At 35.4% G+C, this 110,826-nt stretch overlaps 15 protein-coding genes across 15 annotated transcripts; 7 read left to right on the forward strand and 8 right to left on the reverse strand.

Annotated features, from left to right (window-relative positions):
• Nucleotides 1–1,593: 1,593 nt before the first annotated feature.
• HER10_EVM0005814 (WD repeat domain-containing protein) lies at nucleotides 1,594–3,427 on the reverse strand. Its single transcript, XM_035475418.1, has 4 exons — nucleotides 3,174–3,427; nucleotides 2,992–3,118; nucleotides 2,182–2,937; nucleotides 1,594–2,124 (listed from the first exon to the last, which is right to left on the reverse strand). Exons 1-4 carry the CDS (start codon nucleotides 3,309–3,311, stop codon nucleotides 2,075–2,077), a joined length of 1,071 nt encoding a protein of 356 aa, XP_035338385.1. The 5' UTR covers nucleotides 3,312–3,427; the 3' UTR covers nucleotides 1,594–2,074.
• A 265-nt stretch (nucleotides 3,428–3,692) lies between these two features.
• HER10_EVM0012486 (transporter particle component) lies at nucleotides 3,693–5,154 on the forward strand. Its single transcript, XM_035481880.1, has 4 exons — nucleotides 3,693–4,024; nucleotides 4,080–4,088; nucleotides 4,148–4,370; nucleotides 4,430–5,154. The coding sequence occupies exons 1-4, from the start codon at nucleotides 3,990–3,992 to the stop codon at nucleotides 4,739–4,741; spliced, it is 579 nt and encodes a 192-aa protein (XP_035339011.1). The 5' UTR covers nucleotides 3,693–3,989; the 3' UTR covers nucleotides 4,742–5,154.
• A 2,419-nt stretch (nucleotides 5,155–7,573) lies between these two features.
• Nucleotides 7,574–12,768, forward strand: HER10_EVM0010558 (SOM1 protein). The gene is made up of 4 exons (XM_035480014.1): nucleotides 7,574–9,480; nucleotides 9,545–9,726; nucleotides 9,797–11,213; nucleotides 11,266–12,768. Exons 1-4 carry the CDS (start codon nucleotides 8,971–8,973, stop codon nucleotides 11,701–11,703), a joined length of 2,547 nt encoding a protein of 848 aa, XP_035338849.1. The 5' UTR covers nucleotides 7,574–8,970; the 3' UTR covers nucleotides 11,704–12,768.
• A 980-nt stretch (nucleotides 12,769–13,748) lies between these two features.
• On the reverse strand, nucleotides 13,749–15,275 carry HER10_EVM0012900 (glycosyl hydrolase family 16). Its single transcript, XM_035482279.1, has 2 exons — nucleotides 14,165–15,275; nucleotides 13,749–14,097 (listed from the first exon to the last, which is right to left on the reverse strand). Exons 1-2 carry the CDS (start codon nucleotides 14,919–14,921, stop codon nucleotides 14,003–14,005), a joined length of 852 nt encoding a protein of 283 aa, XP_035339053.1. The 5' UTR covers nucleotides 14,922–15,275; the 3' UTR covers nucleotides 13,749–14,002.
• A 2,130-nt stretch (nucleotides 15,276–17,405) lies between these two features.
• On the reverse strand, nucleotides 17,406–19,011 carry HER10_EVM0009753 (meiotic recombination protein DMC1). Its single transcript, XM_035479229.1, has 2 exons — nucleotides 18,496–19,011; nucleotides 17,406–18,414 (listed from the first exon to the last, which is right to left on the reverse strand). The coding sequence occupies exons 1-2, from the start codon at nucleotides 18,812–18,814 to the stop codon at nucleotides 17,906–17,908; spliced, it is 828 nt and encodes a 275-aa protein (XP_035338774.1). The 5' UTR covers nucleotides 18,815–19,011; the 3' UTR covers nucleotides 17,406–17,905.
• Nucleotides 19,012–19,409: 398 nt separating this feature from the next.
• On the forward strand, nucleotides 19,410–19,718 carry HER10_EVM0012779 (uncharacterized protein; the record flags this gene model as incomplete). Its single annotated transcript, XM_035482165.1, has 3 exons — nucleotides 19,410–19,544; nucleotides 19,604–19,653; nucleotides 19,712–19,718. 3 exons carry the CDS (start codon nucleotides 19,410–19,412, stop codon nucleotides 19,716–19,718), a joined length of 192 nt encoding a protein of 63 aa, XP_035339040.1.
• A 426-nt stretch (nucleotides 19,719–20,144) lies between these two features.
• HER10_EVM0013211 (WSC domain-containing protein) lies at nucleotides 20,145–21,702 on the reverse strand (the record flags this gene model as incomplete). The annotated part of the gene is made up of 4 exons (XM_035482575.1): nucleotides 20,145–20,790; nucleotides 20,851–20,934; nucleotides 20,987–21,319; nucleotides 21,374–21,702. The coding sequence occupies 4 exons, from the start codon at nucleotides 21,700–21,702 to the stop codon at nucleotides 20,145–20,147; spliced, it is 1,392 nt and encodes a 463-aa protein (XP_035339081.1).
• Nucleotides 21,703–28,605: 6,903 nt separating this feature from the next.
• Nucleotides 28,606–30,845, reverse strand: HER10_EVM0003039 (UEV domain-containing protein). Its single transcript, XM_035472727.1, has 4 exons — nucleotides 30,456–30,845; nucleotides 30,306–30,393; nucleotides 30,008–30,246; nucleotides 28,606–29,928 (listed from the first exon to the last, which is right to left on the reverse strand). Exons 1-4 carry the CDS (start codon nucleotides 30,504–30,506, stop codon nucleotides 28,651–28,653), a joined length of 1,656 nt encoding a protein of 551 aa, XP_035338144.1. The 5' UTR covers nucleotides 30,507–30,845; the 3' UTR covers nucleotides 28,606–28,650.
• Nucleotides 30,846–32,107: 1,262 nt separating this feature from the next.
• HER10_EVM0004232 (indoleamine 2,3-dioxygenase) lies at nucleotides 32,108–34,617 on the forward strand. Its single transcript, XM_035473884.1, has one exon. It carries the CDS (start codon nucleotides 32,494–32,496, stop codon nucleotides 34,000–34,002), a length of 1,509 nt encoding a protein of 502 aa, XP_035338247.1. The 5' UTR covers nucleotides 32,108–32,493; the 3' UTR covers nucleotides 34,003–34,617.
• Nucleotides 34,618–34,979: 362 nt separating this feature from the next.
• On the forward strand, nucleotides 34,980–39,564 carry HER10_EVM0007767 (DNA-directed RNA polymerase II subunit RPB2). The gene is made up of 3 exons (XM_035477312.1): nucleotides 34,980–37,771; nucleotides 37,829–39,057; nucleotides 39,112–39,564. Exons 1-3 carry the CDS (start codon nucleotides 35,387–35,389, stop codon nucleotides 39,272–39,274), a joined length of 3,777 nt encoding a protein of 1,258 aa, XP_035338589.1. The 5' UTR covers nucleotides 34,980–35,386; the 3' UTR covers nucleotides 39,275–39,564.
• A 60-nt stretch (nucleotides 39,565–39,624) lies between these two features.
• Nucleotides 39,625–40,694, reverse strand: HER10_EVM0005109 (uncharacterized protein). Its single transcript, XM_035474734.1, has 2 exons — nucleotides 40,287–40,694; nucleotides 39,625–40,223 (listed from the first exon to the last, which is right to left on the reverse strand). Exons 1-2 carry the CDS (start codon nucleotides 40,380–40,382, stop codon nucleotides 40,056–40,058), a joined length of 264 nt encoding a protein of 87 aa, XP_035338318.1. The 5' UTR covers nucleotides 40,383–40,694; the 3' UTR covers nucleotides 39,625–40,055.
• Nucleotides 40,695–40,963: 269 nt separating this feature from the next.
• Nucleotides 40,964–42,066, forward strand: HER10_EVM0001888 (V-type ATPase). Its single transcript, XM_035471622.1, has 6 exons — nucleotides 40,964–41,150; nucleotides 41,220–41,258; nucleotides 41,317–41,350; nucleotides 41,409–41,417; nucleotides 41,480–41,580; nucleotides 41,642–42,066. Exons 1-6 carry the CDS (start codon nucleotides 41,148–41,150, stop codon nucleotides 41,801–41,803), a joined length of 348 nt encoding a protein of 115 aa, XP_035338022.1. The 5' UTR covers nucleotides 40,964–41,147; the 3' UTR covers nucleotides 41,804–42,066.
• A 91-nt stretch (nucleotides 42,067–42,157) lies between these two features.
• On the reverse strand, nucleotides 42,158–44,246 carry HER10_EVM0000463 (uncharacterized protein). The gene has a single exon (XM_035482830.1). It carries the CDS (start codon nucleotides 43,988–43,990, stop codon nucleotides 42,194–42,196), a length of 1,797 nt encoding a protein of 598 aa, XP_035337908.1. The 5' UTR covers nucleotides 43,991–44,246; the 3' UTR covers nucleotides 42,158–42,193.
• Nucleotides 44,247–44,569: 323 nt separating this feature from the next.
• Nucleotides 44,570–45,701, forward strand: HER10_EVM0009401 (phosphoglycerate mutase). The gene is made up of 3 exons (XM_035483095.1): nucleotides 44,570–44,694; nucleotides 44,747–44,956; nucleotides 45,036–45,701. The coding sequence occupies exons 1-3, from the start codon at nucleotides 44,640–44,642 to the stop codon at nucleotides 45,467–45,469; spliced, it is 699 nt and encodes a 232-aa protein (XP_035338738.1). The 5' UTR covers nucleotides 44,570–44,639; the 3' UTR covers nucleotides 45,470–45,701.
• A 181-nt stretch (nucleotides 45,702–45,882) lies between these two features.
• Nucleotides 45,883–52,235, reverse strand: HER10_EVM0011937 (MIT domain-containing protein; the record flags this gene model as incomplete). Its single annotated transcript, XM_035481346.1, has 9 exons — nucleotides 45,883–46,094; nucleotides 46,156–46,343; nucleotides 46,398–46,580; nucleotides 46,639–47,738; nucleotides 47,812–48,235; nucleotides 49,175–49,298; nucleotides 49,354–51,892; nucleotides 51,949–52,036; nucleotides 52,075–52,235. 9 exons carry the CDS (start codon nucleotides 52,233–52,235, stop codon nucleotides 45,883–45,885), a joined length of 5,019 nt encoding a protein of 1,672 aa, XP_035338963.1.
• Between the last annotated feature and the right edge of the window lie 58,591 nt (nucleotides 52,236–110,826).

Below are 110,826 nucleotides of genomic sequence, written 5' to 3' on the forward strand. Positions count from 1 at the left end.
ATGCAGGAAACCCTCCCTCCGTCTTCCTCTCTCTCTAGGCTCTCGCAGACCTACGGATGCTCGCAGTCTGAGCTCTTGAAGACTCGGCGCAGATGTAGCAGGGCTGGACGGGTCGGGTTCAGCCATCGATTGACGATTATTGACTTCTCTGACAATTGGAGTGTTGCACAGTAGTCAAGGGGGTTGCTTCTGGGAACTTGGGAGCCAATCGTATGGGGCGAATGAGTTGACCTCCTCGGACACCGTCACAACTTCACAACCCCCCGCACAGCGCGTGGGATTTGGGTACTCCGTAGAGTACGTACCGAATCAGGAAGTGCTCAGGGGGCCCGGTTGGAGGAAAAAACGTGTTTCGGATTCTTGTGTCAACGCGCGCCAACCCTCATTCGGACTAGACCCATCATGGCACGCGGAAAGGGGCTCTCTCATTGGAGTCTTTGCTTGTCTTGAAGAAGGGGACGCCAACCCAGGCCCCCCATGGTTTGGGCTGGCGTTTGGCGTTTGGCGGTTGGCGTTTTGAGTCTCCCCCCAACTTCACTTCGCGTCTTCCATTTTGTCTTTCCAACTGCTTTGCCTCCAAAGTTCTGTACCTCCGTCCGCACAAAAAACTGTGAATAGCAATTGTAGGTGACATTGGCGGCAAGAATAGCAGTCTTTCGCGCCTCAGCTTAGCGTCCTTTACGGATCATTCGTCTCGCTTGGATTCAGATGGTTCCCGTGATCAAACTCCTGTGATGAACCCTGGCATCTAGGTACGCAGTACGGAGTACGGACTACGGAGTAACTCCCACGCAGTAATGAAAACCCATGCCTCTTGCGCTAATGTGGGGGCTATACTCCACTTATAATCAGATTTCTTCTTATAGAAAACATTCATTATTCAAATGGGAGAGCAGCAGCCTTCCATTTGGTCGTGCACGGATACCACCCGGACACGGGTCTTGACAACAAAATTGCACTCATCACACATTGTCACGATGAGCCGTTGTTGGCGTCTCTCTCGTGTGCCATTACCTCAGCGTACGATTTTGCTTTTATGGATGTTAGCTGCCGTGAGTACACATGTGACAGCTCCAGAAGGTTTCGCGGTGCGCCGCCCAATTGAATCGAGACACATAAGCTGGGACACTTAAACATTCGGAGCCGACGCCCCTCCGCGTCACCGTCCAAAGTCACTGCATTCAACACTTGTACTATTTCTTCTTTCTACTCCTTGATTCGGACTCGGTCCGTCAGATTGCGCAATGTTCCGGCCTCCAGCTGCGTTTCTAATCTTTCTAGAAGCCGATAGAGTTCAACGTCCCAGAAACTTCCGCATCATGACCGCGCACCACACGATCCAAAGAGGAAACACGGGGCCCATGGCCCTTGCTGGACATATGGCTGTGGGCAGCCTAGCAGGCTGGACATGCCCGTGACATTATCTCATTACAAGAGTCATTCAATCGGGGACCATGCCTCTGCAAGCCGAATTACTCCTTGTTGAAGCTACGGTGCTGCTAACTTGGTATTTCCTGTGAATCGAACCACGCGATCTTGTCTCAAGGTTGCCCTTATGAGACAAAACGAAGACACATCGGATGAGCATTTTTAGGCCGTATTACTCGCAAACAAACACGCCTCGCCCAAACTCCCTGTGTAAGCCATATGCAGCTGGCACCCGCCGGTATCGGCATTTTCCTGTAATTCCAAGCGGCAGTTCCCGAATATTTCTGCCCGCCTTTGCGTTATCTGATCTATTCCAGTGTTCACGAGATTCTGCCATGATCAACACCGGACACTCATGCTCGTGTCCCGTTTGTGCCCCCTGCTGCCATACCGGGATGATGTGCCGTTGCAGATGGCACTTACCAGGGCTTGATATTAGTCGCTAGGACCAAACGTTCCTGGCTTGTTTGCGATGCGATGATACATGGATTGCATATCCGTAGAGCGTCTCTGCGCCGCATACGCACCACATAGTCCGCACCGAAAGCAGGCAGGCAAAATATTGAGTTTGTACAACATCAGAAGACGCGGACTACGCGTCGACGATGTGGCTATTCTGGAGAAAGTCCACTGGTGGTGGTTTCCTTCAACGCAGCTCCCCCAGTAGCATATTCCGATCAGACGACGCGGAAAGTACTATCGCAAATTTGTTAGCCCAACGTCAACTGTATCGCGAAAAGAGATAATGCTCACCGATGGGCTCCGTTCCGGGCGCGAACTCGACACAGTTGACGGTTCCCTTATGACCCGGAAGCTTATATAGGAGCTTTCCAGTCTCACTAGACCAGATAGTCGCTGTACCGTCTCCGGACCCGACAGCCACCTTCTTGCCTTCGGAGTCCCAGCTAGCCTTGATGAGGTTCTTCTCCAGGCCCATGGACGCGCCGTCGAACGTTCTGATGGCTCTATCGGTCGGGGCAAATGGCCGAATGTCCCATGTCCTCACCGTGGAGTCCATGGCATATGAAAGCAAAGATTGCGAGTCCGGAGAGACTCTGAGGGAGGTGATCGTATCTTGGTGTCCCAGCATCGAGTACACGACCGATTTTTTGCGCAAGTCCCAGACTTTAATGTCATTGTCGATGCCTCCCGTGTAGACCTCGTTTCCAGCCTCTGACATGGCGATGGCCGTAATGGGAAATTCCGTCTGGATGTAGTCTGCTGCGTTCTTTGATCTCGGATCCCACAAGCCGATAGAGCCATCGTCACTTCCACTAACTAGCATATCCTCGCCTCGTTTGCTGAGGTCCACTGTATTGACAATCTCTTCGTGGCCGATGTATCTTCGTATTCTTGTTCCGTTCTCGAGGTCCCAACTTGCCAGGTGCATGTCTGCCGAAGCCGAGAAGACTATTTTGGAGTCTCTCGACCATTGCAGATCTAGAATTGCGCCTCGATGGCCGTTAAGAATGCCGTAGTTTTCGCAGTCCCCATACGTTCGCCACAATACTACTCGCGAATTAGCTTCGCCTCGCCAGCGATACAGAAGATATTTAAACTGACAAATGCTTCTGTCCATAGATCCTGAGGCGATGAAATTGCCCGTTGGGTCGAATTTCGCAGCAAAGATCTCGCCTGAGTGACCAGATAGTTCCATGACCGGTGCCTGCAGGTTACTTGTGCGCGGTGTCTGTCGGACAGGCCGTCAGTAAGTTTCCAATTGACAATGAAGAGTATTCGCATACCACCTGCACTAACGCGCTGCTCTTCCCTGAGGCGTTGAGCCTTGCTAAAGCTCCTGTTGAAGATCCCACATTCTGACGCTTCACGATCATCTGGCTTGCGCCGAGTTCGTCATCCGCCGGTCTCTTCTCAGCAGACATGGCTGCAGTCGTCGAACGTGTTTCTCGAGGCTCGTGGGTGTTCTATTCGAAGCAGGATCGTCATATGGCGTAGATCGTGCTGGTTCGCGTCGATTTGAATGTCAATTGAATCGGGCCAGCGGTTGTTGACTAGAGAAAATGCGTTGGCTGAGGTCATTGGCCCATGCGAGGTTGGGATGTGGACGGAGCTTGCTTCTGCCGATCCCCGAGCTAAAGGTGGGACCTCGATTCAGAGGACCTGGAGAGTCCACCTCGGTGCATCTCCATACCTTGCGTCGAGGTACACTACCTTACCTAGCAGTGCGTAAATTACCTCCTGGGTAGGTATCCGTGCCTGGCTTTCATTGCACCTCGCGCAAGCTTATCTTATCTTCAACCTCACCAATGTCCACGAACACCAGCTGGCACCCCACGGTCCATTCAAGCCTCTCGTTCAACTTCGATCAGTACGACAACCGACGACGGCAATAGCCCTTGCGACCGCCGTATTCACCGATATTGAAGACTTGCGACTGCACTTCACTGTACGACGTGAACGGCCCAAGACAACCCACGTGAACGACGCAACGTGCTTGCGATCCAAGGCGGCAGCCACTTCCGCGACACAGCCCGGTACCAGGCATCCGACGCCAGCGATACTTCCCTCCCTTACTACTTGGCAGGCGTCTGCGAGAAATCATGGCCGCAAGCAAGGCAACCCGCTTGGGAGAGGAGTGCGTTTTCCAGCCAGACCCGAGCGTGGGTAGACAGAAGCTAACAATGCAGCAGAATCTGGAAGTACGTTGCGTGGCACCTGAATGCCCAAGAACGAACAAGTCTGACGTGCTCGAATGTAGAACCCGTATAGACAAAGTCAATGCCGAGCTCGTCACCCTCACCTACGGAACAATTGTTGCGCAGTTGTGCAAAGATTACGATAGCGACTATGTAGAGGTCAACAAGCAGCTGGACAAGATGGGATACAACATCGGCCTTCGTCTCATTGAGGATTATTTGGCAAAATCGAATACAATGAAGAGATGCGCAAACTTTCGCGAGACCGCAGACGTTATTGCAAGAGTACAGTCCCCTTGATTCATCAGGTATTGAGCCTGCATGCTGACCATTGCGCACTCTAGGTCGGCTTCAAGATATTTTTAAACATCACACCACAGGTGACCAACTGGACGACGGACAACAAACAGTTCTCGCTTGTGTTTGACGAAAACCCTCTCGCAGACTTTGTCGAGCTGCCCGATGACGAGCGAGCGCAGGATGAGCTCTGGTACTCCAATATCTTTTGTGGAGTCTTGCGGGGAGCTCTTGAGATGGTGCAGATGCAGGTCGAAGCGCACTTCATCAGTGACGTTCTGCGAGGCCATGATACGACCGAGATGAGGGTATCATTAGTGCGGTACATCGACGACGAGCTTCCTCCCGAAGATGACTAGATGTGATTGCATCTTGCCATACAACGTTGTTCTTTACTATAACCAGATGTGCTACAATGGGTTGTCCCGCATCGACACAAATTTGCTATCTGTCGATGGAAGTCTGGAAAATAGCGCGCGGCCTCAATTCCCTGTGCGCTGGTGGACATAGAGGGCGAGGCCAGCTTCATCGCCCATGATGATGCGCCAAATGCACCTCCATGGAATCATGAAGTAGGTGAATATCGAGGCCAGGCGTGTATCACATGTAACAAGATGGAGACAACCGGTAAAGCGCCTAAGACGCAGTCATGACCTGCACGATATTAAAGAGACTTGTTCGTGCGAAAGTCACCACTGCCAACGTGAAAACCCGAAGTTGGAAGCAAGTGTTGATATGATGTTGCTGTAATTGGGTACAAGGGTGGGGCAGACTAGTTAGAGAAAAGATCATTTACTGAACTGGGCGTCTTCAAGCACATGATTATATGTAGATGTGGTTTCTTTTCAAAATTCCTTCGGGCAAGCTGTGTTTGCGGGGATTCCGCCTCTATTCCCGCATGCCTTGAAATGAGTCTTGAGACAAGTTGACTTCCATGGAATTGCCCAATAGACGGACAGTAAGCATTGAACTTCATTCAAGTGAGCACTTAAGAAAAAGAGATTTCACCACCGGTGTGGCTACGTCTCTTGGTGCTCATGCTTGGAGTCGAACTCGAGTACTCGTAGCCTGTCATCGAGTAGGCCGTGGGCGAATTGATTGGTGGCCTTGAACCATCCCATCATCCAGCCAGTTTGTCCCGATACCGGGACCTGGGGGGCGGCCTGCTGTTGCTGGTAACAGGAACTGACTTGAGAGGGTATATGAGGGCTTCTTGACGCATGTGCGGAAGGTATGATGAACACCTGCCTTCAGGACAGCCGGCCGATCTTCGGGAAATGTGGAGCATTACGGGACCCGACATGGGGCTCTTGGGACGGCAAAGTGCCCGGATTCTTCTGACAATATGGGTACAGTACGGAGAGGCCGTGTACAGCAGCAGCAAAGCCGGACAGTTCACAACAAGAGCATAAGCAGAAAATTTGCACGCATGGCAATCACATATGCAATTTGAGCAGAATTACCAGGCGACAACAATTTGCGAGTCTCTATTCTTCATTTGCCCTTGCTTCAGTTTATTGGATCAAATGTTTTCAAGTTTACTCCTGTCGAGATGATGATACGGAACCTTAAGCTTGCTCGAGAGGTCCGTGCTACGGCCCATGGCTTGCCTTTCATTTCCCGACTAAAGCTGTGAGTTAATTATGGATACTCAGGCTCAGAGAACCTGCGAATGATCATACTGTGGTTGTATGGGTAAGTTTAACCTCTGGCCATGTATTTGCGGGCAGCGGCCCACTGGACTGGGGATCTGGGCAACTCGACTGGCTGAAGCCCAGCTACGAGCGTCGAAGTACCGTTGCTGAGATAATCGGAGTGGTGCGCCACAGATACCTGACAGGGGGTTTTACTTTGGCCTGATACCGCAGTAATTACTCCTTGGCTTATTGCCGAATGGAGAGAACAGGTCCCTTTGAATACCTAGGCCTCAATGTGCCATATCGGTGTTGCAGAAGCCGTCGTGCAACGGACTTGCCGTCACATAGGTACACATCTGAGCGCAAGAGAGCAGGAACGAACCACGTCGGCTCTATATTCACAAGCAGGTGAGCGCATTGATTGGAACGAGGCTGTACTGAAAATGCAACAATCGCATCCCAGGCGACGTTGGAGTCATTGGTCATACTCGTGTCGCGCGGCGTGTTCAAGGTGCCTGTGACATTGTGCCTCACGTGACAGACGGGTCAAAGAAGCTTAGGTATACACCTGAGGCGAGATGCTTCTCGATGTGCTTGGAGCCTCCAGTCAGCGTTACTGCGTAGAGCAAGAAACCCGTAAAAGGCAGCGGGGGGCGGGATATCGGATACCAAGTGCCTTGGGTGGATCGTGAATGGTAGTCGCTGTCAGACCTCTCCACCTCACGTCACGAGAAGCTGAAGGGCAGACGCGTCTAGTGTATGGCGGACAGGATCTCATTTTGACTGAGACGTCTGATGGAGCGCGTTTTTTGGTGCGGCCCATTCAAGATGCGACGTTAGCAGAAGTGTGAAGATTGGGTACGCTGGTGGAGGCGGCGCGCAGCTAACACCCGGTACCGGGTCATAAGCTCGACGTGCCACAACGCGACTTCCAGCATGGCACCCCGGGCTCCCATGGGCCATGCCGACGAGATAAGGTAAGGTAAGGTAGGTACTTGAGATCACTACCTTAGCTCCAGGGGAGGGTAAAGGACCTTAACGTGGGTTGGTGGGAACATGGGGTTAGATAGCTAAGGTAGTCCGGAGCCTTCTGAAGCTTCAAGCCCAAGCAGGTACCTTAACGGGTACCTACCGCCCTATAGCTTGAGGGCTCGTTCGGAGTCTTTCAGTTCGCCTAGGTAAGGTAGTACCCGGAGAGCTGGAAAGCAAGCAAGCACGCAAGTTGGAGGTGGTTGTCGATTTTTTGCCTCTGACGATTGGGTGTGTGGCCTCAGGCAACAAGCGGTCTCAGATATTCGCAGCTCATTCTGAGATATGCGGCATGCCCGGCGCGGGTGCGCGCCTCACCTCGTGCTGGGCACCTCACCTTCCTTACCTTAGGTTGCCTACCTTACAGGACTGACTACCTTCCCTACCTTACCTAGGTACCTTGGGTTATGTGGCATAGCGGCCTACCCGTACTTCGTTCAGTGCTCGTGAGGTCTCTAGAATCTCAAGTTTGAGGTGAATAGGTAGAGATCCCGCCTCCTGCCCAAGCGTCGCATGCCCCGAAAATTGGGAAAATCCCAACCCCATCCTTCCCACTCTCCCACTCCCGTCCGTCCTGGTCTTCCCGTCCTACCTTACTTCCCACCCCGACTGTGTTTTTCTGCATTCAAGCATTGTCGACTAACACCTTGAGGTACGGAGTACGCAGTAGGTGCCTTGCCCTCTAACCCAAGGCGCCCCTCTCTTTCTTCCCTCGTCTTCTCGCTTCCTCCGACCTCTACTTCCGCCTTTCCCTTTCCTCCTCAAATCACCAATCCACTTCCACCCCTTGGACATTGGATGGCCTCGCATGCCGATCTCATCCCCAATGCCAACGTGGTCTCGATAACGTGTTTGTTACTCTCCTGAGTCCTCATTCATGGTCACTGCCCTCGCGCCCCGCGAGACACTCGTCCACCTTCAAACCGACCTTGCCTGATCTGCCTAGCGACCGCGGCTTTAGGGACCGATCAGTCGACCTTCGCTACGGAATAACATCCCGCCATTCTCCACAGCTGCTAACACCGACGAAGCCAGACCTTACAGACCGACCATATCACTCACCTCACCCATTATTAGCAGTAGCACCACCGCCCAGAACCACGGTCGTCCTCCACGTCCACATCCACCTTCACTTCGACACTGCTTTCCCCCCCGGAGAGCGAGGAACCCTCCCTCTCCCTTCTCCCCCCAAAACCCAAACCCAAATCCAAATCAAATACCTAGCCACCCAGAAGGGGCCACACTGCCATATCCTGAGCCACAGCCTGAGCCAGAGCAAGAGCCAGAAACACCAGGTCTTCCTACCCCCGACCCCCGAGTCGCCCTGCTTTCCCTCCTCCTGTCTTTCATCTTTCCACTCTTCCCATTTCCTTTCAAAGTCCCACTCCCTCACCTGCAACTGCCTTTGGTGGCCCATCCCGTCGCCCTTCCGCCTTCTTCAACATCTCGCCCTCGCATCAATCCTCCTCCCCCTCTCCAACCCAAATCCGCCACAGCTTTTGTCGCTGCCACGTCTTTCGACTCTTTTTTTTTTTTTCCTTCATCTGTACCAAACCATATCTCACCACCGCCATCATCACCGGTCGCGCATCCCGCCATCTGTCGCGCGCTTCTGTCTGCACTCCCCAGCCTTTCTCTTATCCGTCCAACTGAAGGCTCCTTGTACCCTTGCGCCCGACCGCTGAATCCGACACGACTTTGCCGCCAGCCGGCTTTTTAGCGCACCGCGTAACCACGTACACGCTCTGCGACACTCCCACCTCCAACCACAAGGTGGCTGACCGACAAACTTTTGACGACATCGACACTCTTTCTTCGCTTCCGAACAACCACCATCCTTCAATCAACTTCTCCTTCATCCATCGCATCGACCTCACCCCATCTCGTCGGGCAGACGCTTGTCTGCAGCCCGGCTCACAATCATGAACGCCAACGTCAATCCCAACCTGGCCAACATGAACGCCATGGGCGGTGGCCCTGTTGGCGCGCCCGTCCCTATGATGAATAATGGCGCAGTCGCTCCCCAAGTCGCCGGCGGTCCACGACAGATGACCATGCCCACCGAGAGCCAGCGCACTCTGCTCAACACCTACATCTACGAGTACTTCCTCCGCCATCAAATGTTTGATTGCGCGAGATCCCTCCTTAATGGAGACCACCAAGTGAATGTCATGAAGGACGGCGCCAACCGCCGGAGGGACGAGAACGGTAACCTCATTGGCAATGGTCTCGGTGACGACCCCATGGACACCGACTCCAAAGACGACATTGACGCGAAGCTCCCTGATGACCTTCCGGCCCCCAAGCTGCCCATGCCTGCCTCAGAATCATCCTTCTTGTACGAATGGTTCTGCCTCTTCTGGGACATCTTCCACGCGCAACGAACAAAGGGTGGCAACGGTCCCGTCAATCAATATGTCAGCCATACTCAGGTATGTCGTTATCCGTCGGCGGTTCTCTGTTCATGTCTGGATCATCACTAACCGAGCTGAATAGCAGCAATCCCGCATGCGACAGAACCAACAGCAAGAACTTCTCCGCCAAATGCGCCCAGACGGCATGGCCGCCCAGCAGCAATATCACTCCCAGATGATGCGCAACATGCAAAATGGCGGTATGGCCATGAACATGCAAAAGGGCAACTTGGCACGGGCCGCCATGGCGAATAATCAGAACAAGTGAGGCTTCACAGATTCGTGCCTCCCTTCATCATGTGCATGGCTTGCTAACCCAAATCCCCTCTTACAGCCCCCAGGCCATGCAAATGCTTCAGCAGCATGCGAAGCAAACCCAGATGCAGCGAGATCCTTCGGACATGGATGGCAACCGCCAGCGCCCCTCGTCGCCTGGGTCTGGTGAAAACGCTCCTTCCCCCTCCAAGAGACCACGCCTGGACGGTGCGCCCAACTTCCCGAACCAGGCTGGAATGATGCCGAACGGAAGACCTCAGCAGGGCATGCCTGGCCAGCAGGTGGGGACCACCCCGAACGTAGCTCAAGCCCAGCAGATGCTCATCACCAACGGAATCAACCCGGCGTCGCTGACCCAGCAGCAGTTTACGACATTCTCAAACCAACCACCTGCTGTCCAAGCTAAGTCTATTGCTACATATGCGGCAAACCTCCAACAGCATCAGGCTAGCCAGATGCCTAACAAAACCATGCCTAACGCGCCCGGCCCCCAGGGCCAGGGCTCACCCATGATGGCTCAAGGCCAAGAAGGTGCCGGGCTGGCTGCGTACTACAATGCTGGGGAAATGGGTCCAGGAGGAATTCGGCCTGGCCCTGGCGGTGCCCAAGCCGGTGGTGGAAGTAACCACGCTCTGCAGGACTATCAAATGCAGCTAATGCTTCTGGAGCAGCAGAATAAGAAAAGGCTCATGATGGCCCGCCAGGAACAAGATAACATGGGCGGAGGTGCCATACCCAGAGACGGTCCCGCCGGGCCTGGCGGCCCTGGCGCACCTCCTGGTCCCAATGGTCAGCCTTTCCCGGAGACATCTCCCCAAGGCGCCAGAACCGGAGCTTCACCAAACCCAACGGAGCAGATGAAGAGAGGTACCCCGCAGATGAACAACGCTGGCATTCCTTCACCGCTCCCCGAGGGCGCTCAATCTCGTGGCTCTCCCAACCCTATGAACTTTATGGGTAACCAAATGGATCCGAATATGGCGCCACACTTCTTCAAGGGCATGGGCAATCAAATGGATGGGAACATGGCCGGCAACCCTCAGATGAATGGCGGCATGCGCCCACCCAGCTCACACCCTGGTCAGCAGTTCAACGGTCAGATGAACCCGCAGCAGATGATGGTCGCCCGGCAACAGCAGCAACAGGCGCAACAGCAGCAGCAAGCCCAGCAGCAGCAGCAGCAGCAGCAGCCACCTCAGCAGCAGGGACAGCCTCAGCAGGCCGGCCAAGGTGGTCAGCCGGTGCAATGGCAGCAAGGCGGGCCGAATGGTCAGATGGTGCCTCAGGGTCCTCAGGGATCTGTTCAGGGTACACCGCAGCAACGGTCGATGCCACCGCCATCTGCACCAGCTGGCGCCAACTCCAACCGGACGAGCACTTCCTCGCCTCAACAGGCCGCAGCGGCTCCCCCGACTCCGTCACAATCAAACAAGGCGGCGCCGAAGAAGAAGGATACCAAGAACACAAAGGCAAAGGTGAGCACATGGCAAGACACACATTGCAAAAACAAAACTAACACATGCGCAGGCTGCGGCGGGAAAGAAGTCAGGCAACAACAACCTGAACAGTGGCACTACACCAGCCGCCGACGGTGCAGATGCGGAGGCTGCAACACCTGCAACTCCCATCACTCCTGTCACCTCTGCCAACTTCACCAAGAACGGACAAAATGCCGCCGTGCCAGCCGTGCCCAACGGCCAGGCTGCTGCTCCTGCACCTGCCCCTCAGCCTCAGGTACCCCCCCAGGCACAACACGATGCCAACCAGAACGGAGGGTTCATGGACAACACGAACCCAATGGTGGACTTCGGTGCTATGGCATTCGCCGACCCGTTGGTCTCGGACAATGTTCTTAACGACTTCGACTTTGACTCATTTCTACACGAAGACGGCGACAATCAGGCCTTTGATTTCAACACGGGTTCATTTGGCATGGAAGGCGCCAACGAAATTGGCGCAGACTAGACGGTTTCTAAGCCTGACTTTTAGGTGTACGATTCTCTCTCGTCTGTGTCATGCCTTAGTTGTGCGTTAGGCGTTGTGTCGATTCCCCAGCCTGATTTCTCCGTGCCTCGCCATTCTGCGGTCGAGCGGCATGGCATTTGCGAAGCATGGCTATCTCCATTTGATTTATGGATGCGCTCAGAATACCAAAAAAAGGGGGTTTTACAGTCTAGAATACATCAAATCGGACTGAGCCCACATCGATTTGTTGGCATCTTGCCAACTGTAACTTTCAGGAGGATTTGCTCGACAATTGCAGTCAAGATAAAGCAGTCGGGCTTAACTCTCGCCGCCTCATCGAGCCTGTCACTTTCCTATTTCATATGCTTTGATTTACCAATCGCCTTTGGACGACGTTATGTGTGGCATGCACTTGACGGATTGCCTCATTGGCGGCATACTCCAATGAGTCGTTTTGCTGTTCAGCACAGCCTCGTTTTCAACGGCGATTTAATTCCCTTGCGTGCATGTGCCTGGGGTAACACGCATACAAACTTCACGTTACTTTTCTCCTTGTCGGTCGTTGGTGGACGGACCGCTTGCGAGAATTCTTGATCATTGGTTCTGGAGTTCTACTGGAAGGGTTCGCAAAGTTTTGTCGGGTGCCTTTCCTATCGAACCAGTGGGCGTAATCATTGATTGTACGTGGCATACGATGTGCGAATGCAGAGCCCGGTTTCGTTTGGTGGACCCATCAGTGTTCATTTGCAAAAGAGGTGACAAGAGAGTCCAAAAGGGGGCAGTTGTACCGGTTGTGGATTGAGTTGAGAGCATTGTATTTACTAGAAGGTCGGGGACACGTTCGATCACCAGCGTCGTCCTACTGTCGTCGTTGACCCTGGATCCTGTCGGATTATACTGTGGCGCGGTGCGGTATTGGTTTACGAGGATCAATCCATCTTTTTTTCATATCCTGGATGCCATCAAATATCAAAGTTCCCTCTGGCATCTCTGTCAATTATTCGTAGAAACATCACCAGCACTACTGCATTGAACATGACGATCACGATCATGTCTTCTCCTCAGAATGTTTCCGAAGCATGATCCAAGGAGGGAAGGCAAGCCTCAATGTGCACGAACCCTTCCATCTTTGGGGGGCGTTTGATACCGCCTACAATAATGGGAGCCTTCTGACTGTCAACGCGAACGTATCTGTGCTAGTGAGGCTTTCACATGTGGTCGCACGGCTCAGAGAGGCCTGTCCAACATCTTTTGCCCTGCCCTACCCTGAGCTCTAAGTTCCTTACTCGGCAAGGGAGATCCCCGCACCGCACCGGGCCTGGGTCGAGCACCGAGGCGGCAGGCGTGGCCGTGATCTACATACAAGTCGGACATTTTGCCAATGGTAATCTCGGGGAATTAGACGCGGGGCGGGGGCCTTTTTCTTCTCTTAATAATATTGGTAATAGTAATAAGTGCCGGTGGCCGGATGCGGCGGCGGACGCAACGGTTGTCGATCTGCAATCCGGGGTCGGTCGTGCGACGGGTTATCGGCGGGGACATTTAGAGGCTAGCACTGAGCTTGTTCCTCTGTTACTCTGATCGAGGGTCTAAGATCCAAGATCCAAGATCCAAGGGTGTGTACTCGGCAGTATGAATACGCGGCAGCCTTGTGGAAGAGGTGGATTACTGGGTAGGCCATCGTATATTTGCTGCTTTAAGGGGATGGTGTATAACATTCATAATCAAGAGGACCTTGATTAGTATCTGCGTTAGCTACGCATATCTATGATCTACACAACAAACTGGCTCTGTGTAGAAAATATTGCAGAATTCGGGTCTATCTAGGCACGTCACAGTGAGTTACACGAGCAAATGGTCTACATCCGCTCTCATAATTGTCATCAAATCCAGTGATACTTGTGTTCTGGGGGTTCAGATAACGGGGAAGGATTCCCGTGTTGGATTTCAACATTGACTACTATGTAGGCGGTAAAACCTGAGAAGTCGCTCCTCCTCTACGCCTGGTCAGGCCCGCAGGCCTAAGAACAGACGCAGATGGGTGAGCAGAACGTATGAGTGTAAAGGCAGCCGCTATCTATCGCTTTCCAAAAAGGGGTATATACCAAAGGGGCAAGAATTATCCTGTCTTGAGAAAAGGGGGAGTGCGTGCCAAAGGAGCCATGTGCGATTCGAACGTACGAGATTCGACATTGGGGCACTATGTGATGGCCGGAGTTCATAACATGACGGAGATATGTGAGAGCGGTGTCCGCGAGGCCGAGCTCATTACGCATACAGCCATTAGAGGCAGCTGCACTCAAGGCGACTGGTATACCGTGAGGTATCCGATCTCCATCATGCTTCCGTAGCCATCCTGAGTAGCGTCGGTAGGAGAACCCGGCAACGTGCCGCCTGAAATTGGTTAGCATTCTCATATACGACAAACGGTCAACCGAGGCAACAGGAGCGAGAAACATACCAACTGCTACATTCATAAGCACATAGTAGGGCATGTGACAGAGGGTCGCCCAGATGCCTTCATCACCAATATCGCTGCCCTTGAGCTGGTTGAAGACAACACCATCGCGGTACCATGTGATGGTCTCGGTGACCCAGTTGTTCGACGTGCGGTCCCACTCCAGTGCCCAAGTGTGCCAACCGTTGTCGGGCATCGAAGTAGCCACGCCACGGCCGCTGGGCTCGTTGCAGATGCCGCCGGATTCTTGTTGGCAGTGAACGGTACCCGTGGCGGTGGCCTGGCCGTTGATCTGTTCAAAGATGTCGAGCTCGCCGCAGAGGGGCCACTGAACCCCGTTGCGAACGGCATCGCCCAGCATCCAAAAGGCAGGCCACATACCCTGCTTATTTGCGTTGTCGCCCATCCTGAACATTGACTGGACCCGCATCTTCCCTCCCGGCTGGGGTGTCCACGCTGCCTTTGTCTCGATACGCGCAGATGTCCATACGCCGCTTGCTGACTTTCGGGGAATGAGCTGGATGGTTTCACCACCTGATATTTGGACGTTCCAGGACGATTCGGTGTAAGTCTGGACCTCGTTGTTCGTGTCGATGGCCAAGGCGACGTTCCATGTGTCACTTCGAGGGGGTGCGCCGGCGTTTCCTTGGAAGGTCTCGGACCAGATGATTCTCATGCCATCTTGTGCTGGGGGCACAAGAGCTCCGACGAACGGCGTGAGAGAAAAGAGAAGTTGGGCGTATTTGGAAAGCATTTTCATCTCGTGTATTTGCTGTTACTGACTGACTCCTCTTTCTGTTCGTCTAGTATACTGAATGAATGGATTGGTATTGAAGTCCGTGGGTTCGATCTCGTCTATTTGCGAGCGTTCCGGGGATGAAAGTGAATGGACGATGATATTCAAATGAACGTAATCACCAAGAAAAGAATGTAACGGCGCTGGGCCTAGTAAGTGAAAGTGGGTGCGGTAGAGAGCGAGAGAGGCGGCAAAAGCACATAGTTACCAACGGGCAGCGAGGCTGGGTCGCCTCTTTATATACGGCCAGGAGAAGTTCCTACATGGGGATGGTCTAGACAACGCACATTGGGAGGAACAACCTTGCATTGGGACAACTTGACCAGGGAGCAGGACGACAAGGATACTATGCCGAGAGCAGGCGATGAGTTACAACGGGTTAAGGAGGAGCTTGTGCCATGCCCTTGTTATCGCATATGGTTGGATTAGGGTAGTTGTCCAGAGGCGGCAACGCAGAGAAAGAGATTGACGTGGGGAGTCAGGATGAAACGCCCAGAAGCGGCCAGGAATACCCAGTGTGGCGGTGACGATGGCCTGCCTACTTCGCAACTCGGCACAGTCTTCTTGGTGGACTCTGGCTCAGCCGCTCAGGTTACAGTACGCAGTATCCGCACAGCAGGAGAGCCAAGAATGGTCGAGCAAGGGTATAAACTGCAGTCTGCCAGACAGGTCGTGGACGGTAGTGAGTGGTACATTAGGGCAACGAGGTGAATATGGATACATGGCAGGGAAAGCAGGGGTTATTTCCAGTACCTACACAAAGCCATGGCGACTGCAGAGAGGAGTTCGACACGGGTAGTGGGCGTGGCAAGGCAAGGGAGTCCTGATCTGCGTCGGACAAGACGACAGCCGCCATAGATAGGGGCCAGCCTAAGATCGAGACCAAGATGTGGACAAGGAAGTTGACGTTGGCCATGGATAAGCCAGCAGGTACTCCGTACTTGGTTTGTGCAGTGAACCGTAAGAGCGAGCCAGGGCAGGAAGAGCTGGATAAGGGAATGGAGCAGGAGGGTTGGCTCTTTCAGAATTGACTCGTCAACGATCTCCATCGGTCCATCCATATCCGTACATACACATGGAATGCTGTGGAGACAAGAAAAGAGGCTGAGGTGCGATTACAGACTCATATGCAGACGTGATATTGGTACTCCGTAGGCATGGTGGTATGGGAGAGAACGGGGCTTTGAGAGCAGTCGAAAAAGAAAAGGGACGGGGCCCGTTGGCGGCGCATCCGAGCCAAGGATCGACGACGGATACTGCCTGCACTGGCCAACGGGTGTCATTGGCGGTTCATCTGTAGTCGGTACCGAGCGTCAGTTGCATAACCTTCAATTTGGGCACCGCGGCACTAGGTACCTGGCAGATCCATACTGCGGCCCAAAAAAACAAATGCAGTTAATCGTCCAGTCAGGAAGGACCAAACCTCTGAAAAGGAGGTGGACTCGGGGCATTTGTCTAGAGTCGGGGTCGATCAGAAAAAGAGCCTCGAAAGGGGAGGACAGTACTCCGTACACTAGGACTAGGGGTTTCGGACGTGGGGGTAACACGAGCCGTGATATCCGTCCATTGGATGGGCTCAACCCTCACCTTACAGTAAGTAGGTAGACTTCGTCTAAGTATTTTGCTGTGCACACTCAATGTGTACAGAGCATCCGTAGACATCTGGTGTGAGTCGTACGAATCTGAATAAGAAGGCTGCAGGCCAAAAGCTTTGCTTTCTGCAATTCTTCAAGCTGTCACCAGCGGCCACGGCTGCCCTCCTTCCTTCTTTTCAATTTCCTATCAAGTTGTGCAATTGCGTGTGGCTGCACTCAATGGTGTGGCAGGCGGGCCATTCTCGCCAAGATGGGATCGTCAAGTGCCCCTGAATATTCAAAAGTTGTACATGAAGAGTGCAGGCACCAGGATGGCACAGGCAGCGCTGCCCAGGTGCTGAACCGGCAATGCATGCTCTGAGACAACAAATGGCAGGGTATCTTGACAGGGAGACGCCGGCCCAAATCCACAAATGGGTCCAGCACCGCTTACAAGTTGGACCACATCCACCTGGGACAACGGAGATTTCTTCCCTCTCAAGAGTCCCGACTCGATTGAGTTGGCACCTTAACGGAACTCTACGCAGTACGGGGTATTCTGTAGGAGGCCTCGAGATGAGCCCTTGAATACCTTTAGCCGCTCGCAGACGAATACTGCGTATGCGTATCCGTACTTATGGATAAGAGATGCAGCTCTAGTGTACGATAAGCGAATGCCTTCCATCGCACGCTCGCGCAAAAAAGAATTTCATAAGGCTTCAGCGCCGTTGAGTGCCACCTCACCTCCGCCACTGTGACTTTTGTGCCCCCATCCATGAAACTGAAGACTCCCGCAATGGAAACGAACTGCGTTGTCATTCTCGGATGAACCACTACAGCTGTCACGTGTTTCAAGCAAGGGGGTTGATTGTGGCTGTCAGTGTCCAGTCATCGCATCACCACATTACGCATAGCCATGCCTTATGTCAGAACGCGTGACTGTATCATTCATGTGCTACCTTCATCCATGAAACTGTTGTCGACCTCTCTCCCGAAGCAAAAATGAGACGTTTCATTACGGTGCAGCCAACCCACGCCGTAGTAAACCAACAGAACATCAATAGTAGTACTATGTATCCTGCAATGCTGTCGTGTGCTTGAAAAACTGGCAACTCATGGTTGCTGGTACTGCAACGCGATTATTTCATCTGCTTGTGAGTCGCATTGTCGGTCCTGGCAGGACCAGCTCCATGAACTGTTCCGTGGAGTGGTGAACTAGATTCCCTGGCTCTCTCTGACCAATGTCAGGCAGCACGCAATGTGCAGCTTCTGGGTAGAAGGTGCCCATGTTCTTACTGCGGCCTGCTCGCCGTAGTTGGATAGACTTGTAAGTCGAGGCCTGCGTAAGGACTTGCTGGGCCGTGTAGGCAGTATTCAACCTGCAGAGCAGATGGTATTACCGCTCGCGCCCGGAACCGCGGGTCCAAATACATCTCCCAGCTTCTCACCTAGCCGCACAATGGTGTGCTCATAGACTCGTGCTGCGTCCATGTAGAGACTGTCCTCGTCTTCGATCCACGGCGTGTCCATCGCATCTTCCAGCTCAGTGTCGCTATTCATGGAATTTGCGTCAGTCTCATCGTCTTCCGTGCCGTCGTCTCCGTCGGGCTCCTTGCTAAGGACCTCCACAATGACCAGTCGTGTCTGCTCCACCGAGCTACGGCATCGCACCATATCTGTCGTAGACATGCCAGCTCTCATGCCGTTCTCAAAGCCGGGCAAGGTGTCTTTAGTCTCGATATCGCGTCCAATCAAAAGGCTTGCGAAGCAATGGTCCAGCTTTTTCAAGACGGAGAAGGTAGCTCTCGGGGCAGGAGTAAAGGCGTCAATCCACTGCGTGAAGTCGCTGGCAATGTTCAAGAGGAAGGGAATCTGTATGCTCGCTACAAGACAGAGTCAGCAATAGTACCGGCGTTCAACTCAAAGCAACGCCGATTTTCGAGGGAGATGGGCGAGTTCCTCACGTGTTCCGGACAGCCACAGGACGTCGATGACGTTATGTAGGTCCTTGCAAAGCTCCGTAAAGCTCTTGTAGCCTATGACATCGTCGCCGGGCTCAGCATTGCCATGCTTCTTGACATAACGACGATTGACAATGGCGAGACGTTCCTCAACGTACCGGCGTACCGTCTCTTCCTTGTTGGAACCTGGTCGGAGCGATCTCGCGCGGGGATGCGGCAAAGCCGCACTTGAGCGCGCGGAGGCACTACTAGGAGCAGGTGAAGGGAGAGATTGCAATGGAAGGAAGCCGCCAGGACCCGCAGGCTGCGGAGTGTCAGTCATTATGTCTAAGCACGTTGCCAGTTACTCCAGAGTCGATGCTGCTTTGCGCATTGCCCGCGGAGAAATACCCTCGGCCTTATACAAAGCCCCGCCCCTTCAAGGTTCTAGCGACGTGGCGTAGTGGTCTATAAGTTGTAGCGCAGACTAGCAAGGCGATTGGGACGTCTGTACGTAGGTAGTACGGATACGTAGAAATATTACCTGAGCTGAGTGAAAGGGTAGAGGAGATCAAGGTAGGTAGGTAATTACCTTGGTAGCGGCTCCTACTAAGCACCTCAAGCAGGCAGGTACCTTACCTAGGTATCCGTACGTAGGTAGGGTAGAGGTACTTTATCAAGCGCTTTATCTTATCTCCGATAAGAGCTATGATTCCTACCCCAGCCACAACAGGGCCTTGCCATATGTGGCTTGCGCGTGGGTGACGTCCAGTCAAAAAATTTCGGCCCTGTACGCTTTCCGCGTGAAGTCAAGCCGACCGATCGCGTTTACGACCTCACATCCCGCCCCTTGCTGCAATCACATCACCGTACACCACAACTCCAAGCTCAACTCGCAAATCGTTCTTTCTTTGCGTCCTCGAATCCAATTTTTCGTCATGCCTGCCAAGAGAATCGTCGTCCAGAGAGACAACCAACGCTCTCGTCAGCCCAAGGGTTACTTCAGATCAACATACGATGCGTTGACTTCTTCTGAGAATGCACCCATCGTGCGCAGCGTCGCCATCTTCGGCGTAAGTCACCATGGGCTTCCAGACCACTGATCTGTGAGCTCTGCTAACGTTCCATGCAGGCAGCTGTGACTTTCCTCTCCAGCTCCTGGGGCGAGTTCCTTCTTCCTCCGTAAGTTGCTCGTCACTTTGAGCTCCAATTCAAGGTTGCTGACGCTTCGACTTCGCAGTCAATAAACATCTATCTACAATCGAACGACGGCTCATGTATAATTACGTCCTTTTTTGCCGCAATAGAAGCTGGCTGTACAATACTCGAAGAAAGGTAGCCTCTAGGCTACGGGGAATGGCATCTGAGGTCTGGTGTTGACCTCGATGTCACGGCTCGCACTGGCTGGCTTTAATGAATCTCACTCTGACACAAAAATTATTCATTTGGATGCACTTGTGCCGTGAATATGTTCAACTAACAGGGAGTGTGCACGGCGGTTGCTTCGACAGTGTCGCAAGTCTACCTCGCGTGCCTAGCGCCATCTATCGACTAGGACACCAGCAGTCTAAACAAGCAGTGCAATGATGGCAATCAATTAGGCGGTACGCAACCGTATTAACTAAATCTGTTTTAGGCAGTTAGACTTCCTCGGCTCTACCGATTACCTTTGATCACATCAACTCCGCGTTTGTGCAAGTCCCGTTGCACTTCTGATAGAGAGACATGGCAGCCCAGCCGCCGCACATCTCCGTCTTGCTACCCCCACAGGGCATATCGCAAGCTCCCCAGAGCCCCTTTCTGGGCTTCCGATCATCAGCTACCGAGTTCCCGCACCAGCATTCTTTCGCATATTCAAGGCCGGCATACTGAAAGCCCTTTCCGTCACAGTACTTGACACATGTATCAACCGTCATGCTATCACCGGACGTCTTGGCGCCCTGGAGCGTCCTAGTCTGTCCAGCCGGATCACGGCCACAGCCCAAATATTTGTACTTGAGAGTACTTGTCACGTCCTTGTAACCCCATTTGGGTGCCGAGATCTGGGTCGCTGCACCGCAGCCTGATTCTGCCACAGCGTTGCCTGGGCCTCGTTGAATGCTGTTGCAACCAGGCAACTTATCAAACTGGCCCTGAACTTGCTCGTCAACCTTGACGGGGACTTGGCAGTTCCTTCGGGTCTCGTCGTCAAAAAACTGGAAAACTGGGCATTTCTCGATGCTACCACCGTTGTCGGTGCATTGTGTGATAGCCGCTTGGAGTACATTGACGTCCCATCCATTAATGAAATCGCCGTGCAAGCCATATCCAGTCGGATCACTAGGTGGTGTAAGCAGGTTTTAATTTTTTTTTTTACGAAAGTGAAGGTGAGATGCTGACCCATTAGACAATACAAACGGTTGCTTATCTCCGTACCATTTGTCCTTGAAATCATTCACGCTGAATATCACTTCGTAGAATAGACTGGCAGACAAGTTAGCACCTTGTTTTCATGAGTTCCCTGGTGTAATCTCACGTGACGAATCTCTTGGGGTGAGTTGTAGGACATTTTCCGTTATCAAGGCGATCCGGGTACGCCATATGGCTTTTGTGGTCAGGTGAATCGAGGTTGACACCGTCCCAGCATGCAGGGAATATTATTTGAAGACGGAGGCCATTCGGACAGTTACGATTGGGAAGCTCGCTCGTTGCAGGGCCGCTGTTGCCCAAGCACACGTACGAGATGGCCCGCTGCTCGAGGGTGTTGTTGTAGCTTCGAAGCTTTGGGTCGCCCGCTAGCATCCGAAAGCCCTTCGGATACGCGATGAGCCCTTTGCTGTATTCCGGATCCTTGGCGTCCTGGCGGAACCTGGAGACATGGTCAGTTCTCTGGCTTCTCTCATTGTGCTACATCGTTACTCACAAATAGTAGGCAAGCATGCCTCCGGACTGGGCAACACTAGTGAATTTGCCATCTTGGCCTTGATAGTAGAGGGTTGGAGTCCAGTAGTTGCTTAGATCGGCAGTCACCTTGCACGTTGAGCAAGTGGCAGCACGAGCCTGCTCATAAGTCATACTGAAGTCGAAGCCATTACCACCCATGATGGTATGAACATGCCCTGAGAGAGCTCCCGGGTTGACAATGGGATCGGCGCGCTCAACAACCACCGGTTTTGAACAGGGCATGATGAAGAAAGCAGCCGCTTTGCCGCTTGCCCAGAGCCCAACGAGAAGTTGCTTGCTTACTTTCATGATGGGCAACGATAGGATTTGTGGCGAAAACGATAAACCGGCATGTAAAACAAAGGAGATTTCAAGTAGATTTAAAAGAGGGAGCGACACTGGTTATCCAAAATTTGATAGAATCGGCTAATGATGTCGTGGAATTCTGGTCAAAGATCAAAGTTCACCCAGCGAAAGCTGGAGTGGGGGCTAGGAAATAGACCGAAAGCTAATAGCTCCAAGGGAAGAGCAGAAAGGCCAGGTACGCAGGCGTACGTGAGAAGAAGTAGTGACGGCAAGTCTAGGAGAATAGGGCAAGGCGAAGCAGGCTGTGGTGATCTTTTATCATTCACCTTGAATGCCCACTGTCAAAACCCCACCCATATCATAGGATCTGGTTGAGAATCTAGACCGGGAGGTGCAGGAGGCTTTCCGTCAATGCGGCCGTGACAATAGACACAGACAAGCCATTATCTAGAACTTGAGCTACAGAGGGAACAAGGAGGGTGCCCGTGAGTGGAGGAACATGACGAGTTGGCTGAGCCTAATCTAAATGCGTGCTTAACTTCGCCAAAGAGCTGTAATGGCGTCAAAAATTGGCGAAGCTCTGCTCAGCTCTTCGGCGTTGATCGGAGATGGCTCCGCGCTTTAGTCAGAATGGAGAGGCGGTCGCAAGTAACGCTTGCCGGTGAAGGTTGTGGTCCAGAAAAGAAGGGTACTTTGCTCAATCGTTCCGCTCGAGCTTAGCCTACATGTCAGACATTACCGCAGTTGTCTCTGATTCACCCATTGAGCTGGTTGAGCCAAGAGGCAAGATTTCAAAGACAAGGCGTCGCGAATCTGACGCAGGTCGAGATCTTACACGGACGAGGTTGCTGCTTTAGTCGTGATGAATGGAAAATCCCGAGAGGAGGCATCAAGGAGACAAGGTCGAAGCTTTGGGATGAGTTGTCTTAGACACGTAGAATTCGGTCATGACAGGGTCCATCTCGTCAGAAAAACTCCCCTCACTGACCATGCAAACATCCGCCGTCTGGCGAGCTTTCGGGCGGAAAGGCGGATCGTGTGTGCAAGCCACTGCGCCGTGAGCTACCGGATTGGTCTTAGAACCGGCTTTCCAAGACTCAAACGGAGCGCGGACGAAATGCGGTTACAGAAAAGGCGGATTAGTGTAGGCTAATAGGGAATTGGAAAGTAAGGGATGTTGGACGGCCGAGTGCCAAGCTGGGAAGACGCTAAAACGTCAACGAGAGACATTAAGAGGGCTAGGCTCTCACAATCTTCGCCTTGAGAGATTGGTCTTACGGGCCTCAATACGTTGTCTTCTTGTCTCAGTCCAGACCAGGATGACCCGCTTCGCCTGTCAGGTTGTCACCTGTTCCCGGAATGCCTGACGGCTGAGGAATGTTTTCGGATTTATCGTTTCCTAATTCATGGCGTGAAGTCCTGACGAGGACCGACCACCCGACCAAGTTGGGAATTCCTGAGACAGCAATGTGCCAAAATAACGATCGTGCATTTACCCAGGTGAGCACAGTCTCTGATCTCATTATACTGCCTGATAACCCGACGATTGGGTAGAGACCCGTTGCGCCGGGGTGCAGAAGCTATGTCTCCGCACCGGAAGTGGGGAATCGGGGTCAGCGGCCGGGTCGGATGTGTGAGTGGGTCTCACGGGACGGAGGCAGACGTCAAGTGCGTTAGGCGTTTGCCAACTCTCAACTGCTTTGCAACATCCGGGCAACTCCTTTGACTCACGGACCTGACGGTGAGGCTTGAGCTTCAGGATTCTTGCCTCCCCCTTGCGCCTCATCCGTCAATATCGCACCATCCTACTCGACTAGCCAAAGTATAGCCTCTGGTGAACGGCAAACGCTTAAGTAGACTACGTGACAACATGAACCTCGTGGCTCTTCAAGCCTAATAACTAGGAGGACCCATTGCGGTTCTATGTACTTTCAGCTATTCGTTTTCTGTAAGTGAAACAGCGTTTTCAAGCCAATCTGCGAGCTTGGTCAGAGGCAGGAGTGCCAACCTGCTGAGCCGCCACAGGGTTTGGGGGGAGGGGGGAGGGGCGCACTCACCAGTTGCGTCAGCAGCGGCTGACACTGTCAGGTCGATCTCCTGGTTCCAGCTCCCACCAAGAAATTATGATGGAAGGCAGATTGACTCTGGCATACAGCTGCTTTGAGACTGCCACAACTGCTCTGGCCAGACGTCAAGCCAACAACCGAGTTGCGATCAACACGGACGCACTCATTTCTGATTTGTATGGGGGGTACATGGGAGCATTATACGTCGCTCTGTCGATCCCATGGGCAATCCCTCCCACCCGAATAGTGAACAACAGTCCGGGCCGGCCATGTCTCGCGGTTCAGCTGGTTTGCCTAGCCAGCTAGGACACGGGCCGTCGAAGTTCGAATGGACAGAATAAGTGAGCCAAGCTAAGGTGGGCTGTCAGAAGCTAGGTCTGTGGCTTTGAGCTGCTGTATCATGGCCCAACCTATTCTCTAACCTGTCTATCTCAGGCATTGTGACATGTGACATGCGACAGAGCATTATTTCTAGTATCATTCGCAATAACAATTGATCCCCGGCAAGGCAGTCTCACCAATCCTCCTAAAGGGATCATTCGCCGTCGTCTTAGACCATCTGACCTGTGAACAGTGTATTCCACACATTGCTGCTGTACGGCTTGTCTGTGACTACCTTACTTTTATCTTCCGTTCTACGCTCTCGATACTTTACGGCTAAGGTCTTCCAACAGAGCTGCTGTATCATCAATTTCGGCATACTCACTTACTATACGTGAGATCACAGGTTGAGAATCACATGTAACAATGTGAGCAGACACTCATTTTTACAAGAAACCCGAATCTCATTGTAGGAGCGAGAGAAACGTACAAGGAAGTCTTGTTTCACTTTAAGTAATATTGCCGTCAGCCCTGAAAGGGCCGACTTTTAAATTTCTTGAATGGCACTGCAGGAGTGCCTGATTTCAATTCTTGGGCCAGATTCTCGTGCTGGAGACATTTTTGATACGGCCGAGGATAATATACGTCTGGTCAAGAACCTAGACATTCTCCTAGTGAGGTAACGGCTGAATGCGATGGAAGTATCAATCATTACACACGGGATGCTGATGATCATACCCAGTGTGTGGACTCGCACAACACCTTATCCTCGGACTCACGTTGTTTCTACTCGATTCCGTTATAGTCATTATTGCTTCCTTGTTAGAGGCTCCTGGCCAGGCCTCGAGTCGGGCTCATCGACCTTCACGTTGGTCATCGTCTTTCTACTTCTAGGGAACTTGTGAGCTTCCTTCTCGCGCCTCGATCAGCACCTCGCGAGGAGAGTCGCAGCCGGTTTTCTGTGTGGCAAGTTCAGTTGCTCCTTCTCAGACACCTCTGACCACTGGAACACGACCTCAAATATACGGGAACGGGGGCAGTGCCGTTATATGGCACATAAAGTCCAGCCATCAAAGCCAACACGATCAGACTGGCGGCATTGACTTGATCGACGTCGAGTGGCAACGAATCGAAGGTGACAACCTCGATAAGGGACTCGTAAGAAAGAATCGAGGGGCGAGATTTTATGAAGAGCGAGTCTCAGCCAATCGTTGATTTCATGTGTTGCTTGCCTTGGTCAGAAATGACGCAGATGATCGTGTACTGAAATTCGTAAGCTTGCCTCACCAGGGCTATTCATGATCCTGTTTCGCTACCTAAATGATTAATACACAGTTGATTAATTCACTTTTGGAATAGCAATTACATCGATAGTTGCTTCATCGCAGAGATTCAACTTATTCCCAGCTATACGATAGGCCTGTTCTTGTGCTTCCCTACCTTGACTCCAAAAGACGTAATCTGAAATTTGCAGAGTGTCCTCAACTTGCGAAATTGCTTATATGTCACTTCTGAATTGTGATATAGGCTAATGTCAAGCGTCAAATTAGTTGTCTCTGTCTGCGTTATGTATGACTGATACCCCGAGGACCAAGGGCAATCTGCGAGTAGGTACCTTCCGATCTGATCCGCACTATCCGAGTTGAACGGAAAGTGCGGCTCCATCAACCAAGGACGGAAAATAGAGGTATATACAAGGGTCTCCTGCCTCGTACCAAACTTGTTCACCGTGTATGGAGAAGAACGAGTCTGCCAATGCGCATGGCTGGAGAGCTTTTGCTCAGCCAGGGCAAGTGCATGGTCGAATGACGCTACCTGGCGACCAAATACTGTCACTCCAACATTCACTTTCATCACGACCTGATTCGTACACCAATACACAACTTGTTGGTCCTTGTACGGTGAGAGTTCCATTGCCTTCTTGTTCCTTGCCACACCAATTGCCAGCACTCTCCTCCAAAACGCGTTCCCATGGAGAGCCCACTGCCGGGATCACCTACACAGGCAAGACTCTCGCCACCAAAGGACTTTGTACGGGGAGACATGAAGCCCGCACCTCTTCGACTCTCTCCCAAGAGCAAGGAAACAGACGAAGCATCAGGTGTTTCACCACAACAACCAGGTGCAAGCTTCATCGAGAACGCAACACCTACCGATGAATCCACTACGACTGAACAGGCCAACGACAAATTGCCTAGGCATCCAATACAGCTGAAAGCCCCGCCTTTGGCTGCTATCGTATCTAAGTTCGAGATACTTGATATAATGACTGATCTCGAGACACAAGCTGCTGCCAGCCGCGGTGCATCGAGCGTAGAAGTGCCTGGTTCGTCAGCCAAGAACCGCGCTGTCTCTAAGGAGATAGGTTTCTCGGTCAAATCTGGTCTTGCAGAGGGACCTCCTCCTGGACCAGGCTATGAAGAAGTGGTGGAGTTACAGTCAACCTCAAACCCAAATCAGATCTCACCTCGTCGGAGTTTGTCATGCGAGCCCCAGAACAGCCCACAGACTGGAATGCGACCAGCTGTAGAACAAACAACCTACATTTTTGATCCATTTACTGGAGAGAGGCGGCCTAACAAAGCTGAAAGGTCAGCTAATGGAAGGCAGAGAAGTCTTGTAGCTGAAAGACGACAACTTTTCGAAGATCCGATGGGTAAGTATGACACCCTAAGTAATGCTGGTCTGCTCGGAATGCTGATGGTCTGCGTAGGCGGCGTCAGGACAAGCCTACCGCCGCCAACTTTCAGCAACTACGGTATCACGCCACAGACACAGACACCGTGTTATACAATTCCCCGGACTAAGACCTGGAACCTGAGGCCGAACGATACCGAAGCTCCTCAAGATACACCTCGAGGGAGAGCAGAGCCACCTTTGGATCCGAGGCTTGTCAAAGCCGGTGACCAAACAAAAACGGCAGTGGAAGGAAGTTGGACCCGGAGCATTTCGAAGAGCCTTGGATATAGCGTTGGCCAGAGAACTCGTCCGACTCGCGAGAAAACGCAAACGGAGCAGATCACTGTCTCCAGAGAACACAGACGCAGAGGAAAGCTCTTCGGGCTTTGGCCCCGAGCCATGGATGCCCTCCATTCACGGGAAGCTTCGACCTCAAACCCGGAGCAAGGAATTGCCAAAGCACCAGACCCGCCAACGGATCAGGTAGCTCTTGAGATCTCCCAGTCCGTAAGCAGGGATAGTACAAGGTCGTCGGTCCCGCAATCACAATACTATGAATCCCAAGAGAAGCTACACCCAGAACACGCAACTTCCATGACAGGGTTACTGGAGTCTTCGGGAAATGCTGCTATTGTGACAGCGCAAAGCAAAGTAGCGAGTCTGAGAACGCTGTTTGATGAAACCGCCAACGATACTGGCCCAGAAAGCGGCTCGCGACTGAGGCACAGTCATACCAGGCCAGCAAATAGGTGGTCTGCTAACGGTAACTCACAGACGGCCTTTCAGCCTGGCCACGCACCACATTTACAATCTGAAGTATCCACAAATGGTGCTATACGTCGTTCCTTCCAATCATCGGCGGGCGCCCGTATATATAAAGGATCAACCTCTTCTTCTTCTTCTTTGAAGGATCGAATCAATACCCTGGAAGCCATCTGCCGGATGGATGCGGAGACGAGGCCCTCAACCAATAAAACGATCTTGGCGCCAAGATCAAAAATCGCTGGGCCTGAGCGCGAGACAGACGGTTTGGAAACCCACTCCGAGAATCGATTCGAAAGCCTGGGATTCAAGCGTGGTCGCGAAGTCTGGCGAAAGATATCCGCATCATGGGAGAAAGGCAGGCTAGAAGAGGGCAAGAGAGATGAAAATGACCGCACCCAGCGCGATGTCACCAAGTCACCAGAGCCCCCGACCTGGCAAGGGTCCTACCTGACTATTGCTCGATTGGATGACAAACAGCTGGCAAACTGTTCGCCAGAAAAGCCCGAAACCCGACACCCGGCTGCGTCTGCGTCTGCATCGTCGAAAGACCGGCCTTCCCGAAAGAGCACGTCGGCCATTCCCCGGGAGTGCCTGAGCACCGGTCGTAGTCTTGACGGCTGTTCAGCGGAACAAAAGGGAGCCCTGCCGCTCAGTACCACTGGTCCAGTCGTCACTTCTACTTGGTGGCAACTTGGATCATCATCCTCTTACGCACCTTGGAGGACGAGGTGGGACGCTCTGTCAGGAGATGCTCATGGGATTAGCTGGGGTCGATGGCGCGCACCACGAGACAGAGGAATCGTGGCGGCCAGTAAAATGCGCAAAGCTGCCAATCGGCAAAGTGAAACAAGCATCAGTAATGGTAACTGATTCAATGTCGGACGGGCTAGCTAGCAGTGTTCTTCAGTGATGCCTTAGCATAGAGCAAAATATCATCTGTAGTATACTAGCGTGAGAGACCTGAAGGGTGAAGGCCGCAAGGCTTTGGAGCATAGTACTGAGAAATGGCCAGTAAAGGAACTGCCGGGCACAAAGAGAATAGCCTCATTGAAATCTTGGTCTGCCAAAGTACTTAGCGTACTGAAATGTCATTATATTGGAGCGCAACTTCACTGCTCGACTAAGCTGTCAGACCCATCCCCTTTCCTATTTTGCGAACTAAAGCTTTCTTCAGATACCACTCCCTAGCAAGGGATCGTGTCGTCTTAGCAAATACCGCTGGCGATACCCTTCCGCGTTCCACGGCGCGGCCTAAGACAAAAATGGTATCCCCGATAGCTTTCTCCTCGGCGACCAATGCGTATAGCTGGTTAGCTACGACTGTGGGTGCAACCAGAAGCTCGTCGATATCGGGCGCAGTTTGACGTTTTGATCCCTCGATAACAGAATCGGCTTTTCGCAGCGCGTCGATCAGGATATTAGCGTTGGACTGAAGCAGCCCCGATGTTTGATTTAAGGTCCCCATCTCCGACTGAAGGGTCGAGAAGGCAGACATCATAGCTGTGCGTTGCGCCTGCAAGCCTGCCATGCTGGAGTCATTCTGCTGTCTACTACGTTGTCGAAGGGAGTGAAGTGTTTGCGCTATCTGGTGGAGTAATGCGTCCTTTTCCGGGTTCGGTGGTATCGGTGGCGCGGGAACCGACGACGGCGAAGGTATACTCAGAGTGAGGGGCGCGTCGAGCAAATCTGGCAGTGGCGGTGGTTTTGCAATCTGCTGTTGTGGCGGCGGATGCTGCTGCAGTTGCTGCGGCAGCGGTGGTGCCTGATACTGCCCGGCCGGTTGCCAACCTGGAGGTGGTCCTCCGTAATGCTGAGACGTCTGCTGATAAGACATAGGGTCGGCCGAGTGACGAGGGGCAACGGATCGAGCAGGGTGTCCAGAACAGAATTGTGGTTGCTGTGCAGTGTCTTCAGTTTGGTGTGGAGATGAGACGAGGGGCGGCGGCGGTGGGTGAGAGGAGGGTACTGGCGGTAGTGGGGGTGCTGAGTCGTACCGAGAATGCGCTTGACTCTGTGGACGACTTGACTCTTGAAGATTGAGGCCTCCATGGATGCCTTGACGAGTGGCACTAGGGGGTAGAGGTGGGAGAGGAGGGCCGTGTCTAGCATCTAGAGGAGGTGGTGGGCTTCTGTACGGTTCAGTGCTTGTCGTTTTGGGCGGCGGAGGCGGAGGCCGCGATCCATCTGGAGGGGTTTGAGGAGGCGGGCGACTCGACGGACGAGCTGCCAATTCATGTGGAAGAGGCGAAAAACGGGGAGGCGTTTGGGTGTGTGATTGCGGTGGACGTGATGCCACGGGTGGCGGTGGTTGCTGTAAGCCTTGTGGTCGGGCAATGACTGGTGGCTCTTTGGCGAAGATGTCTCTCAAGATGGCCAGGAAGTCAAGAATCGTGGATTTCTAACACGCTAGCCGTCAGAATGGGAGAACAACCCTCACAGCACAGCCCAGGGTTGGGAAGATAAGAATGAAGACGTACATCCCAGAAGGCGGCCCAGCCTACGAGATATGGGTGATAGACTTGGCCTTGAGGATCAACATGCTGGCCGGGGCGTACCATCATGGACTCTGTTGGAGTGACATAGACCAATGGAGCCTCTCGTGGATAGGCGTGAGGCACCCAGACAGATATGGGAAAGCGATATGTGGTGCCTCTAAATATAACGGGTATGGTACCAGAGAGGCGGAGAAGTAGGGCTGACGAGCCATTATCGTAAGCTATGGACGGTATCAGCACGCATTCAACAAGGGTTTATGGTCGCGATCAATGGCCGTACTGTGAACGTCGGTGCGCGGCGATAGAGATGGGTGGTGGGAGAGCGCCTGGGCTACATCGTTGTAGGTGCGATTCACATCGTGGTATTCCTGGGAACAGGGCCACGCATCAGTCGAGGACAACGGAGCCAAGAGTTGAAGACACAACATACACTTGTCAAAACACTGTAAAGCCAGTTCAGGACATGTTGCGGCACGGGCATCGCAGAGACGCAGCGAGAGCTCCGGCACGGGGGGACCGGTACGGAGCTCGGGCAGGAGGCGAGTAGAGGTGAAAGCGGATGCGCGAGTAACGAGCAGCGGGCGGCGAGCGGGGGAAGGTGCGATGCGGATTCAACTCATAGATGCATGCCAGGGGCCCTAGGAGTAGAGCCGGGTTTTGATGCTGCAGCGGTGTCTAACACTAAGGTCTGCTATGAGAATCGGCACGATCGGGTGGGTGTTCGGTAACGGGAGACGTCGGACAGCGGAATTGGACGGCGCCGGTGATGGGTTTCGCGGAGAGCTTGCAACGGTGGGAGCGTTCCCAGTACCCAGTCGAGGGAAGGAGGTAGGTAAGGTAAGGTAGCTAAGGTAAGGTAGTTCGGACATGGGTGATTGGGCGCCGGTGGTGGATGGCAGGTCGCACTGCGGATGACGCACCTCAGCTTGGGTGGGAAAAGGTGGGGCCGCCGTGAAGGTCTCCCCGCGTCGCAGTCAAATTCCGTTACCTCAAACCTGTGACCTGAGGCGGGCTCCATCGACTTTGAAGAGGCCCTTCTTCCTGGTATTCGATCCTAAAGATGACGCAAGAATGGTAGGTTAAGGTCGGACTGAATTCGCCATCCATCCATCAGCACCGATAGGTAAACCAAATTACTCATGGTACATCATCCTCATCCCTTTTCACCATCGACATCACAGCCATGCAGTTTGAGATGCTTCCCATGGGACATTGGCCATCCTGCATGTTTGCTTCCTTTGTAAGGTAAATTTAGGTAGATACTATTTTTCTACGTTGCAGCGTAACCTACCTAATGATTGATGATGGCCGGCATCGGATCCACACGGTCGTTGAGATCCTCAATTGATCTCATGGTGTGAAGTTGGCTGGATGAAAGGCCGAGCACGGAGCGGGCCCATTCTAATTCAATGCTGGCAACTTGCTTGCCTGGCATGTTTCGGGTTGGTCGGGTCCAGCTCCAATTCCTTTTTGCAGTTGTTTTGACACGCTTTGTAATCTTGCATCGTTCTCCGTCTTGCTTACATTCTCAGCACTTTACAAGCCATGTGTCATAGGTACATAACCGTAGACCTTGGTAGCCCCTACGCATAGTCTGCACGCCTTCTGGTACGGCGCATAATCATAATCGTATTGTTACGGTAAATCCCGAGAGTTTTCTTCGCTCTGCAAGATGCTTTACTTGATCGATACATTCGCTTGGTGGTGCCACAATCATTCTGAAGGTATTGAATCATTGGATGCCATGTTTACTCATATGGTTCCATTTGCTCGAGGTACGTGCCCCGCTAATCCATTGTATGTACCGTCCATGTTTCGAATCGGGCGCTTTAACCGCTCCAAGGAGGCGGCACAAACACTCGACTCTACAGTACTGCCTACCTTGCCCAGTAGAGTTACTCAGTAACCTAAGGTAGCCAGTCACCTAGTCTGGCATCCGTACTCCCCGCCGTCACATTTCTTCACCTGCAGAGAAGAAAAAATGGTCTCGGGGGAGACCCTGGAACACATTTCGCCTGTCCAATCCCACATAGCCGACGGGGACCGCTGCGCGCATTATTAAATAAAACATCCCGCACACGCACACCCCTTCCGCTGAAATCACCTACAACTCTTGTTTCTTTTCACGGTCGACGTTGATTCTTCTTTCTTTTTGGAAACTAACAACATCTTGGAACTGTTTCTACTCAGCTCTTACATTACGTTGAATGCTTGCTGTTCCAAGGATCTTTCGCACGGCTGAGGAGTATTCCAGCAAATTCTGGATACTCCTTGCGTCAGGACCTTTTTGAACACTGTCTACTACCTCACTGAACCGCCTTCACAACCAACTTCCGAAATCGCAACCATCTATTGGAGCATTGATAATCTCTCGGCACTCCTGAAGTCTCAGCAACTCGATCGACCACACTCGGAAACTCGTTTCGCTCGCAACAGAGGCAATACCGAGGTATAGACAACACTCAATTATGCTACCCCCCATCCCCGAACTCTCCGACTATGGAATCTCTGCAACCCATGGATTCCTACCGGACGTTCTCCCGTTGACACGGCTGCCGGACCCCTACTATAACAAGTGGGAGGCCATTGTCGCCAACTTACAGGCTCTCGTTCTCAGCCGCCGCCTTCGTCCGGTTGTAGACCGCTTGCCTGTTCTCTCCACCATCGGTCTGGAACACGACGCAGAATGGCGGAGAGCCTACTCTTTGTTATCCTTCATGGCTCATGCCTACATCTGGGGTGGCGATGAGCCTTGCGATCAACTCCCGCCCTCCGTCACCGTTCCCTTCTTGAAGATCTCGAATCATCTTGAGCTGCCTCCGGTTGCTACCTACGCCGCATTGTGCCTTTGGAACTTCAAGCCTCTTTTTGTCGACGAGGACATTGACAATCTCGAGAACCTGGCCACCCTCAACACCTTCACTGGTTCTCTCGACGAGTCGTGGTTCTACCTCGTCTCTGTCGCTATCGAGGCCCGTGGCGGTCCCATCATCCCCCTCATGCTGGGTGCCGTGGAAGCTGCTCGCCGAGGAGATGTCTCGACCGTTACCCGGAGCTTGCGCACCTTTGCCGAGCGGCTGACCGACCTGACCATCATCTTGCAGCGCATGCACGAGAGTTGCGATCCCAACATCTTTTACAATCGCATCCGCACCTTTCTTGCTGGGAGCAAGAACATGGCCGAAGCCGGTCTTCCTGACGGCGTCAACTATGACGATGGCTCTGGAAAGGAGGACTACCGTCAGTACAGCGGCGGTAGCAATGCTCAGAGCAGTCTGATACAATTCTTCGATGTCATCCTTGGTATTGATCATCGCCCAACGGGCGAAAAGCGGGATCCCTCAACCGAGTCGGAGCGCGAGTCAAGGGCTCCGGTTCCAAAGCACAACTTTATTATGGAGATGCGTCGGTACATGCCCGGACCCCATGCTCGCTTCCTCAAGGATGTCTCTGGCATTGCCAACATCCGCGAGTTTGTCGAGAACCACAAGCGCGAACGCGACTTGTGTCTCGCCTATGATGCATGTCTCGCCATGCTTAGTGCATTCCGCGACAAGCATATAGCCATCGTCACCCGCTACATCATCCTTCCTTCACGCGAGGTGCGTGCTCGCAGCAGGTCGAGAAGTCCTGAGGCGACGCGCTTGCGTGTCAATCTAGCCACAGCCTCGCGCCAACGTCAGTCGAACGCCCAGGGTAACAACTTGCCGGCTGCCGACGGCAAGAAGAACCTGAAGGGCACAGGAGGTACTGCTCTCATCCCGTTCTTGAAACAGGCGCGCGATGAGACTGGTGAGCCGGCGATCGAAGAGTGGACCCGTCGCTTCATGCGTAGAACTGTTAAGTCTGAGGGCAGCGGCGATTTCTTCTTGGGTAAACCAGACCAGTCTAGCCACAGCAGCATCGAAGCCGGGGTCGGAGGCTTAGCGGGGACGTGGACCATCGATGATGACTTTGGTGGCATCTGCCATTACTGATGCAGACATCAGTGCTGCTGGATAAGTAGATGTAGATGTATGCGCTACTGGCGTGAAACCCAACGCGCAACACATGGCTCGAAGCGTGTCTAGAATCGTTTGGGAAATCAGTTCATAACTGCTAGTTGAACAAAATTGGCTCCTTCCGTTGAGACTTTGGCTCACGTGCTTGACGGCCTGTTGGCCCATACGTACAGGAAGGTTGGTCTTATGTTTACCATTTGGTTGCTTCGCTGCCAATGGACCGCTAGCGGATAAATATGGACGTTAGCTTTCCATCAACAAGACCCTACCTCGATTGTCAAGTGTTTTGAGGTACAAGGCGAAGCTCGTTACCACTCGGTACGGTTGAGACTTCCTATACGTTATGATGAATAAAGTATCCAGAAAAACTAGCATGACTTCTTCAAGACAGCCGTCAAATACGCCTGTTGCATACCAAGCGAAATATCTGCGAAAAGTGAACTGGAATGGCAGTCTGAATCAGATATGGGATAGTGGAAAGAGCTGGAAAACCCCCGTCGTTCATCGAAGTCGGGGCAATGTTGTGTGACTACTTGATGGATGTCGGATTAGCTGTTTTTTGGCCTTGGATCGTCTATGAGAATGGACGGGTATTGGCCGCCATGCTGAACGATGGCAATGAGGTTTGTGGACTCGCTCCTTCCATACTAGGTACCTTAAGGTACTCGAAGATGTGTCTCATCTGGTGCCTCCAGGCTCCAAGTTCCGCGCGAGGGAAACAGCCTCTGCCACGTGATCCGCCTAGAAGGAGCTGTTGTGGGGCTCCTACCTGCGGTGGTAAACCGTAAGGTACCTACGAATACAAATAAATAGCGACGGATGGATACCTTAAGGCACAAGCATGCGAATATGCACTATTGCAAAAAGGGTTAGCCCGTCGCCCCTTGCCGCGTTCTGGCTTGAGCCTCTCAAACCCGTCTCTCGCGCCTGCTGCCTCTGCAACTGTATTTTCGAGAGAGGAAAAAACCACCACCTACCTTAGGTAACGAGGCTGGTCATCTGCATCGGCCGTACACCATTGCATTACCCGTCCGTTACATATCGAATCGGCATCGCTTTGCGCAGTCGGTCTTCCAATCTCGCGCCTGGCCTTGTTTCTCTTTTCATGCCCCAACCGAGCTGAAGAGGCAAACTCGCCTGTGCCCTGCGTCGTGATTGTTAATCATCATCGTTGTGGGAACCCGACTCTTACCGCGACTCGCCGCTTCTTGCCCATCGAACACTGCCTCGAAACTCGATCGCTCGCAGACTTGAGTGCGAGACGCACCACTGCAGATAATCACAAGGCCGACTCCTGCTCACTCAACCTGTTTCTTGTCTGGCATCCGTCATCGCACACGCAGGTGCCAACGTCTCCGAGATGGCTGACTACGATGACTACGACTACGACGGGTACGTCGAAGAAGACGATACTAGCATCACACCCGAAGACTGCTGGACCGTCATCTCTTCCTTCTTCGAGTCCAAGGGTTTGGTTTCTCAGCAAGTCGACTCCTTCGACGAATTCACCTCTTCAACCGTCCAAGAGCTCATCGACGAGTACTCCCAAATCACCCTAGACCAGCCGAATCCTATGTCAGACAGCGACAAGGTCATCGCCCTCCGTCGGTACGAAGTCAAATTTGGCACTGTCATGGTATCTCGTCCATCCATCACCGAAGCTGATGGTAAAGTTACGACATTGCTTCCCTACGAATGCCGCGACCGCAACCTCACTTACGCCAGTCCCCTCTATGTTAAGATCACCAAGAAGGTCTCGATTGCGGTAGAGAAACCGGTTCCGCTGAATGAGCTCGATGAGGAACAGCAGGATGAACTTGCAAATACTGGCGAGCACCCTACCAAGTTGGAGTGGGAAGAGGAGGAGAGCGGCGAGGATTATGGCGCCGACAAAAACAAGTCAGACGACATGAAGGACATGATCTTCATCGGTCGCATGCCCATTATGGTCAAGTCCAAGATTTGCCACTTGAGTAGCGAGCAGGAGGATGACTTGTTCATGCTGAACGAGTGTCCTTACGATCAGGGAGGCTACTTCATCATCAACGGTAGTGAAAAGGTCCTCATTGCTCAGGAGCGATCGGCCGCCAACATCGTCCAAGTCTTCAAAAAAGCCCAACCGAGTCCATACTCCTACACAGCTGAGATCCGCAGCGCTCTCGAGAAGGGCTCTCGACTCATTTCATCTATGATGCTGAAGCTGTACAGCAAGGGTGACGCAGCAAAGGGCGGGTACGGTCAGACTATCCACTGCAGTCTGCCCTATGTCAAGGCTGATCTGCCAATCGCCATCGTTTTCCGAGCTCTGGGCGTGGTATCCGACGAGGATATCCTCAATCACATTTGCTATGATCGAAATGATAGCCAGATGCTCGAGATGTTGCGGCCATGCATCGAGGAAGCTTTCTGTATCCAGGACAGAGAGGTTGCCCTTGACTTTATCGGCAAGCGTGGCAGCAATCACAACATTCCCAGAGAAAAGCGTGTGAGAACTGCTAAAGACATTCTTCAGAAAGAAACTCTGCCGCATATCTCCCAGAGCGAAGGCAGTGAGACAAGAAAGGCATTCTTTTTGGGATATATGGTTCACAAGCTGCTCCAATGCGCCTTAGGTCGGCGCGATACCGACGACCGTGATCACTTTGGCAAAAAGCGCCTTGATCTCGCCGGTCCCCTTCTCGCCAAGCTGTTCCGCAACATTGTCCGCCGCATGAACCAGGAGTTATCTGGCCATCTCAAGCGCTGTGTCGAGTCTAACCGGCAATTCAGTCTCACTCTCGGTGTGAAGCCGCAGACTCTTTCGAATGGATTGAAGTACTCGTTGGCGACTGGCAATTGGGGAGATCAGAAGAAGGCCGCGAGCTCGACGGCTGGCGTGTCTCAGGTATTGAACCGCTACACTTTTGCGTCTACGCTATCCCATCTTCGTCGCACAAATACGCCCATTGGTCGTGACGGCAAGCTGGCAAAGCCCCGGCAACTTCACAACACGCACTGGGGTTTGGTTTGCCCGGCTGAGACGCCGGAAGGCCAAGCATGTGGTCTCGTCAAGAACTTATCTCTCATGTGTTATGTCAGTGTCGGTACGCCCGCTGAACCCATTATCGACTACATGATCCAGCGAGGCATGGAGGTTCTCGAGGAGTACGAGCCACTGAGGTATCCCAACGCAACCAAGGTCTTCCTGAATGGTGTATGGGTTGGCGTGCATCAAGACCCAAGAATTTTGGTTCCTGATGTTCAGGGCACTCGTAGGCGAAACGTTATTTCCCACGAAGTATCGCTCGTCCGTGATATCCGAGACCGCGAGTTCAAGATCTTTTCCGACGCCGGCAGAGTCATGAGACCCGTTTTCGTTGTAGAGCAAGGTACCAACGGCATAGTAGCTCAGGGATCGCTCGTGCTGCAAAAGGCAACGGTCAACGAAATGCGCGAGCAGCAGGAAAACCCTCCAGATAACCCGGCTGACAAAATCACTTGGGAGTCTCTTGCCCACAGCGGTGTTATAGAATATCTCGATGCCGAAGAAGAAGAGACAGCCATGATCTGCATGACGCCCGAGGATCTGGAAATCTACAGATTGCAGAAGCAAGGTCAAGTGGTTGAGGACAATACTGATGGCCCCAACAGCCGTTTGAAGACCAAGATCAATCCCACAACACACATGTACACTCATTGCGAAATCCACCCCAGCATGCTGCTGGGAATTTGCGCCAGCATCATTCCCTTCCCCGATCACAACCAGGTATGCCATTGCCCGTTTGCGTGTGATAAGCAAGCACTGACTGATTGCATTTCATAGTCACCTCGTAATACCTACCAGTCCGCCATGGGCAAGCAAGCCATGGGCTTCTTCTTGACAAACTACTCACGCAGAATGGACACGATGGCCAACATTCTCTACTACCCTCAAAAGCCGCTTGCCACCACGCGGTCCATGGAATTCCTCAAGTTCAGAGAGCTTCCAGCCGGACAGAACGCCGTCGTCGCTATCGCCTGTTACTCTGGTTACAATCAGGAAGATTCCGTGATCATGAATCAGAGCAGCATCGATCGTGGCCTCTTCAGGAGTCTATTCTTCAGGTCGTACACTGACTGCGAGAAGCGCGTGGGTATCAATCTTGTTGAGCAGTTTGAAAAACCGTTCAGAAGCGATACCTTACGTTTGAAGCATGGCACCTACGACAAGCTTGACGATGATGGCATCGTAGCACCGGGAGTTCGTGTCTCGGGTGAAGATATCATTATCGGAAAGACGTCGCCTATAAGCCCGGACAACGCTGAGATGGGCCAGCGAACGGTGCAGCATGTCAAGCGCGACGCCTCCACCCCACTCAGAAGTACGGAAAACGGTATTGTAGACCAGGTCATCGTGACGACCAACCAAGACGGTCTCCGTTACGTCAAGGTCCGCGTTAGAACAACCAAGATTCCACAGATTGGTGATAAGTTTGCCTCACGTCACGGCCAGAAGGGTACCATCGGTGTCACTTATCGGCAAGAAGATATGCCCTTTACCGGCGAGGGCATCACGCCGGACATCATCATCAATCCTCACGCAATTCCGTCTCGTATGACCATTGCCCACTTGATCGAGTGTTTACTCAGCAAAGTCTCGACATTAAAGGGAATGGAGGGCGACGCCACCCCTTTCACAGATGTGACAGTCGACTCAGTCTCGCAGCTCCTCCGAGATCAAGGATATCAATCGAGAGGATTCGAGATCATGTACAATGGCCACACTGGCAGGAAGCTGCGAGCCCAGGTCTTCTTTGGACCGACTTACTACCAGCGTCTGCGCCACATGGTGGACGACAAGATTCACGCTCGTGCGCGTGGACCTGTTCAGATCATGACCAGGCAACCTGTGGAGGGTCGTGCTCGCGATGGAGGTCTTCGTTTCGGAGAGATGGAGCGTGATTGCATGATTGCTCATGGCGCGGCATCTTTCCTCAAGGAGAGACTTTTCGAGGTCTCGGATGCTTTCCGAGTTCACGTTTGCGAAATTTGTGGCCTGATGACGCCTATCGCGTAAGCTTCTCTTGGTCTACTATGTCACGCGGAGCAGTACTAACTTGATACCAGAAACCTTTCGAAGCAATCGTTCGAGTGTCGGCCGTGCAAAAACAAGACGAAGATTGCACAAATCCACATTCCTTACGCAGCTAAGCTTCTGTTCCAGGAGCTGCAGTCAATGAACATCGCCGCCCGCATGTTTACTAACAGGTCCGGAGTCTCCATCCGATAGAGAGACTAGCTGCGGAATGGGATGTTTGGAAAATAGGTCGCTGAGCCTCGGGTCATGGAGGTGGCCTGCAAGATGAGAATGGCTTAGCAGGCAGGCAGGGAGTATTGGGAGGTGATTGGTTGTATTTGGCGTCTTCGAGGCTGGGGAACTACATTCTGGTCACCCTATTCACTCGCATCTTGGGGCGAGCCATAGAAAAATTGGCAGATGATGCCTCCATGTGTCTTGTATCAATGACATGTACCATTAAATCAATGATAAAGAAACTAAGAACCGACGGGGAAAGACAGAAACGGTTTGTCAAAAAAAAAAAAAAAAAAAAAAAAAAAAGGCCCAAAGTCTCGGGCGTTGTGCAGTAATGTTTCCTCCGTCTCAGCTCGGGTAGACTATCCGGCTTCGTACCCAAGTGAAGATAAGGTAGTATCTGCTTCTTCTGCTCCTTCCTTGCTGGGTACTGTTCCTGGTCGACGCGAATTTCGCTAACATATATGCGCGAGCGATGCCGCAGTAGTAGACTTTTCTACGCGTAGCATTGCAACATTTTGGCGATTACTTTACCTTAATCGCGATGTAATGCCCCTATTTAGTGTCATGCCGTCTCTTCAGCTTTTTCTATCCTCGACAGTGAGAGGAACCCACGAGTACTATTCATCGTTTCCGAGGCCCTCCTCTCATCCTCATATCATACAAATGCACCGTGATTTCTTGTTTCCGTCGATCCGGCCCTGTCTTCGTATTGCCTAGTTGTTGGGTACAGACAAGACAGACCATCGGCTATAGATTATGTTTGTATGCCACTTGCGCTGGGTTGTGAGGGCGCCGTTGCATCTCTGACGGTCTGCTCACGCTTGTAGTCTTCCTCGAGGGCGCGCTGCATGTCGAAGTCGAGTTGGCGTTCTCGTTTGATGCGCTGCTGTTCGATGTCGCGTACCACTCCTTGATGCATGGCCTAGGCACTCTCATTTAGATACAGATTCCTATAGGAGTAGCGGTAATTCAAGGTGGTACATGCCTCTTTTTCAAACTTTTGTTGGAAATGGACAATGACAATGGTGCTGGCGGCGAACAGCGATGTCGCGGCCAGCGTAAGCTTCGATGCCCTGGACATGGTTGGAAGACGATGTTTGAACGTGCGGGTGGCGTGGGAAGCGAACGAGATGCAAGGCTTGAACAGAGGGTTATCAAAACTCTGGTGATGTTGGTGGATCGATTTCGGTGTTTGAATCTCTCCCCGTGAGCGACAGCATCCGCCGCGTCGGTGTCGCTTGACTCGGTTCTCGATTCGACAGCAGGTATCCGTTAAACAGGGGCCAATAAAAGTCGTTGCGTACCTGCTGGTCTCAATATAACTACCGCAAGTTAGGTTCACGCAATTATCGTCTTCGACAACTGCATTGCAGAGCACCCTAAACGCTTCAAGTCCCCGGAACAGATGTCTAGTTACACTTTACCCAGTATCTTGAGGTAGTGCATATATGCCTGACGTGGGTGCCTCACCTGTGTCTGTCAGCGCCCCGCTAGCTCCTTGACCCCACTAAGGTACCTTACTAGGTAGAGAGACATGGGAGCTTGAAAGTTGAGGTGGAGGGTTGAGGTCGGAGGTACAGTGCTCGAGACATTGTGGTTGTGCACTGTGACCTTCCTTGGCACCTACCTGGGTAGGTACCTCGCCTTACGTTCGCTCCATAACCAGTGCACCCCAGCTTTCCTCGTCGCCTCCTGTTACTTGTGATTGTTGACAACTACCTTACTTACGGCTATCAACACATCTCCTGCATTCGCTCCTTGTGATATCAATCGGCCAGCCGTTTTGAATCGCGCAATCACCCTACTTTGCTTTCCCCGCTAGCTACACCTGCAACAATACTACATAATGGTGAGGACGTGCGAAGTGGACAGCAACGTCATCCATCAACTTGCAGCAAGCTGATTTGGCCTTCTACAGTCGGCTCAGAACTCAGCTGGTATCCAGACCCTCCTGGACGTATGTGCCCTCCGTCGCGACACTCCATGTCGTGTTGTCACTGACCTAAGTGATGCAGGCAGAGAGAGAAGCTTCCAAGATTGTGCAAAAAGGTATGCCCAAGGGTACATGTTGAAGTAACCGGTTGACTAATGAATGAACCCTACCTAGCCCGCGAGTGTAGGTTTCGAGGCCGATCAATACTGCTGCGACTATGACATACTCACGCAATATCGGAACAGTCCGTACGAAGCGGGTGAAGGAAGCCCGAGACGAGGCCAAGAAGGAAATCGAGGCGTACCGCAACTCTAAGGAGGATGAGTTCAAGAAGTTCGAATCTGAGGTATATCTGTCGTGGATTCCGACACCGCTCCGGCACGATCTTGGTGCTGACAACCCCCCAGCACTCCCAAGGAAATAAAGCAGCCGAGGATGAGGCGAACAAGGAGGCAGAAGGAAAGATCAAGGAGATCCAGGGGGCCGGAAAGAAGAGCCAGGACAAGGTCGTAGCTGATCTCCTGAAGGCCGTTTTCGAGGTGAAGCCTGTCGCCCCGACTGCCGCATGAGCCTTTATCAGCATTCTTCATAATATCGAAGCACATTGATAACGAGCGCATCGGACACGCTATGCGCAGCATACGAATAGAAATGAAGCCAGCGCTTTTGTCCTGGGCGAGAAGAGGATGATGAGGACGCGTTCACAAATTGCCGATGATGCGCGAAGCCGGGACAGCAGACTGAAGCGCAAGTTGTTTCCGCGGTATGACCAGAACTTTGGAGAGTCGCACCTACATAGATCGGGTAGCTGTAGTAAAATTGTACTTTGCTAGCCAGTCCTCCCCTTCTACTTCTCCCTCTTCTTCTTCTTCTTCTTCTTCTTCTTCTTCTTCTTCTTCTTCTTCTTCTTCTTCTTCTTCTTCTTCTTCTTCTTCTTCTTCTTCTTCTTCTTCTTCTGTCTAGACTAAAAAGTTCATGAGAGTGGTGAGCATATCGGAGAGATCTTTGTGCTCGGGCTTTTCCAGGTTGAGGTCAGATCGGTATTCTTCCAATGTCGCTTTGATGGCTGATAGACCCTTCCCATCAGCGGCCAGGAGCTTCTGCACCTTCCTCCTAGCACCAGAATCTTCAGCTATGAGCCAGGCCAAGACAACATCGATGTTCCAGAAGCTGTAGAGACCTTCCTCGATCCTCCTCATGAACCACTCGCCTTCCGAGAGCTCAATCTCCTCAGCGCTCATGCCAATTCGCTCTTGACGAATCTTTTCCTGTTGCGCATCCAACATGGAACTATACCTCTTCCGACACTCGTAGAGCCGATCCAGCTTTTCGTAGTCCTTCTCCACGAATTTAGCCAATGTCCTGATTCTCTCGGCAGAGTCGGCAGGCAGGAATCGTAGCAAGGACCTGAATACATCAAATAGGCTTTCTGTCATCTGCCTCTGAGTTTTGCTCGCCTTCTTGAAAATGGAGAAGAGCACTCTCAGCCCGCCAGCGTCTACTAATTTTCGGCATAGTTGCCCGCTCATATCTTCGTCAACGCTGTGTACAAGTAGACGCATTGCCGGCTGCTTGCTCATCTTGGCCTCCTTGAGCATGATCAGGCATAATTCGACGCCCTCGGCTTCGAGAAACTTGGCCTTGCCTTCTGGCTCATCCACAATGCAGACGAGGGCGTTGAATAGGTTCTCCATATACTCTTCCTCCTCGCCCCCCTTCTCAGGGTCACGTTTGCGATACGCAGAGACTAGCTGGAGTAAAACCTCGACCGCATCCATCTCGGCGAGTGTCCGTCTTGTTGCTGGCGATGCGTTCGCAATAATGTCGAGAATTTCCGTAGCATATTGCTTGTTTTGGGACACGGGTGTCTCTTGGCGCTGTGCCCTGTCAAGTAGCCATTTGACCAGCGTCGTGTTCTGTCCCACCTTTTCGGCATTCGCCGTTTTGGAGAGCAGGCTTTCAACAACTCCAAGAGCGTGATATATACCACCACGGTCGGACTCGTCCTCTTCGTTCAGACGCGAGAAGTTGGACACTAGCAAGCCAATGAGGTCTGCAGTCAATAACGCATCCACTAGAGTATCCCAATCCTGATCCGCTGCATTGACGTCCTCGTCAATGAGCTCGCCAATGATCTCCACCGCATCAATCGCGATATCTGTGTTGTCATGGGCCAGCAAACCGACGAGGCTCTCGACGCATCCCAACTTTGTGAATTGGGGATATAACTCGGGGTGCTCGGACAGGATCGAGAGGTCTTTGATGGCAGCGTCGAGATCGGCCTCGCTCTCAATAAACTTGTGAGGCTCGTCGGCAAACCTTGCGCGCAGCTCAGCATTTCGGGTGATGCGCTTCTCAAAATTTAGTGCCGTTTTTCGTACCCAGCCAGCATCAATCTTTTCGGGGGCGGATGAATCCTCGCCATGGCCGTCTACAAAGTCGAGGATCTCAGACTCCTGCTTTGTGATACCCCCGCCAAAGAATCGTCCCTCGTCGTCATCGTCTGGCGGCATTTCTGGGCCATAGTCTTCGTCTTCGCCATCTTCAGGTGGGTTTTGCGCACCGGCAGTGAAATCGCTATCGTCTCCTTCCGCGTCTACTGTGCTGGCATGTCGACTGATGCCGTCAGCTGCGCTCAGTTTGGCTGACTTGTATATTTCATCTATATATCTATTACTTCGTGTTCGCTGTCGGGCAGTGTAGTCTTTCAACATGGGGTAATGGAGGCAGGTACTAACTGGGATCTCGCACAACATCAAGCTTCCTTTTCGCAGCACTGCCGGACTTTGGGGTGCCTGGTAAGTAAGGCTGTGATCGGGAGACTTATGGTGCGACTCACCTTGAACAATTCGTTCACATCCGACATCTCCTTTGAGTGATTTCGGAAAGAATTGGGGTGACTGGTGGGTATGTTGGGCTGTGCTGGAGGTGAATTTGCAGCAACGGTAAAAGGCTTGTGCTTTGGATGATCAAGAAGCTTTGAGACGCGATGCTGCCCGGTATCGTCGCGCCAGGCCCAGCGTGCTAAGGTATCTAGCTTAATCCGAGGTACCTTCAAAGTGCGTATGTCGATCAAGGTACTTATGTAAGTAAGTTGGCACGTTGGGGGCACGGGTGGGTTGAGCCAAGGCCACTTGGGGGTATGTATGTACACTGTAGCTGTAGCCCCATAGGTATCCGGAAGGTCCAGAGCACCTATGCAGATATGCACACGTCGAAGCTCAAGTGAAGCATGCCTACCCTGTGCGTCACGGCGGGTGACTTGCCGTTTCCAGTGTTGTCGCTACGCTTAGACTTGCCTACTCCGGTCATAGAGTTGGTTGCTTGTGTTAATTGTCCAACATAGAGCTTTTAGAATCTAGGGAACATAATTGCGCATCTACAGCAAACCTTCCAAATATCGCCATGCCGCCGACCATCGTGCTCATCCGCCATGCCCAGGCGCTGCACAATGTTGATGATGAGTCTTCCAGCCAACTTCATAGTCGCGAGTCAATCTAACACCACACTACAGGACTGGAACATTCATGACCCTGATCTATCTTCTCTTGGCTTAAGCCAATGTCAGGAACTAAAGGAAAATCTCTCTCAGCGTTTCGCCGATGAGACTGATGCAATCATTATCGTTAGCCCCATGAGACGCACAATCCAGACAGCCCTTCTCTCCTTAGATTGGCTGATCAAGAAAGGGGTACCAATCCAAGCCGACGCTCGATGGCAAGGTAATAAGCCATACATCCTCCCGCAATTCGGGGTGACCCTCCGAGACTTTCCAAGGCCATATCACTGACTATAGTGTAGAAAACTCTGCGAAGCCATGCGACACAGGCAGCACTATCGCAGATTTGAAGGTCGAATTTCCTGGTGTTGACTTTTCTACTGTAGATCCCATCTACCCCAACAAAACACCCCCTGCTGGTGCCCAGTATGCTTTCAACAGAGAAGCCATACTCGGCCGAGGTCAATCGGGCCTCCAGAGCATTTTTGAACGCAAGGAGAAACTTGTCTTTGTTGTCTCCCACTCTGGGTTCCTTCGCGCCGGCGTGACGGGTTATTGGTTCTTCAACGCCGACTATAGGGTTTTCAAGTTTGAAAGGGGCGGAGCGCCAGGGGAGCCTTTCCAGCTTCAACAAGCTGATTCAACCCTAAGTGGCGGTCTCGGCAAGTCGAGGACGGAACCCGTAGTCATCGGCTCGGAATTGGCGCCAGCCTCGGAGACTACCCCATTAGTCTAGCATTTGAAGCACGAGAAGTCAAATGGCGATTGTAGCCTCTGCCAAAAGATCCGAGTAAATGGAGCACTCCAGGTGTGCATCGCAGCGGTCTCTATCACACGGCACGAACAGGAGAGCTGGGGCTCTTCGCGGGTTGACACCGTCATGGATCAGAGCGGACACTATTCATGCCTGAGGTGACCATAGGCGCTGGGATATTGGTATAATAACAACCATATCCAAGCTTAATTGGACCCTTTGGTCTAGAGAAGCTAGGCCACTAGGGAAAGATGTCGAGACTATTGCCAAGTTTCCCTGTCTTCATACACATACACGGGCCCCGTGGGATCCATTTTTTTCTCTTCAACTTTTGTACAAACGTATGCCATATTCGACAGCCCGGCCGAGCCCAGCCCAACCCATTATTGGCGCGCTCACCTGGAGAGGAAGCTCTGGAAAGCAGACTGATCAATGACAACGTTGCCGACGGCGCGAAGTCGCTTACGGCCGGCCTTTTGCTTCTCCAACAATTTCTTCCGGCGCGTGATATCGGAAGCATGAAGCTTTGCTAGCACATCTTTTCGAAACGGCTTAATAGTTTCGCGTGCAACAATCTTCCTGCCCGCCACCGCTTGAATAACGACCTCTGCAAAGCGTCATGTCAGAAAATGCTGCCGTAATGCCAGTGCGTTATGTAGAGAACTCACCAAACATCTGCCGATCGACGTGATTCTTAAATTTAGTGACCCACTGCCTGCCGAGGCGCTCTGCCTGTGAGGTATGGATGACACGACAAATGGCATCCACGGGCTGTTTATTGACGAGAAGCTGCAGCTTGGTGAGCTGGCTCGCTCGCCAGCCAGAGTCTTCGTAATCAAGTGTCGCGTATCCCTTTCTACTCTGACCGTTAGGACAAATGTTTAAAATGATGATAGGAAGACAAACCTACGTTGCTCCTTTGAGTTTACCAAACAGATCATCGACGAGTTGAGCTGCAGGGATATCGTATTTGAGGATAACCTGTGTGGCATGAAAGAATTCAAAGCTCTTTTGCTCGCCACGTACGCTCTCGCAGAGCTCGATGACACGGCCGAGGTACTCCTCTGGAAGAGTCATGGTAGCAGTAACGAATCTAACAAAGGTAAGGATAACCGCAGGGCAGACAGAAATCAGACAAGACGTCGGCTTACGGTTCTAAGACAGTTGCACCACGCATCCGGTGCTCGTCCTGGCTGGGGAAATCAGCCGGGTTCTGATAGATCGTCTCGGTCCCATCCGCCCATTCCACTTTAGTCGGCACAGTCGGGTCCGTGATGATGATGCTGGCGCCATGTTCCTGTTTCAACCGATCCTGGAATACAGAGCAGTGTAAGCTGCCTAGAAAGCCTAGTCGCCAGCCTGCCCCTAATGCCTCGGAATAGTCTTTCTGCAGGGTCACGCTCCTGTCATTCAGAACAAGCTGGCTGATGCTGTCTGCGAGACGCGTATAGTCGCCCTGATCGGTGGGAAAGGCCGCGACGAAAACCATTGGCTTTGGTTCCTCAAAACCCGGGTATGCCTGGACAATGTCCTCCGATCCGACGGTGGTGAAGGTGTCGCCGAGTTTGGCGTCCTGAATGCGCTTCATACCAGGATTGAAGTAGATGTAGCCTACCTGTCCAGCACGAAGGACACTTTGTGGGACAGCATTGGGATACTGTATCCCGACCTCGCCGACGGTGTATTTGTGGCCAGTGGCGAATGAGATGAGAGTGTCGCCAGCCTTGACCTGGCCATCAAAGACGCGTACAAGCAGGATCACGCCCCTGAAATTATCGTACCACGAATCTACCAACAGGATGCGCAGAGGTTTCGAAACATCGCCGACAGGATGCGGGATCTTCTCTACAACGGCGGGAAGGATGTTGGCCACGTGCTTGCCAGTCTTGGCTGATACAAGGACAGCCGTGGAAGGCTCCAACTCGAAAGACGTATGCATCTGCTCGAGGACCCTCGGTACATCGGCGGAGGGCATATCGATTTTATTGACAACAGGAATGAGAGCCAGGTCCTGGGCGAATGCAAGATGAAAATTAGAGACAGTTTGGGCCTGGATGCCCTGACTAGCATCGACTAGCAGCAGAGCACCACCGCAACTGGCGTACGATCGCGTAACTTCGGCTCGAAAGTCGACATGACCAGGAGTGTCAACGAGATGCAGTAGGTAGTCTTCGCCTTTGTAGTTGTATATCATGGTGCAAGTTTGCGCCTTGACAGTAATGCCCCGTTCACGTTCGACATCTAATTTATCCTGCGAAATGACAGGAAGCCATTAGCATTACACCCTCCTCAATGTGCAGCTATGCGGTCAGACATGAACTCACGAGAATCTGCTTGTTGGCGTCACTGGCAGATATTGTACCGGTGATCTCCAGAAGGCGGTCGCTGAGCGTACTCTTGCCATGGTCGATATGGGCCACGATACAAAAGTTACGGTATCGTTGAATCGGAATCGAAAGTATTCGCTCCTCGAGTGCAGAGCGTGACGGTGCCGCAGGCTTAGCAAAGGTCGGTGTACCGCAGTGAAAGGATCTCCTATGATCGAAGCCACTCCATCTCAACGTCTTCCGCTGCCATGACCGTTGCGCAGGAATGTTGCCTTGCAAGGAGATACGCGCCGTCTTGCTTGACGAGGGAAATCGTGGCAATTGGCGTGGAATACCGACCAATTGGTCCCGCGTACAGCGCACGCTCGTCGCTAAGGGGCCGCGCATCAAGGTGTGTTCCTCTGCATCGAGCAGATCCAAGCTCGGGGTTCGAATGTCCCAATGGCGAGGGTGCGATGGGTGTCGTCAGTAGTTGGCTTGGGGCGTTCAACACATTGAACCATGGCTCTTTTCTCACCAGGTGCAGGGACAGCTGATAGGAACGGTGCACTACCCAAGCAAGACAAGCCTAAGCACGCTAAGGTACACGGTCCTTGGAGCACTCGTGGATACCAAGGGAACCTTGCGGTACCTCAGCACGTTACCTTCCGCCTGTCACTAGATCTGATGTACTTCGCAGGTACTTAGGGATCAGTCTTTGGGACTCTCTTAGCGGCCTGTCAACCTCATGTAGGTAGGTGCCTCAAGATTAGGTAGCTTATGCGGGTCTACACCGGCATGACAGACACCACAGTCAGCCCTTGGTTTGGGTATGGTAGGTATTGCTGAACCGGCATATCGGTAGGATTCCTGACGAGCGGTGGCTCGGCCGCCCGCCTCCGGTACCACACCCGTAGGCGACGGAGCCAGCTCCCAAAGCCGGCTGACTTTGTCATGCCCATGCCTGACGATAACTGAAGTTAGAAGCTCACCTTGCGACGACAACAAAATTTCACGTGAGTGTCTAGTACATCCAGTTGCAATGTTGAAAATATTGAGGTATCTTTTGGAATCTGAAAACTTCGATTCCAGCACCAGCAAGCAGGCTCGCATAGGCGATCATTCGCTAGCCCATCCCGCTTCAGCTTCTATCATAACATCAGACCTTCTTAACCCAGTTGTGGCTCTCGATTGAAAACAAATCCCTTGGCAGCCCGTTCAGCTGCCCTTTAGTACTCTTGCGTCATGCCTCCATAGCTTGCTTGCCATATCCACACGGTCACTCAATGCCGCGTGGCTCACGACTCGTTAACTCACTTAGTTGAGAACCCACTCGCTTCCCCTCTTGATAAATTTATCCAAGAGGAGGCTCAGGTCAGACAATACAAAACGACAGATGAAGAAGCCAAAAAACTCTGCCGCATGTCTTGTGCACAGCTCAAGGCCAACCTGTGTCTTGTCGGCATGCCGAAGGCCTGGATCTTCAACCTGGCGCGCGATTTGGTCTGCATCAGAATGTCAGTTAAAGGGAACGCCGGGCAAAAGCTATTGGTCACCTACCAATCGTTTGAGCAGCGTCGAATAATCGAGCCAGCGACCCCATATAGTTCGCATTCGGCCCTGAAAATTGCGCGTTGCTAGGATCCCTTCTAGAGGGGCGACTCGTTGGGTGTTCCGTCATGGGCAACGTTTCTAGGCCTGGAGATTCCTTGCCGCTCTCTATCCCATTCCCCTTGGCATTAAAAGAGTTGTTTAAGCCCGCTGCCGAATTCTTGGACCGCAGCCTCCGCCATGAGAAGGATGAGGACTTTCCCGACACACTGGCTGAACGCGGCACGCTAATTGCGGCTTCAAGCTCTGCTGAATTCGAAGCGTCTCGAAACAACATGCTGGAGTTCTGCACACCAACATCTGTGCCCAATTTCCGTGTCAGCCCGACTTGCACTTGTTCGAGAATGCCCTCCAAAGCCTGCATTTCTTCGAGGACAGCATCCGCATCACATGTGTCGACTCGCGCAAGCTTTAATAGCGCAGCTGTCAGGTAGTCGCACGTTGCCACTTTATCCTCCAGATTTCGAATCTTGACGCCTTTCACCTTCCATACGTCGCGTGGAACGAATAACTTATTGCTGAGATATCCTCCGCGAGGGTGTGCAAGCGTCTGATAAAGACATCGCATTAACCAAAATGGCCTCAACATATAGTCTGTTGGGCACGGCTCTAGGGGAATTGGGGCATCTGGCTGAAGTGTGTTTGGAGACCCCGGGCTCTGTGGTGAATGTAGGCTATCGTCAAACAAGTAAAGACCCCCAGCAGAGCTGGACGTGAACTTCTCCTTAAAAGCAGCAGCCAACGGTGTCGGCAAGGTTGGCATCGCCGGATGCCTGCCATTAATGCCAAAAGCTGTACTTAATGGGGTGCCAGGAGACATGTCAGACGTATCATCCAGGTTCGATAGAGACATGTTCCGGTTCTTCATGCTTCTTAAGCTTGAGGAAGAGAAGTTCTTTCTTAACGTAGGTCGAAATGAAGGCGAGCCAGAGTGACTGCCCGTAAAGTCTTCACTGTCCCGACTTCTTGAGTGTCCGAGGGGAGGTGTAGGAGGCACTGGCTGGGTTGGACTGATGCCTTCAGGCGGCGAATATGGCCGAGCCATTGAGCCATCTGCATCAGCATCAGGAGGCCCGTTGATAGCAAGGTGTTCGAAATCTACCCCCTGTATTCCACTCGACGCCTGGGCAACACTGTATCGTCGACCAGTATCGGTAAAATTTGCAAGCTTGGTAGTTTCAATCTTCAGTTGCTTGGGATTCTGTCCTGACATCCGCCTGCTTCGTACACTTTGCCCAGGGCCTGGCGATGGTGTAGCCCCTGATAAGGGCTTTTTACCAGGCAATTCTGGCAAAGCTTGTGCTGGTGGCGGAACTGCAGGGCCTCCGACACTTGGAAAGTTGTTTGTGGTGATGGGCTCGGTAAGAGGGAAAACATCAGCACCTACGGCATCGGTCGGGGTAACGGATGCCTGCCAGGACGACTGGACCAAATCACTTGAGCCTGAAGTCCTAGCTGCAGCCTGATGAGAGGCCAAATTAAAGGCGAAGTCGTCAACCGAGTAGTCTCGAGTGATCTCGTCAAGGATGCGCTCCTCTTCGTCTGATGATCCGTCATCGAAAAAGCCTTCACGGACGACACCTTCGTCGGACTGCTGGCCCATTTGAATTCGCGCAAGCCGCTCTCTCTCATTGGCTTGTGCAATAGCTTCTCTCTCCGTTTGGCGGACCCGCTCTTTGGCCAGCTCAACCTTTCTCAAGGCTTTCGCTACAATCGGATCATCCGATCCTTGAGTTTCTGGATCAGAAAAGCCCATCGGCTCATACCCATCGTCGTAGGCTGCTTCGACTGCAGCGTCTAACGCCGCGTCAAACTCTGCTTCCGTTGCGCCACTTGGAGCCCGTATGTGCTTGCGCCTTATAACTGCAGATGACGACCTGGAATGAACAGAGGACGCTGTGGAGCCTCCAGACTCATCGATGGGGTCCAACCATGAATTGGACTCACGACTTGAGTCCCTGACATGTCGAGAACTCTGGCTAGTCCGTCTTGCTGATAGGGAGAAATCGGACCTGATGGGTCCATCGGGACTACCTTGGCCGTCAGGGTTGGGTGACGAGAGACGTCTAGGTGAGAGTGGCGGTGGCATGTAGGCATCGTCTGTGGGTATTTGGAAGATGAGTTGATCGTCTGATGCACGATCCCGAAGCGGAGATCGTGAGAAGGAGGACTGCAAGGGATACTGATCCGGCAACCTTGCAGAAGTACTCCTTTGTCGATCCCCCAGACCATGCATTCGTGAAATGGTCAGACTAGAACCACTGTAGCTGGCTGCTTGTTGATTTCCCTCCCTCAATATCCTGGTCAGTGTCGCAGTCTCTAACCCATCCGTATCCTCCAATTCTTCATCGTCGTCGTCGAACTGTAAGGTAGGGTTCAAGCGCAGGCCGAGGCTTTCTGGTCTAGCCGGCAGTGCTTTGCTTTCCGTAGCTTGCCGCACCGGAACCATTTGATCCAATTCTTCAATGCGACTGGTGTATGTCCGACGCTTCATCTGGTTAGCTTTGGTTTCGGCCGTTTAAAACATGAAGCCGTGAAACTCACGATCGCCTCCAACTTTCGTCTGTCCTCCTCAGTGGATGTCCTAGCAAGCACCTGGTGCAGCAGCTCACACGCCTCCGCATATGAATGCCTCGCACCCTCAAAATTCTGCGCATTGTCTAGCTGTACTGCCGTATTCGCCTTTTGTAAAGCTCTTGAGAGCATAGCTTTTTGCGATGGCGGCCGATTTCCCCTTTCCTTACCCCGCGAGGACCCAGTGGTGTCGGTACTCCCCTTTGCGGCCTGCGACCAATTGCGGGAGTGACCCTTCGTCTCGTAGGCGTCCCCATTGCGTTCGGATGGCATTGCTGCACGAGACGACTGCTGTCGACGCTGTTCAGTTGATCCTCTCCGCCCCGGACCGGAGAATGCATCCCAGGTTCGGTTTTGGGCAGCAAGGAGGTCAGTCTCGAGCGCACGGGAGGTTCCCGCTGGCGCTCGCAAGCCGTTTCCTTGGGTTGCAAGCTTATGGGTTGCGGGCGAGTTGTGGTTATGGGATGTGAATAGGGCGAAATGACCTTCGTGGTGCGTCAATCCGGATGGTGAAGGGGCGCGCAACTTGCTTCCGCCGTTAGTTTCCCGAGAGCCGTCGCTAGAGTTGGATCGTCGTCGGTGTCTCGCGAGCCTTTGACTTAGCTGACTGGGCGCCGATATGCTGTTAGTCGCGGGTAGTGCAGACGCATCAATGCTCACGCGGCGTGCATGAGAGTTGATGCCGCGATGGTCCTGGGTCGACGCTCGGCTTGATGTTGTCGAGGCAGACCAGCGATTGAGGTTTCTCGCACCGTCAGTCGAAAGGCCTGCGCTGCTCGCACGCGAGTGGGCGGTAGAAGGCCGGGGATGCGAAGACACTTCGTAGTACAATGGCGAGTTTGAGTCAGAATCTTCAGGAATCACGACATCAGGCTTTTTTGTCGGAAAGTGAGTTGCAGGTTGTTGCGGGGGCGGTAGAAGAGACGATGTTCGTGGAAGTGGTGACGGCGTTTTGCGCGAAAAGGTCGTGCTTGTGTCAAGACGAGAACGAAGCGAAGATGAGACTGGAGCCTGCGGTCGGTCGGAGCGTGTGCCGATCGGGTAGCGGGGGGCAGCCAGGTGATTTGAAGACGGCGACGAGGGGAAGGACCTGGAGAGTCTGTGCTGCTTCTGATAAGACGGCTGTTGTTGCTGTCGATGGTGGTCTTGCTGGTATTGCGGTGAGTCCGATTGAGGTAGTTGATGGGTCTGGAGGGTTTGCTCGCGGTGGTATAGCGATGTTGAATGCGACTGCGACAATCCTGGGTTCGAAAAGGTAGCCGAGCTGATGGTTTTGGGTGAGGGCATCCTGTGCACCTGAAGGTGTGGTAGTGAGGACCTACTCGATACGCTTGGAGTCTGGTCAGAGACCTTCAAGTTGGTCGACCGGAACGCGCCCTCTACCGCACCCACGGCATTGAATGTGTCACGGCTACGCGTAGTACCGGTTTATTCCAGGAGGGTGGGTGGTCGGTCGTTTGTCGTCGCCGACAGCCTGGTTGAGCATGGGTATCTCCAGTGGAAGGTATGAGAGAATGGCGCAAATGCCTTGAGGAGAGGATGATTGGTACGGACTACCTCACAAAAAGCACGGATATCCGTACCATGGGACAAGGTTCTAAGGAAAAGGGGCAAGTGATGGTCACTCGCTCCATGTAATGCAGGCTTCTTGGCTTATCTCTAGGTCGGTGGCTTCGCCTGTATTCCAGGGTAGTCCTTTCAGGGAGTGATTGGTACGGCGCCACGACCAAAACGGGCGCCCCAACTGTGTATCATTATATCTGGAGCACTTTGTGAAATACCAAGAAAGTCATGGACTCATAATGTAATGTTATATCTAGGCAGTATGTATAGAAATCATGGCCTCTGGCCATTGCAGTGATTTACCGGGAGCAATTACGAGCAAAAGCGTAGCCGTCTTCTTATAATAGCCTACTTACTTATTATTACTTAACTAATAACCTTTTGAGGTTATATATTATAGCTAACTTTTTAAATTTTTAAATAAAAATTATATTATTTAGACTTTATTATTAATTAACCTAATTTAATAATAATATGTTATAACTTAATATATATAACTAACTTAGAAGCTAATTTATTAGTTATAATAATTATAATATACTATATATATAAATAAAATAGCCCCCTAATAGAGTAATTTGCCGGGGCCGTATTATATATTATGTATTAGGGAAAACTAAGTATATTACGCTCCGTACTTAATTACTAACTAAAATAGCTCCCGACTTTCTACTATTTCTAGCCGTTTATAGGGCGAGTTATACCTATTTTAATATATATAATACTTCTTAGTACTAGCTTATATAAGTAAATCCGTATTATATATTCCTTTTATTAAAAGTTAAGGAACCCTTACATAGTCCCTATATTTATAATATAACCTATATTAAAAGGATTTTTAGTTTTATATAATATAATTCTAAGCTAATATTAATATATTAAATTTTAATATTTATATTAACTTAGTTATTTATAACGTTTATATTATTATTTAATTAGATTTTATATTATTAAAAGTATTATACTACTTTTTAAGTATATTTATATTAATTATAATAACTAGGGTATCGAGGGCTTAAAATTTATTAAGCTTTAGAGAGGACTTATTAAGGGTATTTTTAAGTTCTTATTAAGGTAATAATTTATATATTAATAAGTTTGTTTAATAAGTTTATTTAATAAGTTTATTTAGTAAATTTATTTAATTTAAATAGAGAATAGCTTTAAATAATATTAAAAATAATAAAGATAAAAAGAATTTTTATAAGTTTTAGTATAATAAAAGAGTAATAAATATTAGCCCTTTTAGCTTTTTTAAAAACCTTTATGTTATTATTAAAGTTTAGAACTTCTATAGTTAAAGGCTATTTCTAACTTTTATAATTAATTATTATAATTAATTATTATAGCTAACTTTTATTATTAACCTTTTAACTAGCACTATTATATAATAAGTAGCCTATTTATTCTAAATTAAATAGTAGTTTTATATTAAAATTATTATATTATATTAAGCGCATACTTAGGGTATATTATATATATTATATAATTAAAAGTATATTATATTATATAATTTCTTTTAAAAATATAATCCTATTAAAATCGATCTTTTACGCTTATAAAGCTAGAAAAACCACTATATATAAATAAAATAGCCTCTAGTTATTATAATAATTTATTAAAAATAATTATTAATAAAAGCGTAATTATTTTTTTATAGCGGCCTTTACTTATTATTATTTTATTAATAACTTTTAAAAATTATATATTATAACTAACTTTTAACTTTTTAAATAATAATTATATTATTAAACTAAGTATTAAGTGCTTTATTACTTATTAACTTTTAGTAATTATTTTTATTAATACCCTTTACCTTAAGTTAACGAGCTATTATTATTTAGTATAATATACTATTATTTTATAAGTTTTGCTATCCGGAGGTCCTTTTTAACTATCCGGAAGGTAATTTACTTTTTAACTAATTAAAGCTTATATATTTACGGACTTTTTAGCTAATAGGATTATTAATTTCAATAATTATTAGAGAATATAAAAATAATATACTACGTAATAAATAAAACTAAAAATTATTTTAACTTTTATTATAATAATTAATTTAGTTTTATTTTATTTTATATACTACGTACGTAAAAAGCTTACTCTATATAAGTATATCTCTATATATAGTTTTTAATAGTATATATTAGTATATACGTATTTCGTTAAGTTAAAAAGTATAATAGTATTTTATAATACGCAGAGAGCTTTTGTTAAAAAAGGTACCCCTATAGGCTATACGTCTAGCTATACTACTAACTACTTATTTTAAATTATAATTATATAGCGCAATACCTAGGCGGGTAGACGGCCGGTAATACTATTAAGGTCGGAGCTGCTTAAGGTTATGCTACTATAGTTTTTAAACTTTTTAGCCCGCATTACGCTAGAGTGCTATAAATATCCTGATAATATACTTTATAAAACCCTAATGCCCTAGAGGTAGATATAAGAGATCCGTTTACGAGCTATTAAATAGTAAGTAGATCCCTTTTTCTATATTCTTAAGTCCTCAAATCGTTTATTTTTACTATAAAAACTTTATTACTTAATTATAATAAATAACTTAATAAACTTATTTATAACTTTTAAGTTTAATATTATTACCTAGCTTATTTATACTTAAATAGCTTTATTATTAACGTTAATTTTTATTATATTTTTAAAAGTACGTCTTATTTAATAATACCTTATTTCTTTTTTTAATACTTTTTAAAAAATAAGCTTTTTATTATTTATTTTAATTATATTAAAAAAAAATAATATTTATATTAAATACTTTAAAATATATTTAAATAAATTAAAATTAATAAAAGTCTTTATTTTAACTAGAGGTTAAGTTATTAATAATATTATTATTATTTTATTAATATTATAATAATAGCTATTTACTTTATAAAGGCCCTGAATATTTAATATTAAATTAGTAAGTAGTATATAATAGTTTTTTTAGTTTTATAAGCGCAAAAGATCGACCTTAACGGGATTATATTTTTAAAAGAAATTATATAATATAGTATACTTTTTAACTATATAATACGTATAATATACCTTAAGTACGTACTTAATATAATATAATAATTTTAATACGAAAACCGCTATTTAATTTAAAATAAGTAGGCTACGTATTACGTAGCGGTACTAACTAAAAGGTTAATAATAAAGGTTAACTATAATAATTAATTATAATAGTTAGTTATAAAGGTTAAAAGCGGCCCTTAACTATAAAGGTTCTAAATTTTAATAATAACGTAGAGGTTTTTAAAAAAGGGCTAAAAGGGTTAATATTTATTACTTATACTAGAGCTTATAAAAATTCTTTTTTATAAAAATTCTTTTATCCTTATTACTTCTAATATTATTTAAAGCTCTATTTAAACTAAACAAATCCACTAAACAAACCTACTAAATAATTAGTAAGTAGTATATAGTTAAGTATTATTAAGGCTAAACTATATTAATAGTAAATAGGGCTAGAGAGAAGGCGTTATTATTAAATCGGGTCGGTTAGAAATAAAATAAATAACTACTAAAAGTTAAGTAGTAAAGTACTTAGTACTTAGTTTAGTAATATAATTATTATTTAAAAATTAAAAAATTAAAAATTAGCTATAGTATATAACTTTAAAAGGTTATTAATAAAATAATAATAAGTAAGCAGGCTATTATAAAAAGACGGCTATGTTTTTATTAATAATCGCTCTTAATAAATTATTATAATAGCTAGAGACTATTATAATAATTAATAAATATTAATATACTAACTTTTCATAATTAATTAATCTTTACTTAGCTTATTATATTAATTTATTAAGCTTAAATAAAAGAATACCTCTAAGCCTAATATAAGATAACTTTATTACTATAATCTTTTCTAATACTAGCTTATTATAATAATAATTAAGTTTTAAGTATTTTTAAATAATTCTTTTAATTATTAAAACACTCTTTCTAAATTATAATTAATTATAATATATACTAGCTTTAATAAGTTTAAGTACGGCCTCTAGCTATTATAATAATTTATTAAGAGCGATTATTAATAAAGGCGTAGTTATCTTTTATAATAGCCTACCACTTATTACTACTTTATTAATAACCTTTCAGGGTTATATATTACTAACTTTTAACTTTTAACTTTTAAAATAATAATTATATTATTACTAAGTATTAAGTACTTTATTATTCAACTTTTAGTAATCTAGATTTTACTTTTAACTAACCCGATCTAGTAATAACGCCTTCCTTTTTAGCTCTATTTACTATTAATATAGTTTAGCCTCGATAATAGTTATAATAGCTTAATTATACGCTATATATTAATTTATTAAATACCTAGAGCCCTTATAAAGCGGGTAATTATTATTATAATATTAATAAAAAAGTAATATTATTATTAATAGCCTAATTTTTAATTAAAATAAAGACTTTTATTAATTATAACTTATTTAAATACGCTTTAAAGTACTTTATATAAACGTTATTTATTTTTAATATAATTAAAGTAAATAATAAAAGGTCGTTTTTTTAAAGAATATAAAGAGAAATAAAGTATTGTTAAATAAGACGTACTTTTAAAAATATAATAAAAATTAAAATTAATAATAAAATTATTTAAATATAAATAAGCTAAAGTAATAATATTAAACTTAAAAACTATAAATAGGTTTATTAAGTTATTTATTATATATATATTACTTATAATTAAAATTATTTAAAAATAGATAATTTGAAGATTTAAAGATATAAAAATAGGGACTTATTTATTATTTAATAGCTTATAAATAGATCTTATTAATCCGTAGTTGTGAATTTTATAAGAAGGAAAGTTGAAAAAGTAGAAGAAAATTATAAAAAATAGTCTAACGAGATAGTAGGGTATCTATTAATACTATATATTAATACCGTATAACTAATATTAAGAACCGTGAGCGATTTATAAAAGTAGAATTAAAAATAAATAAATAGATCTTTTATATTTACTTTAAAGATATTAAAGTTTTATAAATAAAGATCTTTATAATACGTTAGTTATACTATAAATAATTTAATATAATATAAACTAAAAGTTTAAAAACTATAGTAATATAACTTTAAGTAGCTCTAACTTTAATAATATTACCACCGTAACTAAGTAAATAACTTTTATAAACTATCTACCTACCTAGGTATTATACTATATAACTTTTAAAATAAGTAGCTAGTAATATAACTAAACATATAGAGTACTTTTTTAATAAAGCTCTACATATATTATATAAGACACGTATATATTAATATATATTATTAAAAACTATATATAGAGAGATATACTTATATAGGGTAAGTTTTCTACGCATAGTATATAAAATAAAATAAAACTAAATAAGCTTAAGTACTAAGTTCTTTATCCTTTTTAATATCTATAATATATAATTTAATAATAGAAGTTTATTTATAATAAGTATACTATTTAATAATTATTTACTTATAATAAGTACGCTACTTAATAATATTACTATAATAATTTTAGAGTTATAAAGTTATTTATAAATACTTATAATTACTAAGGGTTTTAATTTAAAATAGGGTATTATAAAAGTCTTATATTTTATTAATTTATAATATAAATATTTTAGTATAAGGAACGTATTGATAATTATATTAATTATTAATAAGGATAAATATAATACTTTATTAAGTCCTCTTTTATTTTTATAAGTTTTAAAAAATATAAAAATATAAAATAATTTAAACTAATAACTAAACTACTTATTATAAATACTAAAATTAGGGGTCAATTTAGTTCCCTTCTTTAAGTATTATAATTAAAATAATTTTATATTAATAAAAAGTAGCTTAAGGGCTTTATATCTTATTTATTTTATTATTATATTAAGTTACTCTTATTATAAATAGTTTTATTAACTTCTTATTTTTATAAAAATATAGAGGTTAACGTACGTTATTTTCTTATTAAATAATATTTTATTAATTATTTTAACTAAGCTAATAAGGTCTATATTATTAAATATTATATATAACTTTAGGTTTTTATAAGTAGTTTTTATAAAATTATTAGTATTAATACTAAAGTTTTTATAATTATTAATATAACACTAAGTTTATTAATAATAATAGAGTAAGTATTTATTTTATATTTCTACCTTTGCTAGTTACTCGGGCGGTTCTCGATATTAGTTATACGGTATTAATACATAGTATCAGTGGATACTCCCACTGTCTCGTTAGACTATTTTTAATGATTTTCTTCTACCTTTTGAACTTTCCCTCCTGCAAAGTTCACAACCACGGATTGACGGCGATATAGAGTAAGTATATATTATAAAAGTAATTAAAATAACGTTATTAATATTATAGCTAGCTAGTTGTAATAAGGTATATTAATAAAGGTTAGGGCTACGAAGCTAAATAATAATATTATAATTATAAATAGCTTCTTTAAAACTATATTTAAAAATTATAAAATAAATAAAGCTTTTAATAATTAATTATAATCTTATTAAAAAGCTCTTAATAAAAATAACGAAAAATAATTATAAAATTTAATATTAAATTAATTATCAAAAAACTATAGAAATCTATTCTTAAGCTTAGTTTAAGTTTATATTATATATAAATCTCGTTTTTTATATTTTTATAATACTATTATTTATAATTACTTAACCGTTTATTAAATAATTATTTATTTTATTTATATATAATTATTTATTATATTTTTTATAAATATCCGTTCTTTATTTTATTATATAATTATAATTATATAACTTATTTATAATTCTTTTATCCGAGAGGAGTTACCTAAGTTTATACCTTTATATATATAATATAATAGCTATTATAAGTCTTATAGGGTAGCCCTAGCCTTATTATACGTATTAGGTCGTAATAACTAATTTAAAAACTTAGTTTATAAATAGTCCTATATTTTATTAAAGTCCTCCTTAATATTAGTATATATTATATAAGCTTATAATTAATTAAACCTTATAAAAAGTACTTATTTGATTAATTATTAATTAGTAAGTACTTTATTAATACCACCTAGCTTATTAAGAGTATAAGTAAAAGTAATATAAATAGTAAAAATTAATATAAACTAAATAAGAGGTTAAAAAGGCTATATAGCCTTATTATTACTTTAGTTAATTTTGAATTCTATATTATTAAGGGTACTAGGTCTTTTTATTTTTATTTAATATTAAAATTAATATTAGTATTAATATAAAAATATATAATTATAACTAAATTAATAGTAAAACTTTTATAATAATAGAGTATAAAACTATTTTAAAATTTATAATAATAACTTAAGAAGCTTAGTATTAATTTTATAATAGATCTAGTTAAAAGACTACATAAAGAAGTTATATTTTTTATAGTGCTTGAATAATAATAATTTAAAACGTATTTAATATAAAAACCCGAGATTTATAATACTAATAACCCCTTTGGGGTCGGCCCGCCTTATTAGGGGCTAACTTCGCCCTACGGGCAAGCTAGTTTACGAGGGTTAATATTAAGTTTTTATTATATATATAATAAACTTTATAATTAATAATAACTAGTTATAATTACTAATATTAACCGAACTTAAAATACTAATTACTTTACTATAATATATTAATTATTTTTAAATAGCCAAAAACTACTTTTTATTTTTACTTTTTTAATAACTTTAAATTCTTTTTTTAGTTTTTAAACCTCTTATTTTACTACCATAATATTAGGGTATTAATTATACTTTATAATTAATTAGGTATTTTATTAAGGCTATGTTATATAAGTTCGGTACTAATAATAATAATATTTATAAGAGTATTTATATTTTTAAATTTTTAAATTAATAATAACTAATTTATGCTCTTTTAAACGATCTTTTATAAATTAGGATCGTTAAATATAATATTAATAAGATCGAAGTACTAAAAGTATACTCCTTAAGGTATTCTTATAGGTCGACGAGTTATTAGTGTCTTAGTATTTTAAGTATTCTTAAGGTAAATAGTTCGATAGTAATAATATAATAGTAATAGTATAATAATAATAGTACGATAATAATAATACGATAGTAATAATGTAATAGTAATAGTATAATAGCGATATAATAAAAAAACGAGGTAATAAATATATAGTATAGGTATAAGTTAACGTATACTAGATATTAGCGCTTATATAGATCGGTACTATTCTTAATGATAATAACGAGGGTATCTCTAATGTTATTATTATAAGCTATTATTACTGAGGGTTATAAACTTAGCTAAATAAGCGGCTTATAAAATAGTAGCGTTAAGTACTTAATATTACTATTAATCCGTAGTTATAAACTTTATAAAAAGAAAGTTAAAAAAGTAAAAGAAAATTATAAAAATAGTCTAATAAAATAATAAAGTATTTATTAATACTATATGTTAATACTGTATAACTAATATCGAGAACTACGAGTAATTAGTAGAGGTAGAATTAAAATAAATAATACTAATAACTTAGAATAATAATATTCTATATTAATTACTTTTATAAATATTATCGAATTTATATATATAAAAAAAACGTTTTTATATTATTTTATAAAAAAACAAGTTTAAAAATTATTTTAAGTACGTTAAAATTAGTTTTAAATTATATAATATAGTACTTTAGACCTCGTTACTAAAGTTAATAAATAAAAGCTTATATTAATATATATTTACTAAGGGTATTAAAGTAGAGGTATTAATAAATATTATAAATAACCTTTTAGCTAACGAGCGTATTAAAATAAGTATTACGAATAATAGCCTAATTTTTATAAATTAATTATATTATATTTAAAAAAACTAATAACGAGGCTATTTTATTTAGTAATTATTTAATAATAAGTTGTTATGATGGCTTTAACTATCCGTGGCCTTACTATATATTATATAACCTTAGTTATATAATTACCGATTTATACTCGCTTATACCCTCTATTTTAAAGCGAACCTCGTACTTATTTCTTATTTTTAATAAATAACCGTTCTCTATATTTAACGTCGATATCTTTATTATAACTATATAATAATTATAAGCTTAGCTCTAATTTAAACCCCTAAACTTTTATTAAAAATTATTTTTAAGAGCTACGATTTATTATATCCTTTTTATACTCGATTTTAACCCTATTATACTTATAAAACCTATTCCTAAATAATTATATTTTTAAAAGACTTTTAACGTAGTTAAATATAAGTTTAATTATTAATAAGATTAGCCAAGTAGTACCTTACCCTATGAGTTAAGGCCTTAAAGGACGTTTAAGACTTACTAAATTTAAATAATACTAAATCCTTTTTAAATCCCTTATTATTTATTAAGTTAATTCTATTTATTAAGGAATACGTTAAGATATAAAATACTATTTAAAAATAAGCATTAAGCGGCTATAGCTAAGTATAACTAATAATTTAATTATTATACTTAGTAAGCGCTAAAAATAATATTTAGGACGAATTAATAAAATAAAACGGCTTTATAAAGTAATTAACGCTCTTTATAAGGCCTAAATTAGTTATAATTAATTAAATACGCTTTTTAAAAATATACTTTTTTATTTAATAAACGGTATTTAAAATAATCTCTTAGTTATGAAAAAAGATTATATAAATCTATAGATTATTAAATTATTAATTTTATTATTTAGAAATCCTAAAGAATATAAAAAGAACTTATTAATTTATTAAACTACTCCTTTTATATAATAATTTAGGTTTTTAAATAAAAGTATACCTAAGTAACTCGAGCTTATTTATGATTATTTAAAAAAATTTAATATAGTTATAAATAGAGCGAACTTTAATATTAATCTTATTACTTAAATTAAGGATTTTTTTAGTTTATTACTAAGTAATATAGCTTTAATTACCCAAAGTCTAAGGAACTCTTATTTTTAAATTATTCTTTTATATAACTACTTATTATTTTACCCTAACTAGTCTAATTAAGAACTTATTAATATTATAAAAATAGAGTGAAAAGGCAGTAGTACTTAATATAAGCTATTATATTAAAATATTTAATAACTTTTTATATGGAGGTAGTATATAGTAAAACTTATAGATAAAATTTTATAATTTTTATAATATTAGCGGGTTATTTAGATTCCCTCGAATAGAGCGAGGTAAAACCTAACTTATTTATAGATTATTTATATAAAGGGTCTTATTATTAGAAACTAATTAAATACGTAAAAATAAAGTTTGTTTCTATTAGTAAAACGAAGTAAGAATATATTTAATTAGATATACCTGAGATTAGTAGGATAATTACTTATTTAAATATAGATAAATATATTAATTTTTATATTAACTTTATTTAAAAGATAGATTTAAGTGAGGGCCCTAGTAAATTTAATAATAATAATTAAAGAAGAAGTAAAAGGCTAAATAGGCCTAGTAAATTAGTAAAAAAGTATGATTTTAAGAGGTTTTATTTTTAAATATTATAATTATAATTATTAATATTATTTTACTATTAGAACTAAATATGATAGATAGTAGGAATACTAATTTTATTATTTTCTTAATCCCTTTTTGGGTTTATATTTATTTTTAAAAGTATAGTTATAGATAATTATAATACTGTTTACGTAGTTAATAATTAGTTATTATTAGAACTAAGATTAATTTGATAGTATGATAGGATTAAAAATATAGATTTTAGGACGGTATCTTACCTATATTTATTTATAAAATAAGGATTATTTAAAATACTTTTATAAAAATAAAGGGACCTAGGACCGAGGATTTAACTTTTTAAATATTAGGTTTATTAAGAACTTTTATATTAATATTATATTAAAAACCTATTTTAAAAAATAAGTATTTAATACTTTAAATTTAATTATATTTTTGCTTTAATAATTAATTTAGGAATATTATAGTTAAGTAGTAATAGTTAATTTAGTTTAGTTTTTAGAATATAAGCCCTATTTGTCCTATTCTCTACTTATAGCCTTTTTTATTAGTAAATATAACTTCTATTTATAGCTATTATATATTTCTGTCTTTATATTAAATAAGGATAACTAAATAAACTCTACGTAGCTTTAATATTTTTAATTTAAATATCTTATATTAATAGTACTTAAAAAGCTTATACTAGCCGCTTGGGGGTAGGATTAAAGGGCTAAATCATTTAGAATATTAATATTATATAACTACTTATATAAAATAGTTATTTTAAAATATACTTTAGAATAAAGGGTAACTAAATTATATTTTAGGATTTCCTAGGACCTTTTTAACTATCTACTTATTTATAAATAAAATAAATAGCTAATACTAATTAAAAACGAGTATTTAAATAAAATCTTTATTTTCTTAAGAGTTTTAAAACTTATAATATAGTATTTAGGGTCCTATACTTTTTAAATAATAAGTACGTACTTAGAAAGGTTTTATTATTTATAAGATTAAATAGGACGTAGAACGTATAATAATTATAATTAATAGTAAGATTTATTTTTAAACTTAGGTTAGGGAGCTCGAAATCGAGTTAGAGGTTACCCCTCTATATATAAAAAAACTAAATAGAAAAGGGGAGCGAGCTAATTAAGAAATTATTAATAAAGCGATTAGTATAATATTAATAGCTAGCTTATTAAATAAGTTACAAGTAGAAGCTATGTTAGTAGCGGCTTATTTATATAATATTAGCCTTAAATAACGTATTAACTAGCTCTTATTAATTTAAATTAAAGAAGTTTAGTTTAGTTATTATTTTAAGTAATAATAACTTTAGAATATATTAAGGCTTATTTATAATTTACGTCCTTATTAGGGGTAAACGTATATATATAGTTACTAAGCGTACCTTTTTAAGAGGGACTATAAGAAAGGAATTAATAAGAGACGCTTTAAGGTAGAGTAAAGGTATATTAAGTACTTTATAGGTTATATAATAAATATTTATAATTTATATAGGATCTAAATCTCTTCGTTTTTAGAGGTTATTATTATATAAATATAATGTTTAATAAAACCGTATTTTATTTAAAGAACGATGCGAAGGTTATAATTTAATTACCTAAATTAAAAATTATAGTGAATAAAATTTAGTAGCTATTTATAATTATTAATCCTAAGTTATAATTATTTAGAGTTATAGATAAGGAAGAGGCCTTATTAATAATTAATTAGAGTACTTATTATTATTTATGCCCGCTTTATAGAGAGGAAACTAGGTTATAAAAAGTTTAGTTTATTTTGAATAAATAAAGTAAGTAGTTATTTATTTTAAGCCTATTTTAGATTTTTAAAATTTAGAATTAGGTATAGCCCTTGCGTAGTTAATTAAGGTTATAAACGAGGTTATAAGGGAAGCTAATTTTATTAAAAGGATTAAGGATATAATATATATATAAATAAAAGATATTATTTTTTGAGCTCTTACGAGGAGGGCCCTTTTACTTAATTAGACCTTAATAATCTTATTTAATTAACGAGCTTATATTAAAAAGTAGGAGAAGTAAACAATTTAGATAGAGATTTTAAAATAATTAAATCTAATAGTTATAAGGATAATAAATATAAATAAAGTTAGAGGTTAAGAAATTAATTATTAGAAATAGTTATTTAAAACCCGAATTATAAAGAACGATTTAAGTAATATTCGCTCTTTTTATATAAAGTAAAACTAAAATACTTTTTTAATATATATATACTTAATTAATAAAAAGAGTAACTTAGGGTATTAAACGCTTTATTATTATGTTTATATTATAATTAATAAAATAAAATACGTTTTACTAACTACGTTTTTAATAATAAAATATATATAGATAATCTTATTTTTTTAAAGATATAAAAACGTTTTAAAATACCTAAGCCCTTAAGATTTACTTTACTAAAGCTACTTATATAAAAATTAAAAATTAAAAAAATAAATACTTAAAAGTTATTAACTAAGCATTAGTTTAAAAAAGCCAATCTTATTTAAATAAGTATTTAATTATAAATTAAATAAGGATAATTACTTTGATTATTATAAAGCGAGGATATATATTAAGGAGACTTTTAAGAGCGATACCCTTTTAAAAAATATACGTAGCTATTTTAATTATTAAGACTTTTAAAATAGTTATAATTATTACTACTTAATTCGATTTAAAAATTTATTAATATAATATTATAAATACGTTTTTAAATATAATAAAGAAACTAAGCGATCTTTTAATTATATACGAGCTTTTAAATAGCTTAGTAGCTAGGTAAATATATTAAACTTAAACGAGCCCTTTATAATACTCGTAATATTTCCCTATTTTAATACGAAGAGCTCTTTACGACCTTTAGGTTACTTAACTTCTTATTTATAAATAAGGACTTATATTTATTTTAAATTTAAAATAAGAAGGTTTTAGTTCTTTTTATATAGATATATTTTTATATTATTTTATAAGGATTATATTTAAAAAGCTAATTAGGTAACCGAGGAGCTTAAAAGAAGTATAAGTTAAAGGATTAGGGTTTAAGTATTAGAATTGTTTAAGATTAATTAAATTAAAAATTTATTTTATTTATAATTAGTATATTAAGAGAGTTATTAAAAGTTCGATTTTATTAATTTTAAGGTACTTATAATATTATTAACTATATTAATTAAAAGAACTTAGGAGTAGTATTATTAACTAAAACTAAGTTATTTTAAGAAAAATAAGGTTAATTTTATATATAGTAATTATAATACGACCCGACGTTATTTTTATGTATACTTTATTATTTCGGTTTTTAATAAACCTGTTTTATTAGTACTATTTTATTATAAACTAAGTTATATAATATTTATATTATATGCGCTATTTTATAATTTATTTTAGTACTTTAGGGGTAGTAAGTATTATTAATCATAAGTAATGCCTTGTTTATAAATAATAAGGAAACCTGATATTTATTTTAGGATATATAATCTTTTTTTAGTAAACTTGTTTAATAGAAAATTATAAAATAGAATATAATAATAATTTTAATAATTAAGGCCGAATTATTTAATTTAGAATATATTATTATGAGACCCTCGTTTTAAAATGCCTATTTAGTAATATATTATTTGAGTTTGGTAATGTTTAAAAGTTTATTATAATAATTATTAGATAATTAGATTTATAATAGAAAAGGGGAACGTATTTTAACTTGCTTTTGTTACGTTAATATTTAGAATATATAGTTATATTAAGAGTATTTAAAAGGATCTTTTAAGTAGTTTATATATTAATAAATAAGATATTAATTAACGGTTTTATAAAGAGCTTTTATAAGCGAAGTTTTTATATTATTTTTAAATATAAAGGATATATAAGAAATAATTATATAAAACGAGGAAATACTAAAGAGGTAGTAAACGCCCTGGGTAACCCGGTTTTAATTTATAAACGTAGCTTATAGTTAAGGAATATAAAATTATTTTAGTAACCCTATTAAGTTGTTATAAAAATTACTTATTTAAGAAGATAAGTGTATATTTATTTAAAAGTTTTAATATAAGTATTACGTCCGTAAGGATGTAAATATTAATGAGGTATTAATTTTGATTTAAATATTATTAACCTTTATAAGTAAAGCTTTTAGTATTTTTATGTCCTTAATTAACTTTTTAATTCGGCTTTAAGTAAAAAAAGTATTAATAAATACTTTTTACTCTTAGCTTCGTTTATATAAGCTATTTTATTTTTAATTTTATTTAAGAACTTATTAGTTTTTAAGGCCTTATGTAATATATATATTATGTAAATTAGGGCCTAAAAATAATTAATAATTAATTTAAAATAATAGTACGTATAGAAACTAACTTTTATAATATAGTTACCTTATTTTTATTTTTGCTTATTTAAAATATAAGAACTTCTTATTTAATTTGCGTATATATTTTTAAAGGGAATATAACCGGACTTTTTATTAGCTTAGTAGTGTATATATTTATTATTAATATTTAAGCTTAAAAATATTACCCTTTATTTATTTATTAAAGGCGTTTTTAATATAATTTAAGTATTTAGAACTGAATAGTAGTAATACTTATTCGAGAGTCCCTTAGTAGGGGTATTAGAGGGTATATTATTAAAAATTAAAATTATAAATAATAACGTTAAGAAATAGATATTATATTTATAAAGAATTACTTTATATTTGCTAAGAGGGGTGAGGAGGGCTTTAAATTATTTTTATTTTTATTCTCTTTTTAAGTAGTTTTTTTAGCCTCGTAGTTATTATTTATAAATAAGAATATTAATAAGTTTAAAATAAAATTATAATATAATACTATAATACTATTATTATGCTAATTAGTATTTAATATAAAGGATAAATTACGTATTTAGAGGTAAATTATTATTATAAGTAGGGGAGCTATTACTCTCTCCCGAGTTTATTTTAAAGCGCTTAGCTTTACGTATTATAATAGTATAAGCGCGCTTTTTAGTCCGGGTTTATTTAAGTATTTATTCTAAATAATAATATTAATTAAAATTTATATTCTTAAGTAATGAATATACGCGCGAATATAGTTATAAAAATAAAAAGTATGTATATATATATAGTTAGTTTAATAATATAGGTTAAAAAGAAAGAAAGTTAGAAATAGTAGGCGGCCGTAAAGAATTTATTTATTTATTTACCTTAAACTATAAGTTAATTATTTAGTTAATAAGAGGTTACCCTTAGTCTTATTTATTATTAATAAAGGAGCTTAAAGATTATTTATAATAACGAATACGGTTAATAAATTATTACTTATTTACTTAATGCCTATAACTTAGTACGTAGTACGATTTATTTTATAATTCTTTTATAAATAAATTTTATATAGTATTATTTAAATTTATATATTTAGTAATACTTTTTATAATAATATAGGTAGTTCGGCGCGCTTTTATTAAATGAGGATTTGTTTAGGGGGGTATATTATAATAGCTTTAATTATCCGTAGCCTTATTATATATTATATAACCTCGGTTATATAATTACCGAGGTCTATACTCGCTTATACCCTCTATTTTAAGGCGAACCTCGTGCCTATTTCTTATTTTTAATAGATAACCGTTCTCTATATTTAATGTCGATGCCCCTATTGTAACTATATGACATAAGTTAAGTAAATAAAAAGAGCTAGAAATAAATTATAATTATATTTGCCGTATTTAAATATTTAAGTTTATTTTTAATTTTTTTTATTATTTAGTTTTATTTTATTTTATGTACTATATACGTAAAAACTCACCCTATATAAGTATATCTCTATATATAGTTTCCTTTTAATAATAATATATATATCTTATTAAATTAAAAATATAATAGTACTTTATAATATATATAAAGCTTTTATTAGAAAAGGCACTTATATCTAGCTATATTACTAGCTACTTATTAATTATATAGTATAATATCTGGCGAGTAAACGGCCTATAAAAATATTATAGCTAACTAGTCGTAATAAATATATTAGTAAAAGTTAAGGCTATAATAACTAAATAAATAGTATTATAATCGTAAATAGCTTCCTAAAACTATATTTATAAGTTATAAAGTAGGTAAGGCTTTAGTAATTAATTATAGTCTTATTAAAAGGGTTTTTAATAAAAATATTAAAAGTAATTATAAAATCTAATACTAAGTTAATTACTAAAGAAACTATAAAAGTCTATTTTTAAACCTAGTTTAAATTTATATATATATATAAATCTTTTTTTAACTAAATAAAACTAAATAATTTTTATTTAAATATATTAAATATTTAATATATTTTATATATTCTTAGCTTAGTTAAATATATTATATATCTAAGATATCCTTATCTCTTATTATTATATAACTTATATTATAGTTCTTTTATTCATTCCTAGGGTTTTTTTAATATTCTGTTTTATTTTATATATATAATATATTATAAGTCTAACGAGACAGTGGGAGTATCCACTGATACTGTGTATTAATACCGTGTAACCGATATCGAGAACCGCCCGAGCAGCCAGCAAAGGTAGAACACAAAACAAATAATATATTATAATTATTAGGTATTAATAAGGTACGCTTTAGTCTTATATTAAATTATAATATTAGCTTCTCCTTTTAAAAAGTCTTATCCTTAAAACTAATATAAGTAATAAGTTATTTTTAAATTAAGGAATTTATAAGTTTTACTCCTTAATTTATATTAATTTATAATATTAAGTCGTATTAAAAAAGGCTAATTTACTATTTAAAGCTCGTCTTTAAAAAAACCAAATAATAAAATTATTTTTAAGTTTTATTTTAAATAAAAGTTGTTATACTTATTTATTTTACTTATAAAATACGTAATTTTTTTATATAAAGCCTTATTATTAAATTCTTTATAGTATGCTAATTACGTCTATAATAGAAAATCCTATTACGATTTCTAAAGTCTATTTATTTAATAGCTTTATTAAATTAATAATTAATATTAAAAGATAAAGAATATTTTAGAATAAGCCGAAGAAGAGCGTCGTATTTTAAATATTAAAATAGAGCGTTTTTAAAAATTAGAAAAATATAATTTAAAAATAATATATATAGTACGTTATAATATTAATAATATAAAAGAATTAGAATGTATTAAAAAAGAGGAAGTAGGAGTAAAATAGTATTAATGCCTTTTTTTTTAATTCTAATTATTTTTTATAGATTTTATTAAGGAATAAAATACGGTTTATTTTAACGTTATTTTATCTCTATTCTTATTAATTAATTTCGGTTTATTAAATTTAGATATATTAATTAAGAGTCGTAATATAATTAAAATAACTCCTAGGAGTATTAGAGGTTTATAATTAATTCTTATATATTTTTTTTATATTTATAATCCTTTTATTAATATCGAGTTTTTATTGCGTACATAATAAACTTCATAACTGACAATAGCCGGCCGTAGCCGCTATACTAACTAAACTCAGCGAATACGTCGAACCGTACCAATTGCCTTCTGAATAGCCGAAAACTACCCTTTAAATTTATCCCTTTGTAAACTCTCTAACTTTCTTAAATAACTACTCCTCGGCCTAGGCTTAGCTATATAATTCCTTAACTGTACTAAGGAATCGATTTCCGTCTTAATATCGGTATCGAAGCTCTTTTATAAGACTAATGCTTTAATAATAGCGATACCGATCTACTCTTTTCTTAACTATTGTGGGTTTTTTTTTAGGTTTAGTTATTTGAGGCCGTATTTGCGGATTTCTTTTTTTTAAAAGGCGGTATTGATTAGTATTGTGGCCTTAGGGTTAAACCTCTTATTATGGAGGTAGCGCTATGGGTTGACGATAGCTTATTTTGGTATTTTGAGTATTGATTATATGTGTTTAAGAGGAATTGGTAGCGATAGCTTATAGCGGTTTTCGACTTTGATAAAGGAAACGAGGTAATGAATGTATGGTATGTGTATATTATGCGCGAGTAAGAGTTGGAAGCGTGCTAGATATTAGCGAGGTCGGTATTATTCTTAATAATGGTGACGAGGGTATTTCCGGTACTATATTATTATAAGCTACTGTTACTTGGAGGGCGGTAAACTTAGCTAAGTAGGCGGCTTATAAGGTGGTAGCGTTGAGCGCCTAATATCGCTGTTAATAATCCGTGGTTATGAACTTTATAAGAGGGAAAGTTCAAAAGGTAGAAGAAAATTATAAAAAATAGTTTAATAAGATAGTAGGAGTATCTACTAATACTATGTATTAATACTGTGTAACCGATATCGAGAACTGCCCGAGCGATTAGTAGAAGTAAAATAAATAAATAAATAATCCTTTTATTTTATAAAATATTTATAATTACTATTCTTAACTCTATAATTAATAATCCGTTCGACTTCGTATTTTAATTCATTTAATTTTATAATAATATAATTTTTATATATAAACCTTTAAGTACTAATTCAAGAAATAAAATATAAAAACTAAATAATAATTTATTATATTTAAGAGTCTTAACTTATAATTAATATTTAAAACTTTTAAATAATTTTAAAAGTCTAAATCTTTATAATCTAATTTATTATTTAATCGTTTTATTTTAATATTATAGTAAAAAAATAGGTACTATTTCCTCTTTTAAAGTTAGTCTTTTAATCCTTAATTTATTTATATTCTATTTTATATATTAGTATATAAACTCGAGATCTAAAAATACTTTTTTAAATTTTTTAAATTTTATCATATTTATTATTATTTTAAGAGTTTATAATCCTTATTATACTTTTTATATATTATTAGCTAATATCTATAATTTAAATAAAACAGGAATTCTTTTATACTTTTATTAACTATATTATTATATATAAATTAGGTTATTAATAATAATATTACCTAATTATTCTAATTATAGTTTATATAATAATAAAAATCTATTTTAAAAATCTAGTTCATCTTTTTATTTAATTATTAGTTTATAAATAAAAAAGTTAATAGTTTATGATTTATATTAAATTACGAAATTAAGGATCTTTAAAATTTTGAAATAAATAAAGAGCTTTTATTAAGAATAATTTCTTTCGGTTTATCATAATTAATAATAATAATTTTAAAAACGTATATACTAACTCCTCTATATTACTAGCTTTTTATAAAATATAAAATAAGCGAACTTGATAAATTAATTAATTATAATTAAAATATTATCGTATTATATGTTTATAAATAGTTCCTTAAACTTTAATAATTTAATAATAAAGTTTTATAAAATTAATTATTATACTTTTATAAATAATTATAATAACTATAGCTTATTATAAAACCTATATAAGCTATTTTTATTTTTCTTATAAATTATATAATCCTTAATTACTTTTATAATTTTAATATATATAGGATTTATTATAATATTAATAAATTTATTTTTATATTTTAATAATTCCTTAATAACTGTATATAAGTATATTGTATATAAGTATATTATAAATTTTTATAATAAACTTAAGGGTTATTTTTAATCAGGTTAATATTAATCTTTTAGTTATTATAAAAGCTTTATAATTAATATAAAGCTACCGTTCTTTTTTAAAAATAATTTATATTTCTTTAGAAACGGTAATTTTATAATTAGAGTTTTTATTAAAAACGTTTATTTTATTATTTTTTAAACCTTTTTAATAAATAATTTAGAAATTATATTGAAATAAAAATTCGCTCTATTTAACTTATTATTTATTTAAGTTCTTATTTATTATAAAGTTCGTAAAATTCTTATAATTTATATAAATTATAACTTCGTACTTAGTTTTAAACAATTATAATTTCTAATTTTAAAATATTTCGATAATAGCTATTAGTTCCTTATTATAAATTTATTAATTTAATTTTATTTTATAAAATACTTTAAAATAACCCTTTGGGGTCGGCCCGCTTTATTAGGGGCTAACTTTGCCTTATGGGTAAGCTAGTCTTATTAGGGTTAATATCGAGTTTTTATTATATATATTACTTAATAAACTCTATAATTAATAATAGCTAGCTATAGTTATTAATATAGCTTAAATTATTATTGACGATATAATATATTACTTATTTTCTAAATAGCTAAAATTACCTCTTATTTTCTGACTTATTTAATAATTCTAAAATATTCCTTTTATTTTTTTAATTTATTTTTATATTACGATTTTAGAGTATAAATAATATTTTAAAAATAATTAAGTATTTTAAAGTTCTAATTATAGTATATAAGTTAAGTATTAATAAGGTAATACTTATATTAATATACTTATTTCGGATTTTTAAGTTAATAATATTTAATTTATATTCTTTAAAACGATTTTATTATAGTTCGGGGCTTTTAAAATAATATTTATTTATTTTATATTTCTACCTTTATTAACTACTTAAGTAGTTCTTAATATCGGTTATATAGTATTAATATATAGTATTAATAAATACCCTACTATCTCGTTAGATTATTTTTTATAGTTTTTTTTTACCTTTTTAACTTTCCCTCTTATAAAGTTTATAACTACGGATTAATAGCGATATTAGGCATAATATTACTACTTTATAAGCCCTCGTACTTAGCTAAGTTCGCTACCCCTCTAGGTTAATAATAGCTTATAATAGTATAATACCAAAAATACCCTTATTACTATTATTAAGAATAATACTAACCTTACTAATATTTAATATATATTAACTTATATATTATATATTCGTTACCTTTTTTTATTAAAATTAAAAACGCTCTTATTTATTATTATTATTATGCTATTAAATCGTTTATTTTAAGTATATACTATTAATATACCAAGACTTATTAACCCCTAGGGCTTTCTTAATAGCTAGAAATTCGATCCTATAAGTATTATATTAAAAGACCTGAACTATAATAAGGCCGTTTTAAAAATACAACCTAGATATTATTAATTTAAAGATCTAAAATAAGTATATTAATATAAGTATTACCCTTATTAGTGCTTAACTTATATAATACGGCTTGAATACTTAATTAACTTTAAAATATTATTAATATTTTAAAGTTATAATATAAGAATAAATTAAGAAAGATGAAAAATAATATTTTAGAGTTATTAAATAAGTCGGAAAATAAAAAATAGTTTTTAACTATTTAAAAAATAATTAATATATTACGTTATTAGTAATAGTTTAAGCTATATTAATAGCTGCGGCTAGCTATTATTAGTTATGAAATTTGTTATGTACGTAATAAAAACTTAATATTAACCCTCGTAGACTAGCTTGCCCATAGGGCGAAGATGGCCCCTAATGAGGCGGGCTGACCCTAAAGGGAAAATAATATTTATAAAATCGAATTTCTAGCTGTTAAGGAAGCCCTAGGGGTCGATAGTTTCTAAGTATCTTAGTATTTTAATAGTATATATTTAAAATAAATAATTTAATAGCGATAATAATAATAATAGTATAATAATAATAATAGTAAGGGAAATAACGTTTTTAATTTTAATAAAAGAAACGAAGTAATAAATATATAATATATAAGTTAATATATACTAAATATTTAAAATTAATATTATTCTTAATAATAATAATAAGGATATTTCTAGTATTATACTATTATAAACTATTATTAACTTAGAGAAGGAACTTAGCTAAGTATAAAATAAGCTTATAAAGTAGCCGTCCGCTTAATATTATTATTAATCTATAATTATAAACTTTATAAGAAAGAAAATTAAAAAAATAAAAGAAATTATAAAAATAATTTAACGAAATAGTAAGAGTATTTACTAATACTATATATTTATACTATATAATTAATACTAAGAACTACTCGAGCGATTAATAAAAGTAAAATAGAAAACAAATACTTTAAAATAAAAATAATATAAGTAAAGTTTTTTTATTTATTTTATTATTTTAAAATTACTCTTATAATAAAATTTAAGGTATTAGTCTTAATTTTAAAAAGTTTTTAAAGGTTTAGAATTATAATAACTAGTTTAGAAATAATTATATTTTTAATTTTTATAAATACTTTTTATATTTAGGTTCTAAATAAATAAAGTATTTTTTATATTAAGTTATTAAAAGTTTAATAATATTAATATAGTTTTTAAGGAATTGTTAATAAATATTAACAAATTTTAAAATTTTTATATATCCTTAACATTTTATAGTATAAGCTAATCCTAATTGCTTCTATTTTTAATAATTATATATGAATTTCTTTTAATATAATAATATATCTAAAAGTCTATTTTCTAAATATAAAACTTATATTTAGAGGGTTTAATATATAATTTAATATCTTAAAGTTTTTAAAATACTATATAAATATACTTTTTATATATTTTAAAATTAAAAATAAGAATATTATTAATATAAATAATAATAAAGATATTAACGAACTCTTAGAGTACGTAGTTAACTATTATTTAAAAAGTTATTAAAATATTAATAAATTTAAAGGGTATAATAAAATACTTAAAGAGTTTTTATAAATTTAAAATACTGTTTTTATTTAACTCTTTTTTAATTTAAATCTAATTAAATACTTTTTAAAGTTTATTATAATAAACTAATTAACCTGTAAAATAAATTCTTAAGCTTAGTAATAAGTAATAAGGGTAATAATTCTTTTTATAATTTTATTAAGTTTTTATAATTAATAATAAGTTTTTATTTTTTTATTTTTTTAATATAAAAATAAGGGTAATATTAAAAAGATTTTAGGGTTAAATATATCCCTTTTAAATTCTTTATTAATATATTTATTAAAATAGTTTTATTTTTTTAATTTATAAAGTATAAAAAAAGAACCTAAGTTATATTCTTTTTAAGTTCGATTTTTATATCTTAGTTATTATATTTTAGTAATCCTATTTCTTTAAGTTTTATAAATAGTTTTATATATATTTAGTATTTTTCGGTATAATTTAAGATCGTTATAATCCTTAATCGTTAATACTAGTTATAAATATCCTATTGTTTTTATTATTTTAATAAAAGCTATATATTATATATATTTTTATTTTTAAATATTATTTAAAATCTATTTAAACCTTTTTTTAAATCGTTTAATAACTAAATTTTCCTATAGGACCTAGCTAATAATCTAATTTATTTATAAGTTATACTTTTGTAACTACGAAATTCTTAAAATAATATTAAAATCTCTCATCTCTATAATATCGTATTATAATTATTTTTATTAATTATTAATATATATTAAAAGTATATAATCTCTTAATTAATATATTTATTATTATAATTAACTCTCTCCTTTTACCGTTTATAATTAATATAAATTATCCTTTTATACTTATAATACATCGAATCTATTTATTACTCTTAATAATATAAAACTTTCTTATATACTACTATTAATTATAATATATAATCTTTATCCGTATATATTAAATCAGATTAATAAATATATATCGTTATATTATTTAGTTATATATAAGAACTTATTTTTAATTTTTACCTCTCGTTATTCCTTTATAATTGGTTTTTAGTTTTTATTATTTTATTCTTTGATTAGTCTTTTTATTTAATCTATTTATATTATTCTTTTAACTTTATATTTTTAAAATATAATAAATTTAATATTAATTATATATATATTCGTCCTATTTTATATAATAACTATTTTAATATTATATAAAGAAATATAACTTTAATCCGAATATTATTTTATTAAATCTATTAAAATATATAAGTATTTAGTTTAATAACTAATCGTTAATATAAATGTCTTTAATAAATTAATTATTATATTTATATAAATTAAAATAACTATCTTTTTAAATAAAAATATTAAAAATACTTATTATTAAAGTATTTTACTTAAAATAATTCTTTATAAAAGGGGTTTTAATATTAAATAAAGGATAATCTTTCTTTATTTAGGTATTACCTTTTAAGTTCCCTAATTCTATAAAATTATATTATTTATTCGTTTTTATATAAGTTAATATTCTTATACTGTAATTTATTAAAGTCCTTATTAATATTAATATTATATATATTAAAATAAAATTTATAATTAATCTTAATTTAAATACGTTATTAAGTAATATTACGAGGTTTATTTAAATTATAAAGTAATTCTTTATTAAAAGTATAATTATTAAAACCGATTTTAAATTTATCTTTTTAAATTAGAAGTCTATTTTTTATTTTTAATTTTAAAATTAAGGTTAGGTTTTACTAACTTCGATTTTATTTTTATATTTTCAGTCCTTAAATTATTTTTAATTTTATAAATAAATTTCTTATTTTTATTTTATTATGTTATATAGATAGATTTAATTAAAATATTATTTAGGTTAAGTTTTTTCTTAATTTTACAGGGTTATTTACTATTTTATTATATTATATAAACGAAATTATCTATAATTTCTTTTATATTAGGTCCTCTTTTTAAATTTAAAAGTTATTTTTATATTTATTTAAAATCTTTATATAATTCTTTTTAAAGAAATAAAGAGCATTTTTATAACGGGGTTTATTTTAGCTTTTTCTTCTATATTTTTATAAATTTATAAAAAAATACATTTAATATTATTATTTTTAAAAGTAAGAAGTTAATATATAAGTATTTCTTTTTTTTAATTATTATTAGAGTTTAAATAAATAATAAGATAGTACTATATCCTAATCGTTTATTATTCTTAAGTTTTTAAAGTACTATTTTATTTATTCTTCATTACTTTAATAAATAAAATAATTATTATTATAATAAGCTATTTATAAAAATTACGTATAAAGGACTTTTTATTAATAATATTAATTTATTTTTTAAAATAGGTCAGTACTAAATATATTTAGGTTATAAATAATCTCTAACTATATATTTCAATTTATTATAATTATAATACTTTTTAAAAACTACGTTAAGGTTATTATTCCCGTATTAAATTGTTCCTTTCTTTTTTTATATTTATAAAGTTTATTATTAATTTTAATAGTAAGTTTATTATATTAAAAAAATTATTTAGTTTATTAAACTTAACTAATTCGTCCTTAACTTCGTTTTTAGTCCTTAATAAAATATCAATATTTTAATATTATTAATAAGGTCTAATTAAGTACTAAAATATCTAAACTTAGTAAAATATTCCTTTATTAATTTAATTTATTATAATTATATTAAATCGTATTTAATTTATTATTTCTTATTAAAGTCCTAAAATAAGGACCTAAAGGCTTTTTAAATCTACTAAAGCTATAATAAATATTATATACTTTAATAAAATACTTATTAAAAATCTTTTATTAAAATATTCATTTTAAATAAGTTTAAATTACTTAAAAGCTCGTCCCTAAAAACTAATAACGTATATAACTTTTTATTTCGCTAATAAAATTTTTATAATAAAAATTCTAATAATTCTTAACTTAGATTAAAAATCCCTAAAAATACTTAGAGTACTATTATAAATAATAAATATACTAAGTTTAAATTTTTATCGTCCTTTCTAAATAAAAATATTAATAATATTAATAGCGGTTTAGAAAATATTAATTTCTCTTTAAAAACAAGTATTAATACTTATTTTTATTTTTAAATTAAATAATTTCGTTTCTTAAATCCTAAATATATTAAAAGCTATTCCTAAACTATTAAATTATAATTTTAAAGTTCTAAAACTTATTTATAATTTTATTATATATAGTTTATATTTTAGTAATATTTACGTCTCTTTTTAACTCTTTTATAAAATTAATTATAAACGTCCTTTTAAAAATAACCTTATTATTAAAATTAACGTTTATTAAAACTATTTTAATTTTTAACTAAGCCTTAAATAAATTATTTAAAAAAGCTAAAAGCCTAAAATAAAAGATTTAGTTAAGGCGTAAAAAATATTGTTTATATTATTTAATTAGTTATTATAAAATAAACTTATTAAATAGGAGTAATTAAAGTATTATAGTTAATTAGTTATAATAAATATATTAATAAAAATTAAAGCTACGATAACTAAATAAATAATATTATAATTATAAATAGCTTTGTTAAAGTTATATTTATAGGTCGTAAAATAAATAAGGCTTTAGTAATTAATTATAATCTTATTAAAAGGGTTCTTAATAAAAATAGTTAAAAGCGATTATAAGATCTAATATTAAATTAATTATTAAAAAGCTATAAAGGTCTATTTTTAAGCCTAGCTTAAGTTTATATTATATATAAGTTTTTTTAAACTAAATAAAGCTAAATAATCTTTTATTTAAATATTTAGTAAATTTTATTTATTTTATATTTCTACTTTTATTAGCTACTCAGGCGGTTCTTAATATTAATTATATAGTATTAATATATAGTATTAATAAATACTCCTATTATCTTATTAAATTATTTTTAATAATTTTTTACTTTTAAACTTTCCTCTTATAAAGTTTATAACTACGGATTAATAATAATATTAAGTACGACGTTATTACTTTATAAGCTACCTACTTAGCTAAGTTTATTATTTTTAAGTAATAGTAGCTTATAATAGTAATATTAAAGATACCCTCGTTATTATTATTAAAAATAATACTAACTTTATTAATATTTAGTATATATTAACTCTTATATACTATATATTCGTTACTTCGTTTTTATTAAAATTAAAAACGCTACTTCCTTACCATTTATTATTATTATTATTACTATTACTATCGAACCGTTTACCTTAAGAATATTTAAAATACTAAGATATTAATAACTTATTAATTTATAAAGATACCTTAGGGTATATTTAGTAATTTAATCTTATTAATATTATACTTAATAATCCTGATTTATAAAAGGATTACTTAAAGAAGTATAAATTAATTATTATTAATTTAAAAATCTAAAACGTAAATACCCTTTTAACTATTATTATCGTTAGTACTAAACTTATATAATATAGTTTTAATAAAATACTTAATTAATTTTAAAATATAATTAATATTTTAATATTATAATAATAAAATAAGAGGTTTAAAAAGATTAAAAGAGAAATTTAGAGTTATTAAAAGGTTAAAAATAAAAATAGTTTTTAAGTATTTAAAAAGTAATTAATATATTATGTTATTAGTAATAGTTTAAGCTATATTAATAATTATAACTAGCTATTATTAGTTATAAAGTTTATTAAGTAATATATGTAATAAAAACTCGATATTAACCCTCGTAAACTAGCTTATTTATAGGGCGAAAATAGCCCCTAATAAGGCGGGCCGACCCTAAAGGGGTTAGTATATCTTATATATCTTTAACTTAGCTAAATATAACGTATATCTAAAATATCCTTATTTCTTATCGTTACGTAACTTATACTATAATTCTTCCGCTCCTAGGGTTTTTTTAATATTCCGTTCTATCCTATATATATAATATACTATAACCGCTAGGTATTAGTAAGGCACGCTCTAGTCTTATATTAGATCGTAATAAAAAGTTAACTACTTAGTTATAGTTATAAACGGTACGTAATAATATTATTAAAGTTAGAGCTATTTAAAGTTATATTATTATAGCTTTTAAACTTTTCAACTTACATTACGCTAAATTATTTATAATATAATAAATATATCATAAAAATACTTATTTATAAAACCTAATATTTTTAAAATAAATATAAGAGATCTATTTATAAATTATTAAATAATAAGTAAATTCATTTTATATCTTATTATATCCTTTTATATCCTCAAATCCTTAAATCTTTTAATTATTTATTTTTATTATAATAACTTTATTATTTAATTATAATACGAACTACTTTACTTAACTTAATAAGTTTAGCTTTATTTATTAAGTTTTATACTATAAATTTAGCTTATTATTATTACTTAAATAAAATCGATTACCCTAGGCTTATATTATAAATTAAAAGCGCTATATTTAATAGTACCTTATTTCTTATCTTATTTCTTATTTTTATATTTTTTTAAAAAACGGCCCTTTATTATTTATTATAAATATATTAAAATTGAATAATTACGAAGTTATGCCCTTTAAAATATTTTTAAATACGTTATTATTAAGTATAAATTTTACTTAGATTAAGGGCTAATTTATTAATAATAATATTTTTATGAATATTATAATAACGGCTACCCGCTTTATAAAGGCCCTCGGTATTTAACAAACTAATACGTAATACGTAATTAAATAATTATTATCGAGACTAAACTATATTAATAATAAATAGGGCTATTATAAGGATCGTAATAAATAAGAGAAAAGCGTTATTACTAAATCAGGTTAATTAAAATAAACTTGAATAAAATAATAACGTAATATACTAAATAATAACGGCTCGTTTAAGGTAAAGGGTATCAATAGGATTACTAAAAGTTAAGTAATAAAGTACTTAATACTTAATTTAATAATATAATTATTATTTAAAAAGTTGAAGAGTTAGTTATTATTAACATATAACTTTAAAAGTTATTAATAAAGTAGTAATAAGTGGCGGGCTGCTATAAAAACGGCTATACTTTTATTAATAATTGCTCTTAGTAAATCACTATAATAGCTAGAGGCCTTTTTTTATTATAAAAGTTATGTTTTTTAAAATAACTAGTTTTGAATATTATTACTTAATATAATCCTACTCTTTTATTTATTATACCTAGTTATAATTATAATATAAATAATAAAAATTTTTATGATTATAAAAGTATTACTATTTTTATCAATAATTACGAAGCCGTAAGTACGTACGAAAATATTAAAATAGGTTTATAATTATTAAATTAAATTAATAAGTACTCTATTAATTTTATTTTTAAAGGGTTAAGATTAGCCTTATAACCGGGCTTATTAATAAGTAAATCTATTATAATAACGTAAGTTAAGTAAAGTTAAGGTAAGTTAAATAAGTAAATAGGTATAGTTTAAAAAAGAATTTATTAACTATAGAGTATAAAGGAGGAATTTAATTAATAGGCTTGTTAACCCCAATACACTTATACCGAGGTTAACTCGTTAGGCGCTTCTTATTAATTAAGAAAGTAGACTACCTCCCGGATAGCTAGAAAGCACCTCCCAGATAGTAAAACTCTATTTTATACTTTACTTTTAACTAACTCGATCCAATAATAACGCCTTCCTCTCTAGCCTTCTTTATTATTAATATAGTTTAGCCTTAACAATATAATAATTTTACTACGTATTATATATTAATTATAATATCAAATGCTTTGGCCCTTATAAAATAAGTAGTTATTATTCTAATATTAAGAAAAAATATTATTATTAATGAACTAACCCCTAGTTTAAATAAAGATCGCGCTAAGTAATAACGTATTTAAAAATATTTTCAAAAATATAATATTATAATTATTTAATTTTAATATATTTATAATAAATAATAAAAAGGTTTGTTTTTTAAAAAAATATAAAAAGAAAATAGGCGTTATTAAATAGGAAGTACCTAAGTTTATAATAAGCTTAGGGTAATAAGTTCTTTATTTAAATAGTAATAAGTTAAATTTAAATTATAAAACTTAATAAATAGAGCTAGGCTTATTAAATTAAGTAAAATATTTTATATTATATATATATTATTTATAATTAGAATTATTAAAATTTAAAGATTTAAGAATTTAGAAATATAAAAATATAAGAGGATATAGAAATAGGGATCTATTTATTATTTAATAGCTTAATCTTATTAATAAATAAATTTTTTATATTTATTTTAAGAGTATTAGGGTTTTATAAATAAGAATATCCCTTTAGGGTCGGCCCGCTTTATTAAGGGCTTTCTTTGCCCTATGGGTAAGCTAGTTTTATTAAAGTTAATATTAAGTTTTTATTATATATATAATAAACTTTATAACTAATAATACTTAGCTATAATATATAGCTTAAATTATTATTAATAATATAATATATTAATTACTTTCTAAATAACTAAAAACTACCTACTATTTTCTAACTTATCTAATAACTCTAAAATATCCCTTTTATCTTTCCTAATTTACTCTGCACTACGATTTTAAAATATTAATAATACTTTAAAATTAGTTAAGTATTTCGAGGTTATATTATATAAGTTAAGTACTAATAAGGGTAATATTTATATTAATATACTTATTTTAGATTTTTAAATTAATAATATCTAGGCTATATTTCTTAAAACGACCTTATTATAATTCGGGATCTTTTAATATAATATTTATAAAATCGAACTTCTAATTATTAAAAAGCCCTAAGATCTAACGAGTTTCATATATTAATAGTATATATTTAAAATAGACGATTTAATAGTATAATAATAATAAATAGTAAACAAAATAGCGTTTTTGATTTTAATAAAAAAACAAAGTAACGAATATATAATATATAAGTTAATATATATTAAGTATTAATAAGGTCGGTATTATTATTAATAATAGTAATAAGAGTATCTCTAATACTACGATTAGAAACTACTATTACTTAAAAAGTAGCGAACTTAGTTAAGTATAAAGGCTCATAAAATAACTACGCATTTAATATTACCGTTAATCTATAATTATAAACTTTATAAAAAGAAAATTAAAAAGTAAAAATTAAAAAGTAAAAAAATTAAAAAATCCTTATAAAATAGTAGGAGTATTAATTAATACTATATATTAATATTATATAATTAAGATTAAAACTGCCTGAGCGATTTAAAGAAGTAGAATACTAAATAAATAGATAGGATATTTATATTTAATATAATATAAGTTAAAAAGTTTAAAAACTATAGTAATATAACTTTAAATAGCTTTAACTTTAATATTATTCTTATTATAATTAAATAAACGACTTCTATGAGCCGTTTATTTACTTAGGTACTATACTATATAATTTTTAAAATAGGTAGTTAGTAATATGGCTAGACGTATAGCTTATAAAAATACCTTTTTAGTAAAAGCTCTACGTATATTATAAAGTACTATTATATTTTTTAGACCCAATGAGATATAAATATACTTATATATATATAAATAAAAAGTGACTATATATAAAGATATACTTATATAAAATGAGCTTTTTTATATACGTAATATATAAAGTAAAATAAAACTAAAATTATAAATAAAATAGGGCCCCCTAACGGAGCAATCCGCCGGGGCTATATTATATATTACGTATTAAGAAAAACTAAGTATATTATACTCCGTACTTAATTACTAACTAAAACTCCTAACTTTTTACTATATAAAGTCCTCTTAAGTTCTAGCCGTTTATAGGGTAAGCTTTACTTATTTTAATATATATATAAGACCTCTTAATACTAACTTGTATAAATAACTAAGTTTAATATAATCTCTTTTTATATAAGTATTAGTATTACTTAGGGGTTTATAAGAGCTATTTAAAGTGCTAGTTTATTATTTTAATTCTATACTCCTTTAATTTATTAATTATAATTATTATAATTAAGTTAGTATTAATATATTAAATCTTAGTATTTATATTAACTTAGTTACTTATAATATTTATAATATTATTTAATTAAATTCTGTATTATTAGAAAGTATTTCGCTATTTCTTAAGTATATTTATATTAATTATGATAGTTATAACGTTAAGTTAGCTAAAATAAGCGCCTAGTTTAAAAGGAGTAGACTTATCGATAGGCATTTTTAATAAAATAGTAATTTATATATTAATAAGTTTATTTAATTTAAATAGAGTTTTAGGTAATACTAAAAGTAATAAGGATAGAAAGAATCTTTATAAGCTCTAATATCCCCCTGACGGAGTAATCTACCGGGGCCGTACTATGTATTATATATTAAAGAAAACTGGGTATATTGCGCTCCGTACTTAATTATTAATTAAAATAGTTCCTAACTTTTTACTACTTCTAGCTATTTATAGGGTAAGCTTGATTTATTTTAATATATATAGGACCTCTTAGTACTAGCCTATATAAGTAGCTAGGTTTAGTATAATCTTTTCTTTTATATAAGTATTATTATTACCCAGGGGGGCCTATAGGAGCTATTTAAAATACTAGCTTATTACTCTAATCCTATACTCTTCTAGCCCGCTTATTATAATTATTATAACTAAGTTAATATTAATATACTAAATCTTAATATCTATACTAACCTAGCTATTTATAATACTTATAATATTGCTTAACTAAATTTTATACTATTAAAATACTTTACTATTTTTTAAATATACTTATATTAATTATAATAATTATAATATCGAGCTAGCCAGTAAGTACCTAGCCTAAGAGGGTAAATTTATTAATAAATATCTTTAAAATAATAATTTATATATTAATAAGTTTATTTAGTAGATTTATTTAGTTTAAATAGAGAATAGCTTTAAGTAATATTAAAAATAATAAGGATAAAAAGAATTTTTATAAGTTCTAAGTAATAAATATTAGCCCTTTTAGCCCTTTTTTTCTAAAAAAAAAAAACCTTTATATTGTTATTAAAGTTTAAAACCTCTACGGTTAAGGGCCGCTTTTAACCTTTATAACTAACTATTATAACTAATTATTATAGCTAACCTCTATTATCGACTTTTTTAGCCGGCGCTATTACGTAAATATATCGCTTAGCCTATTATTTATAAATAATAAGGTAGCTTACTTATCCTAAATTAAATAGCGGTTTTTATATTAAAATTATTATATTACGTTAAGCGCGTACTTAAGACATATTGCGTATATTATATAATTTAAAGTATACTATATTATATAATTTCTTTTAAGAGCGTAATCTTATTAAGGTTAATCTTTTATGCTTATAAAGCCGGAAAAAACCACTATATAAGCTCTAATATAAGTAATAAATATTAACCCTTTTATTTTTCTAAAAACCTTTATATTATAATTAAAGTTTAAAACCTCTATAATTAAGACTACCTCTAACCTTTATAATTAACTATTATAGCTAACTATTATAGCTAACTTTATTATTAACCTTTCTAACTAATACCGTTACGTAATAAAATAGATAACTTATTTATCTTAAATTAAATAGTAGTTTTCATATTAAAATTATTATATTATATTAAGTACGTACTTAGGGTATATTATATATATTATATAATTAAGAAATATACCGTATTATATAATTTCCTTTAAAACGTAATCCTATTAAAGTCGATTTTTATACTTATAAAGCTTAAAAACCACTATATAAATAAAATAGGGATATAACTACTCCTTATGAAATAAAAACTATAAAATAAAAATTATTTAAATTAAAATAATTTAATATAACTTAAAAATAAAATAATTATATTAAAGCAGATTAACTTAAAAAAATATTTAAAAACGAGATTTATACATTAAATAAATTTCAACTAAGCTTAAAAATAGATTTTATAGCTTTTTAATAATTAACTTAATATTAAATTTTATAATCACTTTTAGCTATTTTTATTAAAAACCCTTTTAATAAAATTATTGTTATAATCTAATATATATAATAAGGCTAAGGCCTGCCTATAGGATTTATAATAACTATTATATTATATATATAAAAATATAAACTTAAAATAAATCCTTTTAGAATAATAGAAACTATAAATAAGTTATTTATTAAGTTAGAAAGTATAATAATATTCTATAATATATATAGAGCTTTTTTAAAGAAAAGTATTTATATTTAGCTATACTACTAGCTACTTATTTTAATTTATAATTATATAATATAATACCTAAGTAAGTAAATAATAAGTAGTTTACTTAGTTATAATAATATTATTATTAAAGTTAGAGCTACTTAAAGTTATACTACTATAATTTCTAAGCTTTTGAGTTTATGATATATTATATTATTTATAACGTAATTTATATATTATAAATATCCTAATTTATAGAACTTTAATACTTTTCAAATAAATAAAAGATTATTTATAAGTAATAAAATAATAAGTAGATCCCTTTTAATATCTTCAAGTCTTTAAATTATTTATTTTTATATAATAAATAACTCAATAAACCTACCTATAGCTCTTAAGTTTAATATTATTACCTAAATTTACTTATACTTGAATAATATTATTATTAATTAAGCCTTTATTATATTTTTAAAAATATATATCTATTTATAGTGCCTTATTTCTCTTATAGGGCTTTTTTAAAAAAGAATAAGCTTTTTATTATTTATTTTAATTGTATTAAAAATAAGTAGTATTTGAATTAAATATTTTCTAAATATATTTAAATAGATCAAAATTAATAAAAGTTTTAAGTTAATTAAGGGCTAGACCGTTAATAATAATAATTTTTATTAATATTGAAATAATAATTACTCACTTTATAAGGCCCTTAGGATTTAGTACTATTTATAGTAACGAAATTATAATTGATACGTAGCGTATAGTTAAGTAATTATTAAGGTTAAAATATATTAATAATAAATAAAAAATAAAAAAGCTATTATTATTAAATTAGGTTAGTTAGAAATAAAGTTTTATAAATTACTAGTATAATATACTAAATAATAACGGCTCGATAGCTTAGAATAAATAGTATTGGGATTATTAAAAGTTAAGTAAAAGAGTACTTAGTATTTAGTAATATTATAATTATTATTTAAAAATTTAAAAGTTAGTTACCATTTTATAAAAGACTTATTAATAGAAAAAGAAGTCCTATATACGTTTATAATTATATTATAGAGGGTAATGATAATAATAAAAAGGATATTAATAATATATAATCTTAAGAATTTATTAATAAAGTGGTAATAAGCAGGTAGGTTATTATAAAAACGGCTATGCTTTTACTAATAATTGCTTCTAGTATATTATTATTATAACTAAATAATTATATTATATTAAGCGCGTACTTAGAGTATATAATGTATATTATTTATTTAATATTCTATCTCTACTAATCGCTCGGCCAGTTCTTAATATTAATTATATAGTATTAATATATAATATTAATAAATGCTCTTACTATTTTATTAAACTATCTTTTTTAACTTTTTTCTATAAAGTTTATAATTATAAATTATAATAATATTAAGTATAATGCTACTACTTTTAAAGCCTATATACTTAACTAAGTTCATGGCCTATTTAAGTAATAATAGTTTATAATAGTAATATTAGAGACCCTCGTTGCCGTTATTAAGAATAATACTAACCTCGTCAATATATACTTTAACTTATATATATACTATATATTTCTTACTTGGTTTTTATTAAAATTAAAAACGCTATTTCTCCTCGTTATTTATTACTATTATTATTATTATTATTATTATTACTTAATCGTTTACTTTAAATATACTTTATTAAAATATTAAAATATTAATAACTTATTAACCCTTAGGGCTTTTTAATAACTAAAACTTTAATTTTATAGTTATTATATTAAATAACCCTGAGTTATAAAGAGATTATTTTAATAAGTATTACTTTTATAATATTAATTTATAAAAATAAATAAATATATTATAATAAGTATCGCCCTTATTAGTACTTTCTTAATATAATATAATAATATAAATAAGCCTAGACTAAATAATATAATTAGGAGCTTAAAAAGAGTATAAGCGAGTATATTAAATAAGAATTTTGAGGAGAGGTTATTATTAAATAAAATCCCCCCGACGGAGTAATCCGCCGGGGCCGTACCGTGTATTACGTATTGGGGAAAACTGGGTATATTGCGCTCCGTACCTAAGCAGCCGGGCAGCCTACCCATCCCGAATTAAATAGCGGTTTTCGTATCGAAATCACTATATTACGTTAAGCGCGTACTTAGGGCACATTACGCGGATTATATAGTTAAAAAAATATACTATATTATATAATTTCCCTTAAAAACATAATCCTGTTAAAGTCGATCTTTTGCGTTTATAAAGCCAGAAAAAAACTATTACATTATTAAATAAAATAAGGGGAGAAAATAAGGGGTAGTATTCAACTATTTAAAAAAATAATTCATATATTATAATAAGATCGTTAATATCTTAAATTATAACTAGTTATTATTAATTATAAAGTTTATTAAGTAGTATATATAATAAAAACTCGATATTAACCCTCGTAAACTAGCTTATTTATAAAGTAAAGCTGGCCCTTAATAAAGCGGGCCGGACCCTAAAGGGATTATATATATTATAAAATTAAAAAAAATATATTATATTATATAATTCCTTTTTAAGAACGTAATCCTATTAAGATCGATTTTTATATTTATAAAGTTAAAAAAACTACTATATTATTATTATAATTAAAAGCTACACTAATATTATATAAATAAAATTTTAATAAACTATTAATAAAGTATTAATATAATATTATACTATATATATAAATAATACTTTTGACTTTTCTAGCTAACGCCGCTATATAAGTATATTACTTAGCTTATTATTAATAAATAATTAAAAAAATAGCTTACTTATCCCGAATTATATATAAGTTTTCGTATTAAAATTATTATATTATATTAAGTATATATTTAGGGTATATTATTTAGTTTTATTTTATTTTATATATTACGTATATAAAAAAGCTTACCCTATATAAGTATATTTTTATATATAGTTTCTCTTTAATGGTATATATTAATATATACGTATTTTATTAACTTAAAAAGTATAATAGTACTTTATAATATACGTAGAGCTTTTATTAAAAAAGTACCCTTATAAGACGTCTAGCGATATTATTAGCTACTTATTTTAAAAGTTATATAGCATAATACTTAAGTAAATAGACGGCTTATAAAGTCGTTTATTTAGTTATAGTAATAATATTATTAAAGTTAGAGCTATTTAAAGTTACGCTGCTATAGCTTTTAAACTTTTAGCTTACGTTATATTAAATTTATTTATTTATAATATAATTAATATACCGTAAATATTTTTATTTATAAAACCTTAATATATAAGGAATCCGTTTACGAACTATTAAATAATAAGTAAATCCCTTTTTTATATCCTCTTATATCCTCTTATATCCTCTTATATCCTCTTATATCCTTAAATCCTTAAATCCTTAAATTATCTATTTTTAAATAACTTTATTATTCAACTATAATATAAACTACCCTACTTAATTTAATAAGCCTAGCTATATTAACTAGGTTTTATATCTTAAATCTAGCTTATTATTATTTAAAAAAAGGTTATTATATTAGGCTTTTATTATAAGTTTAAGGTGCTTTATACTTAATAATACTATATTTTTATTTTTATACCCCTAAAGAGATAAGCCCTTTTATTATTTATTATAAACGTATTAAAATTAAGTAATTATAATATTATACTCTTTAGAATATTTTAAAATATATTATTACTAAGTACGAACTTTATTTAGATTAGGGATTAGTTTATTAATAATAATATTACTTTTTTTATTAATATTATAATAATAGCTGCCCGCTTTATAAGGACCCTTAGTATTTAATACTGAACTAGTACGTAGTACGTAATCGAGTTATTATAATTATTATTAAAGCTAAATTATGCTAATAATATATAGGGCTATTACGAGGATCGTAATAAACGAGAGGAAGGCGTTACTATTAGATTGGGTCGGTTAGAAGTAAAGTAGGATTATTAGAAGTCGAGTAATAAAATATTTAGTACTTAGTAATAATATAATTATTATTTAAAAAGTTAAAAAGTTAAAAAGTTAGTTATTATTTTATAAAAAAGTTATTAATAAAGAAAGTCCTATATATACTTATACTTATATTACGGAGGGTAAAGATAATAATAAAAAGGACGTTAATAGAGAGGATATTAATAATATATAACTTTAAAAAGCCCCTTTAGGGTCGGCCCGCCTTATTAGGGGCTATCTTTACCCTATAGGTAAGCTAGTCTACGAGGGTTAATATTAAGTTTTTATTACGTATATTATTTAATAAACTTTATAACTAATAATAGTTAGCCGTAGTTATTAATATAGCTTAAACTATTATTAATAATATAATATATTAATTACTTTTTAAATAATTAAAAACTACTTTTTATTTTCTAACCTTTTAATAATTCTAAATTTTTTTAATCTTTCTAAACCTCTTATTTTATTATTATAATATTAAAGTATTAATTATATTTTAAAGTTAATTAAATATTTTATTAAGGCTATATTATATAAGTTCGGTACTAATAATAATAATAGTTATAAGGGTATTTATATTTTAAATCTTTAAGTTAATAATAGTTAGTTTATACTCCTTTAGGTAATCCTTTTATAAATTAAGATTATTAAATATAATATTAATAAGATTAAATTACTAAATATACTCTTTAAGGTATCCTATAAGTTAATAAGTTATTAATATCTTAGTATTTCGAGTATTCTTAAGGTAAATAGTTTAATAATAATAATAATAATAATAATAATAGTAATAGTAATAGTAATAAATAATAAGAGAAGTATTTTTAACTTTAATAAAAGAAACGAGGTAACAAATATATAGTATATAAGAGTTAATATATATTAAATATTAATAAGGTTAGTATTATTTTTAATAACGGTAATGAGGGTATTTCTAATATTATTATTATAAGCTATTATTACTTAGAGGGTAATAAACTTAGCTAAGTAGGTATAAGCTTATAGTAGTAATATTATACTTAATATTACTATTAATTTATAGTTATAAACTTTATAAAGGAAAGTTTAAAAAGTAAAAGAAAATTATTAAAAATAGTCTAACGAGATAGTAGGAGTATTTACTAATACTATATATTAATATTATGTGATTAATATCGAGAACCGCCCGAGTAGCTAGCAAAGATAGAAATATAAAATAAATAACCTTAAAAGGTTATTAATAAAGTAGTAATAAGCGGGCGGGCCGCTATAAGAAGATAACTACGCTTTTATTAGTAATCGCTCCTAGTAAATTACTATAATAGCTAGAGGCCTTAGGGTATATTATATATATTATATAATTGAAAAAGTATATTATATAATATAATATTTTTAAAAGCGTAATCTTGTTAAGGGCGATCTTTTGTGCTTATAAAGCTTAAAGAAAACTATTATATAAATAATACTCTTATAAAATCCGGCCCGCTTTATTTAAAACTAATATTACCTTTATAAATAAACTAATTTTATTAAAATTAATATTAAGTTTTTATTATATAATAAGTTTTATAATTAATTATAAGGCCTCTAGTTATTATAGTAATTTACCAGGAGCGATTATTAATAAAAGTATAGCTATTTTCTTATAGCGGCCTGCCCACCTACTATTACTTTATTAATAACTTTTTAAAGTTATATACTAATAATAGCCCTTTAGGGTCCGGCCCGCCTTATTAAGGGCCAACTTTGCCCTATAGGTAAGCTAGTTTACGAGGGTTAATATTGAGTTTTTAATACGTATATTACTTAATAAACTTTATAACTAATAATAACTAGCCATAGTTATTAATATTAACTAAACTTAAAATGCTAATTATTTTATTATAATATATTAATCGCTTTTTAAATAATTAAAAACTACCTTCTACTTTTACCCTTTTTAATAACTTTAAATTCTTTTTTTAATCTCTCCGAACCTCCTATTTTATTATTATAATACTAAAGTATTAATTATATTTTATAATTAATTAAGTATTTTATTAAAGCTATATTATATAAGTTCGGTATTAATAATAATAATATTTATAAAAGTATTTATATTTTTAGATCTTTAAGTTAATAATAACTAGCTTATACTCTTTTAAATAATTTTTTAAATCAGGATTATTAAATATAATAAGATCGAAGTACTAAGTATACTCCTAAGGTATCCCTATAAGTTAACGAGTTATTAGCGTCTTAGTATTTTAAGTATTTTTAAAGTAAATAGTTCAATAGTAATAATATAATAATAATAATATAATAGTAATAATATAATAGTAATAGTATAATAATAATAATAATAAAAACGAGGTAATAAATATATAATATAGGTATAAGTTAACGTATACTAGATATTAATAGTTAGTATTATTCTTAATAACGATAACGAGGGTATTTCTAATATTATTATTATAAGTTATTATTACTTAGAGCTATAAACTTAGCTAAGTAGGCAGCTTATAAAGTAGTAATATTAAGTACTTAATATTATTATTAATTTATAATTATAAATTTTATAAAGGAAAATTAAAAAAGGTAAAAAGAAATTATAAAAATAATCTAATAAGATAGTAGGAGTATTTACTAATATTATATATTAATACCGTGTAACTGATATTAAGAACTGCTCGAGTAATTAGTAGAGGTAGACTTAAAAACAAATAACTAATATCGAGAACTGCCCGAGTAATTAGCAAAAGTAGAATTAAAAATAAATACTAATAATAACTAATTTTTTCACTTTTTAAATAATAATTATATTATTACTAAGTACTAAGTACTTTATTACTCAACTTTTAATAATCGTTTTAGACTTTATTTTAACCAACTTAATTTAATAATAATGCTTTCCTCTCTAACCCTATTTACTATTAGTATAGTTTAGCCTTAATAATAATTATAATTACTTAATTATATACGTACTAATTATAATTATTATAAGTAGTATTAAATACCTAGGCCCTTATAAAGCGAGTAATTATTAATATAATATTAATAAACTTTATAAAGGAAAGTTAAAAAGTAAAAAATTAAAAAATAGTTTAACGAGATAGTAAGTATTTATTAATATTATATATTAATACTATATAAGTAATATTAAGAACTACCTGAGTAATTAATAGAGGTAGAATTAAAAATAATTTACTTTTTAATAACGAAATACTACCCCTTATTTTATTTTATAATAACCTATCTTTAATATTTTTATTTACTATACTAACCTATATATCTAACGAAATAGTAGGAATATCTATTAATACTAGGTATTAATATTATATAACCGATATCGAGAACCGCCCGAGCGATTAGTAGAGGTAGAATTAAAAACAAATACTAACCTATATTATTTTTAATTTTTTACTAATTAAAATCCCTAACTTTTTATTACTTAAAATCCTCTCAAGGGCATCTCCGATGCCACCGTTGTGAGCTGCCGTCACCTGGAGGGTGGCAAACTCAGCCAAGTGGGCGGCTCATAAGGTGGTGGCGTCGCGCCCAATATTGCCGTTAATCCGTGGTTGTGAACTTTGTAGGAGGGAAAGTTCAAAAGGTGGAAGAAAATTATTAAAAATAGTCTAACGAGATAGTAGGAGTATCTACTAATACTGTATATTAATACCGTATAATTAATATTGAGAACCGCCCGAGTAGCCAGTAAAGGTAGAAATATAAAACAAAAATCCTCTCAAGTTCTAGTTATTTATAGGGCGAGTTTTACTTATTTTAATATATATAAGACCTCTTAATATTAATATATATAAATAAGTAGATCTTATATTATGTCTTTTTAGTTAAAAATCAAGGGCCCTTATATAATAAGTTTTACTATTTGAGTAGTACTGTTTAATTATTTAGGTTATAATATACTCTTTTAACTAATTAAAGCTTACTATCTTAATTTTAAATTCTTTTATTTTATTATTTAAGCTTTATACTAATTTTTTTAGCTACTTAAACTAATGGCTATTATTAATATACTATTTTTAATTAATATCTTTTTATTAATATCCTCTTTATTATTATCTTTATACTCCGTAATATAAGTATAAATATATATAAGACTTTTTTATTAATGACTTTTATAAAATAATAGCTAACCTTTTAACTTAAGTACTAAGTACGTTATTACTTAACTTTAAGTAATTATTTATATTAATACCCTCTACTCTAAGCTAATAAGTTATTATTATTTATTTTTATACTACTCTATTATTAATCACTTGGGCGATTCTTAATATTAGTTATATAGTATTAATATATAGTATTAGTAGATACTCTTACTATCTTATTAAACTATTTTTTATAATTGTTTTTATTTTTAAACTTTCCTCTTATAAAGTTTATCACTACGGAAAGTTATTATTATAAAATAGTTTTTCTTAACTTTATAAATATAGAAAATTAACCTTAATAGGATTACGTTATTGAGAAATTATATAATATAATATACACTTTTAATTATATAATATATATAATATACCCTAGATACGTACTTAATATATAGGTTTTTTTAACTTTATAAGTATAAAAAATAGACTTTAATGGGATTACGCTTTCAAAAGAAATTATATAATATAATATACTTTTTAATTATATAATACGCATAATATACCCTAAGTACGCGCTTAACGTAATATAATAATTTTAATACGAAAACCGCTACTTAATTCGGAATAGATAAGCTGCCCTTTATGTAGTAGCGCCGGCTAGAAAGGTCGACGGTGGAGGTCGGCCGTAACGTACTTAATATAATATAATAATTTAAATATAAAAACTACTATTTAATTTAAAATAAATAAGCTAACTTATTATTTATTAATAATAAGCTAAGTAATATACTTATATAATAAGGCTAGTTAAAAAGTTAATAATAGAAGTCGGCTATAATAATTAATTATAATAATTAAATATAGAAATTAGAAGCGGTCTTTTTAACTATTTATTTTATACTTCTACCGTTACTAGCTACTCAGGTAGTTCTTAATATTAATTATATAGTATTAGTATATAGTATTAATAATACTCCTACTATCTCATTAGACTATTTTTATAATTTCTTTCTACTTATTTTTTTAAACTTTTATAAAGTTTATAACCACGGATTAATAGCCTTTTTAACTATAAAGGTTCTAAATTTTAATAATAATATAGGAATTTTAAAAAGGGCTAAGAGGGTAAATATTTATTACTCTTTATATTAAAGCTTATAAAATTCTTCTTATTTTTAATTTTTAATATTACTTAAAGTTTTATTTAAACTAAATAGATTTATTAAATAAACTTACTAAATAAACTTATTAATATATAAGTTAATACTTTAATAAGAACTTATTTTTTTAATATATAGTTAATAATTCCCTTTAGGGTCCGGCGTGCTTTATTAGGGGCCATCTTTACCCTATGGGTACGTAAGTCTACGAGGGTTAATATTGAGTTTTTATAACGTACTTAATAAACTTTATGAATTATAATAGCTAATTATAACTATTATATTAACTTATTAAATACATTAAACTATACTAATTATTTTTAAATAGTTAAAAACTATTTTTAAAACATTTTTAAATGCCCTATTTTTTTAAATAATTGTTATTTAACTTAAGCTTAGCTATCTAATTTAATTATATTAAGAAGTCGATTTTTATTTTAATATTATTATTATTAAAGCTTATTTATAGAAAAATACTTTAATAATAATAACGCTAATCTATTTCTTTTATTAATTTAGTTTTTTTAAGTTTAATTATTTAAGGCCGTACTTATAGATTTTTAAAAAGTAATATTAATTAGTATTATAGCTTTAAAGTCGAACTTTTATTATAGAGGTAATACTATAGATTAATAATAGCTTCTTTTAATATTTTTGGTATTAATTATATATATTTAAGTAGCGATCTTCGACTTTGATAAAAAAAAATTAAAGTCATAAATATATAAGATATATACATAAATAGCTCTATAGGGTCCGGCCCGCCTCATTAGGGGCTAACTTCGCCCTATAGGTAAGCTAGTTTACGAGGGTTAATATTAAGTTTTTATTACGTATATTACTTAATAAACTTTATAATTAATAATAACTAGCTATAATTATTAATACTAAATTAACTTAAAATACTAATAACCCCGCTATAATATATTAATCGTTTTTAAATAACTAAAAACTACTTATATTTCGCCTTTTTAATAATTTTAGATTTTGTTTTTAATTTATTTTAATTTATTCTTATATTACGATTTTAAAATATTAATATTCCCGAATTAGTTAGGTATTTTAAGGCTATATTATATAAATTAGGTACTAATAAGAGTAATACTTATATTAATATACTTATTTTAGATCTTTAAATTAATAATATTTAAGCCGTATTTTTAAAATAACCTTATTATAGTTCGGGGTTAATAAGTTTTAGTATATTAATAATATATATTTAAAATAAATAATTTAATAATAGTAATAATAATAATAATAGTATAATAATAATAAAGATAAAGGAAATAATATTTTCGATTTTAAGAAAAGAAATAAAGTAATAAATATATAATATATATTAACGTATATTAGATATTAATAAGGTTAGTATTATTTTTAATAATAATAACGAGGAATTTTATTATTATTATTATAAGCTATTATTACTTAGATAGGCCGCGAACTTAGTTAGGTATATAAGTAAGTTTATAAAATAATAGCGTCCTATACCTAATATTACTATTAATCCATAATTATAAACTTTATAAAAAGAAAATTAAAAAAAGTAAAATAAAATTATAAAAATAATTTAATAAAATAGTAAGAGTATTTATTAATACTATATATTAATATTATATAACTAATATTAAGAACTGCCCGAGCGATTAGTAGAGGTAGAATAAAAAATAAATACCCGAATTATTAACGTTTTATTAAGTTTATAATAGACCCTTTAGAAATAAGTTACAGTACTAGGCGCTAGGCCCCTATACGCCCGGGCCTTAAATACCGAGCGGACCCCCTATAAGTTACGTAACTACTAGACCGCTAAGCCTAAAAGCCTAGCGCCCTAGATTCTACTTAATAATCTACTTTTTTCCTTATTACGTTAAATTATATTTATTAGGTTAATATAGTAGCGTTCTGGCCTATATTGAGTTCTCCTTTATAATAAATAAGCCTTAGCTTATAACAGCTTTATTATTTAATATTTAATAAATAATAGTTATATTAATACTAATTTTTATTTTATAAATACTTATAAAAAGTTAAATACTAAGTCTAATTACTTAACAATAAAATAGAAGAGGGTAACGAACGGTTAGTTAAGTCTTAAAACTTATAAAAATTAATTATAGAAAGTTTAAATAAATAATTAGTATTATAAATAGTGCTTTTATACTAGAGGGGGTAATATTATAATATTAAATATTAAGCCTCTATATACTGGGCTTTAAATATTAAATTATTTTTATATACTACTTTAAGTTATTACTCAGGTAGTTCTTTATATTAATTATATAATATTAATATATAATATTAATAAATACTCCTACTATTTTACTAAACTATTTTATATATATTTCTTTTACCTCTTTTAACTTTCTTTCTTACAAAATTAATAACTACGAATTATTCATAATATTAAGTACGTAACTACTTTATAAGCCCTCGTACTTAACTAAGTTTACTATTTTTTAAATAATAATAATTTATAATAATGATATTAAAATTATTCTTATTATTACTAATAATAATAATACTAACCTTATTAATATCTAATATATATTAACTTATATATTGTATATTTATTACCTCGTTTCTTTTATTATAATTAAAAATACTTCCTCGCTATTTATTATTATTATTATTATTATTATATTATTATTATTATTATTATTATTATTATTATTATTATTATTATTATTATTATTATTATTATTATTATTATTATTATTATTATTATTATTATTATTATTATTATTATTATTATTATTATTATTATTATTATTATTATTATTATTATTATTATTATTATTATTATTATTATTATTATTATTATTATTATTATTATTATTATTATTATTATTATTATTATTATTATTATTAAATTACTTACTTATATTTATAAATATATATTATTAAAATACTAAAATAGTTAAAATTTATTAATTCCTAGGCTTCCTTAATAACTAAAAGTTCGATTTTATAAATATTATTTTAAGAAACCCTAAACTATAATAAAATTATTTTTAAATATACGAACTAAATATTATTAGTTTAAAAATTTAAAATATATATATTAATATAAGTCTTACCTTTATTAATACTTAACTTATATACTATAATTAGAACTTTAAAATAGTTAATTAATTTTTAAATATTATTTTGAATTTAAAGTTATTATATAAGAATAAATTAAGAAATCTGAAAAATATTCTTGAATTATTGATAAACAATAAGAGGTAGTTTTTGGTTATTTAAAAGTAATTAATATTTATTTTTATATAGTACCCCTACTTATTACTCGGGTAGTTCTCGATATTAATTATATAATATTTAATATATAATATTAATGAATACTCTTACTATCTTATTAACCCATTTTTATAAATTTCATTTATTTTTATTATTAAACTTTCCTTTTATAAAGTTTATAATTATAAATTAATAGTATTAAGTACGGGACGCTACTATTTTATAAGCTTATTTACGTACCTAATTAAGTTTATAGCCCGTTTAGGTAATAATAGTTTATAATAATAATATTAAAAATACCCTCGTTATTATTATTAAGAATAATACGAACCTTTATTAGTATTAATATTTAATATACGTTAACTTATATTTATATTATATATTTATTATCTCATTTCTTTTATTAAAATTAAAAATACTATTTCCTCGTTATTTATTATTATTATTATTATTAAATTATTTTAAATATATATTATTAATATACTAAGACTTATCGACCTCTAGGGCTTTCTTAATAATTAGGAGTTTAATTCTATGTATATTATATTAAAAACCCCGAACTATAATAAAGTTATTTTAAAAATATAGATTAAAAACTCCCTATTAGAGTCTGCTGGGCCGTACTATATATTATATATTAAAGAAAACTAAGTCTATTACGCTCTATACTTAATTACTAATTAAAATAGCTCCTAACTTTCCGCTCCTTATTTATAAAGCGAGCTATACTTATTCTAATATATATAATATTTTTAATATTAGCTTATATAAATAATTAGATCCTATATTATATACTCCTTTTTATTAAGGTTTAAGGACCCTTATATAATTATTTATATTTATAATACAGCCTATATTAAAAGGATTTTTAGTTTTATAAAATATAATTTTTAGTTAGTATTAATATACTAAATCTTAATGTCTGTATTAGGCTATTTATAATATTTATATTATTATTTAGTGGTTTTATATTATTAAAAATACTAAAATACTATACTACTTTTAAATATACTTATATTAACTATAATAACTAGGGCGTTAAGGGGCTTAAGATTTATTAAGCCCTAGAAGGAGCTTATTAAGGGTATTTTTAATAAAATAATAGTTTATATATTAATAAGTTTATTAAATAAGTTTATTTAATAAATTTATTTAGTTTAAATAGAACTTTAAATAATATTAAAAATAATAAAAATAAAAAGAATTTTTATAAGTTTTAGTATAATAAAGTAATAGATATTAGCCCTTTTAACCTTTTTTAAAAACTTTATTATTATTATTAAAATTTCAAACCTTTATAGTTGGGCTACTTCTAACTTTTATAACTAACTTTTATTATCGACCTTTCTAGCTAGTATTACTACGTAATAAGTAGCTTATTTATTTTAAATTAAATAATAGTTTTTGTATTAAAATTATTATATTATATTAAATACGTACTTAGGGTATATAATGCATATTATATAATTAAAAAATATATTATATTATATAATTTCTTTCAAAAGCGTAATCTAATTAAAGTCGATCTTTTATACTTATAGCTAGGAAAAAAACTACTATATAGAATATAACTTATTAACTTAAAAATCTAAAATAAATATATTAATATAGGTATTATTATTATTAGTACTAACTTATATAATATTAATATAGCCTTAAGATACTTAATTAATTTAAGAGTATAATTAATATCCTAAACTTATAATAATATAATAAAAGCTTCCCTTTGGGTCGTTTTTATTAGGGGCTAATTTTATTATAAGTAAGCTAGTTTTATTAGGATTAATATTAAGTTTTTATTATATATATTATTTAATAAACTTTATAATTAATAATAGCTAGTCGTAGCTATTAATATAGCTTAAATCATTATTAACGATATAATATATTAATTACTTTTAAATAGCTAAAAACTACTTCTTATTTTTAACTTATTTAATAACTTTAGAATATCCTTTTCGTTTTCTTAATTTATTTTTATACTACGATTCTAGAGTATAGATAATACTTTAAAAATAATTAGGTATTTTAAAATTCTAATCGTAGTATATAAGTTAGGTATTAATAAGAGTAATACTTATATTAATATACTTATTTTAGGTTTTCAAGTTAATAGTATTTAGTCCGTATTCCTTAAGATAACCTTATTATAATTCGGGGGCTTTTAAGATAATATTTATAAGATCGAATTTCTAGCCGTTAAGGAAGCCCTAGGGGTTAATAATTTTTAGGCGTTTCGGTATTTTAATAAGTAAGTAGACGATTTAATAGCGATAACAATAGTAATAGTGTAATAATAATAGATAATAAGGGAAGTAGCGTTTTTAATTTTAATAAAAGAAACGAGGTAACAAATATATAGTATATAAGTTAACGTATATTAGATATTAATAAGGTTAGTATTATTCTTAATAATAATAACAAGGGTATTTCTAGTATTATATCATTATAAGCTACCGTTAACCTAGAGGGTAGCGAACTTAGTTAAGTATAAGGGCTTATAAAATAGCCGTCTATTTAATATTACTATTAATCCGTAGTTATAAACTTTATAAGAAAAAGTTAAAAAGTAAAAAAATTATAAAAATAGTTTAATAAGATAATAAGAATATTTACTAATACTATATATTTATACTATATAACTAATACCGAGAACTACCTGAGCGATTAGTAGAGGTAGAATAGAAAATAAATAATAAAAGCTTAAAAAAAATTTAAAAAATTTAAAGTTATTAAAAAAATATATAAAACGTAATTTTTAGCTATTTAAAAAGTAATTAATATATTATGTTATTAATAGTAACTTAAGCTATATTAACTTTATTAATTATACCTAGTCATTATTAGTTATGAAGTTTATTTAATAATATATATAATAAAAACTTAATATTAACCCCCCTAGATTAGCTTACTTATAGGGCGAAATTAGCCTCTAATAAGGCGGGCCGGACCCTAAAGTAAAGGTAATCAATATATTACGTTATTAATAACGCTTTTAGCTATATTAGCGTTAATAACTACGGCTAGTTATTATTAATTATAAAGTTTATTAGATATATAATAAAAACTCAGTATTAGTTACATAATTATTAAATCATTAAACTTAAAAGCTTAATACTCTAGATTCTACTTATTAATTTATATTTTCTTTTTTATATTAAGTTATGTTTATTAAGCTAATATAATAGTATTGTAATTTTCCTCGAGTTCTCTTTTATAATAAGGATTAATATCGAGTTTTTATTACGTATTTGATAAATTTTATAATTAATAATAGCCGGCTAAATTTATTATACTAACCTAACTTACTAAATATATTAGACTATTTATTTTTAATTTAATCTTGAATTCTACCGTTACTTATCGCTCGGGCAGTTCTCAATAATAGTTATATAGTATTAATAGCTAGTATTAGTAAATACTCCTACTATTTCGTTAGACTAGTAAATAAACCTATTTATATATAAACTACTACCTTATTAAAAATACTTATTAATAAGTTTACTTTTAAACTAAGCGCCCTTAAATAATTTAACGCCTTAATTATGATAATAAAAATATAGTAGTTTTTCTTTATAAGCGTAAAAGATCAACCTTAACATAATCATATTTCTAAAAGAAATTATATAATACAGTATACTTTTTAATTGTTTAATATATATAATATACACTAAGTATATACTTAATATAGTATAATAATTTTAATATAAAAACTACTATTTAATTTAAAATAAAATAAGCTACTTAATAATAGTCTTAATTAGAAAACTTAATAATAAAAGTCGGCTATAAAAATTAAAAATAGCTTTCCTTAATTATAAAAATTATAAATTTTAAAGATAATATAGAAGTTTTTAAGAAAAAAAAGGCTAAAACGGCTAATATTTACGTATTAAAGCTCGTAAAAATTCTTTTTATTTTTAATATTTTTAATATAACTTAAAGTTATTTTTATTTAAGCTAAATAAACTTACTCAATAAACTTATTAAACGAACTTATTAAACGAACTTATTAAATAAACTTATTAATTTATAAACTACTATTTTACTAAAAATACTTCTTAATAAATTAACCCTTCTTAAGCTAAGTACCCTTTTTAATTAACTTAATACCCTAATTATTATAATTAATATTCATATATTTTCCGTGGTTGTGAACTTTGTAGGAGGGAAAGTTAAAAAAAGGTGGAAGAAAATCATGAAAAATAGTCTAACGAGACAGTGGGGGTATCTACTAATACTGTGTATTAATACCGTGTAACCGATATTGAGAACCGCCCGAGCGATTAGCAGAGGTAGAATTAAAAACAAACAAATATTTATATATTTAAAAATAATATAATACTTTTTAATAATATAAAATCTAGCTAAGTAATAATATAAACGTTAATAATAACTAAGCTAATACGGATATTAAGATTTAATAAATTAATACTAAGCTAAAAATTATATTTTATAAAACTAATAATTGAAAAATAATAATAATTAAGAACTAAAAATATTACTTAAAAGTTTATAAATATATTAAAAAAAAGTATATTATGTAATATCTAGTTATTTACGTAAGCTAGTATTAAGAAGTATTATATATATTAAAGCTAATATAGCTCGCCCTCTAGATAGCTAAGTATAATAAAAGATTAAGAGCTATTAATAAAAGAAAATAATCGAGTTAATTAACTATTTTAATTAGTAATTAAGTATAGAGCGTAATATACCTAGTTTTCCTTAATATATAATATATATAGTGGTTTTTTTTTAGCTTTATAAACATAAAAGATCGACCTTAACGGGATTACGCTTTTAAAAAAATTATATAATACGATATACTTTCTAACTATATAATATACATATATACCCTAAGTACGTACTTAACGTAATATAATAATTTTAATACGAAAATTATTATTTAATTTAGGATAAGTAGGCTACTTACTTCGTTATATAATAGTATTAGTTAGAAAGGTTAATAATAGAGGTTAGCTATAATAATTAGCTATAATTTAGTTATAAAGGTTAAAAGTAGCCCTAACTATAGAGGTTTTAAATTTTAATAATAATATAGAGTTTTTTAAAAAGGGCTAAGAGGCTAATATTTATTACTCTTTGTATTAGAGCTTATAAAGATTTTTCTATTTTTATTATTTTTAATATTACCTAAAATTACTCTCTATTTAAATTAAATAAATCTACTAAATAAACTTATTAAATAAACTTATTAAACGAACCTGTTAATATATAAACTACTACTTCGATGAGAACCTACTCTGCTCTTAGTATATAGTTAGTAGCTAGCGGGTAATATATAATATATAGTACGGCCTTAGTAAATTACTCTATTAGGGATTATAATTAGTATAAATATATTTAAAAATATAATATAATATCTTTAAATAATATAAAATTTAATTAAATAATAATATAAATATTATTAATAACTAAGCTAAAATAAGTATTAAGATTTAATATATTAATATAGTAGTTTCTTTTTAGTTTTATAAGTATAAAAGATTGACCTTAACGGGATTACGCTTTTAAAGAAATTATATAATACGATATACTTTTTAATTATATAATATATATAATATACCCTAAGTACGCGTTTAATATAATATAGTAATTTTAATATGAAAACTACTATTTAATTTAGAATAAGTAGGCTACTTAGCTATTTATTAATAATAAGTTAAGTAATATATTTACGTAGTAATACTAGTTAAAAAGTTAATAATAGAAGTTAATTATAAAGGTTAGAAGTAGTTTTAATTATAGAGGTTCTAAACTTTAATAGTAATATAGAGGTTTTTTTAAAAAAGACTAAAAGGGCTAATATTTATTATTATTTATACTAGAGTTTATAAGAATTCTTATTATTTTTATTATTTTTAATATTACTTAAAGCTATTTTCTATTTAAACTAAATAAACTTATTAAATAAACCTATTAATATATAAACTATTACTTTAATAAAAACTTAAAAATACTTAACAATAAGTCTACCCTCTCAGACTTCTACCCTCTCAGACTAAGTACCCTTTTTAATAAACTTAACTCTATAGTTATTATAACTAATATAAATATATTTAGAAAATAATAAAATATTTTTAATAATATAACATTTAGTTAAGTAATATTATAAATATTATAAATAATTAGGCTAATATCAATATTAAAATTTAATACATTAATATTAGCTTAGTTATAATAATTATAATAAATAAGCTAAGAATATATAAAGTTAGGGTAATAAACTAGCGCTTTAAATAGGTTTTATAACCCCCTTTAAGTAATAATTATATTTATATAAAAACAAATTATATTAGATTTTATTATTTATATAAGCTAATATTACCCTTTAGGGTCGGCCCGCCTTATTAGGGGCTATCTTCGCCCTACGGGTAAACTAGTCTATAAGGGTTAATATTAAGTTTTTATTACGTATATTACTTAATAAACTTTATAATTAATAATAGCCGGCTATAGCTATTAATATAGCTTAAACTATTATTAACGATATAATATATTAATTACCTTCCAAACAGCCGAAAACTACTTTTTACTTTTAGTTTTTAATAACTCTAGATTTTTCTTTTAATCTTTCTAAACCTCTTATTTTATTATTATAATATTAGGGTATTAATTATATTTTAAAATTAATTAGGTATTTTGTTAAGGTTATATTATATAAGTTCGGCTAATAATAGTAATAGCTATAAGGGTATCTATATTTCGGATTTTTAAATCAATAATAACTAGTTTATATTCTTTTAGGCAATCTTTTATAGATTAGGATTATTAAGTATAATACTAATAGGATCGAACTACTAAGTATACCCTAAAGTATCCTTATAGGTTAACGAGTTATTAGTATTTTAGTATTTTAAGTATTTTTAAAATAAACGGTTCGATAATAATAACGATAATAATAGCAATAGTAATAGAAGCGTTTTTAATTTTAATAAAGGAAACGAGGTAAGAAATATATAGTATATAAGAATTAATATATACTAAATATTAATAAGGTTAATATTATTTTTAATAATAATAACGAGTATCTCTAATATTATTATTATAAGCTACTATTACCTAAAGAGTAATAAACTTAGCTAAATGAACGGTTTATAAAGTAGTAGCGTCGCGCCTAATATTATTATTAATTCGTAATTATAAATTTTATAAGAAGGAAAGTTTAAAAAGTAAAAAAATTATTAAAAATAGTTTAACGAGATAATAAGAGTATTTACTAATACTATATATTAATATATATAACCAATATCGAGAACTACCCAGTAGCTAGTAAAGGTAGAAATATAAAACAAAGTAAGCTAGTATTAAAAGGTTTTATATATATTAAAATAAGTAAAGCGTGCCCTATAAACAGGTAATAAAAAGTTAGGAGCTATTAATAAAAGAGAATAATAATTAAATTAGTTAATTATTTTATTTAATAGTCAAGTATAGAGCATAATATACCTAGCCTTCTTTAATATATAATATATAGTACGGCTCTAATAAATTATTTTATTAAGGGGCAGTATATAGTATATATATATATAATTTAAAATAACGTATATAATAAGTAAGTGGGCTAGATAAGCGAGTAGGCTACTAGCCGCTATAATACTACTTATATTATTATAATACATATCTCTTTATTAAAAACGATAATAATATATAATAAAAATACTTAATTAAACTTAGCGGTTTAAGTTATTTAAAAAGACTAAAACTTTAATATTCGGGCCGTAATAAATTTTATAATATTAACTACGTTACTTTAAGCTATAAATTAAAAAGAATGTTATTATAACGTAATAATATACTTAACTTATAGAATTTAATATTATTAAAAAAGAAGCTAATTAAGTATATTTTTAACCTAAACATTAGATCTTTTCTTCCGTTTTTATAATATTAAAATATAAATTAATTACTTACTAATCGTAACTTTGTATTAAAAAATAATAAGCTTCGAACTTTATAAAGTAATAACTATAATTATAAATACGTCGTTTTTATAAATATAATTATAAAGGGCTTAATATAAAAATCTAAATACGATAAATATATAATTCTCGCATAATAAATATAATTATAAAGTATAATATTATAAATTTAAACATTTATAACTTTAATAAAACTAGCTTTATAATAAACTAAATCTTAACTAATATAGTCGTAATTAATACCAAAAAGCGTTTAAATACAGAAATTAATATAAATAATTATAAATAAATTATAATTATTTAAGCTATTAGCTCCTAGGCTATAATATTTTACTATATATTATTATTATAAGCTAATATTACCTTTTATTTAAAATATAAAATCTAATTTCTTATATAACTAAATTATTATAATATTAAAAGATAAATAAATAATAAATAAAGAGGCCTAGATTAAACTCGGTATTTTAAATAGTATATAAAACTATATATAAAGGGTTAATATTGCTTTTTATTATTAACGGATATAAAAGTTATTATTTTACGGATTTTAAGCTTTATAAAAAAAATAATATTATAACCTTATATATACTAACTTATTTATTTTATTTATTTTAGCTCTTAGATATTAAATATTTTAAGCTTTTAAAAACGATATATAATTAAGAAATTAAGGATAAAATACGTTAGGGTAATATATATATTATCAAAAGGACTTTTTAGTATTTTATAGGGCTTTATATAAATAATTATAAAAAAATATTTATAAAGGATTTAGAAGGGTAAAGCTTATACTTTTAAGTATAAAAGTATATATTTAAAGCTTAATATAAAGTTATATACTCTAATATTTCTAAGATCCTCTTCATAATACCCTAATATAAACTTTTTAAATACTAAATAACTTAACCGAGGCGTTTTTATAATTATAACTTATTAAAAATAAAATTACCCGTTATTAAAATAGCTCCTTAACTTTAATTATTAAAATTATAGAGTATTTATTTAAGGGGCTTATAAGTTTATATATTAAATTGCCTTATTAAAATCTAAAAACTAGATTTTTAAAAAAAATAACTTATTTTTATTTAATTAATACTAAAGAGCTAAAAAAACCGTTTTAATAAAATAAAATTTTTATTATAATTAAGGAAAGGACTTTTATAAAAAGAGGCTATAACTTAAATAAAAAGAAAACGTATTAAAATAATAATTACTAACCGAGGACTAAGACGGGCTAATAATAATATAATATTTATAAAAATACTAATTATAATATATAAATATATTAATTTAATAAAAAAATATCTAAGGAAGAGGGCTCTAAATAGTTTAAATTGAATATATAAAGTAGTTATTAATATTTATACTTTTATATTATATAGTCGTAGTTAGGTAGCCCACTTGCTTATCTGGCCTACTCGCTTATTATATACGTTATATTATATAAATTAGTATTAATCCTAACCATAATAATAAGGGCCTCTAGCTATTATAATAATTTACTAGGAGCGATTATTAATAAAAGTATAGCGGACTTCTTATAGCTACCTACCCGCTTATTACTACTTTATTAATAACCTTTTACGGTTATAAACTACCAAGTTTTTAATTTTTTAAATAATAATTATAACATTACTAAACAATAAGTACTTTACTACTTAATTTCTAATAGTTATCTAAGACTTTATTTTTAACTAACTTAATCTAATACTAACGCCTTCCTCTCGTTCTAGCCCTATTCACTATTAATATAGTTTAGCCTTATCGCTATTAATCCGTATTTATAAACTTTATAAGAGAAAATTAAAAGGTTAAAGAAAATTAAAAAATAGTCTAATAAAATAGTAGGAGTATTTATTAATATTATATATTAATATTATATAATTAATATTAAACTTTAATAAAAGAAACGAGGTAATGAATATATAATATATGTGCGCGAATAAGAGTTAAAAGCGTATATTAGTAAGGTTAGTATTATTCTTAATAATAGTAATAAGGGTATCTTTAGTACTATATTATTATAAGCTATTATTACTTAGACGGGTTACGAACTTAGCTAGGTACGTAGGCTTATAGAATAGTAGTATCCCGTACTTAATATTATTATTAATCCGTAATTATAAACTTTATAAAAGAAAATTAAAAAAGTTAAAAAGATTATTAAAAATAATTTACTAAGATAGTAGGAGTATTTCGTAATATTATATATTGATATTATATAACTAATATTAAAACTGCCCAAGTAATTAGTAGAGGTAGAATTTAAAACTAAATAACTAATATTAAGAACTACTTAACTAATTAGTAGAGGTAAAATATACAAATAAATACTTTTTTAATAAAACTTAGTTATAAAAGCTAAAAACGGCCCTTAATTAGAGGTTTTAAACTTTAATAATAATATAAAATATTTTCCTAGAAAAGGCTAAAAAGTAATATTTATTACTTTTAAAACTCGTAAAGATTTTTATCCTTATTATCTTTAATATTATTATTTATAAGCTCTATTTAAACTAAATCAATTTATTAAATAAACTTATTAAACGAACTTACTTTATTAAAAATACTTATTTATAAGTCTACCTTTCTCGGTCTAGGTACCCTTAATTAGCTTAATACCCTAGTTATCGTACTTAATATAAATATACTTAAAAAGTAACATAATACTTTTAATAATATAAAATCTAGCTAAATAATAATATAAACACTATTAATAACTAAGTTAATACGGATATCAAAATTCAATATATTAATACTAATATAAAAATTATATTTTATAAACCTAGAAAAGTTTAATATAAGCTATATTATAAATATAAAGAATTATATAAGGGTTTTTAATTTTTATAAAAAGAGGATGTTATATAAAATTTAATTACTTATGTAGCTA

The sequence above is a fragment of the Colletotrichum scovillei genome (genome assembly GCF_011075155.1).
Source record: "Colletotrichum scovillei strain TJNH1 chromosome Unknown Contig00001, whole genome shotgun sequence".
Lineage (NCBI taxonomy): Eukaryota > Fungi > Ascomycota > Sordariomycetes > Glomerellales > Glomerellaceae > Colletotrichum > Colletotrichum scovillei.

Bases quoted from the DNA above. Each gene is read 5' to 3' on its own strand.
- HER10_EVM0005109 (XM_035474734.1), bottom strand. From the start codon at position 40,382: ATGTCCAGGGCATCGAAGCTTACGCTGGCCGCGACATCGCTGTTCGCC. The intron at 40,224-40,286 runs GCATGTACCACC...GAGAGTGCCTAG, and splicing joins AACAAAAGTTTGAAAAAGAG to GCCATGCATCAAGGAGTGGT.
- HER10_EVM0010558 (XM_035480014.1), top strand. From the start codon at position 8,971: ATGAACGCCAACGTCAATCCCAACCTGGCCAACATGAACGCCATGGGC. The intron at 9,481-9,544 runs GTATGTCGTTAT...CGAGCTGAATAG, and splicing joins AATATGTCAGCCATACTCAG to CAGCAATCCCGCATGCGACA. The intron at 9,727-9,796 runs GTGAGGCTTCAC...CCCCTCTTACAG, and splicing joins ATGGCGAATAATCAGAACAA to CCCCCAGGCCATGCAAATGC.
- HER10_EVM0012900 (XM_035482279.1), bottom strand. From the start codon at position 14,921: ATGAAAATGCTTTCCAAATACGCCCAACTTCTCTTTTCTCTCACGCCG. The intron at 14,098-14,164 runs GTATGTTTCTCG...AACCAATTTCAG, and splicing joins GCTTATGAATGTAGCAGTTG to GCGGCACGTTGCCGGGTTCT.
- HER10_EVM0000463 (XM_035482830.1), bottom strand. From the start codon at position 43,990: ATGTTGTGCGAGATCCCAGTTAGTACCTGCCTCCATTACCCCATGTTG.
- HER10_EVM0009401 (XM_035483095.1), top strand. From the start codon at position 44,640: ATGCCGCCGACCATCGTGCTCATCCGCCATGCCCAGGCGCTGCACAAT. The intron at 44,695-44,746 runs ATGAGTCTTCCA...ACACCACACTAC, and splicing joins GGCGCTGCACAATGTTGATG to AGGACTGGAACATTCATGAC. The intron at 44,957-45,035 runs GTAATAAGCCAT...ACTATAGTGTAG, and splicing joins AGCCGACGCTCGATGGCAAG to AAAACTCTGCGAAGCCATGC.
- HER10_EVM0004232 (XM_035473884.1), top strand. From the start codon at position 32,494: ATGCTACCCCCCATCCCCGAACTCTCCGACTATGGAATCTCTGCAACC.
- HER10_EVM0001888 (XM_035471622.1), top strand. The intron at 41,259-41,316 runs GTATGTGCCCTC...TAAGTGATGCAG, and splicing joins GTATCCAGACCCTCCTGGAC to GCAGAGAGAGAAGCTTCCAA. The intron at 41,581-41,641 runs GTATATCTGTCG...ACAACCCCCCAG, and splicing joins TCAAGAAGTTCGAATCTGAG to CACTCCCAAGGAAATAAAGC.
- HER10_EVM0009753 (XM_035479229.1), bottom strand. From the start codon at position 18,814: ATGACTGACACTCCGCAGCCTGCGGGTCCTGGCGGCTTCCTTCCATTG. The intron at 18,415-18,495 runs GTGAGGAACTCG...TCTGTCTTGTAG, and splicing joins CCTGTGGCTGTCCGGAACAC to CGAGCATACAGATTCCCTTC.
- HER10_EVM0012486 (XM_035481880.1), top strand. From the start codon at position 3,990: ATGGCCGCAAGCAAGGCAACCCGCTTGGGAGAGGA. The intron at 4,371-4,429 runs GTACAGTCCCCT...TGCGCACTCTAG, and splicing joins CCGCAGACGTTATTGCAAGA to GTCGGCTTCAAGATATTTTT.
- HER10_EVM0003039 (XM_035472727.1), bottom strand. From the start codon at position 30,506: ATGCCCGTGCCGCAACATGTCCTGAACTGGCTTTACAGTGTTTTGACA. The intron at 30,394-30,455 runs GTATGTTGTGTC...CCCTGTTCCCAG, and splicing joins TTTACAGTGTTTTGACAAGT to GAATACCACGATGTGAATCG. The intron at 29,929-30,007 runs GTACGTCTTCAT...CTAGCGTGTTAG, and splicing joins GCTGGGCCGCCTTCTGGGAT to AAATCCACGATTCTTGACTT.
- HER10_EVM0005814 (XM_035475418.1), bottom strand. From the start codon at position 3,311: ATGTCTGCTGAGAAGAGACCGGCGGATGACGAACTCGGCGCAAGCCAG. The intron at 3,119-3,173 runs GTATGCGAATAC...CCTGTCCGACAG, and splicing joins GCAGCGCGTTAGTGCAGGTG to ACACCGCGCACAAGTAACCT. The intron at 2,938-2,991 runs GTCAGTTTAAAT...ATTCGCGAGTAG, and splicing joins ATCTATGGACAGAAGCATTT to TATTGTGGCGAACGTATGGG.
- HER10_EVM0007767 (XM_035477312.1), top strand. From the start codon at position 35,387: ATGGCTGACTACGATGACTACGACTACGACGGGTACGTCGAAGAAGAC. The intron at 37,772-37,828 runs GTATGCCATTGC...TGCATTTCATAG, and splicing joins CCTTCCCCGATCACAACCAG to TCACCTCGTAATACCTACCA. The intron at 39,058-39,111 runs GTAAGCTTCTCT...ACTTGATACCAG, and splicing joins GGCCTGATGACGCCTATCGC to AAACCTTTCGAAGCAATCGT.